The 144,179-nt window shown below is 40.0% G+C and overlaps 1 protein-coding gene and 2 long non-coding RNA genes across 7 annotated transcripts; all 3 read left to right on the plus strand.

Moving 5' to 3' along the window:
• Positions 1–22,690: 22,690 nt before the first annotated feature.
• Positions 22,691–63,251, plus strand: LOC106026858 (uncharacterized). Of its 4 annotated transcripts, none has more exons than XR_010045842.1 (5): positions 22,691–22,830; positions 40,967–41,066; positions 45,673–46,742; positions 52,812–52,979; positions 62,572–63,251. It is a non-coding gene; the product is annotated as an uncharacterized LOC106026858 (long non-coding RNA). The 4 variants fall into 4 exon arrangements; XR_010045841.1 differs by lacking the exon at positions 62,572–63,251 and having other exon boundaries at positions 22,698–22,830; positions 45,673–46,019; positions 46,652–46,742; positions 52,812–54,838; XR_010045839.1 differs by lacking the exon at positions 62,572–63,251 and having other exon boundaries at positions 22,692–22,830; positions 52,812–54,838.
• A 9,081-nt stretch (positions 63,252–72,332) lies between these two features.
• Positions 72,333–101,746, plus strand: LOC134474896 (uncharacterized). Of its 2 annotated transcripts, XR_010045817.1 has the most exons (4): positions 72,333–74,751; positions 76,125–76,200; positions 97,799–98,049; positions 100,780–101,746. It is a non-coding gene; the product is annotated as an uncharacterized LOC134474896 (long non-coding RNA). The 2 variants fall into 2 exon arrangements; XR_010045816.1 differs by having other exon boundaries at positions 72,337–76,200.
• Positions 101,747–134,053: 32,307 nt separating this feature from the next.
• LOC134474911 (zinc finger protein 709-like) lies at positions 134,054–135,331 on the plus strand (the record flags this gene model as incomplete). Its single annotated transcript, XM_063243952.1, has 2 exons — positions 134,054–134,462; positions 134,610–135,331. Coding segments are annotated over 2 exons (1,131 nt in total), but the record flags the coding sequence as incomplete, so codon positions are not given.
• Positions 135,332–144,179: the final 8,848 nt, after the last annotated feature.

Here is a 144,179-nt window from a genome sequence, read left to right on the forward strand (position 1 = left end):
GGACAAGGACACAGCTAACCACTTGCTGTGGAGTCCCCATTTCACCTTCACTGACCCTGCAGTCTCCATCCACTCATCACCCCAGAGTTCAGCACTGAAAACTGAAGCTGAGAGAGGCTGTGCACATGGCCAGGACCTGAATCTGCAGGTGGCCACGTCCCACAGGATTGCTAAGGTAAGAACTAACCTTCCCAGTATCAGGGCCTGTGGGGTGGAGATTTTGGCCCTAGAGGAGTCCAGGGAGGAGAGTCCAGTCCTGGAACAGCTGTTCAGTAAACCCGGCTCCAATGGCTCCATCAGGCTGTGCGGCCCATCTGCCTGTACCATGCTTGCTGTACAGATCTCTGCCAGGTTTTCTGCAGGCTGACTTCCAATCTGTGATGAGATATTGGGGAAACATGGAATTGGTGTCCTGCACATGGCTTCTCAGCAGGGTTTGGGGTTGAAGCATAACGCACACCCCAAATAGTCCACAGAGGTTTGTGGTTCAGGGGTTCCAGGGGGCCCAGCAGAAAAGGGATCTCATATTAACAGTTACATTTTACAAGGGACACTAAGGAATTTTGGTATGCTCAGATCACCTTGATAAAAGAGAGGCTAAATAGAACTCTATGCAGGAACAAAACCTATGAGTCCTAAGACATCCTCCCATTTCAGAGGTGAGAAAAGGATCATTCTGGATATCCATGTCCATTAATGAGGCCCCACAGAATGTTCCCCAGGTTTCTGATGAAAAGTCCCCAGGAAGGAATTAAGTTCCTCTTCCATAGCCATGGAAGGTGAGTAGCTGTGTTCACTGCTCTCTTCTGGAATTGATTTAACCCAGAAGCTCCTGCAATAGGAACTGAGGTGCATGGAAAAATTCTGCGAGACAAGTGCCAGAGAATGAATAGAATAGCATGGACCTGACATTTGAGGTGAGCACATCTCTGGTGAGGTCACGTTGTGTAAGAGTAGAAAGACACCAGCTAATGGGCCATGGACTGAGCCACAGAACTGACAATGAAGTGCAGTGGCAGAACTAAATCATGAAAGAAATGGCATCACTTTGTGCCTATTTCCCATTCTCCTGCTCCCACCGATTTGTGAACAAGGTAGTTTGCCTGTGTTAAGGTAGAGGCTGAGTAGAGAGAATATGGCAGTTGAGGACCTGCAGTCCAGACTCCCTGGAAGCAGGACCAGGGATCTAGTGTTTGCTGGGCCTTGGAGGATGGTGCTAAAAGGGTAATCTGACCCCAAGATCCTCTCTGTCATTTGTGGGTCTCTACAGTCCTTTCTGCCCACACACCTTACACCCGAGCCAGCACCTGTTGTGCATCCTACAGTCTGGAGCAGGGCCATGGCACCCAGGGCCCAGCAAGCAGCTCCAGATGAATTTTATTGTCCTCCAAGACAGACAGCTGTGTCCCATATTTCTACCCAAGTGGACAGGAAATGACTGCAGACTGTGGATAAATGTGGGCACTTCCCTTTTCTTCCTGCCAGCCCTGTCCTGGATGGGAATGTGACAGTGGCCCTGGCTCACAGCTTCCCAGCCCCTGTTCCTGCCTAGAAGTATTTGCCTTCAGTGCCTGTCCTCAGATCCCTGCACACTGATGCCCTAGGGCAGGTGTTATGCAGGGGGACTCACAGTGCTGGCCAGGCCTGAATGTACCTGTGCTGGTCTCGGTGTCTTTGATTGGCTGGTGACTGATCCTAGCGACAGCTGTCCTGGGCTCCCTCTTGTCTCTGGGAGCCTGAGGGATGGGGACAGTGAGCCATGTCCTTTGCTGCCCTTGTCAGTTGGACATTTCCCAGCAATCATCCTGAAGCCTCTGGGATGAGTGAACCATTTTTTCAGTCTTTCCCACGTGGTCCCTCGATGCAGGGGACCTCAAGTCCTGCAAAAACAACAAAACATGTTCCCGGTTCACTCTCTACAGTCAACTGTCTGTGAAGGTCTGTCTTTGCCAGACCAAGGTGTCCGGTGACCTAAGCCTTCAGTGTTCTGTTTGGACCTGTCACTAAAGAAGTGAGGTCATGCAGGTCCACAGTTGGGCCTCCCTTTCTGATGCCCCCTTTCTTTTTGTTATGGAACAAACCTGTGCCTCCTTAGAAACAGCAAGTTAAAGAACTAGAAAACTGTGTGTGGTTTTGGACTTTGCTGTACTTTGAAGATTTTAATACAACAAACCTGTAGATACTTCAGATGTGGCAGGCTGGGTGCCAAGCACACATGTCCATCCAAAGGGTCCATTGTCTCTGAAGATGAGGGACTCAGTGTCTTCACTTACAGATCTGTCACATGGTGACTTTGTTTCCTGGGATTATGTTAGTTTCATTCCAATTCCAAAAGTGAGCATGGAGATGTTCCCAGAATATCCATAATAATGTTCCTTGAATGTTTTATGTTATAGCCCCCATAGGTCCAGAGGAGCAGGATTCATAGCAAGTTTTACTCTCATGTGCCCATGAATGATTTCTTATTAATCCTTAGATGTTCAACTCAGCCTCACACTGGAGTGCTCCATAATTGACATCCTGTGAGGGGGAGAGCAGGTGGTGAGTGCAAGGGAAGGCTTTGTAGGGCCATGGAAATCATCACCCCATGCTGATGAAGGACACATGCCCATCACTACTGAGGAACTTGTTTCTTAGCCACTGCTGTCACTTCCTGTCCTCCCATCCCAAACCCACCATGGGCTTTGTGTTCCTGCTGTATAGTTTCCTTTCCTAGAGGTGATGGCGCTGAGCCTGTTCAGTTGCAATGCTATTTGGTTGGTCTCCTTCAAGCAGTGTCTCCTTGCTGGGCTCCCCCTGTGCTGCCACCACATGCTATTATGGGGCTGAACCAACCAAGTGTGAATTGTTCATGCAGCAGTCACTCATCTGCTGATGGCCATTTGTTCTGTTTCCGGGTCAACCCTTGAAAGCAAGCTGCCACAGCCATTCTTATACATGAGCTTAAGTGTATACAGACCTTTATTTTAAGGAAAAAGTTCTTAGATATGAAATTACTGGATCATATTGCTGGTTTATGGCTAACAGAAATTCATAAAGTATCTTTGGAAGCAGTTGTTTTGAGCAGAGTTAGGTGGTTGCTTTTTCTTCTGTTTTGTTTTATTATGCTACACTATGCTATGCTCTGTTATGTTGCATTATGTTATGTGTGAGTGAGGATTTTGAAACTCCTACAGTGTGTTTGCAGTATTTTTTGATTTGATTTTGTGTAACCAACCTGAGAAAATAAAAGAATATCACATAACTCATAATAATTTTGTTCTGGGGAAATTTAAAAAGGAAAACATATTCAGGGATATTGGTGCACACATGTAATTACAATATTCAGAAGGCTGAGGCAGTAGGATTTTTGTGAGTTTGAGATCATCCTGGGCTACAAGGTAAGATCAAGGCCAGACTGAATTGCATAGCAGCACCCTGTCTAAAAAAAAAGAAAGAAATGAAGGAAAGAAGAAAGACAGAAAAAGAAAATAAATAAGTTAAAAATGAAATGTCAAAAATCTCCTGTCAATTGAGAAATCAAATCTTTGTGAGGTTTTCTTGCACATGTACTTTAGTCAACAGAACTAGCATAAAGTTTACCATCATGTAGACAGTGATGTGCTGCCAGGTTTGCATTGTTTAAAGTTTTTGAATGTTTTACTGAGATGACTCCAGATATGCTACTGAATACACCCTCTTAGGATTTGGGTAGCTCATTAGGAAGAGAATTTTACCACTTTTTTTGTCCTAAATTTTTATTTAGAACAAGAATTTTTCAATGGGTTACTATTTTTTGAAATAATAGTAAAAACCATATAAAGATTTTCTTTTTGACTCTATGAAAAGGTAAAAATAATTATAGACTAATAGTTGTTAATGTACCTTGCACCATGATTTCTGAGTGATCGATATTTTCACACATTTATAAAGTCTTTTTTTTTTTTTTTTTTTTTTTTTACAAATTTAGTCAAATGGTCTCACGAATTTTCTAAGTTTCCCAGGCTAGGCTTAAATCTTTCCTCATCCTTTCTCACCCTCTCAGAGTGCCAGGATTACAGGTATACATTATCCTGAGATGGCAATTGTTTGCAGTTTTGTGTGTTCACTAAATAAAATGTTCAGCTTTGCTTCTCGTGCATTTTGGACAATGAGTTGATCTAGTTAAGCAATCTACCACCTTCGTAGCCTGCAGTTTCTTTCACAATGAGTAGGACTGAAATTCCCACTAACACTGTTAGTAGATTCTCTGCTTTTCTAACTGTGGCCAGCATGTGCTTCAGAAGATCACTCGAAATGCCTTCTGCACTGGGACTGAGGCTTGATGTCTTTGAAGCACATTCTCTTTCTCTCTGACACCTCATGGAATTTGATAATTGTTTGAAGTCAAATCCCAAGAAAGGTGTGAAGGTTAAAGCTACTTGGAGCACACAGCCCTCCAGAAGGCCAGGCCATTGTAAAACATTATTTTCTCTGCCATCCTACTTACCAAGTTTTTTTTTTTTTTTCTCATTTTGCATTCAATTTCTAGGGATTGAATACAGAGCTTTGCACTTAGCTCCATTGCTTTCTACTTTTAAAACTCTTCTTATTGTGAGACAGTTTCTAACAAAGTAATTAAATTACTGAGGGTACCCTTGAATTTGTGATATTCCTGCCTCAGCCTCCCAGAATGCTGGCATTACAAGCCAGAGCACCAGACCTGGTATCATGTTAGTGCTGTTAAAAATTAATTGGCTGAGCAAGGAATGATGAAATTGCCTGCAATGCCTGCACTAGGGAGGCTGAGGCAGCAGGACTCCTGGGAATTCCAGACAAGCCTGCAACACACTCTGAGTTCAGCTCAGGGCAGAGGTACACAGATACACCCTGAACAGAAAACAAAATGAGAAAGCAAAATGAAAAGAAAAATGAAAGGAAGAAAAAAGAAAAGTAAAGGAAAGGAGAAACAAAACAAAATTCCTGGTGACTGTATGAGTTGGTTGTATCTGAGCTGGCTGTCTTAATTTGCAGCCCTGTGCTTACAGTGTAAGCCTTTTTTGACTGCTGTCACTTTATAACATACCTCAAAACCAGGTATTTTGATTCCCCTAGCTTTAATGTTCTTTCCATGGCTATAGGATGGCTTTTTGTACTTCCCTGTGAATTTTCAGGTTGTTTTTTCCATTTCTAGGAAAATAGCATTGATACTTTGACAGCAATGGCATTGAAACACCTTGTTGCTCTGGGTAGCATGTACATTATAACAACATTAATCCTTCCCATCCCTCATCACTGTCTGTCTTTTCTTCTCCTACTGCAGCTTCACTTATTTCATCAATTTCTACAATTTTCAAATAACAAGTGAGTGATTTTGAGCTGGGGTTCCTCTAGAATTTTGTGGCCATCAGCACAAGGAAGCAATGTTTTACTGACCACCGTCTTTTGGTCTGCTCTGAAAAATGCATCTGAGTGCATTCCCTACCTTGTAGAACTTCTACTAATATCACCTCCAGGTCAAGCATGTATATATATATATATATATATATATATATATATATATATTGACTTTCTTTTCCTAAACTCTTCACAAACAGCTAGATATGATGGTGATTTAAATATGCCAGGGGGCTGGCATAACATTAAAGTAGTTTCAGTCTCTTAATTAGAACATCTCTTTACTAAATCTTAGATGTTAAGTTCCAGTTTTTCAAAAAAAGACTCAAAGTTAAAACTTTTTATTAGTAAAAACAGTGAGAGCGAATAAAACTCATCTTCAGTATGTGCAGAATCACAGGCCAACAAGGGTAAAATCTCTGTGACAACAGGCAGAGAAAGAAGTGGAGCAGGTACATGTCAAGAGGTACACAGGAGACCAGCAGTCACAGGAAGAGCTGAAGAATGGGTCTCCCTTTGTGAGCTGAAAGGGAGGATGACCATGCTAACACCTTGATTTCTGATTTTGAGTTCCCAGCCCTTTAAGAACACATTTCTGCTATTTTAAACCACTTGGTTTTGTTACTTTAAGCTATCCCTGTGAAGCTAATATAACAATTCACTGGGTGTTAGGTACTGTACTGAGAACTTCAGGTGATAGTAGAAAGTAGCAAAGACCCTTCAGTGGTAGAGATAGACATGTCCTCCTCTGTCCTTCTAACCCTAGAAGGCTCCTTTTCCCAGGCAGTGCATGGTCAGGCATCGTAGCTCAGCCCCCCACTCACCTCCCTGTCAGCTTTTGCACTTTGACTTCCCTCCACCACATTTGCACTTAAAGATCTGGAAAACCTGAAGACTTTAGGGTCACCACACAGTCCATGGTGCTCAGTGACTGCGCTGAATCACAGTCACAGTGGTCAGGTACACACCTGCACACCTATCTTCCCTCTAGGTTGTGAGGACCAGATGTCATGGTTTACTAAGCCGAGGGCCCTGCACATGCTATGCAAGAGCTCTGCCACTGAGCGATGTGCTCAACACTATCAGTGGACATTTTAGCATCACTTGTATTACTTAGCAAGGTGCCTGATACAAGTGCCTAAAGACTACTGAAGAAAGAGGTTAAAGACAAATCTAATGTGGCATGCTACTACATGCCTGGAGATCCAGCTGCTCAGAAAGCTGAGGCAGGAATATCATTCAAGCTTATGAGTTTAAGGCTTGCCTTGCAAAAAACAACAAATCTCAAATAAGCACAAGAGATGGCTCTGAGATCCTGAATATACTCCATGGCATGGGAAATACATTGACAGTATCAGGTAATAGGGCAGAAATATGTATAACCTCAATTCCACTCAGGTATATAACCCCAGCCACAGAACTCATAATTGCCCCAAGAGAGCAATTATCCAAAATTGATCAACCTGTGAGTAGAAGAGAACAGACAGATGGGGGGACAAATCAAGGTGAGAACCACAGAGCCATGAGAACAAATCCATCTACAACTACATGAAACAGGTCATAGATGTAATGGCTTGTGGATGGATCAGTGTGTAAAACTCACAAACATAAAGATAAGTGAAAAAGTCAGACCCTCAAAAAGCACAAACTGTAAGAGCACACACATGGATATAAAGGCATATACATATGTATAAGTAATAAAAACAGGGCAAATTAATCTCTGGATAGGATATATGTTGGGGGAGGAGAGGAGAAACAGCATAAAAGAGCACAAGAGGCAGATGTTCATTTCATTCATGAAAATTCATTGAATTCAACATTTTTCTTTATTATTCCTTGTTACCAAAGCTTCAATTTCCTTGTTGCCCTTTCTACAAAACTTCTCAGCATTGACTCCCTTCTCCCTCTCCACCTCCTGGCCATTCTGTGAACTACAACGCTCTGCTAGAGACAGCTTCGCATGCAACTGGGCTCAGTGAGAGGGATGCTGGGTAATACTTCGTGCAGAAGACAAAGCCAGCCAACCAGCCAAGCCCTTTCAGTGTGCAAACGTCACTGTAAGGTCCTTCTGCACACAGCATCTCTCGGACTCTAAACCCCCATGTGCACTCAAATGGAGTGGGATAAAGTCATCAACCTAGTCACCTCCCTATGGTCGCCATGTCTCCTAGGCACCCAAAATCTCACCTATAAGTGTAGCTCAAAGTCATTAAATGATAAGATGTCTTTCTCACATCTTAAAAAAAACCTATACTGTTGGGAAAACAAATGTATTTAATATACCATGAGGTTAGCAATCTCTAATTTCAATGCTGTATACAAACCTATTTTTAAGGCAAAATTTAAATTTTTTAACAGGTGTATTCAGAATTCCAGTCAATTCTGTATTGACAAGAGTTAAAGAACATCTCTAGAAATTTAATAAATTTAGGAAACAGTGTTAATGACTATATATAAAGACTTATTACCCAATACAATTATATCTCATTTACGTAGTAACAAAACACTTATTTAATAAATTCCAGTTAATGTAGATCAAGTTTTAATTTCAGGGCCAACTTTAAGAGATGCTGAAATACTTCATGGCTTTGTTTAACATTTAGATATACATTGCGTGGCAAAGAGCACCTGTTATTTTTGTATGCACTAAATGTATGCAGCCTTAACTGGGTACCTGAGATTCTTTTTGTCATGGTTTATGTCTGTGTCCGCCAGCCCTCATGAGTTTGAATTGTGCATTTGTTATTCGTTCATTGTCTAGTGCTTGGGTTGATTGTGTCAGTGCTCCACCCACATAGGGCTGGAGTCAGGATGTGATGTAATGGGAGGAAGAAGGTGTGTCTTTCTCTTTGCTGGTTTGAGCTTGCTGTCGGCAGTCACCATGAACTGTGGTCCAGCCATTCCCGCCTGCCTTGGAGCCAACTGAGTGTGGACTGAAACCTCCAAAAACTGTAAGAAATAAACTGTTCCTTACCCAACTTTGGGCTTCAGGTATTTTGTCTCAGTGACGAGTAAAAAGTAACTAAGACACTCCTTATCTCAATCAAAATTGTCCTGGGATGGGGATAGAACAACCAACCACCAAAGCAGTAGGCAGCTGCTCCCATGATTTTTCTTGCCTTGGTTCATTCATTAAGTTGCCACAGTCCTCTGTGCCCCCCCCTTTGGGCCCTGTTTGTGTTTTCAAGAATTTCTCACAATATTGGGACTATCCTGAGAGAGGCAGGTGCCACTGTAAGGGGTTTAACTGTGGAGGAACGAGAATTCACACACACCTGGGAAAATTAGGGATGCACAGCTGCAGAGCAGGGTCAGGTCAGGGAGCTGACAACAGTAAGAGTAAGCAGCAGATGGACGGCAGCTGCTTCCTCACCAAGCCTAATGGGATGCTTTCAGAGGACAGGCCAGGCTGGACAGGCATGAGCTGAGGGATGGTGGAGGATGAGGAGCCAATCAGATATGAAGGCTGAGCAGATATCAGGAATGGTGGCTTCAACCAACTGACTTAGCAGGACACTTGTTAATTTGGACAATGCAGATATGAACACAGAAGTCAAAAATGAACTCAGAGTGAGGAAAATGAAATAAATATAGGTGAAAAATTAAAACAACATTGAGATTCCACCTCACCCTGAAAAGAATGTATATGTCAAGAAATCAACAAATAAGGAATCCTAGAGAGGCTGTGGGGAAAAAGGAACCTTCTCCACTGATGGTGGGAGCGTAGACTGGTGCATCCACTGTGGAAATCACTGTGGTGGTTCCTCAAAAAACTAAGATTGTTGGTACCATTCGAACCAGATGTGGGTAATAGATTAAGTTAAACTAGATTAACTTCTGGTCACCCCAGGGACTTTGTCTATACTAGGCCATATGACTGTTTGTTCTGGAGGAAGTCTTACAGATGCATTGAGTTAATGGTAATGAATGCAGAACCTGGAGTCTCAGTGGAATGCTGCTGGGACAGCATGACCTGCTTTGATAAGATGTGTGCCAAGGCCACATAGAGCTAGAGATTGTCCCTGGGAAAGTTAAACAATTAGTTACCACTTATCTGACCTTAGATACCATTCTGACATCCACTTCTGTTATTGTTAAAGAAAAGACTTTAATAAAAGGCCAGAGAGAACTGTACTTGGGGCTCAGTCCTAGAGGCTGCTGCCCCTCCCTCACGCCATAACTTGGCCTCTTGTTTTCTTTTCATCGCCACACCTTGTTTTTGGGAATTGTCTCCTCATAAAAACCAACAATAGCTATTCCTCTTCTGTATTCCCAGAAGAATTAAAAACATCGCACCACAGCACTATATGTGAGCCCATGTTCATAGTACACGATTTATAATAGCCAGACCTTGGAAACAACATGAATGCCCATTGACTGAAGAGTAAACAAAAACATGTGGTATTTTTATATAACAGAGTAGTACTCAGCCATAAAAAGGATTAACTTGAGAATTGTATAAGTAAATGGATGCAACTAGAGACCATACTGATAAAGGAAATAAATCAGACTTACATACATATGTAGATGATAGCTAATAAACATACTACTGATATTTTTGAGTTCATTGAAGAGAAAGATTTGTGCTAATATTGTTCAGACAACTAAATTCAGACATCTTGAAATCTGAGTCACTAATTTAAAGATGACAATATGTAATGTATTAACCATTGTTACATCTATCATGGTAACATCTATCATGTTTTGAAATTTTGTTTTAATTTTTCTTCTTTAAAATTAAAAAAGAAAAGTATAGGTTGAAAGGAGACCCCTCCAAAAATCATAATTTTAAAATTGCCTGTACAGAAAACAACTTCATTGGGCTGGGGATTTACCTCAGTGGCATAAACACCTGCCTTGCAAGTGCACAATTATGAGTTTGATCCAAGGTACCAAAAAAAGAAAGAAAGAAAAAGAAAAGAAAAGTAAAAGAAACCAACTACAGCTTCAGGATACAAATGTATCCAAAGTTACAGTGTCTTTTTTCCCTTCCAAGAAACTTACTCAAAAAAAAAAATGCACTGTCTTAAAGATAAAACAAGGCCTAAAACTGGGCCTTCTCTTTCCTTTTACCTAGAAAATGGGCCATCACCTGTCACCTGTAAGTTGAGCCCCTGCTTTCTGTACATTCACAAATCCACAGATTTCCATCCCTCAGAGCCTAGACCATAATGGAAGCCCCCAGCCCTAGACCATAATGTGCCTCATTCTCTGAGCACCTGCACACTGTTCTTACTGCACGTATCTTTGATTCTTCCTGCTAAGTTTACCTGTGCCTCTCACAGGAATACACAACAATTCTCTTCCATGACAAGACAAAGAAACTGTGCACCAGGCCCAGGATGAGTGGAGGTCCCCATCTCTTCTTTGTGCAGACTCCTCAGACCCTGTCAGGTGACCAAGGGATTTTGACTAGGGTTTGGACAAGGAGGGAATAGTTGTCAGACACAATTGCAAGTGACACATGTCACTACCCCCTAGAAGCCTTAAGAGTTAGGGCTGTGAAAGAAAATAAAATGAAATCAGGAAAGCTAAGACTTTCTGAGGTAAGTCAGGAAATGGCTCCAGGAGAGTACACAAACCCGCTGCAGGTTAAACTTCAGAATGTTCCCTCAACTAAAAGGACACCTGAAGCTTTTCATCTCTTCCTCCAATACCTCTCATCCAGGAAGATCCTTGTTAACTAACAGTCAGATGCATGTGTGACTCAGGTATCTGCCTAGTCAGGGAACTGTCTCTGAAGATAACTCTGTGGGAATCCCCTACAACAAACCTCACAGCATCTGCCTTATGGGGCTGCTTTGAGGGGGTGCACCTGAATTGCAACATGGTTTCCCATGTACTATTTATTTTGACTTCTGTTGTTTGTAGTTACCACTGATTAATTAGTAAAAATTCTTTTTGCTCTGCAGTAAGAAAGGCAGTGTCCCACTGAGGGGAAGGAAGTGCAGGCGATGTGAGTTAGACACCACTCTTGGCCCATGAAAGACACACACATGAGAAATCCTTTTTGTTTGTATGTGTGATGGTTTAACACAACCTTGTTGTTAAAGCCTTGGTCATCAGCCTGTGGCACCACTGGGAGGGGTGAACCTTTAGGAAATGGAGTCTAGTGAGAGGAAGTTAGGCCATTAGGGGTGCTCTCTGGAAGGCAATGAGGGACTATCAGGACCCCAGACATCCCCACCCCAGTTTCTCTAATTCCTAGCCACTATACCTTGAGCAATTTTGCTCTGCCATGATAGTCAGCCTTGCCCCAGGTCCAAAGCAAAAAGGCCAAGTGACCATGAACTGAAACCCTGATGCCACAGGCCACAATAAGCCTGCATTCCTTGAAGTTGCTTGTCTCAGGTATCTCAACATATGAGTGGAGAGCTAAGACAGTGAGTGCTAAGATTTGCCCAACAGAGAAAACTTGATTGCTCTTCACAGTGCTGGCTCCCTAAATGAGTCAGCCCTTGTGCATCAGCTCTGCCAGGTTCCTGAGATCAAGAAAAGGCCTGTTTCTCTCAGCCTCTGTTTTCCCTGGCTGATTGCTGGTATTGAATAGGACCCAGCTGTTCCTTCCATGAACTGACCTTGCTAGGGTTTGTGGGCAGAGTGACTCCTTGAGGGCTTTCACCCCTGGCCTCCAGGGAGAGTCCACTTCATCTGGTGAAATTTTTATAGAGGATCCTGGCTTATGATTGTTTCAAAGGACTTAATTCATTTTTCATATTTTTGTAGTGCTGAAGCTGAAACTCAGGGTCTTGCCCATGCTAGTCCAATGTTCCTAACCTCTGAGCTACAGCCCCAGACCTTAAAGATCTTGGTTTTTATTTTAGACCTGAAAATTTTTATTACATCCAAAAATTTTGAAAGCCCTGGAAAAAAAAACATATGGATTTATTTAAATGCCCACAAAATGTAACCTTTTATTCAATGTCTTTATGGTTAGACTTAGTGTTCACAAAATTAAGACAACAAAAAACATGTAGCTTAGATTTTTTTTTCATTTTGCAAGAAGTCCATAAAAGCAACATACAAGGTAATTGCTTAGAAACAACAGTGGCTCTTAAATTGCATGAATCACTCGTAACCAAGTGATTTAGGAATTGATATGATAAATGCAGCAAAGAGCTATATTTTCTGCACTGGGGTGCATGTCTAATACATTTAATAAAGGATGTGAAGTACAATGTCTAAAGGCTATGTGAGAAGCAAGGTCTTCACACTGTGGGCCTTTGTGAGACATGGGTTGGTGACTTTCCTGTCTCTAACGGAATTGCCATGTAGCCCCCAATGTCTGTGTCCTCTTTCTCTTTAGAAACAGGGCTCTGAGATGATGACTCTTGAAGTGCGATACCAGACTATAGCATAGCACCAACTTGGGTCTTGTTTTAGAAACATCAGTGCTCATGTTTCACTCCAACCCTATTGAAACAGGAATCTGACAATGGGCCCAGCACTGCATTTTAACAATTTTTAAAAACATAAACACAGTGCTTCTGATTCATACAACACTTCCTCCAGTTGTTCCCCCACTGCTGATCTTCTCATGGGGCAACAATGAGCACAGGAAAAGACTTCATTTCCCAGCATCTTTTGCTGCAAAGTCTGGTCATGGAAGTGAATTTTGACAAAGGAGAGGGAAGTGGAAGTTCCAGCAAACCCCCTGGAAAGGAAGAGATGCCTCTTTAGACTTCATCTCTGGATGCTGGGCTGGAATGGTCACTCACCATGTGTCCTCACGAGAGAACTGATGCCAACCCTATACCCTGGACTTCTAGCATTCTGAACTGAATAAACTCTGTTTCCTCTGAAGTATTCAGATCCAGATATTTCATTATAGTAATGCAACATAGACTAATACAGAGGGAGTGAGGCGGGACAGGTGAGGTGACAACTGGCAGGTCCACAGGGTCCAGTATGCAGGGCAGATGGTGTGTTTTCAGACAAGGCAAGTTCTTAAAATAAGATTTATAGAGTGATGATTTATATGTCATAAATTGGGATCCCTCTACATGGACTATTCTGCTATTTGAGAATAAAGAACTTTAAATCACTGTGAAATTTTCCCTGATTGTTTGCAGGTGGAGGCAACTCTACTCTCTGCCTGCATAGATTAAATTTACATTTTCTATAATCTCATATAAAGGGGTTGCAGAATGTTTATACAGTGATTTCTGTCATTCACACAATGGTTTTTAGAAGAATCCATGAGTCAAATAGTATTTTATTAATATATTACACTTCATTCATCCACTTCCTAGGGCATAGTACAAGGACATTTGGACTATGTCTGAATTTTGATGACAATATTTAAAACTGCTATGAATGTTGACATATAAAGTTTGTTGATAGTGAATGTTTTCATTTCTTTAGGGTAAGTGTCTAGGAGAGGTTTGCTGGATTGTACTCTAAGTGTAAGTTTGATTTGATAGAAAATGACAGCATTGCTTTCCAAAGTTTACTGTTTCAAATTCCCAATGACCATCTATGTGAATTCTCATCCCTTCACTTCTTTACCAACAGAATTGTTGCTTGTTATATGTCTATTATTGTGACAAAATACCTGGGACATTCAACTTAAAAAGCAGGTGATTTGGGTTCATGGTTTTACTCTATGGTCACTTGACTCTTGCTTTGGGCCTGTGGTAGCACAGCACATCATGGTAGGAATACAGTGGAAAAAAACCTGTTCATGTCATGGCCACTGGGAAGCAAAGGAAGAAAGAAAAAGAGGAAATGCCAGGGTCCTATTTTCCTTAAAGGGCACATCTCAGTGATCTAACTTGCTCCTACTGGGCTTGACCTCCTACAGGTTCCACCAACTTCTAGTAGTAGCATGGACTGTAGACCGCAGTTCTAACACAGAGGGAATACAGTTCATGAACAACAGTACCACTGTACATGCTCAGTAGTAAATCACTGAGCTTTAATTTACATTTTGCTGAAGACTAGTAATTGTAAGCACCTTTCACTGACTGGGAATTGTTGGTTCTTCACGTCCATAATTGGAAAGTGAAGTCACCAGGAAGCAAAGCCCAGGGCCCTTGTCTTCAGTCTTCGCTAGCAGAGGTTTTCAGTGCACGAAAAAGAAATGCCCTGTAAGTTTATAGCCAGGAACTCTGCTTCTCAGATAGTTGTAGGGCAGGTAGAGGAGGAAATTGGTGGGCTCCATAGACTCCAGCTCAGGATGAGGTATTTAGAGGCTCAAGCAAGAGGAACATGATTTGGGATTGTTGGTGATGATTACAGCTTAGGGTCTGGGAGATGATTGTCTCTGGCAAGGAAGGAGACCCAGCAGCCTTGTGCTGGGAGCAGTGCTGCCTTGATTGCACTTTCCAATTATTGATATGAAGAACCAATGATTCCTGGAAGGTGGGCTGCTGCTGTGACTCAACAGTACCCAGAATAGCTGCAAGGAAGATCAATCATTGTGTGTGGCTTATCTCAACCTCCGTGTGGCTTTGGTTCATTGCCAGGTGCCATAAATTTATGGTTCAAGGCTGGTTCCCAACATTCTTCCACTAGGTTCATGGCACTAACTTACTCATAGATGAGGAAACTGAGGGTCAGGGAAGATCACCAACTTCTGAAGTATTATAGCCAAAGACACTGACACAATTATCATCATTATAATGAATATCATATGGTAGAAACTACTGTAAAACAGAAAATTTTAATAATTATATTTCTAATACTAAGCATATTTCTAAGGCTGTTCAAGGATGAGACCAGGAGACACAGCCCATTCACATGGTTAGAAAGCTACAGACTTAACAAGCCTTGATACTCTGGGTGCCAATTACAAGATAGGAGTAACTCAGCCAGGAAGAAATATTTCTCTTAGTTCCAAGCCCCCGAGAGTAATCACTTCAAGGACACCTCTGCCTGGTCTCAACCAATGATGGATTTTTCCTCTGTGTTGCACAATAGTAACCTCATTTAGTTGCTGTTTCTGAAAGAGTAAATTCTGCCTACAACCTAGTGACAAAGAAATGTGTAACCAAGATAGGTACTATGCCATCTCCCTTTTGTTTTTCCTTTTGCAAACACAGATAAGTTATTGGAAAATTCCAGTCAGTGCTAATGATTTGGAACTGAGACTCCCGTCAGTCCACTAGTGTAATAAAGCTGTCTTCTAAAGTCGCTGGGGTACCGTGTCTCCATTTGGTCTGGTGCTGAATTCCACATCAATATAAAATAATCATATTATTGATAAGCTTAGAAAATAAATGTTATACATCTGCTTGTAAGTACTGGTCATGTGTAGTACAGTTTACAAGGTAATAAATCAGCATTTTGTTAACTATTTGATTTGCAGTGGCTGGCCCACTGGGTTGTCTTAAGAAGTGAGAGCTTTCTGGTTCCTGCTGCAATCCCAGCTCTAAGCCCCGGCATACATGAAGTACTCAATATCTGATGGGTGGGGGAGAAAAGATGATATTCATCTGGCAGGTTGGCCAGCATAAGAAGGGACAGCTTTATTTGGACATTAATTTTAAAAAACTGAGAAACATTGACCATCAACTCAGGTAACATAAAAACTTAGTGTTTCCAAGGTTGATGAGAAAATAGGGATATTCTGGTGAGAATATAAATTAATTCAAAATGCCTAGGTAACCAGATTGGAAAAGGTCACACTCTCTTGGCCCAACAAACTTACTTCTACAAATTTATGATGAGGAGATAATTGGTTAATTATACCAAACATGTTGTACAAAGTACCTAGAATTAGGGATTAGTTTTAAAAAATCATGACCCCTCCAGAACACAGTAGTCCTAAATGTGGCTAACAGAAAATAGTTGGTCAACTGCGCATAAGGTAAAACTCACTTGGCTGTCATGACAGCCCCATGAAGTAACTGCCATGATTGTTCCCATTTCCTTGATGAGAAAACAGGTCCAGAAGAGTTAAGGAAATCGTTCTGGCCACAGAGCTGAAGAGAAGCAGAGAAATAAAGTGGGCCCGGCCACTGTTTCCTAAATTTGTGCTCTTTGTCCACTGTTCAAATAATGATGTTTACACCAGAATGTGAAGGTTGTGTCCCACAGAAATGAGAAATGAAACCACAGATGGAAGAGTTAGGATGCAAGCAAACTTGCTGAAAAGATACATTATCTAGCAAGTAAAGACTATTGGGAGGAACCACAGCAGATTACAGCAAACCCCATAGAGTCTGGAGACACTGAGAAAGTGAACCTGCTGTCTAGCACAGGATACACTTAGGTAACAATGACTTAGCATGAGATGACCACACACATGTGGGTGAGGCCAGCATGCAAGAATGTAAACATAACAACATATACAGAGGCTGGATGATAAAGACACAGTTGTTCTCTCTGCTGCTGCCTGCTGCTGCTGCTGTGCTGATGTCTGCCTCCATGCTGTCTTTGGGGACCTCACAAGCAATTTACCCCTTAGCCTCCTACACACTGAAAGATATAAAGGCAAGAAAGTAAAGTGCCAACCAGTAAGGAAGGGGTTCTGAGTGGGGGAACCATGAGGGAGTCTTTGTCTAGAAGTTGTTAATGGGTTTCCAAAAGAGCTACCCTATGGAAGATTCCCTATTTTCAGAGTCCAATCTATGCAGTGTTGTGGGGAATCACTCAGACTGCTTAACAGTTCAGGGATGTCTAAAGACAACTGAGGACATGACTCTACTTGTCTGCACAGTCACATAGTGGGCTACAGTTATGTAACCATAACTTAGCACAGGTGAACTCCCATGCACTGGTTAGAGCACTACAGAAGAATATAAATATGAGATAACAACCTGTGTAAGAATTATGCAACATAAATAGTGGTTCTTTGCTCTGCTCTGTGCTGCCTACACTGTTACTGATGTCTTGAACATGTACATTCTCTAACCTTGGGACTTCACCCATGAAAATCTTCCTTGGGTCCTCAAAGCAGGCCAACAAATTTTCACACAGTGCCCATGCAAATCCCATGTAGTCTTCAGCCAATGGCCTGCCTGATCATTCTCTGGAAAGGTCCCAAACAGCTGAAGGACAGACAGGAGATGTTTTTGTAAGGTCCCTGGATGGTCACAACTCAGCAGGCTCCATTTTGAACTTGCTAACTCCATTTTAGGCTGCTGTCCTTAATGCCGGGTAGAACCCAAACTTCTATTTCACTGATTCATGTTACAATGAGGGAAACTTAAAATCAGTTACCCTGAAACTATGTCTACAATAAATTGTTAACAGGAAAAGAGAGGCTAAAAATGTATGAACAATATTTACCTCTCTACATAGAAAATTGGAAAATATTTCTACATTTTTCCTTGCTTGTTTGATTTTGTGAAATGTGTAAATATTATCATAATTACCAAAAGATTAATTTAGGTAGAAAAAGAGAAACAAAAACTAGAGGATGGGGAAAGTATTCAATGATGAAACTTTCAAAACGCCCATGTGAGGTGACCTGATTTAGGCCTCTGCTGCTTCCTACTGCAGGACAAGCCATTGTCCTCTTCTTTTCCTTAGGGAAACATGACAGCCTTGTTCTTCATCCTTGATGGCCACACATGTAAGGGCGAAGAAGCACTTGCAAAAGACTTTTCTCTGGCCACCTCTGACTCATGAACTAAATCAAAATGCTATTTCTCACCTCCAGTTTCTACAGCTGCTAACTTAAGTGATCATTTTTCAGGGAGAAAACTAACTATGGAAAAGCAACAGGATCTGTTCAAGGTCATTTCTGCAGAAGGAGAGTCAGCATGCAGTCCCTGTTCCTGGTGTCTGATAGCCACCTCCTTGCCATCTGAAGGCAGGGAATCATTCTGCTATACTACATTGCTTGGAAAAATAAAAACTTGTATCAAATGATAGCAAGATTCTTAGCCTTGGGCCTCTTGATTCATGTTCCACATGTAAGAGTGTGAGCCTTGAATATGGCCAGTGATGTTTTCCCAGCAATCTAGGCACTCCTCTCACATGAAAACTACCAAAGAGACAAGCAATGTCTGCATTAGCATGTAACTGCCCACATGCTTTAAATTTTATTCCACCTCCTTTCTGTTTTAAACACTATAATTTTTGACACATACTAGTTGTACAGAGTAAGGAGATTCATTGTATTTTCATATGCATTTTCATATTTTCATATCCACCCCTCTCCTACCTTCTCGCTCTCCCCTAACCCTCCTCCCAGGTCATGTAGGCCCTCTTCTAACTTTTTTAAGTTTCCACATATGAGAGAAAACATGCAATATTTTTCTGTATGTGAATTATTTTGTTTAACATATATCCTCCATTTCTATGCATTTTCTGCATATAACCAGATTTTATTCTTCTTTATGGTTGAGTAGGATGTGTGTGTGCATGTGTGCACATGTGCATGCCATGTTTGCTTTGCCCGTTGACCAGCTGACAGATATGTAGCCTGATTGCTTGCCGTGGTTATTGAGAATAGTGCCTCTCTTGCTCCTTTCTTGCTCATTAGCCATTGCTGTATAACAAAGCATTCCCAAACTCAGTGCCTTATTGCAAAATTTTATAATTATTACTCAATTTTTTGGTTTGTCTATGCTCAGTTGGGTAGTTCTTGATTACAGTAGACTGTCATGAAACTTCAGTCAGCTTGCAGCTAAAAGTGCAGTTCCCTGGTGAGTCATTTGGGCTGGACATCCACTACAGTACATTCCCATGGCCTAAACTCCAGCAATAAAAAAGGGAGGGCTGGAATGTATCTTGAGGTAGAGGACTTGCCTAGCAGGATGTAGGTACTGAGTTACATGCCCCAGCATAAGATTGTATAACGGCTTACAATTGATTTCTAAGACCATAGGGTAAATGAAAGCTGGATAAAGGAGTATTATTTGCTATAATAAAGCAAAAGAAATGACAAGCTTAGTGCCAGCTGAAAGGAAAACTGATAAGACCTCATTTGACTGCATAGCCTTGGAAGTAGTGAAATTCTGTGTGATACAAATCTAAAATTGTGAACTATTGCTTACTTTCTTTCTGTCAACAAAACCACACTATTATGTGTCAGGCATTGAGTTGGGTACTGAGAAACAGTAATTACAAGTTGTCTTAGTTACTTTTCACTGGTTGTTGAGACAAAATATACTGATTCCCAACATGAAAGAAGGAAAGGTTTATTTCTTACAGGTTGGAGGCTTCAGTCCATACTCAGTTGGCTCCAAGGTTAAATGACATGGCTGAGGGGCAGTAGTTTGTGGTGGCTACAAACATCAGGCATGAACAGCAAAAGAGAAACACCAGCCTTCTTTCTTCAGGTACACTGAATGCTGGCTCCACCCTTGGCAGGTGTAGTAGTCATACCATCAATCTGAGTGCTAGAAAACAACCAATCAGAAAACACAGATATGGTTGCATCCATGATGGCATAAGGCTTGAGGGGTACTGAGGTTAACCATGACAAAGAGCTTGCTGTCATACTCTCATCATGAAGCCTACAGTCTATTGAGGTGGAGGGATATTCATCCAATCACTACCCAAATGTCGGCTGAGCATTCCTAATCTGAATCCTGAAGTCTGAAATGTTTCAAAGTCTAGAACTTTTTTGTACTGATACAGTGCCAAAAGTGAAAAATTCCAGAACAAGAAATTTTGTTCCAAACACAAAATATTTTTTCATTAAGATTATTGGTATATTCTAGGTGTAAATAATGATCATGTAAACCATGGGAAATTTGTACCATACATTAAAATCTTGAATGTTTTATTCTCCATTCCCCAACTTTGCTTCAACACCTTTCCCTTCCTTGTTTATGAAAGCTTTGTTTGCTTCTTTTCTCATCATTTGTTTCTTTTCTCTTCCTTCTTTTCTCCCTCCTACATTTCTAATTCCTCATTTCATTAGAAAATGTTCACAATATCTATATTATTTTAGTGCTTATCTACATTTTCAGCTTCCCACACCAGAGAAACAACACAATACACATGTAAAACACAAAATTATTAAAAATGTTGTATAAAATTATCTTCAGGTTATGAGTATGACGTATATGTGAATGATAAATTTCATATTTAAACTTGTGTGCCATCCTCAATATAACTTATTATATATATGCACATTTTCCAACAAACAAAAAATATAGAAATTCCAAACACTTCTGGTCACAATCATGTTGTATATGGGGCACTGAATTTGTAGATGTTTAATTAAATCCTCAAGGAAGAAGTACAAGAGGTGATCAAAATATACAGCTTATACTAAAATTTTTTAGATGTACTACAATAGTGATATGTGGCAATACTTCTTAAAAAGCACCTATTTAGACAAATAAATTAAATAAAATACACATCCTCACTTCAAAAACACTTCTCCATTTGTTCTTGTAAATAAAATACACATCCTCACTTCAAAAACACATCTCCATTTGTTCTTTCAGTTTCTGAAGCAGTTTGGAAGTCCTCTTTTGCGAGTGTCTTTAGATATTGGAATAAACATTACAGTTAGTGCTGCTGTCGAGTGCCATCCAATGGAAAGGAAGGCTCATAAATACATTATGGTGTGTCCTCATCCATGTGATTCACCAGATCTCGACCTCTGTGACTCTTTTGAAAATCAAAATGACCATGAAAGATGAATATTTTGAATTGATTCAATACATTGAGGCAGCCACAACAGCACAAGTAAAGATACTCATAAGAGGACTTCCAGAACTGTTTCAAAGAAAATGGCAAAATGATGGAATAAATGCATTCAAATGAAGGAGGAACTTGGTGTAGGGGTGCATACCTGTAACCTCAGCACTTGGGAGGCTGAAGCAATAAAATCTTTGAGTTTGAGACTAGCTTGGGCAACACAGTGAGTTCAAGGACAGCATGAACTCCATAGCAAAAGCCTGTCCCACAAAACCAAAAACCAACAGGCAAAGAACACCACCTGATCATTGCAGCACAATTTTGTGTTTGTGTGTAGATTACTGACTCACTGAAGATGGAAGACCTTCCCTGTGCGTAGTGGGCAATGAATAGGCCTGCATCCTGGATGCAGTAAAAAGGGAAAGGAGAAAGTCTGGCTTCTGCCTCTTCAGAAAAGTTCGAATCCTTGCCATTACCTTAGGTGTCCATTTCCAGGCACCTAGCACAGATTCTTCTGCTCCCTGCCAGAGACTCTCCAGGGACTCTGCAGTGAGCTCCAGGCCTCAGACTTGTGATTGGAGTTTTTGCATCTCCAAGGAGCACATGACCCTTTTGTGCTGTTCTCCACCTGACTCTGCAGATGGCCATCCAAGCTTAAAATTTGCAAATCCTTTATATCGCACACACACACACACACACACACACACACACACACACACAAAGAGAGAGAAATTGAATCTGATCCTATAGTGAACACTGACAAACACTGCCTCTACCTAGCTGTGCAACCTCCCATGAACAGTTTTATGCCTCACTCATGTGACAAATCCAAAGCAGAACTGCAGCGGTGCTGTGCTAAGTTTGGGTTAGTTAACAGAGATGTTGGTGTAAGGCCCGCTGAGTTAAAATTCTGTCCACTGTTTGTCATTGGAAAAGGTATTTATTTTTGGTGTCTAGGCTCACACAGCAATGAAAATGAAGATAATTCCTATCTCACACTCTTGTAAGAATTAACATATGTAAAGCGCCTCAAAGAGGCCCTGGCCTGACACCGATAAGTGTGAATGAAGCTTGTTAGTACATTTTATTAACATGTAAACATACTTTTAAGATATGAAAACATCAGACGATGGATTCCGCAAGCACTCATTTCTCTGTAATAAAAGAAGGGCAACAACACAAATAACAATGGCATCTGATCTCTTGCTATATGCTAGGAGCCATGGGAAAAGCTCTGCAGAGTTTTCATTGAATCTTCACAGCAGGGCCAAGAGAGGAGTATTGCCATTCATCATGTTTTGTTTTTTTTTTTGAATGGAAAAAAATCCACAATATTTCAAAACAAAGTAATAGGAGAATGATAGTAGTGGAAATCGAGGCTCCAAGAAGAGAAGCAGTGGGCCCACGGTTTCAGAGCTACAAGATTTGAGTCCAGACACCAATAAATTCCATGTCTGGGACACAGTCCACTCCTCTGCTTCCTGTCATAGTGGGCCTGGGGCTCAAGTCTCCCAGAAGCCTCATCAGAGACCTCCACTGGCAGCCACACCCTCTTCAGCGGGACCCTAACCCCCACTGCCACGCCCACTGCCTCATTCTTGCCCCACTGACAGGCTTGGTGCCTGCTTTGTCCCAAATTCTAGCCCTGCCCCTTGCCCTTCCCTCACACACTTCGCCCCACCCCCTTCCGGGACCAAAGGTTCTGCTGCCCCGCCCCACACCCGGCGGGCCACGCCCACGGACGGCCTGCGCATGAGCCTCCACATCCCAGCTCAGACCTTCCCGCGCCCCGCCTCGCCCTCGCAGTGCATGCCGGTCTTGTGCTTGGAGTCGCCATTTTGCTGCTAGAGATGCTGTCTGAAGATCAGTGCTCTCTTCCTTCAGCGGCCTAGGCTGCGTCGGGGCCTGAGCTGGGGTCTGGGCCAGGTAGGCTTGAGGGAGCCGGCAGCGAGCGGTGGCGCTGCCCAGTGGCCCCCACGTTAGTGGGCGCAGGTGCCCGGGCAGGGAGTCCTTATGGCGGGGTCACGGGCCAGGGCGGTGGAGGGCACGGCGCTGGGGGCGACCCGTCCTTCACCTGCAGGTCCCCTCTCTCCCTGCCTCCCTCCTCTCTGTTGGGGGTCGGCACAGCCAGGCTACTGGAAGCCCAGCCCTGGTGTGGGACCTGCAGGAGGCGGCTTGGGGTCTCACATGGCCTCTGCTGTCAGTGAGCCTGGCCAGGCTGAGCCGCTGATATTTACCCCCCAAACCGACGATTTCATTCCACTAGGAGCTCCTCCCTGCAGAAACCGAGAGAGGACTGCGATGTTATAGTACGATAGCAGTTATTATTCTACCTGCACATGCTGCGGCTCCAGTCCGTTTCATTGATAAAGGGCTTTCTGCTTCTTTTAATATTGGCGCTACTTGGGTGTTTAGGTTTTGTGAGGGGTGTTTAGGTTTTGTGAGGAGTCTGAAGGTGGCATGGGGCTTTGAGGCATGAGGAAGTGTGATTCCACAATTTAAGTCCACAAAAATAATGCACACACATTGTTGAACCCTGCTGCAGAATACCCTTCTTGTCCCTTTTCTGCTGTCTCTGACCATTACTCCCCAGTTCTGGTCACATCATTTATATATTTGCATATGTTGAATATTGATATTATATGCATAGGTAGACTTGTACTTAGTTATCCTGTTACTGACCATGTACACAAGCCTAGTTCCTCTTAGAAAACTTTCATTTAACATATATCGTTTTTTCTTGGGATAAATTCCAGAATTTGGAAATACTAAGTCAAAGTTCTCTGCTCTTTCCCTGCCACTTGATATGAATTGGTGTCTAAACAAGACACGTTTACATCTTTTAAAATCTAGGTATTTGCCCAAATTTCTTCGCAAATTTGGTGTTCAGCAAAAGGTTGAGTCATTTTCTGTGCAGGCTGAGAGACAGGCTGCACAACCTACTGTTGGACTTTCTTTTTAAGTCGTGTACCAAGCTCATCTTTTTGTTTTGATTGACTCTATTCAGTTTTGTTTCGTTTTGTTTTATTCTCTTTAAAATAAAAAATGAAATAAAAAATATTTTCTTGCTGGCATGGTGGTGCATGCCTGATAATACCAGCACTTTGGAGGGTTAGACAGGAGGATCACAGTGAATGCCAGGCTAGCATGAAATACTTGCTGAGTTCAAGATCAGGCTGCAGTACGTAGCGGGACCTTGTCTCAGAATGAAATAAACAACCCCTTTTTCCTCTTTTCTTATTTTAATGTACCATAAGTAGATACTAATAAAGAAAATATGAAAACACTTTTATAAATAAAGTTTTCATACTATGCAGTTTGTATACTATGAAACTATATAGTATGCCTTATACAATATAGCATACTTTATATAAATTTATATACTGTAAAACTGCATAGTATGAAACTATGAAGTTTTTGAGCCAAGCGTGGTGGCTCACACCTGTAATCCCAACATTCAGGAGGCTGAGGTGGGAGAATCCTTGCAAGTTTGAAACCAGCCTGGGCTAAAAAGTGAGCTCAAGTCCAGCCTAAACTACATAGCAAGACCACGTCTCAAAAAGATCAAAAAAAAAAAAAAAAAAAAAAAAGGAAACTATGCAGCTTCATACTACGCAGACACCATTCTTACACACAGATTCTTACAGGTCTATGTGTATGTGCACATTGATGTCAGAGACATTTCCCCCTCAAAACTGAGATACTTGTTCTCACATCCATGTATTATTTCATGATCAGATTCCTTGGCTTCTTTCCCTGTGGATCCAGGGAGACCAATCTCAACATCCCTGCAGCTTTCCCTGCTTCCTATGACCCACACTGGTACCACACACCCTTTAAGTGGAAGAGAGGGATGGTCCCAGTTCCTTCCTGCTTCAAATAGCTGTGAATCAAACTCTTTCAAGGAAATCTTGCAAAGTTGTGCAGCTCTCTGTAAGGAATAAATGTCTGTTGTTAACCCTACCAGGTCCAGGGGAAAATGTGTGTAGTGCTCTGATGTGAGCTGCCAGACAGGGCTCTGCTTTGCCCCCATATTCTCCCCAGTGCTATTCAGCACCTGCCTTAAAACCTGCCATCAGATGGAGACTCAACACATCTCAGGGATGTGTGCCTGCATGAATCAGTTTTGGAGGCTCAGCGTTTTCTGCATTTGTTTGGCCAAATGTGATGATTCTGGTTTTTTTTTTTTTATTAAAAGAGAAAAACAAAACAATAAGAGGGTACAAGTAATACAGAATTTCAAGAAAAAAATACAGTAAGAAATCAATGTTAATACTTTATATATTGCCACCTCAACAGTTGTCCAGATTACAAAATTAAAGCATACAAAGTGGACAGTGAAGTTGTAGACAGTTCTGTTCAATGATCCAACAAAAACTCAGTAATATGGTTTTCTATTCTATACACTTAAATATACATACAGTTATATCCTTTAGATCACTTTCTTTTCTTTTCCTCTCTTTTTTATAATAACAATTACACATTGGGGTTTTATTATTCCCACAGTTCTTATAACTTTTTCTTTGAAGAGGAAAAAAAAAACAAAAATAAAAACATAACAAATGAAACAAAACAAACAAACAAACAAACAAACAAACAAAACCCCAACAGGACAAAGCAAAACAGAGTCAGTTAGAATAGGAGGATGGACATAGTACATAATGCAAAAAGAGAATACCAGGTGATCAACAATGGTTATCATTATGCCTCTTGCTATCTTAAAAAGAGTTGCCTTTATCATCTGGTATAATAGATTTGAACAGAACAGTACAGAACAGGGCCAATAAAACCCACATTGGAGACCTTACAGGACTTCCAAAGAAGATAATAGTCAAACCATAATGAGCATCATAGAATATCTTGTTGCCTTCAAAGTGGTTGCCTATACCCTCAAACTTGATGCTATTAAATAAAATGGAAGGTAGTAAAATCAGTCAGGACAAGATGTGGAGAACCATACTGGGGTTCAAAACAGTTAATAAGAAAACAAAAAAGTTACTATAATGTATCATGCTATTTTTAATTTAGTTTTAGCTTAAAAATAATAAGAAATTAATTTAAAAAAAAGAAAAAATGGAGATTGAGATAAAAGAGGACATATCAATAGAACAACACAGGTCAGAACTGAACAATTTAAGCATCATTGTGTTTCATCACCAGAGAGCCTGACATAATAGTTGTTAACATAGTTTCTCTTTCCTTGAAATATTTGAGCATAACTTTGTATACTATAGCATCAAACTTATCAAGACAGTGTGAAACCATTCAAGAGAATGAAAGTATTGCAGGGTATTTAGAAGCAGCTAACAGAAACCGAACAATGGTTTCTATACTATCTCTTTGCCTATAGAAATTTTTGTTTATACTATCACACATATTAAAATATAATATGATACAACATGTTAAAACCAATGGAAACAGGGTAACAACAACTTGATGGACTTCAAAACAGGATGATATTAAATCAGCAATAGCTATTACGCTGTCAAATTTTCTTCAAAATAGCTATTTGTACTATTAAGGACAATAAAATCAAACAACCCAGATTAAAACCATTCCAATTAATGAATGAAAACATTATATGGCTTCAAACCAATATGATGGGAATCATGATTATCATGTACTTATATGTATTCTTAGGGAAACTATTTGGTATTTATACACGTGAGTTTGATTTATTTCACTTATGAGTATGTTCTCAAGCTGCATTCATTTATTTATATCTCAATGTGATCATCCTTTATAGCTGAGTAGTACTTCATTGTATAAAAATACCACAACTTTTTTATCCATTCCTCAGTTGATGGACACTTAGGTAGTTTCCAAGATCTGGCTATTACAAATTGTGCTGCTATAAACATGGGTGCACATATATCACTGTGGTATTATGCTTTCAGTTCTTCTGGGAATATGCCTAGGAGTGGAATAGCTGGGTCAAATGGGGATTTCAATCCCAGCTTTCTGAGAAATATCCACACTGACCTCCACAATGTTTGCACCAGTCTACACTCCCACCAACAGTACAGGAGAGGTCCTTTTTCCCCACAGCCTCTCCAACATTTGTTGTTGGTGGTTTTCTTGATCTTGACGATTCTTTCAGGAGTGAGATGAAATCTCAGTGTGGTTTTAATTTGCATTGCTCTAATGACCTATGATGGTGAAGATTTTTTTCATGTATTTATTTGTTGTTTTTATTTCTTCATCTGAGAATTGTGTATTCATTTCAGATGCCCATTTTTGGATTGGGGCTTTGAATATTGGGGGTCAGATTTTTTTAAATTCTTTTTTTAAAATTTTATTTAAGAGGAAAAAGAGAAAAACACAAAACAAAACAAAGCGATGTAAGGGTACACGTAATACAGAACTACAAAAAAAAAACATAACAGTAAGAAATCACCTGTTAATAGATTACATATTATCATCTTGGAAATAGTTGCTCAAATCACAGTATCAAAGAATACAAAGTGGACATTCAAACAGAGAGACTGCAAACAGCTTTGTTCAATGATCCAAAAACATTAATATAGTCAGCTATTTAACACCCCTAAACACACTTGCTGTTATATCCGTTATATGTTTTAGAAAGACGTCCTTTGTCTGAGGGACACTTCACTCAGATTTTTTCCAAGTTCGTAGGTTTTCTTTTCCCTATGTTAGAGATTTTTTTTTTGATGTGCAGAAACTTTTTAATAAGTGGTGATCCCACTCATTGACTCGGGGAAGTATTTCCCGTGCGGTTTGAGTCTTGTTCATGAATTCTCTACCTGCCCCTATGTCTTCAAGGTTTTTACCCAGTTTGTCTTCCAATAGATTTAGTGTTTCTGTTTTAATATTTAGATCTTTGATCCATTCAGATTTTATTTTAGTATATGGTGATAGGCATGGGTCTAGTTTTAGTTTTTGGCATATGGAGAACCAGTTTTTCACCACCATTTATTAAAGAGACTGTCGTACTTCCAGTGAACATGTTTGGCCCCTTTATCAAAGATGAGGTGGTTGAGTGTGTTTGTAGTTGTGTTTGTATCTTCTCATCTATTCCACTGATCTTTAGCTCTGTTTCAATTCCAGTAGCATTTTACTACAGTTGCTTTGGCAATTTACTACAGTCAATTTTACTACAGTTGCTTTGTAGTTTAACTTCAAGTCAGGGATTGTGATGCCCCCTGCCTTGCCTTTGCTGCTTAGAATTGCTATTCTAGGTCTCTTCTTGCTCCAGATGAATTTTAGGAGGGATTTCTTGAGATCTATGAGGTGTGTTGATGGTATATTTATTGGGTTTGCATTGAATCTATATAACAGTTTTGAGAGAATGGCCATTTTCACAATATTTATTTTTCCTATCCATGAGCAAGGGATGTCCTTCCATTTTCTGAAATCATCTTCAATTTCATTTTCAGTGTATAATTTTCCCTGTGTACGTCTTTCACTGTTTTTGTGAGAGTAATTCCTAAATATTTCATTTTTTGATTGCTAGTGTGAAGGGTGTGGCTTCTCTTAGTTTTTTTCTCGGTGACTTTGTTGTTAGTGTATAGGAATGTTATTGATTTTTGAGTATTGATTTTGTCTCCAGCTACATTGCTGAATTTATTTATTATATCTAGGAGTCTTTCAGTGGAGTTTTGGGGGTCTTCTATGTAGAGTATCAAATCATCTGCAAATAATGATAACTTCTTCTTTTCCAATCTTTACACCTTTTATTTTTCTCTCTTGTCTAATTGCTCTGGCGAGTATTTCCAGTACTATATTAAATAGGAGCGGTAAAAAGGGACATCCTTGTCTTGTGCCTGATTTTAAAGTAAAGGCTTTCCATTTTTGGCCATTTTGTATGATGCTGGCTGTTGGTTTGTCATAAATGGCCTTTATTATGTTGCAGTAAAGACGATCTATTCCAATTTTCTGCAAGGTTCTTATCATAAATGAATGTTGGACTTTATCAAAAGCTTTTTCTGCATATATAGAAATGATGATTTGATTCTTACTTTTGACTCTATTGATATGGTGGATTACCTTTATTGATTTATGTATATTGAACCATCCCTGCATGCCTGGGATGAATCCCATTTGGTCATGATGTATGATCTTCTTGATGATTTGCTGCATCCTATTTGCCAAAATTTTATTGAGGATATTTGCATCTGTGTTCATTAGGGAGATTGGCCTGTAGTTTTTTTTTTTTTTTTTTTTTTTTTCAGTTGGGTATTTCTAAGTTTTGGTACTAGAGTAATATTTGCTTCCAGGAATGACTTAGGAAGGATTGCTTCCCTTTCAATTTCATTAAAGATTTTGAGGAGTGTCGGCCTTAGGTCTTATTTGTATTTCTTGTAAAATTCTGCAGTGAATCCATCTGGGCCTGGGCTCTTCTTTGTAGGTAAGGATTAATTACATTTTCAATTTCATTAATAGAATTTGGGTTATTCAGCAGTTTTACATCTTTTTGACCTAGCTTTGGTACTTCATATGCTTCTGTGAATCTGTCTATTTCTTCTGTTTTATCAAACCTTTGAGAGTAGAGGTTTTCCAAAACAGTTGTTGATGATCTTCTGTATTTCTATTGGGCCTGTAGTGATTTTGCCTTTTTCATTCCTTATTGCATGAATTTGAGCTTTTTCTTCCCTTTTTAAAATAAAGTTGGCTAGGGGCTTATCGATTTTATTTATTCTTTCAAATAACCAACTCTTTGATTCGTTGATTATTTTGGATTGTTTTCTTCATCTGTATTGCATTGATTTCTGCTCTAAATTACAAGAATTTTTCATCCCTCACAGAAGGAACTCATTCTCTATCTGGGGTTTTCTCTTTTATCAAAGAGCAATAGCAGCCACTGTCATCCAGTAAAATTTGAACAGAATCTGATAAAAGGTTATTAAGACCCAGAGTACTAAAGCACAGTGAGAAAAAGGTCAGAGTTGGGTGGGTTATAGCAGGAAAGAATAGGGGTTTGGGTGGCTCCAAAACTGAGCAGAAAGCTGGAACTCAACAAATGTGGAAATTGTACAAATTGATGATGTACTTATATGTTACTGAATTTAACATTATGAAACTAATGTTATCTTAATTTTTAATTTAAATTGTACTAGAATTTAATGTTTAGAATAATTACAGACTTAGGAGTAGAAATATAAACTGAAAATAATATAAGGGGTACAAAGGGAGGGGAAAGGAAAGGCAGGTGCTTTGCAGGATTGGCCCTGAGTGGAGCTTAGGATGCTTGCTGTGGAGCCAGTAAAAGCCTCAGCTCTAGAATTCCTCAAGACAGGGTGTGTGGCCTTAGTTTTCACTTTGCTACCAAAGCTGAAGAGGTCACTGGAGATGGATCTAGCATAAATTCTGCATGTGGGACGTGGGATCAGTTAGGTACTACCCTGTGTTAGCAGGAGAAAAATCACCGACTGTCCTTATTCCTTGCAGGCTCTAGAACTTGCCAGTGCCTGTCACAGACAGTTCTGTGCACAAATTTACCCCAGGAAAGCTTCCCATTCTTTGACCCACTCACTGCTGCTTGCCTCAGTGTTGCTGTAGGTCACAAGCCTTGGAGTCTTTGTCTATGTAAAATGTCCCATGGACTTCCCTATGGCACACAGACCCAGGCCACATCTCCTGATTGCAGTTCTCATTTTCAGTGAGCTTAGGTTTGTTGAACTCAAATTGGCATCTTGTAGAGTTGCACATCAAACTCCTGGACCTGTTGCAGAGATCCCACCCCCAGCCTTTTCATTGCCTGGAATGTGGCAGTGCTGGTCCAAGTTGTCCTCATGTGATGACAGAAGTCCCTAATAGTGTTATGACCACCTTTCCTCCATTCTTTAGGAAAGCCTGACAAACACCTAACTTTACCACCCTTGTGGCCTGATGTTTCTGTGAGGAGGAGTGGTATCTGCAATGTTACTCTACTCATAGTCACTCTATAGGGGTGCTGTACTATAAACATCTTCAAAGTGTTTGGACAGTGAGTAGGGTCCTGCCTGCCTTTCCTCAATCTTCAGTATATATAATGATGCATCACCCAATTCTATGTGCCTTAGTAGGACTCTCCTTACCCTATTAGGTGTTCACATGTACAGAGGCCCAGAAGTTAGGTGCATTCACAGTAATGTGGGTAGTACCTCATCTGCTCTGCAGGGTGACTGTGTGGCCTGCACAATATTGAGGAACAGGACAACAGTGTTTATGTTGAATCTGGTCATTACATCTATCAGAGCCTAGTAAATTGATGATTAAAGGTACCCACCCGCTCCCTCCATGATTTCTGTGTGGACCTGGTTCCATGATATCTCACAGAGATTCCTGGTCAGGATAACATGGAAGCCCACAGAATGAATCTCTATTGTCCTTCACAATAAACAACAACTTCTTCACCCAAGTAATGGATCCATGGCAGGATGCTATGCTTTTCCAAGGCTAAGGAAATACAGCAGTGCAGGCAGGGTCTCACCTCTGAGGCAAAAGTCAGGGGTTTGGATTGAACTTGTCCTCCTGACTTTCTACGTAAACCTAGACATTACACCATGCCTCTCAGGACCTTCCCAATGTGTTCCTATGCTCTGTGGAGGTCATCCTGGCATCTACTACCTGGGAACATCATCAATGGTGTGAGATAACATTTATAAAATCTGTGGGCTAGTATCACATATACATAGAGCACAGAACTAGAAGTAAAATCCAGGGAGGGTTAGGATGGAGGTGGAATACAGTGCACACAATGCTGGATCCTGCTGTATGACAGTAGAAATGAGACTTAACTCCTGGACATGTTTCCCTTGTGGCTTCATGAGGGGGTGGAAGTGCATCGATTCAGCCATCCTTATTTTTCCTAAGCATCTCAATTTTTTCTATGTATTGGTGCTGTGGCCTCAAATCAGGACCTCACACAGACTAAGCAAGCATTATGGATGGAGCTACATCCCCATATCTATGTCCATAGCTCTTGTATTCACGCCTGTGTGAGCCACCAGGCCTATTGCCTGTGCTCCTGCTCAGTCACAGAAACCTCATCTTGTGATGGCCATATCCTGAGTAGCTGTTCCCTATATTATGGACCTAGCTTTGTGGCTTGTTATTATTATTGTTATTATTATTAGTGTTATTATATGTCATTAGCAGTGCTGAAATTGAGCCCAGAGCCTCATGCATGGTAAGCACGTGTTGTATCCTGAGCTCTTTCCCCAGTTCCTGACTCAGTCTTAAATAACTGGATATGGCAGAGGTTGTGTGTTGGTACTAAGGTTCACACAAAATAACTGTGACCAACCTCCTCATCTTTTCATTTGTTCTCCCCAATATTGTTGGTTATTTTTTGGGGGGGGGATCTCTGGCTCCAAATAAGTCACTCCTATCTCTGCAGCTTCTTTGAGGACAAGCTGATGAACGTTGAGTGAGAAAAGAGAAAACAGAAAGAGGAGACATCAGGCTTTGGTCCTGAGTCCTGCCTGTATACTAGGGACAGAGCCCGAGAGCAAATTCTCCCCTATTAGCAAGTTCACTGAGTATATAGCTCTGTGCACTGAGCTACTATGGTAGCAGCCCCAGCAAAGTCTCCTGGATCCACACACAGCAACTCTTGATACAACAGCATATTTTCTCTTATATCAGATAGGTACAGACTGACCCGCCTTCTATCACACATGTGTCTTGTCATATTTTGCAAATGTATGTAATGAATAGACAAAATTTGACCTCTCTACCTTTTTTCACCAGTCATTCTGAGGTTATTGATATGTTTTTAGCAGACTTTCAATACATGGCTTGCTGTGGTTTGTTTATTCATTGAGGTTTTACTGGATATTCACATTGTAGTTTTCAGTTTAAGGAAAACAATGTTGATGTGAATATCTTGTAAAATTCTCTTTATGACATAGAGAATTGGATGCACAGAATGTTAAGGTAATCAGATGTGTTACTCTTAATTTAACTACCAAAATGATTTCTGAAGTGAATGTACCACTAGCAAGGCAGAAGGAGTCTCATTCCTATACTTCCCCACCAATATAAGTGTACTTTGATGTAAAAGACAAAGTCTGCTCTTCAAAACATGAGCAGGGTTTCTCCTTGTGTGATGAGTATTCACTTACCTGATTACTGATAATAATAAGAGACATGTACATAGTGGGAATAGTCCATCTGACTCCCAAGGGAACGTTGAAGGCCTTCAGAAGTGATAGACACATGGACCCCACAGAGACCTTGCAATCGCTGCTGGCTCCTGCATAAATCACACTGCATGACCCAGAGAACACGGCCTCCTTCTGAGGGTAAGGCCCAATGACCAGGATAGTCCCTGTGAGAGTTCTGTAGTATTTCATGATAGGCCTGCTCCTTGACAGAAGTTGGAGGTGGAAGAGCCCTTAGTCTAAGGAGGGGGACTTGTGGGAATGCTTCTCTCTACCCATAATGCCCTGGAATATGAGACTTGGTGAAACAGTTGAAACAAAATGTGAGTGAAATTGTCCCAACATGGGTTTTATGGCTATGGGAAAATGGTGCTGATACCATAAAGTTGTGCCCACAGAATGTGTCCCAAATTTACTCCAGCTAGCACTCCCTATATGTGACAAGTTCTACAGAATGTGCAAATGACACCCGGTCAGCAGATAAGCACACTCTCATAACCTTGTTGATAATATTAGCCTGGGATCAGAGATGCCAGACAAGCAAGGTGCTGATTTGTAGAACATGACAGCACCACAGGGACTGGGGCCTGTTATGTACAATGTCTGGGGTTGGGTAACAGGGAACTAAGGAGCATAACTGGATGCAGCCCCACATTTTATGCAACAGGTAAATTCAGCATTGGGGCACCCCATTGTGCAGTGGATACGACTTGACCTGTGTAACTGTATCACTGAAAAATGATAAAAACATTTGGGGTGGCAACAAGCTCATCAGGGTGGGGCCCACTGATTGGCTTATTGTGGAAGCCTCTTAGGTCTGTGTGAGCTAGGGATGATCATAACTATCCCCACAATGACTGGGACACCACCTGGGTTTTCCCATATATACAGGGCACCATCAAACACATTATATTGGTCTCTCTGCAATATTGTGAAACAGTTTTATAAGTGCCACAATACTCAACAGGTGCCACCATATTGTAAAGGTGGCCTGGGGGATTTATCTGGTAGCAGTTTTGCTGCCAAGGGCAGGAATCATGGACCTCACCATCCAGATTGAAACCCTTGTCAATGCAGGTCCCAATTCATGAACCTCACTTGCTAGGCTTGGTGTTGCTCATGGATGAAACATCTCAAATGTGAAAGTTGGTTTTGCAAAACCACATGAGCCTTGATTTGTCAACCACAGCACAAGAAGGTACTTGTGCCTTCTTGCATGTAGAATCTGGCATTTATATCACTGACAAACAGAGATAGGAACAAGAAGCCTTGCAAGAAATAGATGTGCACCTGAGGCACCTGGACTGACACCATGGGCCACTGCTCTGACCGACAACCGAGGACCCGCTGGACAACCACTCAGGCCCACCCCATGGAGGAACTCCCCCAACTGCTGGACCTAGTATTGCCATTGATCTTTGACTCCAACCCTTTCTCCCAAAACCTTGGAATATAGTGGATTACCATGCTGGCTCAATGAGGGACTCAGGAGCCCCTCATGCAAACAGAAGCCATCATCAGGCTCCAGTCAATGTGTTTAGTTTTCCCCTAAAATAGAGGTCTTCAGTGAGTAAACAGGAGCAGAAATGAAGCTCCTTCCAAATATAAGCCCTTGTCGAACCTGGCAAAGGGTCAAGAATCACCTTCTCCACACAGAGAACATTGGACAGGTTGAGGAGTGCCCCAATAATGTCCTCCAAATGGAGCAAATTAAAAGAGCTTATCAGAAACCCAGTGACACAGTAGGGCTTAGGCTGACACGAACATTATAAACAGGGAGATCTGGTGACCTGCAACAACCTGAAGACATAGCAATAGCAGGAATTAAGAGTTGACCTACATTAATACTTCTAGGCTAGTTAGCCTGGGAAGAATATAGGATTCACAAAACAGGCTCTGCAGGAGGAATTCAGAGTGACTCTCCTTTTCATTTTGTTATCCAGCAATTGCACAAACATCCACCACACAGTAGGACCCTAAATGTCAAACTATGTTGGGATTTAAAGACCAAATATGTCCCCCAATTTTGAAAATGACAAGCAAATTGGCAAAGTGCAATCTCAAATATTAGTCAATAAAGAGCAATAACAGGCAACAGTGAAACAGAGGATCTTAAAAGTCATACACCAAAAATCTCTCAAAAGAGAGCAACTGAAGTAAAGAAACTAGTCCTTGAGGCTATAGCAGAAATCAAATTAGAAAGACTGTCTCATGTAGAGACAGAAATACCAACCTTATTAAACTAGTTGCTCAACATAGCTAGAGAAGAAATAAATTTAAAAAAAAAACACAGGAGCATGGGAAATTGAAACTTTGCATGAATAACACAGAAAATAAGCAGAATCCATGAAACAAATGCAAAGAAATATCCAAGAGAAAAAAACTACTGAAATCTGTCAAAAACTTTTGAATGAAGCTGAGGATACCTTGAGGACAGAGTTGCACATAGTGATCATGATAGGGTTGAACTTTTAAAAACAACAAAGCAACATGAAGTGAAAATTCAGTAGCTTCAAGACAATGACAAGAGAAACATTGTAAGAGTAACTGGCATCAGTGAAGACTCAGGAGTTGATACTAATGACATAACTAAATTATTTATAGAAAGTAATAGCAGGAAATTTCCCAAAGGTAAGAAAAGTCTGATATACAAATAAGTGAGGCATGGAGAATGTCAAACAGTCACAACCAACATAAATCTACACCCAGATATATAATAATTAAGATCCCACACATACAGCATAAAAACAGAATACTGAAAGCTGTTAGAGAAAAGACACAACTCACGTATCAAGGAAAGCCTATTAGAATCACAGCAGAATTTTCAGCACATAACTTCACGTTAAGAAGAGCTTGGAGTGAAGCATTTTAAGCCATTTAAGAAAACAATTTTCAGCACAGAATAATGTATCCAGCAAAAATTTCATTCAGATTTAATGGAGAAACAAGATACTTCCATGACAAAGTACAACTGAATCAATTCATGTCCATCAAACCAACCCTAGAAAGAATACTGAAATATATGCAAAATAGCGGTAAACATGACCACAATCTCCAGAACAACAGAAAGAAACCACCAGGCTGGACAAAATACCAAATAATGGAGAAAAGCAGGAAACCAACAACAGGAACACAATATTGCAAAATCAAAGCAGTATATATTAGTGATAATCCATAAATGTAAATGGACTCAACTCACCTATCAAAAGAAACAGGTTGACAGAATGCATGAACAAATAGGATTCCAGAGTATGTTTTATACAAGAAACACATCTGACTCAAAAAGAAACTCAGATTAAAAGTCACAGCATGGAAAAGAGTTTCCATTAACAAGGAACCCAGGAAAGGGCAGGGGTAGCTATTCTGTTTGCAGGCAATGTGAAGTTCAAACATAAAATGATTAACAGACATATGAAGGCCACTACAAACTTTTACATGGATAACTACAAGAGGAAGAACTAACAATTATAAATATATATGCACCAGATACAGGAGGACCCAACTATGTTAGACAAATACTAATGGGCATGAAAAGCTAAACACACAAGAACACAATTGTAACAGGAGACCTTAACAACCCACTGTCACAAAGAGATAGATCAACTTAGACAAAAAGTCAGCAAAGAAATAACATAACTAAATGATACCTGTGCATGGATAGACTTAGTGGATGTTTACATAGTATTCCACGAAACCATATCAGAACATACATTCTTCTCAGCTGTACATGGGATATTTTACAAAATAGACCATATATTATCCCATAAAATATTTTTAAGTAAATGCAAATGGAGTGAAATTTTCTCATGCATATTATGGGACCATATTGCCCTAAAATTGGAAATCAATGGCAAAAATCCTGGAAAAACCTGCATAAATACACGGAAATTAAATAACAATCCTAAACAACCAGTGGGTTACAGATGAAATTAAAAAAGAAATAAAACAACATCTATAATACAATGAAAATGCAGAAACAACATACCACAACCTATGGTATACAATGAAAGCAGTCCTAACTGGGAAATATATAGTAATAAGTAGTCACATCAAGAAAATGGAATGAACACAAATAAAAAACCTATTGCTATATCTCAAGCTTCTAGAAAAGGAAGAGCAAGTAAAACCCAAAGTTCATAGTAGAGTGGAAATTATAAAGATTAGAGCAGAACTTAATGAAATTGAAACCAAAATATTTACAAATAATTAATGAATCAAAGAGCTGTTTTTTTGAGAAAATAAAATTGATAAACCTCTAGCCAAGCTTATCAAGAAAGAAAATTCACACAATATGCACTGAAAAGAGAAAAATTACTGTAGATCCCATGGAAATTCAAAACATCATGAACACCTACCTTGAAAATCTCTACTCACATACGGTGCAAAACAGAGGAAATAGATTTGTAGAGATATGAACTACCAATGCTCAATCAAAATATGTAACAATTTTGAGTAACCAAATAACAGGCTACATTAATCAAAAATGTGATTAAAAACTTACCAACAGTAAAAGGCCAGATCCTGCTGGATTCAGGGATGAATTCCATAAGAAATTCAGAGATCTGACTGCAACACTCCTTAAACTCTTCATTGAAATTGAAAGAGAATTAGTCCTCCCTAACTCATTCTTAGAACCAAGTCTCATTCTGATTCCAAAACCAGAGAGAGATCAAACTAAATAGCAGAACTATGGACTAATTTCACTAATGAACAATGATGCAAAGATTCTCAATACAATATAGGCAAATAGAATGCAGCAAATCATCAAGAAGATTATACAACATAACCAAGTAGGATTTATTCCAGGAATGCAGGGATGGTTCAATATGCACAAATCAATGAATGTGATACACCATATCAACAGAGCCAAAAATAAAAATCGCCTAATCATTGCAATGCATGCAGAAAAAGCTATTGATAACATACAACACCTGTTCATGATAAAAACCCTACAGTAACTCAGAATAGACGCTATGTACCTCAAAGTCTAAAGACCATTTATTACAAACCTACAGCCAATGTTATACTAGACAAAAACTGAAAGCCTTCACACTACAAACAGGAACAAGACAATGATGTCCACTACCACTCCTAGTCAATAGAGTTCTGGAAATATTAGCCAGAACAATCAGACAAGAGGGAGAAATAAAAGGAATAAAAATAGGGAAAGAAGTTAAATTTTCATTATTTGCCGACAACATGATACTCTACATAGAAGACCCCAAAATCTCAATTGAAAGAATACTAGAGGCAACAAATTCAGCAGCATAGCTGGATAGAAAGTCAACACTCACAAATCAATAACATCCCTGTACACCAACAAAAAACTCCATGAGACAAAAATTATGAAATATCAGCTTTCACAATAGCATCTTAAAAATGAAATACTTAGGAATCAACCTAAATAAAATTGTAAAACACCTATATGCTGAAAATTATACAACTCTGAAAATGGTGATTCAAGAGGAAATTGGAAAATGGAAGGATATTTCTTGCTCTTGGTTAGGAAGAAGCCAATATTGTGAAAATGGCCATACTTCCAAAACTGTTATACATTTCAATGCAATCCCAATCAAAATATCATTAACATACCTTCATATCTAGAGAAAATAATTCTGAAATTCATTTGTTAACAGAAGAAATCTAGAATAACAAAAGCATTTCTGGGCAACAACAGAAAGACAAGACTCATCTCAATTTCTGACTTGAAATTATACTACAAAGCCACAATAATAAAATCAGCATGGTACTGGCAAAGAAATAGACCCGAGGATCAATAGAACCGATTAGAAGATGAAAACACTACTACAAAGACACATAGCCACCTTAAATTTGTCAAAGGGGCTAAAAATGTTCACTGGAAAAAGATAGCCGCTTTAAAAAATGGTATTAGAAAAATTGACATTATATGCTAAAGACTGAAACTAGACACATACCTATCACCATACACTAAACTAAAGTCAAAGTGGTTCAAGGATCTTAATATTGAAAAAGAAATAAAAATCTACTGGAATACATGGTAGATAGAAATCTTGGAGACATAGGAGTAGGCAGAGAATTCATTAATAAAACACAGCCACATGGAAAATACTTCAAAGAATCAACAACTGGGATCTCATATTACTAAAAAGTTTTTATACATAAACAGAAATCAAATAAAGTCAAAAAACCCCTACAGAGTCAGAAAGAATCTGGATAGATGACAAAGGACTTCTATGCAGAACATATAAAGAATTGAAAAATGTCAAGCCCCCAAATTCAAAGACCATTTCCAAAAATGGGCCTCAGAGGTAAGTACACAGTTCTCAGATGAAGATATACAAATGGCAAATAAATGCATAAAGAAATGTTCACCATCATTGGTGATTTGATAAATACAAATTAAGATAGCACTGAGATTTCATCTTACTCTGGAAAGAATGACTGACATCAAGAAATAAACTGAAACAAATTTTGGTAGCATGAAGGGAAAAAGGAACACTTGTCCACTGTTGGTGGGAATGCAGACTGATAAAAGCACTGTGCAAATTAGTGTGGAAATTCCTCAAAAAACTAAGATTGGTTGTTCCATTCAATCCAGATATTCCTCTTCTGGGTATTTTCCCAGAAATTTGAAAAAAAATATTTCACAGTGATATATGTGCAATGATATGTGCAACACAGTTGTGATAGCTAAATCTTGGAAACAACAAAATGCCATCAACAATAAGTGGATGAAAAAATTGTATTTTTTCACAATGGAATACTACTCAGCTATAGAAAAGGATGATTTGAGACCTTTATAAGTAAATGAAAGTAACTTGAGAATATCCTCTCTCATTGTCTCTCTAGTGTAAAAAATAATAAAAAACTGACAAAGAATTGGGATCCAAAAATGTATAGTATATATTGTAAAAGCAAAAGCAATGTAATGGGCTCTAAATGATATAATGATATGTATAGTATGAAAGATAGATGTCCATATTACTAAATTTCTGTTAGATCACTGAAAGGAAGGGTTTGCCCATCAATGTTTCAGTATTGAGTGACTTTTTATGCTTTGTTTTTGTAACTTTAACAACTGTTTTTAAGATGGGAATATGTAATGTATCAACTAGTAATTTTAGGAGTTAATATTTTTGAATTCTATATTCTACACATTTTTGCTTTTTTGTATTTTGTTTCTTTTAATTTTATTTTCTATCTTTAAATTTAAAAAAATTTAAAAGAAATGGACATGGAGTTTTGTGTCCTTGATGCCTTGCAACAGGACCTGCTCATGCAGTGGTGGGAATCCTTGGGATCCACCTGGCTCTGGGTGGCAATAAGCTGCACTGTGGCATGATTAGTGGTATTATACTTTACATTTATTGTTGTCATGGTCTTTGTGTGCATGAGTCCACTCTATAGGTCACTTACAATAAACACATTTTCCCTGATCTTTGAGGTGGTGGAATGTGAGAAACCACTGCACACTGCTTCAACACCAAAAGGTATGAGGGCCTATTGGATCTGACCTAACCGATTAGCATGTGCACACCATGGACATAGTTATATAAGCATGAGTTAACATAGACAGCCATGGATGTGCTCAGGCTTGTGACACTATGCAAGAATGTAATGCTTGATGATGGCTGATATATACAGGCTGGATAATAAAGATGCTTGCTTACTGCTGTTGCTAATGTTGGCTCCATGTGGTTTCTTCTCTCTGGGGATCTTACCCACTAAAATACCAATTCACCTCCCTAACTCTGAGAAAATTTCATGCCACAGACACAGGGCACTTTAATGCCCCACAAAAGTAAAGTCTCTGTGCCTTGTTCCAAGCCATGCATCATATCCTAAAGCCAAAATCTCTGTTGGGGTACAGCTTTAGAAAGGACAACAAATTATATACCTGTGCCATGGTGATCACTTCCTAAGCCCTGTGATGGACATTTTCCCCACTTCCATTCCTCTTCTGTACCCCACAGGGCATGAAAGTTCTCAAATGTTCTGACGTGGACCTGGAATGCAGCTCCCCAAGCAGCAGACATGTAGTTCTTGAACAGACTGCCTGGACCATGGTCTGAGGTGAGTCAGTCCCAGGCTGAAGGCTGAGGACAATAGTTTCTGTTGGCCCCACTCTCACACAGTGGAGCTACTTACCAGCATATCTTAGCCTCCCTTGATCCCTGAACCCATGGGGACTGACTTTTCCTATGTGTCATGATGTGTTAAAACCAGGCACAGCACTACTGCATGGCAGGGGTATCCCTTCCCCATCACAAACCCTGCTGAACATTGACTCCCGCCAAGTACTCTTCAAGTCATCTGTTCTTAACATGTGGCATCATGTTGTAGCTGAGTGCCATGAGGGAGAGCACAAAACAAGGGCAGGAGCAGGTGCTATGGTGCCCATAGATTTGGGCCCTTCTCTGATGTGTGTGGACCCCAGGGGGGCACTCTTGAATGAGCTATGGAGATCCATGCCTGAGGGTGTTGGGTCAGGGAGGCATTTGGACCCTGGCTGTGTCAAGTAGCCACATTGAGCAACACAGAGTGTTTACCACTACCACATGCCCAGGACATCCTCTCACGCTGTCTTTGTCATTCCGCTACAAACCTTTGTCTACACAGGGCCCCCACTGCCCACTCCAATCTTCCCTGGACCTTTGAATGGAATCACAGGAGGAGGCAGTGTATGTGTAGCTGCCCAAAGTCAAGTGTCACTGTTGTCTGCTGTCACCCAAAAGGTATGGTGGGTGGAGGCTGGGGATTTAGCTCAGCGGCATAAGCGCCTGCCTTGCAAGTGTGTGGTCCTGAGTTCGATACCTGGTACTGATAAACAAATGGTAAAAAAAAAGGTATGGTAGTAACAAAATCAGGTGTCCCTCAATGAGTAACTCAGGGCCATTTTCTACTGTTATTCCATCTTCCATTCCCTCATTCCTCAGGCACCCCTCCCTCCTCCTGCTATATTCCATTCTCCTCCTAAAAGTACAAAGCTGGGTGGCCTAGGGGCTGTTTTGTGCCCCTCCCATCCCATTCTGTCTGAGAGAGAATCCTGTTCCCACAAGTATGGCTGATTTGTTATCACCTAGGACAAGCTGGGTCCAGCCTGTGTTGCACTTGGTCCAGGGCTTATGACTGAAGAGCCCCTAATTTTAGCTCCCAGCTCTAGAAGTTCTCCTCAGAACATGGTGCTCAGAATTGAGGTCTCAAGGTCAGTCTGGAAATCCCTATCTGTGGAGCAGACTTAATCTGTGGGTTACCATGTGATGCATGAATATCTGGATATGTGGGGAGACAAATGCAGATGCTTCTGTCTGGCACAATCCAAGTAGAAACAGTAACTTTGAAATGGCTCCTGTGGGATGGGCAGAATTGGATCTGGCTAAGGAACAAAGGCTATGTGCACCACACATAGAAGCAGGGCCCTGATCTCTGGACCACACATTGGAAGGAAGGGAAATAAGGGTGCCCCAGCACAACAGTGTCTGGGGATAAATTCTTCCCAACTGTTACCATCCATCTCTGTTGTGTCCCAAACCAAATGACTGTGTTATAAAGGCATGACAGTGTCATCACCCTGCCATTTGTATGTCTCTGGGTCCTTCAAGAGTGGAGAGTACCTGGAAAGGAGATGGCCCAAGGCTCACCTGTGCATAATATGCCTCCATATCAGTGACTGACCCTCAGGTAAGATGGTCATGGCCACTGTCATCTCTTTTTTCTGTCTGGCCATCTAGTTGCCAGGCACCACTGTGTTTCCACTTTCCTGCCTATTGGCTCCAGAAGCAAACACCGAGTTTTCTGGTCTTGGTGTCGGTGAGGATTTAGCCTAGTGTGGTAGGGTGGGGCAGGAATCTGTGTGATCAGCAATGGGGCAGCTGAGTTTTGAGTGGCCATGGAGGGGGGCAAGAACCTAATATATTTCCTCCCCCACCACATTGATGTGAGGCCTTTGTGTATAAAGCAGGGTTCATTCCAGTTAGCTGTCACTTTTTACTACATCTTTCTATCTCAAGACCATTTACTGGAAAGCTGTGTGTATGTGACACAGTATGTCACATATAAAACTATGCTGATAAAACTATGTTGAAGGCCCTGCTGAGCATCCCCAGCCAGACTGCTGGGCAGCAGCTCAGCCTTCAAAATGTAGTGAGAGAGGCAGGGGAGGGAGGTGGAGGAAGACAAGAGTCTTTCTCCAAGACAGCAGTTGCAGAGGGGCCAGGGCACCTCCAGCTGTTCCTATTACACCCACTTCTGAGCCTGTATCCTGAGGCCAGAGAGGAGACAGCAGTTTTGATCACTTTGATAGAAATCAGGGGTCTAAGCTGAGTTACAAATACAGGACTTGGGAGCCAGACTGAGTGTTCCTACAGAAGATTTGCCTGTGTTTGGTTTTCACCTTCTTTCCGTGACTTAGTCATCACCAGCCATTGGCAATGTGAGTTTCATTGCCTCCCCAAGTGTGATCTTCATCTGGAGAGCTCTGGTACCCAGCACACAGTGAGTCCTCTATGTGTCTCTACTAGGTTGTGCATAGACAAAAGTATAAAAGTGCATGTTACTATGATAGGAGGATTAGCCACAAAAATTCCATTAGCAAGGACGTAGACTGAGGACAGCTGATGCTTTGTTCTACAGATTTGCATTTGCACAAAGGAAATATTGCTGGCCAAGGAGAGCGTGTATTTCCTGTGTGAGATTTTTCATCAGTAGCTCTTTTTTTTCCCCACATGTCAGAAGTGGATTTTCTTGCTTTGTGCTTTGTTTACAGATAACTATATATTTTTCCTTACTACATATTTACAGTGTATACTGATTATGTTGGTGTTAGGACCAGGGCACATGTGGTGCACAGAGTGCATATTGGGCCCTATATTTTGCACAGTGGTACAATCCAACCACTAGTGACTGCTCTCAAAGTTTGTGCATTGAGCACACAGCTCAGGGCCAAGATATTGCCAGCATAAGGCACTGCTTTGTCTTGATTGTCCTTTCTTTATGACAAATACAGTGGATAATGATGCAATAATTGGGAGTTTAGTCCAACCCTAACCCTAAGTCTAACCTACCCCTAAACCTAACTCTAACCCAAGATAGTCACTACCAACATTCCTGGCCAAAGAAAACTTTATGGCATTGATGTGGGAAATGTAATATAAGTTAAGTATGAGGACATATAATCAGTGGTGGCTGGGATGGGGCAAGAGGGGAAAGAAAACACCATTGTGTAAAAATTTGAAGAATATATTCTGGAAGGGGACTTTGGGAAATTTGCTTAACATTGAGAATGCAATGAATGTCAGCAAGCTGATTATTTTAAATAACCCTAAAATCTTAAATTTTATCTATATTTGTTTTATCACTAACTAAATGTAAATAAATGTAGCTGTGAAAACAATAGTAATTAAATCTGGACGAGAGGGGCAGGGCAGGTGTGGGTCAAGAGCTGCCCGCAGTTAGAGCTCGAGATATGACTCCTGAGTGGAGCCACCAGGAGGCTCAGAACTTCAGCTGTTGGACAAAGGAATCCAGGTACTGGCTCTTCCTCTGAAATCACAGCTGGTTAGGGAGCTGCAAGTAGAGATGGCATAAAGTCTGCAGGTGCAGCTTCTGCATGGGCTGAGCCTGGCCCTGTAGTTGCAGGAAATGAAAAGATTGTCAACTTTCCATGGACTTCCTGGGCAAAACCTTCCCACTGCTGTCAAAGGCAGTCATGTGCACCAACACAGCCCCAGGAAAGCCTCCTGACTGCATCCCCACACCGACTGCTGAGTGTGTCATACTCCTGGGTCACCCAGCATCTGGGCACTTTGCTGAGTTCCAAGGCATCACCTCCCCACAACCCTACATCCTACACTCCAGAGATATTTACCCTGTGGCTCAGTCTCTGGGGCTCCAGCTGGTCCAGGAGAAGCTCAGCCTGGGGATCCACATGGGCGTATATTTCCAATGTGGCCTCAAGCACAGAAGAACTGGGGTAGACAGGGAACCAGCAGAGTGAGAGACCTGGGCTTTCCTCCAACAATGCCTGCACATCTCACTTGTAGAGAGGGGTTCTTGGACCTCCTGCCCAGTTGATACAATGTCCAGCCCCATCCTCACCCACCCACAATTGGGCAGTGAGGGCCCAAGGAGCCCTTAGTGGCTGAACGAAGTCTCTGTGGGAGGGAGACCTTGCTTAGTTTTATCACACATTTACATTCTTCAGGGAATCCTGACACAGTATCTCCCTGCCCCTCCCCAGTGAAAGTCAGCTTAGAGAAGGTAGAGACTGCAATCTGCCCTGTCTTTGCACTGAAGGGCTCAGGGCTGCCACTCCATGAATATCTGAGAAGTGAGGGATCAATCAGTGTCTGTCCTGCATCTTTGCAGTCTCTAGCGCAGGCAGTGATGCATTCATTGCCCAGTTCTCTTTGCCTCTGTATAACTCCTTGTGCATGGTCTGTACCCACAACTAGGGATGCCTGGAGACTGGAAAAATGGCCTTGAGGTGAGCAATATATGTTCTGCTGCCAAGGGTTACTCTGTGGCCTCCCACAAACATCGAAACTCAAAAGGGCAATGCTTCCACTGGCTCTGCTTACAGAATCATGGTTAATACCCAGAAAAGTGTTTGCACAGAGTGTGTCTTCATATACAATTGTGGGTTGGTAACACCTATCTGTTCTTCCTATTTGTCTGACAGCCATGGACAATTTGCTATTCTCAAGATTTCCTGTACTGAACAAACCCTGAAGTCCACAGAGTGAATCTCTGATCTCCTTTCCGATGAACAGAACTGCATCGACCAAGTGTTGGTCACTGAGTGGCATGGAAGATCATCCATCAGAATTATCACAGCCTCTACAGCAGGTCTTCATGGGGCCACAGCTAACTGCTTGGGATGGATCCCCCATTTCATCCTCAGTGACCCTAAGCTCTCAATCCACTGAGTCCCAACCCGTTTGGCACTATAAACTAGGGCAGAGTGAGGCCCTTGCATAGGGCCAAGACCTGAATCCACAGGTGACCAATTCCCACTGGGCTGCTAAGGTAAGAACTCAGCTTCTCAGCTTTGGTAGAGAGGTCAGCCCTGGAGGAGTCCAAAGAGGAGAGGCTGTGCCTGGGGTATCTATCCAGAAGGCTGGCTCCTTAGGCTCCTTCAGGCTGCGAGGCCCATCTGCCTGCACCGTGCTTCCTGTACAGACCTCTACCCGTTTCTCTGCTGCCTGACTTCTGAGACTGTGGGTAGACATGGAATTGGTGTCCTGCACATGGCTTCTCAGGAGGTTTTGGGGCTGAAGCAAAGCCCACACTCCAATTAGTCTGCAGAGGCTAGTGGTAATGGGCTCACAGGAGGGCCCTGAAAAAAAGGGATTCTCTTATTAAAACTTACATTTCACAAGGGAAACTTATAAATACTAGCATGCTCAGATCACCTCAACAGAGAGGTTGAACAGAAGTCTAGGTATGAACAAAACCTATGAGTCCTAAGATGGCACCTCCCCCCCAGTTTAGAGATGAGAAAAAAAGGCTCATTCTGGATGTTCAGGTCCATTAATGAGGCACCGCAGAATGTTCCCAAGATTATGATGAAAAGTCCCCAGGAAGGAATTAAGTTCATCTTCTATAGCCATGGAAGGCTGAGCCACTGTGCTCACTGCTTTCTTCTTGTGCTCATTTAGCCCAGAGGCTCCTACCAAAGGACCTGTAGTGCATGGAAAAATCCCATGAGACAAGTGCCAGAGAATTGAACAGAGTGGACTGACATTTGAGGTGAGCACACATCTAGTGAGGTGATGCTGTGTAAGAGCTGGAGACAGTTGGTGAAGACACCTTGCTAATGGTCCTTGGACACCAGGCCCAGTACAGAAAATGAGGTACAATGGCAGAATTCATTCATGACAAGAAATGAAATGATTTTGTGTCTGTCCCCTTTCTCCTCTTCCATGAATATGCGTACAGTGACCTTGCCTGGGACAAGGTAGAGGCTTAGTAGAGAGGGTGTGGTAGTTGAGCATTTGCAATCCAGATTCCTTGGGAGCAAGACCATTGGCCTAGTGTTTGACAAGCCCTTGATGGAGGTGTTGGAAGGGTTAATCAGACCCAAAGTTTCTCATAGTCATGTGTGGGCCTCCATACATTCCCTTCTGCTCACATACTCTGCACTGGAGCCAATACCTCTTGTTATTGTGGGTCCCGTCTCTGGAGCAGGGATGTGGCACACAGGGCCCAGGGGCCACCTCCATGCCAATGTCCTGTGTGCAGCATGGTTGGGGCAGTGCCCAGCATTCAACAGGAAGCCTGAGACTCTGAGACACCACAGGTTTCACTTTGTGAACCCAGATAACCTTATGTTCCTCAAAGACTAATAGCTCTGTCCGAGACTTCTACCCAGGAGGACAGGAGATGACTCTGGAGGCTTTGGATAAGCATGAGCACTGTCCTTCTCCTCCTGCCAGCCCTGTCCTGGGTAGGAACATGACAGGAGCACAGGCTCACACTTCCCAACACCTGCTCCTGCCCCAGAGCATCTGCCCTCACTGCCTGTCCTCAGAGCCCTTACACTGATTGTTTAGGATGGGAATTGTTTAGGAGAACTCACAAAGGTGGCCAGGACTTAATGTACTGTCCTCTAGTTGGGTATCTGAGTGGCTGGTGGCTGAGCCTAGGGACACCTGTCCTGGGCTCCCTCTTGTTTCTGATGTCTTGGGGGTTGGGGCTCTTGGGCCCTGCCCTGTGCTGCCCTTGATATTAGGCAGTTCCCAGTGAGCTTCCTGAAACATCTTGGCCCAGTGAACCATCCTTTCACTCATTTGCATGTGGTTTTCCCATGCAGGGTCAAGAGGCTGGGGCTTCAAAGCCTCAGAAAGCAGCACAGCATATTCACTGGTCACTCTCATGAGCCAAGTGCTGGTGAAGGTCAACTGACACCAGAAAAAGGTGCCTGGTGTCCAGAACCTTCTAAGTTCTATTTAGACGTGTTGCCAAGTAAGTTGTGTCATGTGCTGGTGTCCATAGCTGGGCTGCCCCCTCTGATGCCTCCTTTCTTTTTATTGTGGAACAAATTTGTGTTCCTTAGAAATGGCAAGTGAAAAACTAGAAAACAGAATGCGGTTTTATACTTTTCTTCACTTTGAAATACTTCATACAACAGACATGTAGATGCTTCAGAAGTGGCAGGCTGGGTGCCAAGTGCACATTTCCATCCAAAAAGTCTTTTTCATTGAGAATTAGGCTTCACTTAAAGATCTGTCAAATTTTAGGATGAGTTTCTTTCCTTGGCTTATGTTACTTTCATTTCAACTCCATTAGGGAGTATAAAGATGTTGCCAGAATAACCATAATAATTTTCTTTGAAGTATGTGAATATTTCATGTTATAACCTCCTCCTGTCCAGGGGATGAGGATTCCTAACAAGTTTTACTCTCATGGGCCTATGAGTGATTACTTATTCATCCTTAGATATTTAACTCAGCCACACACTGTAGCTCCATACTATGATATCCTGTGGAGGGGAGAGCAGGTGGTGATTGCAAGGGGAGGCTTTCCAAGGCAATGGACATCATCATCCCATGCTGAGGAAGGACACATGCACATCACTCCTGGGGAACTTGTCTCATAGCCACTGATATCACTTCCATTCCTCCCATCCCAAACACACCATGGGCTTTGTGTCCCTGCTGGGTAGTTTGTCTTTCCTAGAGGTGATGGCCCTGAGGCTGATCAGGCAAAATGCTCATGGGTTGGTCTCCTTTAAGCAGTGTATCCCTCCTGGGCTCCCAGTGTGCTGCCACCACATGCTATTGGGGGGCTGAACAAAACCAGCTATCACTTGTTCATACACCCCTCACCCATCTGCTGATGTCCATTTCTTCTGTTTCTGGGTAAACCCTTGAAAGCAAGCTGCCACAGCCATTCTTACATATGGGCTTGAGTGAATGCAGTCTTTCATTTCAAAGAAAAACTACTTAAATGTGAAATTAATGCATTACAGTATAGTTTATGGCTTAGAAATTCTTAAAGTATCTTTGGAAGCAGTGGTTTAAAGCAGAGTTAAGTGGTTGCTTTTTGTTTTGTTTTATTATGGTGTACTGTGCTATGCTATATTATGTTACATTATGTTGTATGTTGGTGAGGATTTTGAAACTGTATTTTCTGTGGTTTCTGATTTGATTTTGTATATTCAACCTGAGAAAATATAAGAATATCACATAACTCTGATTAAGTTATTTTGGAGAAAATTTTAAAAGGAAAACACATTCAGTGATGTTGGTACACATCTGTCATTTTAGTTCTCAGAGGTTGAGGCAGGGGGATTGTCGTAAGTTTGAGGTCATCCGGTGCTACAAGGGTAGATCAAGGCCAGCTTCAACTGCATAGCAGAACCCAATCTCAAAAAAAGAATGAAAGAAAAAAAGAAAGAGAGAAAAAAAAAGAGAAAAATTAAAAAGTTTAAAAATACAAAGTCAAATATCACCGGTGAATTCAGAATAAAAACATATGTGAGTTTTTCTTGCAAATGTACTTTATTCAGCACACCTAGCATAAGGTTTACCATTATGTAGACATTGAAGTGCTTCCAGGTTTGCACTGTTTTAATTTTTTTGAGTATTTTACAGAGATGACTGCAGATATGCTACTGAATATACTTTCTTAGGATTTGGGTAGCTCAGTGTGAAGAGAATGTGATCATTGCTTTTTTTCCTCTCCTAAATTTATATTTATAATCAGAAGTTGATCAAGGGATTGCTATTTTTTTGAAATAATCATAAGGACCATATAAAAGATACTCTTTTTAACTCTATATAAAATAAAATAATTGTAGAATAACAGTGGTTAATGTACCTTGCACAGTGATTTCTAGGATTTCTTAATGATCAATAATTTCATACATTTGTAAAATTTTGTTTTTAAAGATTTTAAGACATAGTCTCTCCAGTTTTCTGAGTTTCCAATGCAAGGCTTAAACCCTTCATCATCCTTCTTCATGATGTCAGAGGGCTGGGATTACAGGTGTACATTATTCTGAGTCAGCAGTTGGCAAACAATTTTGCATACTCATGGAATAAAATATTTGAATTTGATCTTTAGACTTTGTAGAAAAAATCCATCTAGTTAAGCTATCTACCACCTTCCTAATCTGCAGTTTCTTTCACAATGAGTCGGAATGAAAATCCAATTAACAATATTGGTAGAGTCACTGCTTTTTAACTGTAACTGTGGTCAGCATGCACTTCAGAAGATTACTCCAAATGCCTTCTGCAGGGGGACTGAGGCTTGATATCCCCGAAGCACTTTCTCTTTTTCTCTGATCACTCATGGAAATTGATGATTGGGGTTAAATCCCAAGAAAGTTGTGAAGTTTAAAGCTACTTGGGGTGCACTGCCCTCCAGAAGGCCAGGCCAGGATAAAGCATTGTTGCCTTCCCTTCTACTTTCCAAGGTTTTGTTTTGGGTATGGTTTAGAGTTTCCATTCAGTTTCTAGAGATTGAATACAGAGCTTTTGCATTTAGCTCCACTACATTCCACTTTTAAAAGTCTTCCTTTTGGACTTTTTTGTTTTTATTGGTAACAGGGATCGAACTCATGACTGCCTGCTTGCAAGGCAAGTGCTTATGCCGCTGAGCTAAATCCCAGCCCCAAAAGTCTTCCTTTTTTTGAGGAGTTTCTCAATGAGTTGCTAAGTTGGTGAGTCTATCCTTGAATTTATGATGTTCCTGCCTCAGCCTTCCAGAGTGATAGCATTACAAGACACACCAGCAGACGTGGTTTCATCCTGGTGTTATTAAAAACTCACTGACTGAGCAAGGAATGGGGGGAAATACCTGCAAAGTCAGGCTGCTGGGGCAGCAGGAATACTGGGAGTTCCAGACAAGCCTGCAACACACTCTGATTTCAGCTCAGGGCAGATAGACAGAGGGAGAACCTGAAAAGAAAAAGAAAAGGAAAATACAGGAATGGAATGAAGAAACAAATCCAAATTCCTGCAGACTCTATGAGTTGGTTTGCCTCTGGGCTAGTCATTTTCATCTGTGATCCTATTCTTTCAGTATAAGATGCTTTTGACTGCTGCCACTTTATATTTGGAAACCAGGTATTTTGTGCTTCTGTGTTTAATGTCTTTACATGGCTAGAGGATGACACTTTGTACTTCCTTGTGAATTTTCATATTGTTTTTTGATTTGTAGGAAAATATCAGTGGTATTTTGACAAGAATGCTTTGAAAGGGCTGGTTGATCTGGTTAGCATGTACACTATAATAACATGAATTCTTCCCATCTGCCATCATGGTATGCGTTTTATTCTGTTAGTGCTACTGTACTGCTTGCATCAAAATCTACAATTTTTAAAGAACATGTGAGTTTGGTTAAATTTTTCCTAAGCATTACTTCTTTTTGATGAATTGTGAAATGAATTGTATTCTTTGTATTTGAGGTTGCAGTTTGTTTGAATCACATAGATATGAATTGTTTAGGATATGTGAATCTTGTACCCTGCACCTTATGTGATTTTTGAATTTGTTCTAAAAGGTTTTCAGTGGAGATATAAAATGAAAGTTTTATATGAAAAGTTGTGTCCTCAGGAAACAGAAACAGTGCTTAATTCTTTCTTTCTGATTTGGAAGCCTTAATTTATTATTATTGAGTAAATTCTAGGGCTAGAACTTGGAATACTGTGTTGAAAGTTGCTGCAAGCCTTGCCTGGTTCCTGATCTGAGAAGAAAATCTTTCAGATTGTCATCCTCTGAGCACGATGTCAGGGATGGGCATCTCATGTATCATATTTGCTGTGCTGAGGTCCATTCTTCCTATACATGGTGTGTGAGTAGTTCTTACCATGACAAAATGTTGAACTTCAGAATTTCTCAAAGCTATTTTTCCAAATCTATTGAAGGGTTATCTCTGTCTCATTCTGTGAAAGTAGCAAGTGATGCTCCATGGTTTTTATAGTTGGATGGTAGTTGCATCACTGAGATGGAGCCCAGTGTTGATCATGGTGCTTAAATTTTGCATGTGCTTGCAAATTTATCTGACAAGCATTTAGCTGAATAATCTTGCTTATGTTCATTAGGGATATTGGTCAGTAGGGTGTATTCAATTGTAATCCTATCACTCTGGAAGGCTGAGGCAGGAACATCATAAATTCAAGGATAGATTCACCAACTTAGCAACTTATTGAGAAACTCCTCAAAAAAAGGAAGACTTTTGGGGCTGGGATTTAGCTCAGCGGCATAAGCACTTGCCTTGCAAGCAGGCAGTCATGAGTTCAATCCCTGTTACCAATAAAACAAAAAAGTCCAAAAGGAAGACTTTTAAAAGTGGAATGTAGTGGAGCTAAATGCAAAAGCTCTGTATTTTATTTTTCAATACATTATTGTCTGGCTTCACTCTCAGCATGACTTTGTCATCTAAAAGAAGTTGGTGTTGGCTCTTTCCCTTCAATTTCTAGGAGGAATCCAAAAGTGATTGCTATTTATTCTTTATTATATGCTTGAAATATTCACTGAGTGATTTATCTTATCATGGGTTTTGTTGTTGTTATTAATAAGTTTTGATTGTAGACACATTGCCTATATTCATTTGTGCTCTATTCATCAGTGTGTTTGTTCCTGATGGATGTGGGTCAGTGACACCAAAGGAAACCACATTCCTATTAAGGGTCATGTCTCATTTTACTTAGGGATTAAGCCATTTACTTTTGTATCTTCCAACTAATCCTATAGTATATATTTTTGGAAGTAACTTCTTTCAGTTACTTAGACTTTTAATGTAAAATGTTCTTGTTGGGTGCTTACTGCTGAAGGAAACTGGAGCTGATCAGGTGCCTGTCTCTTATTTCAGGGCTCACAAAATGACCTGTCTGCAGTGTTCCCACCTCCTAACCTGCCCCGTGTAAACACCTGTCCTGCTCCACAGCTGTGGTGCATCCACATGGGGAAGTTGAGATCTGCACCTGGATGGAAGACATTCAGTCAGTATTGGCTGTGTAACAGACTGACCTTTTCAAAGGTCAGTCAACATCTATACATTTAACCTGAAAATGTACTGCTAAGTCTTCATTATAAAAAGTGAGATTGAAAGACACCCATATTCTTTTTTACTCAGTTAAGGTGTGAAAAATTAGAAACCATGAACATAGCACACAGCAAAACTGCTGAGTGAATTATAAATTTACAGGCACAGAAAATGCTGAAAGAAGGCCATGTTCTAGGCCATGTCCCCAGTCTTACTTGAGATGAGAGAAAGCTTATGGCTTGGCCCTCTCTCCATCCAGCAGTGAAGAGACACAGGCCCTCACAGCAGGCAATGACAGGAGACAGGAGCTGATGGATGGCAGACCACTCATGCTAATGGCCCTGATAGGTACATTGTGATCCCGTCTCACACTGCTGAGCCCTGGCTCTCTTCCTACCCAAACTTGTACTCTGTGCTGCCTCCCTGCCACACACAAACCTTGGGAAGAGGTGGCGTCTCTCTTTGGTTTAAGTAAGTTGTCTCAGGTGACATTTTTTTCAACTAAGGGAAAATGCCATTTCCACCTTTAAATGGACCTTGCTCTGCTTCTCGCAACCTACTTCTGTCCTCTGAGCCTGCGAATGACAAGCCCATGGAGGACTCTGGTACTGGAGAACTATTTGTATGCCATTAATATATGCTCTCTTATTACAAATGACAGATTTAGAAAAAGAAAAGAAGAAAATCTTGGTATATTTATCTATGTCACCAGGTTTGTGTTAGTTCCCTGTGCCACTTCACCACCCAACAATGACATTGTATGATAAAGGAATTTGAGAGTAAAACCAAGAAGAGCATTCACATTTCCAGTCCTTTGCAGCTCCATTCATTAAGTGATGGGCAAGTCTCCCAGGCTCTGCCTCACTCTGCCTCTGTCCCTCTGGTTGTCTCACGCACATCTATGTGTGTATGCACATTGATGGCAGAGATATTTCATTGTAAAAACTGAGATCTTGCACACACAAATGCATCTTGCATCAATGGTAATTTCATGATCAAATTCCTTGGCCTCTTTCTCTGTGGGCCCAGAGATACTGAGCTCAGCTTTCCTGAAGCTTTCCCTGCTTTCTGTGGCCTACACTGGTGCCCTGCACACTCTACCTGCAGGATAGGGAGGGTCCTAGTTCCTTCATTTTCTAAAAGTGCTATGAACAACTTGAAAAGAAAGTTAAAATGTTATGCAGATTTTTCTTTATTTTTTTTTGTGTTGTTGTGGAGCTCTCTGTGTGGGAGAAACCTCTATAATTAGCTCAGAGAGGTCCAGGGACCCTGTGTAGAGCTCGGATGGGAGCTGAGGGAAATGGTTCTGCTTCCTCCACCCCATTTTCTCCCCACTGCTGTTCCCCACTTACCTTAAAACCTGAAGTCAAATGGGGACACAGCACAACTCAGTGACATGGCCCAGAATGTATCTTCAGTGGGATACTGTGCATTTTGTACATTTGTTGGCCATATGAGGAGATTCCCTTTTGCACTGCAATTATTTGTCTCTTACCTCACAAAACAAATGGAAAAGCAATTCCAACCTCAAAGATGAATGTATTTAGGTTTTATTTATAAACTGGGATCTATTTGGGACTGTCCCCTTTATCAAAGAAAAATAGTTAGTCTCTTCCATTAATGCTTGGCCAAATAGAGCTGTGATGCACTGATGTGAAAACCTAGAGTACTAAATCACAGAGGCAGAAAGATCAGTGGTGGCTGGGGCTGGCAGGGAAGAGAGGGAAATGTGTCCAAATATGAATGAAGTTGTGGGAAATGTTCTGGAACTGGGCAAAACTGAAGATTGTTCATATTGAGAATGTGTGCATGCCACTGCACTGTGTATGCTAATTAAAGTGAATGACATCCTATCATCTGTTTAAAATTAATTTATGCCATAATATTTAAAAGGAGTATAGAGGTAAGGGCAAGAAAATGGAAAAAATAGTGGAGGAGATGGGAAACTCAGGTTTTCAGCAGGAGCTGGCCTCAGGGGAGTTGAGGACCTGCCACCTGCTGTGGAGACCCTGTTAGTCATACCTCTGAGCTGACAGATGGGCTTCCTGGTGCTGGCTCTTCCCGTGGACCCAGAGCTGGTGAAGGCACTGGAGATGGATCAGGTGCAGACTCTGCAGCTGGTCCATGAGCTTGGTGTGCAGCTGACCCTTCAACAGCAAAAGGGAAAAAGATCACCAATTTCCCATGTTCCTTGCAGTGCAAACAAATTTCCCAGTGCCTGTCAGAGACAGCTCTGTGCACAAATCCACTATCCGGAAGTTTCTCACACTGCGTCCACCCACTGATTCCTGTGTGTTTCAGAGCTACAGGGTGGTACCTTAGCCTTGTCCTCCTCACATACCCACAGACCTTACCAGTCCTCATCACCCTTTTTTCTGCCTCAGTTTGTTCACAATGCTCAAGCTCAGCAAGGTGAAGCTGCATTGGAGGGTTCATGTGGGTTTGCAGCTGCTGCTTAGAGCTAAGAAGCAAGGCTGTGGTTCTGGAGGAGACAGGTGTGGGGAGCTGAGTGTGAGGTCTAGTCCTCAATCCCAAACTGCTTGCCCAAGGCAACCTGCTGAGTTAGACACCTGCCTGCTGCTCCAGCTGTGGAGAGCCCAGTTCCACTCTATCTCCACCACCAGTGAATTAGTCTTGGTCCAGACAGCCCTGGGAGAATGATAGATGACTCCATGGGAGAGTCTGTGTACACTGGTGTGACCATCTCTCTCTTCTTCAGGGAAGCTGTACACACATCTTTGTAGTGCTCTCCAGTGGTATATTGCTTTCATGGGGGATGGAAAACTGTCTGCTGTGGTAAAGGGGTTGTCTTCCATAAGTACGTTAGAAGTGAGAGGAAAGAGAGATGTGTCCTGTCCCACCTCTCCTCAGTCATTAGATTTTTCAGTGACTTTCCACCCAGTACTCTGTGCTTTCTCTGGACTCCTCTTTCACTGTTGTGCATCCATGTCTAGGGAATCGAAGAGGGCATCTCATGTACTATAATGTCAGTGATACATGATCTGCCATCCAGGATAGCCCTCACTAATGTGGAAGGTCAAGAGGTGGGTACATATATCTTTCCTGGTCATTGGATCATGGTCAGTGCCTGGAAAGTGTCTGTGCATGGTGTGGCTCTATGTATATTCATGTACACATGGTACCAACTAGTTCCTGCCCTGATGTCTGAATGGGCCTGATGCCTCTGCCAGTCCCCAGAGAATATGGCTCTGAATAATACATCTGAAAGCCCATAGAGCAACTCTCCAATCTCCTCTACAAGGAAGAGAGAATGTTTACTCAAGGTAGGGATCAGTGAGGGAAAAACAAACCTTTCCCATGGAGAGGGCAGCTCAATGGAGAATAAACACAGCTACTCCAGCAGGCCTTCCATAGAGCCTTGGTTGGCATCAGCAATTGCCTGGAAACCCCATTTTGTACAATAGGGACCTATAAGCTTGTCCATAGGTACAATTCACTGTTCTGAGAATTGCCCTAATCCTGGGTATAATTCTCAGTTCTCAGTGAAGTGAGGCTGAGAGATTTAAGCACATTTCAAAGACTCAGCTTTAGGTGGCTGAGTCACACTGTGCAGCTGAGAGCAAACTCACTATCCCAGCATTGGGGCCTGTGCGGTGGAAATGTTGGCCCTTGAGGGACCTGGGAAGGAAGAGCTGTGGACAGGGCAGCTGTGCAGAAAGTCCTGTTCCAGGGGCTCTATCAGGCTGTGCAGCCCTTCTGCCTGTGCCACCCTCACTGTGCAGACCACTGCCAAACTCTACACTGAGTGATTTGCAGTCTGTGATGAGACAGTAGGAAGCCTAGAGTTAGTGGCCCAGCCATGCCCCACCGTGAGTGCTGGAAGCTGCAGTGATACTCAAAGGTTAAATTTCATAAGGAGCATTTAGAAGTGATAGCATTTTCAGATCAGTTTGTTAGCAAATAAGTCATAAACTCCCTACATGAAAAGTATCATCCCATGTGTCCTGTGACAACAACACATTCTAGAGATGAGAAAGCAGGCTTGTCCTGAGTATGGGAATGGGGACCTGTATGTGATGACTCACAGGGTACTTCCCTGTGGTGCTGCTGCAAAAATTTGGTCCAGTTTTCTTAGCCATGAAACGCTGAGTGGCTGTATTCACTGTTTCCTGGTACAATGTCATTTAGCCTAGTGGGCCACTAACCTCTAACCTGAGGGGCTGTATATTTACCCTGAGACATGGACAAAGTAGCAAGGGCCTAGGTTTTGGATGAGTGCACCTCTTCTGATGTGATGATGTGTCAGAGCGGGGAATATGGTAGAAACACAGTCATGTGACTGCCAAAGGGATAGCTGGGCCCAGGAGTTACAGTGAACTAAAATAGTGGAAGTAAATCATGACAGGAAGTGAAGTGAGTTAGTGTCCATGGCTCTATTTTGATGCTCGCACTACTGTGTGGAGAGTGACCTGGCACATGGCCGAATTAGTGGCTGAGCAGAGAGGATGTGATAGTTGAAGACATAGACCCCAGGTTCCTTTGGAGGCAGTACCACAGGCCTGCTATTTACTATACACTGGAGGGAGGTTCTGAAGGTGTAATCTGATCCTGAAGATCCCCTGTCCTCCTGTGGCTTCATTACAGAGTCCTCTCAGCTCACACTCTCCCCCTGCTGGCATCTGTTATTGGGAGGCCCCACAGTGGTACATCTATGTGCATTGCACCCCTGCAGGGACCTGCTCCAGGCTGATGTTTGGGGCAGAACAGTTGGTGCAGTGCCTAGTGGTGTGGGAGAAGCTTCTGAGATTTCAGACCAGCAGAGAATAGGGCCATCAGGACTCCCACAAAGCCTCCCAGAGATGTGAATACAGCACAGAGACCTGGCAGCTTCTGGAAGCACAGGCTGCACATAGAGCTGCAGGTTCAGCCCTGCACAGTGAGCTTGGAGGGGCCATACCCTGTCTCATAACCCTGCTCCCCCATGGTACGGATGGTAGGCACACCCAGGCCCACAGAGCAGATAGTCACTAAGAGGTGTTTGCTAGCATTTATGATCCAAGAAGCCCTCAAAGCCACGAGCCAGCCAGGCAGCAGACCGGGAGGTCTCACTTTGTCTCCTTTGGGATTGCCTAAGTGGGAAAGTATTCACTTTTCTAGTGACAGCACAAAAGCCACCAGGCATATGATGAACCAGGTCCTTTATTGCAGTTCCCCATGGCAGCCTTTCAGATAGCACCTGGGGCTTGCTGGCCTGGTGGGAAAGCCAGGCTGGGTCCTTCTGGAAGTGGATCTCCTCCACCTTCCCCTCCCCATCTAGAATTTATTCTTACATTGTGGTTCCCAAAACCCTGGACCAGCTCAGGCTCACTTATCAGCCCCCATGTCACCTTCCTCAGAGCCCTAGTGAGATTCCCTCTACCTGGGATGCCTGGCCTCTGCTCTGCATCTAAAGCCTGAAACACCACCATCTCTATTCCTGTTTCTTGCTGGTGACTCATGGCCACCTGAGTGGGCTCTTGGGCAGCAGACCTTCTTATGTACACAGGATGGTTCTTGAGATATTAAGCAGTGAGCACCAAGATTCTGGATTGAAGTCCCTGCTTTAGAGCCAGGTCAAAAGGCTATACCATCTCTTACTGGCAGTATATATATTGCACATGTTACATTTTGTGTCTGGATGTACCCCCAAAGCCTCATGTAGTCACAGGAGCATGTTTTTTCCAGAATTCGCTGAAACTAAGTTTGTGATGGATTCATGGTCTAATGCTGAGATTAAGGGTGTTTGTGGAACACCTGCCCTAGGGTTGGTACCTGCTTACATTGTAAGGGATGAAAGGAGACTTCCTCTCCCCTCCTCACCTGTTGTATTTACCATTTTCCATGGTCTGTTGCCCTCTGCCATGTCACACCCTGCCTTGAAGCCAGCAGGTAATGACCTGAAACATCTCCAAACTGTGAACTAAATAAACCCTCCCCTTTTAAAATCTGGGTGTCTGTTATTTTGTCTCACCAGCAAGAGAAAAGTAACTAAGACAGCACACAAGAGACCCAACCTGCTATATGTCCCCATGCTCTCAGCCTCAGGAATTCTTGCTCACATTGCTGAATTCAGCTGAGTGTAACCGATTTCCCATGTAGACCATGCATCTGATTCCCAGAGGAGCAGTGCTGGCCCTGTGTAAATAGAGACCTGCAATAGACCTTGTGTCTCACAGGCCACCTTTCAAGCCTTGTACTGTGTGATACCAGGCCTTTGACTTGTGAGATCGTGGGGAACCTTGACTGACCAAACACCACACTGAAAAGATCCAGGCTCAGGGATGCTCAGCCCCAAACAGTAAGCTTCTGTCAAAGTCAGGCTCCTGATGTGCTTGGAGTTTATTATTAGTAGGAAAAGTCCATTCAGAGAGTGGACTTCATGCTCCATGGGAGCTGTGCAGAGCAACAAAGAACACCATGATGGCGGTCTGCAGCCAGTAGCTGGGCAGTGGCTTCTTTCCCACAAGGCTCTCTCTACACAGGAAGGAAGCCCCCCTCATCCTGTGTGCACAGAATAGAGTGTTGGGGTCAGTGACCCAGACACTGTGTGTGGTCCTCTCAACCCATGCTCTCTATAGCTGCTCAAACCTGTGACCTAGCACTTGGTCATGGCCAAGGCCATGACTGTCTGTGTTGAAGCTGCCTCACAGTCTCAGAATTACAGAGCAGTAGGTAATAAACGTTCCAACAGGGGAGGGGTGGACCTGGGCCCCAAAAGGCAGAGGCATCTATGGAAGCTGGGCTCATTGGGAACCATACCCTAGGGTACCATATTCTGTCACCTGGAGCATAAACCCCATGTCAGGCAGGGTATGGTGTGTCCCAGGCACAAGATACTGTGGATTTTAGTATGTGATCAATGTTTGGGTAGAAGGTAGAGTGTCTTCCCAGGGAGGGTACTCTGCACCCTTTCACTTCCTGCCAGGCTCCCATGGACAGGCAGAGTGACCTGGAAGATGTTGGGGAACCTCCCTTTCTGTTCTGTGAGCCTCAGGCCACAGACAAGGGAGGCTGCTGAAACCCACCCCATGCTCTTCCAGAGGGCACTAATTTCATGGACTAGGGCTAAATGACCTCCTGAATGGTAAGTATTTGACTGAGAGCAGAATCATCATTGGTTGGCATCTGCCTGCATCTTCAGAAATTCAGGCTGCCAGTTGCCTTCCTTGCACCCGGCCATCAACCTGGTTGGTTCATTGCCCCCAGCCCAAGAGGCAGGATTATGGGAGGCTCATGTCTCAAAAGAGTCTTGACAATTGTTATAAATATTCAGTAATCTATATTTCTGGCCCCTTTGTTTTGCTGACACAGTTTCATAACCTCTAAAGGGACAGCATTGGGGGTGCATCCTGCAGAGTTCAATGCCCAAAGCATACACTGCCAGAGAATAGCAGAGTGAAGACAGATCTGTGACTATTGGCAATTGAAGAGAGCTGCTGGGGTAACTGTCAAAACTGCCTCCCCAACACAAGGGCAGGTGGATTGTTCTGGAGAGACCTATCACATCCATATGGGGAGGACAGGTCCTCACCTCTAGAGGGAGACACTTTCCTGTTCTCCTGGAATCACATTATAGATCATGTTGCATTGTGCACTGTGCATCAAAACTGGTGGTTTAAGTGGCTCTTCTCTTGGAGCACCCACACTCCATGCTTGAGTGCATTTTATGTCTTCCTCTAGCAAAATTTTCTAAAGCCTGTGTTTTAAAAAAATATTGGAAGCTGGACATGGTGGTGTACACCTGTAATCCTAGCACTCAAGGGGCTGAGTCAGGATTCTTGAAAGTTAGAGACCAACATAAGCTACACAGTGAGCTCAAGTCTAGTCTGAACTGCAAAGTGAAACCTTATTTCAAAAAGACAAACCTAAACTAAACAAATGGTGGATTAGAACACTTCTGCGTGAAGAACTAGATATTATAATGTGTGCATAGCTTTTTCCTGTTTAACATCTCTCTATCTCTCTCTCTCTCTGTCTCTCTCTGTCTCTCTCTGTCTCTCTCTCTCTCTCTTTCTCTCTCTCTCTCTCTCTCTCTCTCTCTCTCTCTCTCTCTCTCTCTCTCTCTCTCTCTTTCTTGAGTCTCCATATTCTTCAGTCTAGGTTTGAACTTCTGATGTTCCTGTCTCAGATTCCTACAGTATGGGAATTGCAGTTGTGCATAACTATGCCAGTTTCAAAGGGTGATTTTAACAAGCACTGTTTACTCTAAATGACTTACAAGTGTGTGTGTGCTGTTTTGTTTGGTTTAATGTACTTTCTCATTTTTTGTTTTTGTTTCTTTGGTAGCATGGATCAAACTAGCAACCTTGAATTTTCTAGGCAGATGCTGAAGCTGCTGAGTGAAGTTCTCAGCCTAAAGCAATGATTTCTGTGGTTCTCATCACCTTGAGGATGTCATCTGAAATAAGTAGACAATTTAAAGGGGTGTTTGCAATTACTAGTAGTATTTTCCTTAACCCTCACCTTCCCAAACAATGAATGCTTAACCCTATCCCCTAACTGCTTTGCGAATGTCTCCTCCTGGGCCATCAGTAAACTGGGAGAGTTGGAGGTTGTTCTTGACTGAATTTTCCATTGAGGCAACATCATTCTCTTTGGTCATTGTTACCAAGTGCCTGCAAGGACTGTTATATGTCAGACACAGTGAACAAACCCAAATGCCCTGTGCCCTGATCCATGGCATTGATGACTAACTAAAGTCCAAATCCCTGGTGAGTACACCTTTTGAGAGGAGATTGAGTTTCATTCTTCTTCCTTGGCATCATTTCCTAAGCCCTGTGATGGACATTTGCCTCACTTCTATCCTGCCCCTGTGCTGCACAGGTTACTGAGGGTCTCAGCTGTCCTGAACTGGACTGGAACATGGTTCTCCAAGCAGCAGGTGGAGCAGGTGCTTGCTGCTCTGACCACCTTCTGATGGGCATCATTTTGGGCTGAAAGTCGAGGGTGATAGCATCTCATGGCCCCAATTTCACACATGACAGCAATATAACTGGGAGTGTGGCCTCCCTTACTCACTGAGCCTGAGGGGAGTCACTTGAACTGGTACTGTGGCACAGCGAGCTGAAGCACAGGATCAGTGCCAGGTAGCATGGAAAAATCCAGGCCCCTCTGTGACACCATGTGGGAGCTGAGCACCATGAGGGAGGGCACAAAACAAGGGCAGGTGCAGGGGCTGTGGGAACAACAGAGGTGGGCATCACTTCTCTGATTTGTGGACCCCAGTGCCTGTGAGGGCATCAGGATAGACATTTGCATTGAAGAAGGGAGTTCCTGGACTGCTGTTGCTGGGTCAGGGTGGCAGTGGACACTGGCTCTGTCGGCAGTGAATTTGCACAACACAGATTGTGTGACTGCCCGACTTTGTCTACCCAGGTCCTTCCTGGTCCACCACAGTCTTCTCTGAAACTTTCAGTGGAGCTACAAGAGGAGACACTGCATGTGTAGTTTCCCAAAATATAGCTGGTGTAGTTTGATGCTATCAGCCAAAAGGTATGGTGGGTGACAAAATGAAGTGCCAGCCATTGTGTAGCTCAGGGACTTTTCTTATTCTTCTTCTTCCAGCTTCCATTCTCTCTTTCCGCAGGCATCCCTCCATCCTCCTCTTATACACACTTCTCCTCTCAAGAGCACACATCTAGGCTTGTGCTAGCCCTGGCTGGACTGGGAGCTGCTCTGCACTCCCCGAGACATTTTGACAAAGAGAGAATCCAGTACCCACAGGTATGGATGATTTGTTGTCACCCACAAAAAAACTAGAACCAAAATGTGTTGTCCTTGATTCACAACGCGGGACTGAGCCTACCAGGAATTCTATTCTCGGCTCTAAGCTCTAGAGTTCTCTTCAGGACATGGTGGTCAGAACTGGGGGATCAAGATCAATCTGATTATAGAGCAGCCCAGGACCTGACCTAAGCTTTGGGTCCCTGTGTGATGCATATATTTTTGGTTATGTCGGGAGACAAATGCAGAAGCTCCTGTCTGGCAGAATCCAGGTAGACACAGTAACTTTGAAATTACACCTGTGATATTGGCAGAATTGTATTTGCTCAGGGAACAAATGCTGGGTGCACCAGACCGTGAAGCAGGACCCTAAGATCTGTACTACACTTTGGAATAAAGACAAATAAGTGTGCCCCAGCCCAAATGTGTCTGCGTTCAAATTCCTGCCGCCTGAGTTCATGCATTTCGGTCCTGTCCTAAGAGCAATGAATGGTATTATGAGGTGTGGCAGTGTGGTCAGCCTTCTAATGGCATGGCTATGGGTCCGTCAGGACGTGGACAGCACGTGAACAAGAGAGAGGCCCAAAGCTCACTTGTGTACAACGTGATGCTGTCCCATGACCAGCCTCAGGTTATGGCCACCATCAGCTCTTCTTTTGTTTTGGCCACCTAGTTGCAGGGCTTCCATTGTGTTCTCTCTGTTCTTGCTCACTGTCTCCTGAATCACAGCAGAATTGACTCTCCAAGATTCCAGTTGCACAGTGAGGTTGTAGGCCAGTGTACTGGTGTGAGGCAAGCACCTATGCCATCAGCAATAGGGCTGCTGTGTTGTGAAAAGCTGTGGAGTGTGGCAAGAACCCTATGTATTTTGATCCGCACCACATGGATGCTGGCATCATGATGTACAGAGCAAGATTCCTGCCACTCAGGTGTCATTTTTTACTATAACTTTCCTTCCCATGATCAGTTACTCTGAAGCTGTGTACCAGATAAATATATGTTGAAGGCCCTGCTAAGCATCTCTACCCAGATTGCCTGGCAGCAGCTCAGCCTTCAAAGCTAGGTGGGAGAGGCAGGGAAGGAGACGGAGGAGGACAAGCAGCTTTGTCCTCCTAGACAGCAGCTACAGAGGAGCAGGGGGAACCTTCAGCTCTCACTGTTATACCCACTTCTGAGCCTGTATCCTGTGGTCAGAGAGGAGACAGCAGTTTTGATAACTTTGCTAGAAATCAGGGATCTGAACAGAGCTGCAAAGGCAGGACATTGTAGCCAGACTGAGGGCTCCTCCAGAAGATTTGCCTGCCTTTCGTTTTTGCTTTTTGTTCCATGACTCAGTCATCACCAGCTATTGGCAGTGTGGATTCACTTGTCTCCCCAAGAGTGCACTGCTTCTGGGGATCTGGGGAAGTCAGCACACAGTGAGATCTCCATGTGTCTCTGTTAGGTTGTGCATAGAACAAAGTATAAAAGTGCATGTTCCAATGATAGGATGATTGGTCCCAGAAACTCCATTAGTAAGGTCTTAACTTGAGGACAGTTAATGCTTTGTCCTTGAGCCTGCATCTGCCTGAAGGACCCCTTGCTTGATGCCTGGAGGGTGTCCTTCCTGTGTGAGATTTATCATTAGTTGTTCTTTTTTTCACCACAAGTAAGAAGTGGATTTTTTCTGTTTATTTTGTTGGTTATTTATGATATACTTTTTACTAGAACTTCCTTGCAGTGTATATTGATTACACTGAGGATAGACACATGGTTTATTTATTATGCAGAATTCATATTAGATCCTATGTGATGCATGATAGTGAAACCCATCAACTAGAGACTTTTCTCTAAATTTTTTACATTGATCACCCAGAATTGAAAAAAAGTGGAAAAGTTTACAGAGAAAATCTTTCAGATACAAGAACGTACTTTAAGTCAAATATATTAGAGAACACACAAATAAAAGAATAGATGAACATAGGAAAACAATGAAAAACAAAGGTTTACCAACATAGCAAAGAAATGGAAACATGAAAGAGATCCAAATAAGAGTTCAACAAGTTCAGTGCTATATAAGAGATATATAAAACCTGTAAGAGATTAAAATTATATGCACAGACTGAAAAAAAGAGAGGTTTGGAATTTCAGATCTTGAAGACAAAATTGTAGCTAGTTGTCATGAAAACAGTTCTATCTAAAAAGTAGCAAGTGACTATGAGAAATCAATCCAGCAGGTAGAAAATACATCAAAGAAGAATTGCATGACATTGATTGTGGTCAATGAGAAATCCGGAGACAGCACAAATACCATAAAAAACTTCACAATATAATGGAATAAAACTTCCCAAGCATGAATAAAGAATTTTCCATACACAATTGAAGTATAGAACTCCAAACAGACATAACCAAAATAACACTACAACAAGATATATAATATCCAAGATTCCAGAAATACAGCACAAGGACACATTATAAAATGTGTTTAGGGTGAAGTCACAGATCACTTATAATTGAAAGCACATCAAATTCTTAGCACTCTTTGTTGTAGCTTGACATAACTGGCATCGTCTTGACCCTGCTTTCAACTGGTGCCCTATATTTAAACCAAGAGAATGGAAAATTACTCAGAGTACAAGTCCTGTGAAAAAAGCAGAATGAGCTTCACCACCTGGAGAAAAATTACCCTGCTCAATGAAAGAAACATGATACAGGTGTCAATTAAAAAATAATGTAAGATTCTAGCTCGATTGTTTCCAATAGGATGTCACTTTGTGGTTCTCTGTTTAAAAGCTTTGTAAGTTGCCAGTTCAGCCACGCATTTGGACTCTGAAATTGGCAGGGAATTTATACGAGTGGTCCTGAGTTCTATTAATCAAATTCCAAATTTATCAATTTGTATGCTTTGATTCCTTTATTTTGTTCATGAAACTACCTCAATCTTCTCAACATAAATATCCAAGTAAAGAAGAAAGCTGTAGGTGAAACAGAAGAAGTCCTGAAAGTTGGACAGAAGTACAAGTCCTGAAAGGAAACAACATCCAATCCAGATTGATGTATCCTACAAAACTTTCAAAATTAATGGAAACATAAGATATTTCCATGACAAAGAAAAACTGAAGAAATGTATGACTGCAAAACTGACCCTAAAAAAAGTAATGAAAGTTATAATAGAGAGAGGTAAAAGTGGCCACAACTCCAAGAAAAACACAGAAACAACCAGGCAGGACAAGTAATTAAACAGAGGAGAAAAGCAAACAATCAACAGCAGAGCAATATTACAACAAAGACAAACCAATACATATCATTGTTAATGGTCACACCTCATCAACCAAAAGAAATAGATGGGTGAAATGGATCAAGAAACAATATACAAAAATATGCTGTATACAGAAAACATGTTCAATTGAAAATGAAATTCAGAGACTGAAAGTCAAAGGACAGAAAACAATCTTCCATGCAACAGAGGCCCAGAAAAAAGTATGAGTAGCTATGCTCTTTGCATACAATATGAACTTCAAACCAAGAAGGACCAAAAAGATAAAGAGCCTCACTACATACATGTTAATGGAAAGTTTTTAAAAGGATAAGATAACAATCATAAATATGTGTGCATCTAATACACGAGCACCTAACATTATAAGGCAGTTTTTAAAAGACATGAAAATAATGCAACAAAGAATAACACAATTGACCCAAGAGACTTCAATATCCCACTATCACAAATAGATGAACTAGACTAATAATCAGCAAAGAAATATGAAAGTCGAACTGAATCTATGAACAAATGAACTGAATCTATGTTTACCAAGTATGTGTCCCATTCTTTACCAAGAATATTTATTCAGAATAAACATTCTTCTCACCTCTGCATGGGAGGTACTCTAAAACAGGCCACATAAACTAGTCGACAGAACATGCTGAAGTAAATGTCAAGAAACTGAAGTGACCCCGTACATTTTACCTGACCATAGTGCAATACAATTGGGAAATATTTGTAAAAGAAGTTGCAAAAATTTCATAAATATATGGAAATTAAATAACACTCTGCCAAACAATCAATGGGTCACAGATGAAATAAAGGAAGAAACTTGAAAATATCTACAACACAACAAGAATACAGATGCAAACCTTGGTTCTCATGGGATTCTAATGAAAGCAGTTCAAAGAGGGAAATTTATGGTACTCAAATCTCACATCAGGCAATAGAAAAAACATAAATAAAGATCTACTGTTTTACCTCATACTTCCAGAAAAAAAAATGGCATGACAAACCCAAAGCCAATAAAAGGGAGGAAATTATAATGATCAGAGAAAAAAGTAATGCAGTGCAGAACATAAAACAATAAAAAGATTTAATGAATCAAAGAGTTGGTTCATTGAAAGAATAAACACAATTGATAAGCACTTAGCCAACCCTATCAAAAGAAGAAAATAACCACTCAAAACCATTCATTGAGGAATGAAAACAGTAAGATATCTACAGATCATGTAAAAATTAAGAAGAACATCAGTATCTATTTCAAAAACTTATGCTTCCCTAGGTTGGATAATATAGCAATGAATTGATTCCTAGATACATATGAATTACCAAAGCTGACTCAAGAAGTTATAAAAATTCTACATAATGCAGTATCTGTTAATGAGACTGAAGATCTAATTAAATTTTATTGGGTACTGGCCGGGTGGTGCATGCCTTTAACCCCTGAACTTGGGAGGCTGAGGTAAAAGCATTGTTGTGAGTTTGAAACTAACCAGGGCTACAATGTGACCTCAAGGCAACTCCAATGCATAATAAGACCCTCTGCAAAACACATTAAAGTGAAGCAAAACAATGACAACAAAAAGGGAATTGACCAACATATAGAAGTCTAGGTCTTCATGGATTTACTGCTGAATTTTACAAGAAATGTATAGAAAATTGAAGGCCCCTAATCTTTTTAAAAAAAATTTTATTTAAAAGGAAAAACAGAAAAAACAAAACAAAACAAAGCAGTGTAAGGGTACAAGTAATACAGAACAATAAAATAAAAAAGTAAGAAATCACCAGTTAATAGATTACATATTATCATCTTAGAGAGAGTTGCTCAAGTCACAGTATCAAAGCATACAAACTGGACATTCAAACATTGAGACTGCAAACAGTTGTGTTCAATGTTCCAACCAAAAACATTAATATGGTCAGCTATTTAACACCCCTAAACACACTTGCTCTTGTATCTTTTAGAGCACTTTTTTCCTTCTCTTTTTTATAACAAAATTTACACATTTGGGGTTTTATTATTCCTTAGTTCTTATTACTTTTTCAGCGGGGGGGGGGAGACAATAAAGTCAAATATGGCAAAACAAAGCTGTCAGTCAAAACCAAGGATAGACATAGCACATGATGTGAAAACAGAGTACAAGGTTATCAACAATGGTGGCCATAATGTCTCTTGTTTCCTTAAAAAGAATTGTATATCTCATTAGGTATTATAACATTGAACAAAACAGTAGAGAACAAGACCAATAAAACTTAAGCATTGTAAACATTACAGGACTTCCAAAGGAGACAATAGTCAAACCAGAATGTACATCTTAGTGAATCTTATTGCCTTCAAAGTAGTTGCCTATACCCTCAAACTTGATACTATCATACAGAATGGAACAGAGTCTAATCAGTCAAAACAAGATCATGGGAGTATTAAAGGACTTCAAAACAAGTTAATAGGAAATCAAAAATAGTTACTATTATATATCCTGCTAATTTTTTAAAATTTTCACCTTAATTAAAACAAACATAATAAATAACTAAATATTTTTTTAAAGAATAAGGGAGAGATTGAGATAAAACAGGACATAACAATATAACAATACAGGTCAAAGCATGACTGTTTCAGCAACCTAGTGCTTCACCACCAAATAACCCAACTTAATAGTAGTTACCATAGTGTCTGTCTTTTTCCTTGAAATATTTGGATAAAACTTCATATACTATATCTTCAAATATTTCCATATCAAGAAGCCCAGAATAAAGACATTACAATTAATAAGTGAAAACTTTATAAGGCTTCAAGGCCACATAATGGGGAATCATGATTACCACATATTTTTATATATTTGAATCATTATTTACATTAGGGAAACTATTCGGTATTGAAACATGCGAGATTGATTTATTTCACTTATGAGTATGGTCTCAAGCTGCACCCATTTATTGATAAATATCTCAATGTGATCCTTCTTTATAGCTGAATAATACTCCATTGTATAGAAATACCACAACTTTTTTATCCATTCCTCAGTTGATGGACACTTGGGTTGTTTCCAAGATCTGGCGATTACAAATAGTGCTGCTATAAACATAGGTGCACATATATCACTGTGGTATGATGCTTTCAGTTCTTCTGGGAATATGCCTAGAAGTGGAATAGCTGGAATAAATGAGACTTCCAATCCCAGCTTTTTGAGAAATCTCCAGCCTGACCTCCACAAAGGTTGTACCAGTCTACATTCCCACCAACAGTGTAGAATTGAAGGCCCCTACTCTTTAATGAAATTGAAAGAGAAGTAGTTCTCCCTATCTCTTTCCTGGAAGCCAGCATTACACTGATACTAATAACAGAGAAAGACACAACCAGAAAAAGAAAACTATAGGCAAGTTTTCCTAATGAACGTAGATACAAAAATATTTAATAGATACTAGCAAAGTGAATGTAGCAAATCATCAAGAAGATTTTAAAACCTGACCAACTTGGATTCATCCCAGGAAGGCAGGGATGTTTCAGTACATGCAAATCAATAAATTTAAATGTCCTATCAGCACAGGCAAAAACCAAAGTCACATGATGATCATCTCAACAAATGCACAATAATCTTTTGATAAAATAGAGCACTGATTTGTAATAAAATCCTGCAGTATGTAATAATAGAGAGCCTTTACCTCAATCTGATAAAACAAGCAAAGACAAAAATATACCCAGCATCATACTAAATAGTGAAAAACTAAAAACTTTCACACTACAATTAAGAACAACAAAAGCATGATTACTATCAAAACTCCTATTCAATACAATCTGAAAACAGGCAGATGAATAAGACATGAGACAAATAAGAATAATCACATAACATAAAGCAGGTAAACTATCATTATTCACAGATCACATGATATTCTATATAGATGTCAATTACTCCACCAAAAGACTTCTAGACTTAACCAAATTCAATAATGTAGCTGAAGACAAAGTTGACAATCAAAAATCAAGAGCATTCCTGTACACAATCAACTCACTAAGAGACAAGTTACAGAAACCACACCATTTGCAATAGCCTCCAAGAAAATGAAATACTTGGAATGAACCTAACAAAGAATGTCAAGGAGTTACATATTGAAAATATAGTACTTTGTAAAAGGATACTGAAGAGATTATCAGAAAATGGAAAGATATCCCTTGCCCAAACTGTGCATTGTCTTTTCACTGTTAGTGATTTCGTTTGATGTACAAATATTTTTTTAATAAGATTGAGTCTCAGTGATTGATTCTTCGAAGTTGATTCTTCAACTTTTGTGTTTTGTTCATGAAGCCTCATTAGTGTTTCTATTGTAATATTTAGATCTCCAAGCTAGTTTGACTTTAGTCTATTTCATGGTGATAGGCATAGACACAGTTTAAGTCTTCAATATGGGGAAAGTCATTTTCTTCAGCATTATTGAAGAGGCTATCTCTCTTCCAGTGAACATATTTGCCTCCTTCATCAAAGACAAGGTAGCAGAGTGTGTTTGTAGTTGTGTCTCTATCTCCAGTCTGTTTAGATTATTGGGTCTGTTTTTCTGCCAGGACTCTGGTGATTTTGTGACAGTAGCTTTCTAGTATTATAGCAAGTGAAGAATTGTGATGCCTCCTGACTTGCCTCTGTTGCCCAGGAATGTCTTTGGTATTCTAGATATTTTCTGTTTCCAAATGAATTTTAGAAAAGTTTTCTCTATATTTGTGAGCTATAATAATATTATTTGGATGGGCACTGCATTAAATCTGTATAAGACTTTGCACTATGATATATTTTGAGTTTTCAATGTCCTTAAACATAGTCTTACTGGTTTTTATACTTACCTGATATATCCTAAAAGGTATGATCCTAAAAGTTTCAAACTATTGATTTCTTCTTCTCAAGGATATCAGCAATAATAGATACTTTTTTCCTATTTGTTTGAGACAGGGTTTACCTATGCAGTTCAGGCTGACTGTGGACTCACATCTTAGTCCAGTACATTCACACTGGTAATCCTACCTCAACGTTCCAAGTTTGGGCTTACAGGTGTGCACCTGACACCTGAAAGAATTCTTGGTGTTATTTGAAAGATGAGAAAACAGTCATAAGATACACATGTATTCATTAACTGTCAATTCCTTAAAGGAAAAATGTTCAAATTAACATAAAACACCATTGGAGTGTAGGGAATCAGAAGACGTGTTCCTATCTCTTATGGTCTGAGGATAACAGACTACACTACTGCAAAAACGGGAGACATCAAATCTAGGATTATGTGTCAAATTTGAGCAACAGTATTGTGAATTAAGAGAGCATTTATGGAAGATGAGCAAAAAGATCAGTGGAAAATAATGAGAGACCTGGTGACTTTAGCCTTTCCTGACTCTAGATCAGGCTTTATTATAATGCTGAACATCACAAATATTGAAATAGTCAAATATTATGTGTGTTTTTATGTAGAAAATATTAAGGCTTGGCACTGTATCCTAGCTGTGTTGTAGCTTGGCATAAATCATACAATCTTGAGCCCTACATTTAAATACTGCCTTGTATTTGAGCCAGGAAAATGGAAAATGACTCAGTATATAAGTACAATGAGAAAAGCAAAATGAGCTGTTCCCAAAGAAAAATATTTAACCTGCTCAAAAACAATAACAACAACAACAACAAAAACAGGATACAGGTGTCAACCAAAAATTAACATAAGATTCTAGCTACATTGTTTTCAATTGAATGTTCTTTGTGATTCTCCCTTTTAAAAACTCTTAACATTCCAGTCCAGGGTCACTTGGTTAGATTTTGAAATGGGGGAGGTTTTGAAATGGGAGAAGTGGTTCTGAGCACCATTATTTAAATTCCTAATTTATCCTTTGTCTGTGTGGATTCATATATTGTTGTTCACAAACTGACCTCCAGCTCCAGAAAGGTTTACTGACACAAGCAAGAACATAGATTAAATACAGTGTCACCTTAATGAAAGAATAATATTGAAAAGGAGGGAAGAAAAAAGACAAACACCATGTGTTATGATATCCACCTCTTTACCCGGCATTAAAGAGGCTGAAACAGGAGAATGGCCATGTATTCAAGGACAGACTACCCTACATAGTGAGTGCAAGGTGAGCCAGAACTACAAAGTGGGACTATGTCTTTAAAAACAAAAAACAAAAATGAAAAAATATAAAAACCAAGGAACAAAGGAAGACTATTAAAAGAAAACAAAAATATTAGAGCTGAATGAAAGTTGACTTAACTAAAATGGGAATTATGGAATGATGTTGCAGAGGAAAGCTGGTCATGAAGTGGCACCCAGGAGGCAGTGAAAAATACAGTTATGAATGGGACCTATTGTGCTACATCACAATAGTGACCTCCTTCCTCCAATACATCTGCAGTCTACTAGACAGGAGGTCCAAAAGTTCATGAAAATGTCAAACTCAGAGCAAATAAGCAGCTTGAAATCAAGGCTTTGAATCATGGGCTTTAGCAGATGTTTGATATTCAAGTTGAAATAGGAGAAATATAATCCTACCTGGTTTGATGGCAAATTCAGCAAGTTGGTTGGCTCACAGCATTGAAGAATGAAGTCACAAATCAAAAGAAGTTCAAAAAGTTTTCTTTAAAAAAAAAAAGACAGAATAGCCCTGCCTTTGCAGGAGTGGTCTTCAGTGTTTAGGCCATAGATGTATTGTCAGGGGTCATTTATACAGCAAAGTCAGAATGTGAGTACAGTGTGGGTCTCAAACTACAATCAACCTTTAAGCTTATAGGTGCTTAACTAATATTATTCAGAAGGGTAGCAAGGCACCCTGAAAAGGTATGCAGAAAGAGCCAAGGCATTTTGTGGGAATAAAAGTCCAGTTGTTCTGGTCATTGAGTATGGTAATAGATGCCTATCTGGACTTCCTGGGGAAGGTGGTGATAACTGTAGTACATTTCAAGCTATTGTTTGTTATAGCATAGCTCTATCCATTGCACCTTATTTCTGTTCTGTTTGACTGCACTGCCTCTCCTTTCCTCTTTCCCCCTTCCCCCTTCCTATCTATCTAGGTTAAGTTTCAATTTCCTGAAGGGCCGTAAAAGCCTTAGTTTTCAGTTTCTTGTAACCCCCTTCCCTACCCGTGGTCTATAAAAAATGTGTTGTTCTTCAGACAATGCTTAACTTCAAGGACATTTCAGGAAGTTCTGTAAAGCCCAGATGTGTCAGCAATTACAACATTCCTGCAGTTTCCAGCTTTAAAAGCCTCTCCCCCCAACTGTGAGGAGCATGGTCTTTGGGTCGATCCTAAGGAGACTGTGCCCCCAGGACTGGAAATAAAGCCTTTGATCCCCATATTTTAATTTTTTGCTTCATTGGATTTTATTCTGGGGTCTGAACTATCACATTTGGGGTCTTGTCTGGGAGGGGAGCAAGACCCCAGACTCAATTCTGAACATTTGAAAGTAAGTACTCTGGGGAGTTTGTTTGGGCCATAGTCACTTTGTATTTTTGTACTTTTGGAGGGGATGCCCTCAATTTGGGGTGCGGGGATCTCCTGAGTCTGGAGTCAGTTGGCTTTTGCGATGCACTCTGTCCATTTGTGACTCTGCCTTACGTAGCGAACTGCACCATTGGCTAGTTTGGTAAATTCCTCCAGAAATCCAGAATTGATTGACTTTTTGAGCAAATGCCATTTTTTGCTACAGCGTGTCATGTCTTTTATGTTTGGCTTTGTGTCTATGTGGTCTAATTGTCCTTTTGGTCACCTGACTGTGACAGAACATTTTCTCCTAGGAACCACTTCTGCAAGCCAAAAGCCAGCCAGAGCAACTTTAACCATTCTCTTCATCTTATTAATAATTGGTCATTTCCTTCTGACCCTGTCTTTGTCTCTTAAATTTCCTGACAGGAAAAGTAAACCAGCAGCATTGTCAACCATGGGTCAGACCAAGTCTTTTTCCAGTGCTCCCCTCGGCCTTGTGCTTGATCACTTCAAACAATTTAAGTGATGAGCTGAGGGATATGGGGAAAAGGTCCATAAGGCCAGATTAACAACTTTTGTCACACAGGAGTGGCCATTGGGGACCCAAGGGGTCTGGCCCCCTTCTGGATCTTTTGACCTGGGAACTGCGCAGGCTGTTCACCAGTATGTTTTTGGGCCCCCTGCTCATCCTGACCAAATTGTCTGTATTCAGATTTAGATAGATATAATCTATGATGCCCCCTCATGGATTAAGCCGTCTCAGGATGGAGTTCTAGAAGCCCTCAAACTGAAAACAAAGGCTGAAGAGGAGGCACCTGGACACAATGCACCTCCAGTTTTGCCTCCAAGTGAAGACTCTTCTGACCCACTAGACATTCTTCCCTTGCCCCCTCCCCCGTACCCTGCCCCTAGTCCCCATCCTGACTCACCACTCCTCCCCGCATCATCTTATCCAAACCCACCACCACCCACGGCTGGAGGGACCTCCAGAACAAGGTCCCGAAGCAGCACCACTGTACCCTTTGCAGGAAGTCCCCACCCCCAAGAGGGGGCTCCATGTTTCTGTACACTAACTCTGATCTCTAACTGGAAAACTCAAAACCCCCCTTTCTCAAAGGACCCAGAAACTCTGATTAACCTTATAGAATCTGTTTTCTCTACCCATAGCCCCACTTGGGATGACTGTTAGCAGATCCTGTGCATTCTTTTTATGGTCAAGGGAAGAATGCGTATCTACACTTTAGGACAAAAGGGAGTTTGGGATCTGGGTGGATCTCTATCCGCTCATCAGCAGAGATGTGAACGTCTGTTCCCTTCCTCTCAACCGGAATAGGACCCCAACACGGATGGAGGTAAGAAGGCTCTTGATGATTATTGCCTGAGGCTCCTAGATGCACTTTGTGCCACTGCTAACAAGTCTACCAATCTGTCTCGAGTGAGTGAGGTAAGACAGTTAGCTGATGAGTCTCCTGCTATGTTCTTGGAGCACTTCCTAGAGGCCTACAGATTACATGCTCCAATTTATCCGTTGGCATCTGAAAACACTCAAATGATTAACATTGCTTTCGTGTCTCAGTCGGCCCCCCATGTTAGGAAAAAGTTACAGAAACTTGAGGGATTTGAAGGGATGTCCCTCAGCCAGCTGATAGAGATAGCACAGAAGGTTTTCAACAAAAGGGAGACCCTACTAGAAGCCACAAATAAAAAGATGACTAGGAATTGTTTGGTGTAAAAGAAGCTAAAAGATTGACTAGCATTGGGAAAAAGGAGATTAAAGGCCAGTGGCCTCCTTTAGATAAAGAACAATGTGCATATTGCAAAGAGATGGGACATTGGCATAAAGATGGCCCAAAGTTAAAGGTCAAGCTATAAAAAGAGACAAAGGCCCTGTTGTCTCAACAATGAGGAGGTCAGGGATCGACACCACCGCCCGGGCCCTGGATAACTCTTCAAGTGGGAAAGCAACTGGTGGACTTCTTGGTCAATACAGGAGTCACCTATTCTGTGCTGACCCAACCTTTAGGAAAGCTAACCAAGAGTTCAGTCAATGTAATCAGAGCCACAGCGAGATGAAAATTGTACCCAAAAGTGACAGCTAGTTTTGCTTGACCTGGACATAAACTGGTCCAAGATGATTTTCTATCGGCTCCTGGGTGTCCAGACCCTCTCTTGGGACGAGATCTCCTCCATATATTGCAAGTGCATATTGACTTCTTTACACCTGAGCTAAGACTAAAACTGGGGGTGGATACAATTCTGGACTCAGAAGACATCAGAGTGCTAGCTCTTTTCCCAGTAGGAGAAAATTACCGCCTACTGGGAAATTTGTCCAGTGTACCTGAGACATTATAAACTGACCTAGAATTAAAATTGTTAAGCAAATGGAAGCAGGAAATCCCAGAAGTTTGGGCAGAAACCAACCCCCCACCAGGGCTAGCAATTAACCAGCTGCCCCTTGTGGTGGAGCTCCTACCCTAGGGACACCCCATTTGCAACACCCGTTAAGACTACAAAGGGATCAAAGCCTGAAAATGGATCAAAGTCCACATTCAGAGATTAGAGACAATGGTATCTTAATTCCTTGTGTCTCTCCAAGGAATACACCTCTACTTCTAGTCCAGAAGCCAGGACAAATGACTATTGTCTTGTACAGGATCTCCAAGAGGGTAATAGATGAGTACTGACTCTACACCCAATGGTGCCTAACCCTTATACTCTTCTTTAGCCTCTTCAATCCGGAGAACAACTGGTACTCTGTTTTGGACCTAAAGGGTGTGTTCTTCACTCTGCCCCTCACACAGGTGAGTCAACTCCTTTTTGCCTTTGAGTGGACTGACCCAGATTCAGAAGTGAAGGAACAGCTGACCTGGACTCACTTACCTCAGGGCTTTAAGAACTCACCCACCCTTTTCCACGAGGCACTAGCCAGAGATCTTTTGAGATTTAGGGAAGAACACCCCAAGATAGTGCTCTGTATGTGGGTGAGTTGTTGGTAGCCTCCTCTTCATTAGAGACTTGTCGAGAGGCAAGAGAGGAACTGTTAAAGACTTTGGGGAAATTAGGCTATAAATTCTCAGATAAGAAGGCCCAGTTGTGCCACCAGTCTGTGATTTACCTGGGCCACAAGTTGCAAGAAGGCAAAAGAACTTTGTCTAGAGAAAGAGTCCAAGCCATATTACAGATACCAACCCCAGAAACTATGAAAGAAGTATGCAAGTTTCTGGGAGCTGTCAGGTACTGTAGGCTGTGGATTCTAAATTTCATCGAAATGGCTCACCTGATGTATGACTCTCTTAAGGGAGAGACCCAAAAGCCATTAGACTGGACCAATGACTGCGAGCAGGACTTCTAATAGCTCAAACAGGCCCTGACTGAGGTTCCAGCCCTGGGACTCCCTAATGTTACCAAGCCATTTACCTTGTTCATGGATGAGCTCATACGCATTGTAAAAAGAGTCTTGACTCAAGACATTGTCCCTTGGAAGAGGCTTATAGCCTACCTCTCTAAAAGACTCGATCCAGTAGCAAGAGGCATTCCATGCCTAAGAATTCTAGCCCCTCTGGTGATGCTACTGAAGGAGGATAAAAAACTCACTCTTATACAAAAGATTTCTATGGTGACCTCCCACAGTTTAGAGACTCTTCTCAAAACCCCTCCTAAAAATGGCTCTCGAACACTAGAATTTTACACTATCAGGCTCTGCTGCTAGACCAAGAGTCAGTAGATTTCAAGGCTTCTGCAGCTTTAAACCCAGCCACCCTTATGCACGATGATGACCCAGAGAGTCAACATACTCCTCTCCATGAGTGTGCTGACATCCTCGATCTACAACAGAACCTATGGGCTGATCTCACCAATCAGTGTTTGGGAGATGCCGAAAACTATTTCATCGATGGAAATAGCTTCATCCAGAACAGCAAATGAGTGGCCGGGGCAGCAGTGTCCACCGCAAAGGAGGCACTCTGGGTTAAGGTCTATTGCACTGGGTATGACCCTGGAGTTAATATTAACATTCTATACAAACCACCAGAAAAGCTCCTGTAGTTCAATACAAAAAGGAATGCTGCCCACTGGTGGTACCTACTCCAATCAAGGTGCCAATGTCCATTCCAAGCCAATTCTGGAGGCGCACTCCAATGCTTCCAGTGCCTGAAGCTCTTTGTAATGGAACTCTGTATGATACAAACCAACCCCAAGTAAAAATGTGCATGTGGAAAAAGAAAGAAGACCTCAAATATTGGATCAAAGTTGAGGTGCCTGGTCCAGATCAACCCCATTCCAACTTGCATCCACTAAGAGGCCACAAGAAACTGGCCCAGTGAAGTCTAGACAGGAACTTACACCCTCGTTAGTAACTGGTCTTGAGCCTGAAACCCACATGCCACCCTCAATGATGGAGATATTCCAAACCCTTAGAAATAGTAGCTGAGCTAATTAATGGCTCCATTGACAGTGGTCTGACAATCCCATGTCTGTCCTCTGAGCCTCCCTTCTACAAGGGTTACATCACAGTCACCAGTAAACTAGCCTCCAGTGCCACCAGATGTGATATATTTCTCCCTCAATCTCTGTGGAAAAGTACCAGTCTAGAGGGTTTAAATGGGTCCTATATATATCACTGCAGCCACACGGCTCCTGAATATTTTGATCTCTCCCATTCCTATCGCATTACAGGGTCTGGTAATAATACTCCCATAGTGGCCCCAGCCAGCCATTAGTGGGCTTGTACTTTGGAATGGTACCCCTGTATTGCTTCAAGAAAGTTTGTTATTGAACAGAATGAAGTTTGTGTGCTGACCCAGATCCTGCCGAGAATTTACTGGCATTCCGAAGAAGAAGAACATAGGGCCCTCATCTCTACCAGCCACCAAATAGATAAGAGAAGTCCAGTTCTTCCTATTATGGCTGGAATCAGTATATTCTCAGCCCTCGGGCTGGGGGCTGCCTCCCTTGGAGTTAGTACATACCATTAACACATTTTATCCAAAAGGGTAGATGAAGGAATGAAACAAATTCACAATGCCATTGAGGCGTTAGAAAGCTCATTTGGTGCATTAGCTGAAGTAGCTCTCCAAAATCGTAGAAGGCTAGGCCTCCTATTAGCTAAAAAAGGAGGATTGTGTTTGACATTAAGGGAAAAATGTTGCCTGTATGCTAATAAGTCTGGGATAGTAAAACAAAATTTGGCTGAACTCCAGAAATGTCTATAGGAAAGATAAAAACTAAGACAAGGACCTCCGCAGTGGATGGAACAAATGTTCTCCCTCTCACCATGGATGACTAGTATAATAGCGATGTTAGCTGGTCCTCTTGTTATGATTCTAGTATTAGTTACTTTAGGCCCCTGCATAATCAATAAGCTGACTATGTATATCAGATATTAGATGCAAAACAAAAATTAATGATGGTTAGACAACAAGCATACGGGCGTGTTCCCAGAGGCACTTAAGTAATAATAAAATAAGGCCAAGGATTTGGCCTATGTTACAACATCAGAGGGGAATGTTATAGCCTAGCTCTAACATTGTGCCTTAATTCTGCTCTGTGTGCGCTACACTGCCTTCCCCTTCCCTCTCCCACCTTCCCCCTTCCTCTCTATCTAGGTTAAGTTTCAATTTCCTGAAAGGCCGTAAAAGCCTTAGGTTTCAGTTTCTTATAACCCCCTCCCCTACCTGGTGGGCTATAATAAAATGTGTTGTTCTTTAGAAAATGCTTAACTTTAAGGAAATTTCAGGAAGTTTTGTAAAGCCCAGATACTATCTAACTGTGTCAGTGATTACAACATTTCTGTGATTTTCAGCTTTAAAAGCCTCTTCCCCCAACTGTGAGGTGCGTGGTCTTTGGGTCGATCCTAAGGAGACTGTGCTCCCAGGCATGGAAATAAAGCCTTTGCTCCCCAAATTTTAATTCTTGCTTCCTTGGATTTTATTCTGTTTTCCGAGCTATCACATTGTTTTTCTGTTTAAGAGGCATGTAGACATGGTTACTGCATCTGCACATTCAGGTCTGGCTTGCTTCAGCTGTGCCTCTAGCAGTGATTGTTGTATTTAGTTTTTTTTTTTTTTTGTCTTTTTCATTTTTATCAGTACCTGGGATTGAACTCATGACTGCCTGCTTGCAAAGCAGGCGCTTATGCCACTGAGCTAAATCTCTAGCCCCCGTATTTAGATTTTTTACATTGATTCCTTTGAGGGTCCATTTCCTCTCTGACTATTTATCAATTTCTGTGTACCTTGGCCTCCTGTAATAAAATCACAATACTATTTGAATGGATAAAGTGATATTTATATATTTAATAAAATATCATTTAATAGGGGCCTGGGTTTTAGCTCAGCAGGCAGAAGTACCTGCCTGGCCAGTGCCAGGTTGTTAGTTTGATCCCCAGTACCTAAAAAAAAGTAATTTAAACTGCAAGGAAAGAAAATAATTTCATTTGTGAAGATGTAGATGAACAAGATTTTCAATTAAATCTGTCAATGGCAAATTGAAGAGTAGTAATAGTCATATTTAGAATCTAAGGCTGTTCAGGCTGGGCATTGAACTCAGTGGTATAAGCACCACCCAGGTAAGCACAAGCTCATTGTGATAACTCAGACCCCAGAATAATATTTAAGGAAGCAAGATATTAAAATTTAGGGAGCAAAGGCTTTATTTTAGGCCCGGCCTAGTGACACAGTCTCCAGGAGCCAATTTGCAGTCTGCGCACCTCCCAGGTAAAAGGCAGGCTTTTATCTTGTAAAACTGCAAACAGCTGCTGGTCTCACAATATAAGGAGGGTGGCTGGGGTGCACTACAGAACAAGATCACAGCGATTACATTGGGAAGAGCAAAGTTCAGGTAACAAGCAAATTTTTCTGCAAACAAGCAAGATTTCCTGTAAACAGGAATCAATTCTGTTTCCTTCAGCAGAGAATAGAGAAGTCTAGTAGCAATTAACAACCTTTGTTAGCTTATATTAGCACTACATCTGTTATTTGTAGAGGGCAGCAATGGTTAACATATCAATTAGGTAAGATTTTAAAATTCTTTACAGAGGAGAGCATTGATTAACATATCAATTAGATCACCCAGATGGAGAAGGAAAACATATATATGGTATGGACATGTTACAGGTAATTTGCTATAATTCAAATATAATGAAGGTATTTTTTCTAGAGTATAACAGTCATGAGTTCAATACCTGGTACCAAAATTTTTTTTCTACAATTCTCAACCATGTAGTTCTATGAGCACAATTATTGAAATTGATTGTTGTTCATTCAACGGCTCAATTTTTCTTTTTTGGTCTACAAAATATCCACAGATAACATGGTAAATACGGTGAATGATATACTGTCCTTTATACTATGGGTATTTGCTGAGAGTTGTTTTTAGTTTTTATTTTTCCACATACTTGAAAGCTGAAAATGTTTGGTGATGCTAGATAGAGAAACTGTGATAATTATTTTTTCATTTTAAACATATATTTCACTATATCCATTAAGTACATTTTATTTGCTCCAATTATGCTAAGTGAAGTTGACAAATGATTCTTAATTTTATGGGCAGCTGAGTTAGTTAGAAATATAAGCAATCAGACAGTGACATAGGGGAATGAAACTCCTGACCTACTATGTTGGGTATGAGTTTAGGTTCTCTAAAATTGAAGAATGAATAATGAAGAACAATGGAAGTAAGAGCAGAATATATTTTTTGTGAGAAAGAAATTGAGAGGATTTTCCTCTAGATGGGATATTTCAGCACTGGGAGGTGGGACCAGGGGACAGTTATCTTGAGGTCTCTTTCCCCTCTCCTATGCAACTTACCTGTGGCATGAAAAGAGTCCCAATCAGCTACTTGCATATCAGCAATGCCGTCTTTAAGCACCACTCCAATGGAAAGCTATATGTATGCCCACATATGACATTTTTATTTTGTATTCTCTCTTTTAGCACGCCAAAAATCCTATCATTTGGTTCTCTGACCACTAAGGTGGATTGATTGGCTCCTGGGAATCCCTCCCATTTTGAGTCCTTCTTCCTTAAAACCACCTCTTTCTTCCTCCGGGACAGTTTACTTGCCACTGCTAATCTGCATACAACAGTAACCTTACGCACTGAACATGGGTGAGATACCGTCTGGGTTTTTTTTTTTTGTTTGTTTGTTTGTTTTTGTTTTTGTTCCTTAGCAAGCTTGTGACAGAAAACCCATCCTGCCATCCCCAAACAGGTTACTAGTTTCCACACTCCTTAGGCCACACATAACACTGAGATTTTTGTGTGCTGAGATCCTGCCCTGCTCTCATGGTTACCTGCCAAGAAGAATGGGTGTTGGGATTTTGCCTGTCACACTTTCAAAATAGATTATGATCTCTTATGTTGTGTGTGACTGAGCACAGCTTCCATGTTCCTTGGGGGAGCTACAGCTCTTAGTTCCTGTGGTGAAATTGTTCTCTTAGCTCCCTTATAATTCGGTCATGGGGACCACATCCTGTCCTCCAGAAATAACACCTCTGTGGTGCCTGGTTAGTAAACTTGGTGCTTTGGGCCTCTAAAAGGCTACAAAAACTAAAAAGCTAGTCTTTTATTTATGCTTTTGTCAAAATGGTCAAAAGTTGGCAAAATCCCTTCATTTTTAGGCTTTCTTCACTGTAAGGACATGATTTTCTCTCACACTGTCTTCTGTGATGGCCCAAGTACTCCTGGCTAGCTTGCTCCACCAGGATTTCTCCCTTCCCCTCACTTATGATGTGGCTTCTGTCTTTATAGCTTCTTCCCATATCTCTCATACTAAATCCCGCAGCTTTCTCAGCCAAAGGTTTCTATGCCCCCTGCGCCATCCTCTCCTCCTCCTTCACTCCCCAGGGTCTCCAATCCTCCCTCTAGGGTCTCCAATCTTCCCCCCTAGTGTCTCCAATCTTTCCCCTACAGTCTCTAATACTTGCCCTAGCATTTCTCATAAGGCTCTCACTTCTCAATCCCCCTGCCCTAGCCATCTGTCCCATCTGAGTGTTCTTTTTCTCCTTTGCCTGCATCACCATTTTCTCTGCCTGCCCACCATACTCAGTCTCTGGCATTGCAGACTTCTGGCAGGCCAAATGCTTGCCAGCACCCATGTTGATTATACACATGCACCTGCTGGGCTCATCTCTACTGCTATTTTGGGAAAAGCATGGATCTAATGGATTAAGTAATATTTGTGTTCGTTCTTTTTAACTTTCTGAGCTACCTCAGGTTAACCATCAGTTAGGGTCCTTTTCTGGTATTCTTATTTCAAGAGATATCTATTAATTGATCTATAAGAAGGTTCACTCTACTCTATTCATGATAACTCAAGTTGGCCAAATATATTTGAGTTCACTCTAATTTTATAAGATGATTGTCAGTTTATATATCTGTTGTCCATTTTTCCAGTTGTCTGCTCTAATAGAACCTCTTTTCTTTTTATTTGAGCTCAACAACTTTTTCCTCAACATTTATATTTTCAAATCATGTAATAAAGGTTTATTTCGGTAACAGATTTAAAAGACATGCTTTCACCTAGCTTGCCAGCTGGTCAAAATGATGCTAAAATTGGTTAAACAAAATTCCTTGGGGTGAGGCAACATTAAACAGCCCTCCAACTGATAAACAAGAAAGTGGCCACCTGGTAACTTTTTAAAAAATTTGTTTTAATTTCAAAGAGATTAAAATAAAAGAGGACTTAACAAATGAGATTAGAGCACAATTGAAGCAACACAGTATTTAAACACAAGACAACCTGACATCAGTAACTACTATAATGTCTCATTGAAGGAGTTGAGTATATTTTCATACACAATAGTACCAAACATAACAAAATATTATATAACCATCAAAGAGCATGAAATTATTACAGATTATTCAGAACCAAATAACACAAAATGAACAATGGTTACTGTATTGTCTCATTGTCCATCAAATATTTGTTTATACTATCACAAATAATACAAACAATAAGATACAACAAGATAGAACCAATGGGAATAGAAGACTAAAACCATGTGAGCACTTCAAAACAAGATGATATTAAATCAGCACTAGCTATTATAATGTCTTGTTTTCTAAAAAAGCTGTTCAAATATTCATAGATAATACAGTAACCATTGTTCATTTTGTGTTATTTGGTTCTGAATAAAATCAAACAACCCAGGATGAAACCATTCTGAATATTGAATGGGAAGATTATAAGGCTCCAAACAATGCAATGGGGAAGCAGCATTACTACAAACTCTTATGTACTCTCACCATTTCTCAAACTAGGGAGACTATATGGTATTTACACATGGACAACCAGGTAACTTTAACCAGATAAGGTTCACTGATTGTAGGTCCAAATAAACTCTATAGCCTCATGGGAGAAAGCTCAAGTAAAGTTCACATTACAAAGACAATTCACTGTTGCTGATCTGATGGTATATTCATGCCTTCAAATATATTTTGTTTCATATCTAGATGTCTTATGACTTTTTCTTGTGTTTCAGCCTGGTGATTTAGATCAGGCCAATACAAGATCACCAGTCAAATCAAATTTTTAGCAGAAATTTATGTAATGTAATAGTGAGCAGTCCAAAATATGTCACAAATTTCTGCAGTGCTCAAATGTTAAAACACCCATAAAACACCCATGGTTAATAGAAAATAACAGTTCCATTTAATGTTCTATATTAAGTTTACTGCTTGTCCTGCACTGTATAGTATTAATCTTCTGGATGCTTAACAGCTACAGTTAAGAGATAATTATAAATTCCCTTTTGATTTCTTGTGCTAGGATCCACCAGATATTTTCTAGGAAAAAAAAAAGGTTATATGATGTAGGGTGCAACAGAACAATGAGACCAGCAGTGGGGCTGAGACTGGGGAATCAGCCAGGTCAGAGCCAGTCCATGCCTGTCTGTCAGCACTGGCTCAGCCTTTAGGAAAGGGATGCATTTGCTTGGTGTTTTGTCTTGAGGCCTGACCCAAAACAGGAGGTATCCATCTCCTCCATGGTTGCAAGGTATCTGGGCTTTTGCATTGGTCATTTCTAGAACCTAGTCCTGTCTCACTGCCTATATATTTCTAACCAACTCAGCTGCCTGTAACAACAGGGCTGAGACTCAAAGGAGCAAGGGATAAATACAGATTGCTTATAGCCTTGGAAGAGACAATCACCTCCTGCTCTGACAAAATCTCAAGACAAAAGCCAACAGAAATACAGCAAGTGCTAAGGACCAATAGTCCAAATAGTTCTCTATCACAGTGAAGAAGTCAAGACTCACCATCCCAACCCCCTACAGGAAGAGTCCATGCTGTTAAGCAAGCCCACTTATTATGGGACATGCTCCCCCATTTGTTCCTACTTGAATCAATTTTACCTGAGAAGTTGACACTATTGGTTGAACACAGCTCTATCCCGCCTTATGCTCACCTTGCAAATTCCCATTCTTCCCCTCTTTTGACCCATCTAACCTCCTGTTTTTACTCTCTAAATACAGAGTCTTTGGCAACCCACTCAGGACCCCTTCTGTCTCCCAGACAGAAGCTTTCTTCCTCTCAGTAAATATATTCCATTCTTAAACTCCATCATTCTAAACAGTATTCTTCTATTTTAGAGAACAGAAACTCATACCAGACATATAGTAGGTCAGGAGTTACATTCCCCTCTATCATTAACATGAGCCAAATTAACAAAAATATCTTTATGATTTGTCTGAATGCTTTTTCCTTTTCCTGCAGTTTTAAGTGATCAATACAATTCAAAGTGGTTGTATTCCTGGCAATGTATAAAGCTGTATACACCAGTCATTATAAATGTAAAATAATTGGTTTGAGTGTATAATTTAGCAAGAACTAGATATTGCCATGGCAGTAGGTTATCTCTTATAAAAGTGAAGGTTCACCTAAAATTGTTCAGAACAATTTCTACATTATTGGCTGCTTCAACAATTTTAAGATACATAAACTGTATTTTTGCCTTTTTCTAGAAAGCTTCAATTATGTTATTGAAAGAAGTCTGTGTGCCTGTAGGACCCTGTTTATGTTTTGATGCTTTTTCTGCATTGAAGTTTGTATGAAGATTTATTTTTTATCTTAGGATGAAACTCACTGAATTGACACTGATGGAGTTAAGCAACAGTCTACTACATTAATTTCAATTAGATATTCATGGTATTGATCATATGAATTACTGAGGAGGTACATAGACAAGAATCAGTATTGTTAGCATTTTCTGGTGCAATAGAGAAGCAGAATATAAGAAAAAGTAAAAGTGGGCTTTCTATTCAAGGAATGTGAGGAGGAGCCCTAAAAAAACAAGGATTATTATTATTATTTTTTTTTTTTTTTACTGACTATGAGGTTAAGGGTATGTGTGACTTTGCCTGGATGTGGAGATTGAAGCAGACATTTCTGTTATGTGAGGATCTGATTGGAGTTTTCTTCAGGCCCCTGGGAAAGGAATGAGGAGTTTGTAATCAGGAAAAAGAGGAATCGGCCATATGGTTAGCATCCCTGATTGGGCCTTCCACCATGTTGAACTAAAACCAGGAGGTCCTGTAACTCATTCTAGGGCAAAACTCTTTCAAGTACATCCCTCAGTTTGAATGATGAAATAAAAATAAAGAATTTTTGCTATGTGTCTTCCTCCAAGGCTGGAGGTAAACCATTCAAAAGAAATATTTTGAGTCATATCCTTAATAAATTGTAGATACCATAACCACAATTACAGATCAGTTCACTTTCAGAAAACAGAAACAGCACTTAAAGGCAGGCATAAAGGCCCTCAGTGAGAGTATCCCTGAAGAGGTGAGATCAACATTATAGAACACAAACTGCTACTCATTTATCTGAGTGCACTAGAAAAATTTATAATGGTGTTGCTACAGGGGAAAGAAACTTCTGATCTACTATGTCCAGTATGAATTTGTGTTCTCTAAAATTAAAGAATAAATTTTAGGAACAATAGAATTTAAGAGTAGAGTATATTTATTGGGAGAAAGAAAGCTGTCTGAGAGAGAGAAGGGGTCCTGAGTGGGTTGCCAAAGACACTTTTCTAGGGACATTTATGGAGTAAAATAATTTGGTGAGATGGGTTTAAGGTGGGAATACTGGGAACTCACAAGGCAGATGGGCATAAGATGGGACAGAAATATAGAAGCCAATAAGATTAATAGTTCAAGGAAAGTTGATTAAATTGGGAACAAATGGGGAAGTCTGTCACACAGAAAGCAGGCATTCTTATGTAGTAGTGACTCTTTAATTAGGGGGTTCACAGGTGACTCAGGACTTCACCAGGATAATAGGAATTATTTAAAGTATCAGGCTTTAAGATAGGGATACATTTATTTGAATGGTGACTGCTGATTTCCTCAGAGTGCTAGGGAAGTATTTCGAATGAATCCTTACAATATCAATGCATTTGCTTAATATTTTGTCCTGAAGTTTGACTCTTACCAGGAAGTATCTGGCTCCCCCATAGTTGCAAGGTATCTGGGCTTCTGCATGGGCTCCTTGGAGGACCTAGCCCTGTCTCAATGCCAACATTATTTGACTAACTCAGCTCAGTATTGTTTGGAAAATTGAATAAAAATATCTTCTGCTCTGGGTGAATGTACTGGGGATGACAGTGTGCAATGTATTCACCACTGTTGTCCCTGATTGACATCTTTTGAAATTCAGTTTTACTTTTTCTTTTTATCCTTTAAATAACATGGATTTGGAAATAAAAAGCCTAAGGTAAATCTATTTGGTACAAGCACTCCTCTGTGGATATCAGCACTGAAGGAGACAGCCAGCTCCAGTCTATCATTTGGGATCCTCTCTTGTAGGGAGGGGTCCTTTCCCTGTTTATTCTTGACTCACAAGGAGGGCAGTAGAGCAAGACTCAATCAGTGATGAAGAGGTGGGCTATATGAACTGTCCAACCAGGTGGGCCATGACAGGTGGTCTCTTAGGTCTTTCCTGTATCAGGGCATTATTGACCAGTTGTGAGCACAATACTGGAGCAGAATGTTTGCTGGATCTCTTTTAGTCATTTCAATGTCATGTGGCCTGATTAGGAAGGAACCTGGGAGATCTTCGAGGTGCAAAATGCTGAGGTTGTGGATGGTAGCCCACAAATAGGTTGCAAAAGGCCTAAACCAGTTACAAGTGTTTAGAAGCAGTTTCAGTGTCTGGATCCTCAGGTATTTAGTTAGCTTCAGCTCCTGAGGTCCTGCAGCATTGGCTGTAGGTCATCAATTGTGCATTTTGCCTCTTTCTGGTGGCAAGAGTGACTCTATCTTCTCTTTGACAGCAGCAGATTCTAGTATCATCTTTGAAATTATCTGCTGCCTTGGCACCTCCACAAGCTCAGTGAGGGAAGGAACTTGGGGACACCCTGACTCTGTTGCATTATGAAGATGCTACAAAAATACTGAGGAAGGTCTCTGCCCTCATTGCTGTGAGAAGCTGACTTGGAGGGTCTGATGTTTATAAATGTCTGTGATACAGGGCCTCATAGCCACAACTGCTCTCCTTAAACTTGTGCTTTGTTGTATTTAGAGTGATCTCCTAAATTTGCATTATATTCTTGCGTTTCCATCCTCATCACAGGTGTTGGCAAAGGTACTGAGTATTCAAAGATGTGTAGTGATGTGCCTCGGTGGAGGAAGGCTTCCCAAACACCTGGTGAACTCCTGTGTATCATACAGAATAATGCAAAGAATTTTGAACATAATTATTTTAGGTGACACCTCTGCTCACGGACTGTTTGTGAGAACAGCCATGGATTTTTGAATTCTGAGAAAAATGAAGCAGATATGAAAGTATTATGAAGGGCAGGGTAAAGTGTGCTTGCTAAGGACAAATTCCAGAATCACCTGCCTATTAAACTCTCATTGAAAAATGCCAAAATTTATGCATTTTCATGCATACATGTACATGATATCCTTCTGAATGGAAAGGAATAGGGGTGTCATCTCTGAATTAACAGCTGACTTAACAGCTTGGCTGATAATACACATTGTTTACATATAGAAATGTTCTGCAATGGACTTTACTAAGTGGTGTGAAATAGAAGCCCTAAATAGAAGTTGTGCTGCAGGGCTATCCATTGTTAGGCATGAAGGTTTTCCTGTGTAGTGTAGATCAGAGCAGCATGGAAAGGATGTGCAAGTGATTGGCATGGTACAGGGTGTCAATAGCAGGATTTACAACTGAGAGGATCTTTACTGAAAGTCAAGTAGTTCTTAAGGTAAGCATGAAGTTAAAGTTTGCTTCTGATTTCTTACTTGAGATGAATAAAACCAGCTCTGTCAATAATCAGTATTCCACATACATGTTAAAGCATGAATTCTGTGTTCTATAATTCAGATCCAATTTTGATTTTCTCTAATTATGTGCCAGTGTCATGAAGTAGGAATTTGAATCTTTTTTTTTTTTTTTTTGTACCAGGGATTGAACTCATTAGCTCATGCCGGCCAGGCAGGTGTTTATGCCACTGAGATAAATACCCAAACATGAATGCATTTTCTGTATATTAAGGAAAGTATCAACATTCTATGTCAGAACATTTTGAAAGTTCTTGGAGTGTTACTATATTGTATGAATATAATTTTTAAAACAAACCAATGGTGTTTTATGCAGTCAATTTTCAAGTTTCATTTTTTTGTGGGGTTTTGCAGTCAGGGTCTTTCTCTCTATTTCAGACAGCTCTGTAACTGAGGCTAGCCTCAAACTCAAGGCAGTTCTCTTGCATCAGCCTCACAAGATATGTTTCTTATTTCTGAGTGAAAGATGATCACTTGGTGACTTTGAGCTATAATTTGCAATGTGTGCCTTGTTTAAATGTTTATACATTGTTTACATACACAGTTTTCCATTATCATTCAAGTTATTATTTATGTACCATATTTGATGTTACTCATGTTTTCTTGTATGAAACTAAATTCAAATTTCAAAATGCTGGTTAAGTAAATTAAGAACAAAGGGCTCAGTGACCTACATGAGATTTGAAGAGATATCACCTGTAGTCTATCAAAGTGATTCATGAGACATTTGTCTACCCCTTTGCTTTGTGGATGCTGGTCCTGCAGGCTCCCACTGTGAGCTCTGCTTTAGAGACAGTGGGGACACAGGGACCATTGCAGTGACTCAGCACAAACATCAGTGCTCCCATTTGGCTGTGAGTTGCAATCTAGCATCCAAATTGCTTTTTCAAAAAATGTGTCTATACATAAATTTAATCACCAAGACACGGAATTAAGCTTTGAAAAATTCGGTGTCCATTCAGCTGTGATGTTTGGTTTTACTTTGTTTAGGTTAGTTTTGTTTTATTGAGACAGGCTTTCACTACGTGCATCAGCTGGATTTGAAACCCATATTGTGCCTACAATTTCTTTGACTTTACAACAACCCTTCTCTCTCAGCTTCTTGAGTGCTGGGATAATAGATATGTACCAACTCTGCTTTTGATTCAGATTTTTGTGAACAAATTTAAGATATTCAAGGCCTTGAGTCTCAACCTTCCTTTGAGAAATATATGCATGAATCTTTAGTATCATACTGTTATCACTTGGCCACTCAGCAGTTATCCTCTAACATCTCTTGGAAAGCACATTTGTTTATGCACTGACTATGCTGAGCGTCATTGGGGCAGTTGTCATTTTTAACCAATCGATTCTCGTTTTGAATACATTACAATAGTCACTTTTATATTTCTTGCTATTTGACAAAAACTAACAAAAGAATGCAGTTTTTGATTATCTTTTATTTAAACAATTGAAGTGGTAAGGTCTTGTGTATAAAGCCCTAGGCTAAGTGTGATTCCTTTAGTCCCATCATCAGTAGAGGATGAGATCAGATGATCACGGCTTTGAAGCTGACTTTGGGAGGCAATTTTGCTATATGATCTAGCAGAATGTGTGGCAGTTGTTTTTATACCTGCATTTGAAGTTTAAGGAAACAGGTAAGTTTAGGTCAAGAATATAAATGTAGGATGGCAAAACTGAAGCAAAGTGCAAATCATGATTTTTTGGCTGAGGAAATGTGCTTTTCATAGTAATTTGTGCAGCAGTTTTAAATATGCCTGTATTAGAGTAAAACATAGTGAAACATGAATGAGCCAAGCATTCTATGTTCTGAATGTAGAGGCATTAACAAAATATTTTTACTCAATGCTATTTTTGGTGCTATTTATAGAAAGTAAGATAGGGTGACAAAGCAAGCAAAAAGGATTATATAAGATTTTCATACTCATGCACAAATGAAGAAGCCAAAAAACAAAACAAAAAAATTTAAATGAAAAAGAATGAAGAAATTATCTACAGGATAGGAGATTGCATGTTACTCCCTGACAGCTAACTTGTAAATCCAATAGAAATGTGAAATGCATACACACTTTTCAGAACAGGTACAGATTGTCAAGAAATACCTGATGAACTTTTGATCATTTATGCACAATAGAAAAATGTGAATCAGTACACCATCTCATTGCAGAGACAAATCACCACGAGATTAAAAGAACACTCATGAGACAGCAGGAGAAAAGAAACTATTAAAATTTGTTGGTGGAAATGTAAGCAAGTATTTCAGCCACTACTGAAGTCAGTGTTCAAAGTATCCAAATGATTAAACATAGTAAGTCCACTAAGTGAAGTGCTTGCATTAGTGGTTCTCATACTCAAAGATCTAAGGACCCACTGTGATTCATGCATATTCCTGTTTACTGCAGCCATAGTCACTTTTCTGTGGAGAGCAGCAGCAAGCACTGCTCCATCACTACCAAATGCCAATGATTAACAACAAATACTCATCAGTGTACTCTGTTTAATAAATGATATGATATTTTATGATGAAATGGGCTCTAAGTTAGGTTTTCATGGTGTGATAAGCATGATATAAGCATGATAATCATGCTAATGTAACAAGGCTATCACTATTACACTATGCTTATTAGATTTGAAATGTTTTTCTTTTGGAGTAAACATCTTGCTATGAAGTTCAGGTTGGCTTGAGATCTCTTTATAACCCAGAGTGGTCTCAAACAATTCTGCCTCAGCCTCTCAAGTACTTGGCTAACACACACATGCCATCAGGCCCAGTTTAGATTTGGTATGTTAAATGCATATTCAGTATTTGTTTTTATTTCAACTGTTTTGGTTGTTAAAGTATTTCCATTTTTTAACTCCAGCATCTATAACCACTGCGACCTTATTTAGGTGGTGATGTGCATACCACCAGCCTCATGACATTCTCTCCTGGGTTCAGTGCTGTCAGTGTACTGCAGTGAGACTTATGTGTACAAATGTACATAACAATTTGTTTTTCTACTTTCCTTCAAAAAGATTTTTAAATTCCCTGATATAATCAATAACCTTGTCTACAGTTTGATGCAAATGTCCACAGTTAAGTACAGTGTAGCACACACACACAGGAAAGAGACCACATAGTTCCCATGAGAAGTTTGTCAAGGCCCATGAGAAGACAACTCTGTGGAGATATGTGTTCCTGATTATTACATTTGAATGAGCCTCAGGTTTTCTCACTGTTGTTTATGTGAGGTAGACCAGATGACTACTTTAAGTTATGGAGTTATATAACATCATTTTTGTTTCTAGAGGATCAAACTCATGACTTTGAGTTTGCTAAGCAGATGCTTATGCCACTGAGATCAATCCTCAGCAACCATAAAGTCTATTTTGGAATTTAAGTATCTAAAGAACTACTTTGGTGGTGTGGCCCACTTAGTAATGTCAACTTGGATCACCCAGTAAACTGAGGCACCATGGTTTTGGGCATAGAGCATCCATTGAAGGATTGTTGCAAACACCATCAAAGGAGAAATGGAGAGAAAAGCCTGGGCTGTTGATTCTCATGGAGAAGCTAGTATCACAGTTTTTAAGATATGAACACAGACATCATCATCATCAGAGGCGGAGGAGCCCAGGACCCCATTAGTACTGTGCATGACTACTGTTTTCTTTTGGAGATATCTGGCCCTCATCCTGAGCTTTTTGTCTTTGGTTCCAGGACTGATTACTCAGCCTGATGGCACACATGCTGTGCCCAAGTGCACAGACTTTGTAGCTTCCTACACTGAACTTTGACTATTCCTAGTACACAACCTTGATAGAGACTTACATGAGACATTGGCATTGCCTCTATCTCCAGGTAAACTTGTGGTGGCCCTTGTCATGGGTTGTAGGTGTTCAGCAGGACTTAAGAAGTATGTTGTCATAGGATTCAGATTGTCATCTGGATTCTTTAGGTACCTAGTAAGTGGACAGGTCTACACCTTTCTAAATCTGACTTTTTGGGAGTGAATATTTTAATATAATTTTTTCAATTATAAGTTCCATATTAAATCTCTTTCCTTGCAAACCCTGACTACAACAGATGGGAAAGGGGAAGAGGTGACATTTTTCAGACATGACAAAGTTCTTTAGTTAGCTAATGTTCCATGCCACTTTTCTCATGTGGAGAAGCCCAGCTATATCAATAGCTTGGTTTTGAAGACTGTTGATAGATTCTCTATGGATATTAAGCCATTGCATTCTGTGTTGCATGCTCAAGAAGCATATGGGTTAGGAACCTGCATGGTGCTTCCTGTCAGCTGAACCTAGCCTTGTAGCCTGTGCTACAAGGCCTCTGAGTACCTGAATTGCCAATAAAGTGTGCACTCTCAGGTGCAGTCTTTTATAATGACAAATAATTTGCAAGTCTATGGGCATGTTATTTCCTGCTGTTGCATGTTTAACTTTCATGACAAAGAACATCTAAAGAAATTTATGACCATCAAGCCAACCCTGCAAACAATACTGAAAGACAGTTTAGGTACTCATAGAATAAAACTACTAAGCAAGGCAGACATTTGACGAGTATGGAAAGATAACATGCCAACAGTAAACTAATATATAACAGTTATAAACATTAATGTGAATGAGCTCAATTCACCAATTAAAAGAAACAGACTGGTAGAATGGATCAAGAAACAATGGCCAATCAAATGCTGTCTACAAGAAACCCTTCTAACCAAAAATGAAACTCACAGACTGAAAGTTGAAGGATGGAAAACAATATATCATGCAACATGAAGTAAAAAAAAAAAAAAAAAAAAAAGCCAAGGGTGGCTATTTTGTTTGCAGACAATGTGAACTTCAAACCAGGAATGAGTCTAAGACATAATGAAGGTCACTACATACTGGTTAGAAGAAATCTTCAAAAGGAAGACATAACTATCTTAAATTTATATGCACCAAATTCGAGAACACAAAGTTATCCAAAGCAAGTATATATAGAAAAGAAAAATCAAATAAGCAACAACACAATTCAAACAGGAGAACTTAACACACCATGAACACCAAGAGATAGATCAACCAGACATAAATCAGCAAAGAAATAACAGAACTAAATCACACATTTAAACTAATGGACCTGATGGATATATATAGTGTGTTCCTCACGACAACATCAGAATACATATTTTTCTCAGCATTACATGGGATATTCTCTAAAATAGACCATATACTAGCCCACAGAATATTTTTTAAATAAATGCAAAAGAGTTGAATTTATCTCATACATGTTATAATATCATAGTGCCATAAATCTAGTAACTAATGATAAAAGAAACTGCAAAAATCACACAAACACAGGGAAATTGAATAACACACTCTTGAGCAATCCGTGGGTCACAGGGGAAATTAAAGAACAAATTAAATAATACCCAAATCAAACAAAAATACAGATACAACTTACTGGTATGTGTGGGATGCAATAAAGCAGTCCTCAGAGGAAAATTTATTGCACTGACTTCCCACATCAGGAAAACAGAAAGAATACAAATAAACAACCTGATGGTACACCTCAAATGTCTAGAAAGACAAGAGCAAGTGAAGCCCAAAGTCAAAAGAAGGGAGGAAATATAAATATCAGAGCAGAAATTAATGCAATAGAGACTAAGAACACAATCCAAAGAATCAATAAATGAAACAGTTGGTTCTGTGAAAGAATAAATAAAATTGATAAGCACTTTACCTATCCTGTTTAAAAAAGGGAAGAAAAGGCTCAAATTCATGAAATAAGGAATGCAAATGACAAAATCACAACAGACTCTTGGGAAATACAGAAGATCATCAACACCTATTTTAAAATTGTCTATTTTCATTGGTTTAATAACACAGAAGAAATAGACAGATTCCTAGAAACATATGAAGTACAAAAGTTCGATCAAGAAGATGTAAAACTACTGAATAATTCAATCTCTATTAATGAAATTGAAAATATAATAATTCTCCTTACATACAAAGAAGAGCCCAGGCCCAGATGGATTCACTGTGGAATTCTACAAGAAATAATAAGGAATTTAATGTCAGTACTCCTCAAACACTTTAATGAAATCAAAAGGAAAGCAATCCTTCCTTAATCATTCATGGAAGCAAATATTATTCTAGTTGCAAAATCTGAGGAAGACCAAACTAAAAAAGAGAACTACAGGCCAGTCTCCTTAATGAACACAGATGCAAAAATCCTCAATAAAATATTGGCAAACAGGATGCAGCAAATCATCAAGATGATACACCACAACCAAGGGTGATTCATCCCAGGCATGCAGGGATGTTTCACCATATGTACAACAATCAATGAAATCCACCATATCAGTAAAAACAAAGGTAAGAATCACATGAGAATTTCTATAGATGCAGAAAAAGCTTTTCATAAGGCGCAACTTCCATTCCTGAAAGAACCTTAAAGAAAATTGGAATAGATAATCTTTACCTCAATATGATAAAGGTCATCTATGACAAACCAACAGCCAGCATCATATTAAGTGGCCAAAAGCTGAAGGTCTTTATGTTAAAATAAGGTACAAGACAAGGATGCCCCTCATTACTGATCCTATTCAAAATACTACTGGAAAAACTAGCCAGAGCAATGTGATAATAGACAAAAATTAAAGGGGTAAAGATAAGAAAAGAGGAAGTTAAATTATTATTATTTGCAGATGACATGATACTCTACATAGAAGACCCTCAAAATTTCATTGGAAGTATCTATGAGACTAGATACAAGAAATTCAGGGAAGTAGCTGGATACAAAGTCAATATTCAAAAATAAATAGCATTCCTATATCCTAACAACAAAATCATTGAGAGGGAAGTAGGAGAAGCCACACCCTTCACACTACACCCCCCACAAATGAAATACTTTGGAATTAATCTCATGAAAGATGTAAAAAAATAATCTATATAATGAAAATTATAATATCCTGAAAAAGAAATCAAACAGAATCTCAGAAAATGGAAAGACATCATTTGTTCATGCACAGGAAGACTAAATATTGTGAAAATACCCTTTCTATCAAAAATGTTATACAGATTCACTGTGATCCCAATGAACATAGTATCAACATACCTCATAGATCCTGAGAAATCACTCCTAAAATTAATCTGGAACCAGAAGAGAACTAGAATAGCAATGACAATTCTAAGCAGCAAAGGAAAGGCAGGAGGCATTACAATCCCTGAGTTGAACTTATACTACTAAGCAATCATGGTAAAATCAACATGTTATTGGAATAAAAACAGATCTGAAGATCAATGGAATAAATTAGAAGATATGACCACAACTACAAACAAACTCAACCATCTTATCTTTGATAAAGGGGCCAAACATGTTCACTGGAAGAACCACACACTCTTTAATGAATGGTGCTTGAAAAACTGGCTCACCATAGGCCAAAACCTAAAACTAGACCCATGCTTATCAAAATGTACTAAACTAAATGTAAGTGGATCACAGATATGAATAATATAACAGAAACACTAAATCTGTTGGAAGATAAATTCTTGAAGACATAGGAGTAGGTAGAGAATTCATGAAAAAGAATCAAACCACATGGTAAATACTTCCCAGAATCAATAACTGGGATCACATCTTATTAAAAAGTGTGTGCATGTCAAAAGAAATCTCCAACATAGTGGAAAAAAAACACAAACTGGGAAAAAAAATCTTAGAGAACCATCCCTCAGACAAAGGATTTCTTTCTAAAACATATAAAGAATTTAAAAAAATCAGACTCCCAATAATTCAAAGATCTAATCCAAAAATAGCATTTGAGATGAATACACAATTCTCAGATGAACAAATACAAATGGCAAATAAATATATGAAAAAATATTCATTATCATTATTCATTAGAGAAATGCAATTAAAACCACACTGAGATTCCATCTCACTCCAGAAAGAATGGCCAGGATCAAGAAAACTACCAACAACAAATGTTGGAGAGGCTGAGGGGAAAATGGAACTCTCCTGCACTGTTCATAGGAATTTAGACTTGTGAAACCATTATGGAGTTCTGTATGGAGATTTCTCTAAAAGCTGGAATAGGAAGTCCCACTTGACCCAGCTATTCCACTTCTAGGCATATTCCCAGAAAAACCGAAAGCATCATACTTCAGTGATATATGTACACCCATTTTTATAGCAGCACAATTTGTAATAGCCGGATTTTGGAAACAGCCTAAGTGTCTGCAAACTAAGGAATGGATAAAAATCTGTGGTATTTTAATTCAATGGAGTACTACTCAGCTATAAAGAATGATCACATTGAGATATTTATAAATAAATGGTTGCAACTTGAGACCTTACTCATACATGAAATCAATCAAACTCACATGTATAAATACTGTATACTCTCCCTAGTGTAAGAACCAAGTGTAAGAACCGGTAAGAGTAAATTAGAGTTTATGGTAATCATGATTCCCCATTACATTGCTTTGGAGACCTGTAATGTTCCCATTCATTAGTTGGAATGGTTTTATCCTGGGTTGTTTGATTTTATTATCTGTGATGGTATGAACAGCTACTTTTAAGAAAACAAGACATTATAATAGCCACTGCTAATTTAATATCATCTTGCTTTGAAGTGCTACCATGCTTTTGTTCTTCTGTTTTCATTGGTTACATCATATTTTATCTTATTGGATTTTATTATGTGTGATAGTATAAGCAAATCTTTTATGAATAATGAGATAGCATGATAACAATTTTCCATTTTCTGTTATTTGGTTTTGAATGTCCTGTAATTATTCCATTCTCTTTGATGGTTTTATACTATTTCATTGTGTTTGATACTATTGTGTAGGGAGCCGAGTGACAGGCATTGTTGCCTAGATGTCTCTCTCTCTCTCTCCTATGGGCACTGCGTCTGCCTATATTAACCATAATCCTCTTCTGCTTACGTCACTTGTCTAGATGTGATGGTAACCCTGTTGTATTCATCTGTTTAACCTCTTCCTGTCCCAGCTCCCGCCCTTAGCCTATAAAAGGTGTGATTATTTTCTCAATAAACCGGAGGCTTGATTGGGTTAACATCAACTTGCCTTCGTCTCTTTTTGTCTCCCCCATGTCTTTTGTTTAATCCCCGTTTCTCCTCCAGGAGTTCCAAACTTGTTGATCTACAGGCCGGATCAAGTGGCGCTCAGCGTGGGGGCCCCTGGCACGGAGAAGTTAACGAGGGAGCCGTTCGAGAGACAGCCGGCTTAAACCAAAAGTGAAAGCAAATTAAACCAGAGACCTCGGCCGAGGAATGAGTAAACTAAATCAAGGATTAAAGTTTAAAACAACAGGACATTAAATCAAGTGCCGAGACCTGCGCAGACGACTACCCGACGTCCTGCCCGAGTCACGGTGAGTGAACGGCAACCCCATTTCCCTTTCCCGACATGGGTCAAGTATTGAGCGAACATGAACTGTTCGTTGGAGGCCTTATAAAGGCATTAAAGACAAGAGAGATAAGGGTTAAAAAACAAGAATTATTACAGTATTTTCAGTTTATTCATAAGGTTTGCCCTTGGTTCCCCCTAGAGGGTTCTATAGATACCAAGAGGTAAAATACAGTAAGAGATGTTTTAAAAGATTATTATAGAGTTTTCGGTCCAGAAAAGGTTCCTGTGACCACCTTTACATATTAGAATTTAATTTCTGAGCTGCTTGCCCAGAGGCATGCAGACCCTCAGGTTGAGGAGACAATTACACTAGGTGAGGCTGCCTTGCGCGACTTCCTTAAATCTACCTCAAAACCATCCTCAAAAAAATCTAAAGCCTCTGATTTCTCAGATGCAGAGAATGATGGCCTGTTAGAGGTCCTCATACATGGTGATCTGCCACCACTTCCACCTGTTGACGTGATCAGCAGGTCCCAGGATGGCAGCCCGCCACTCCGTGTGCCTCCATGGCCAATTGGGGATTCATATAAGCCTTTAAAAACAACCTTAACTCTAAAAAGCTTGCAGCAGCACAACAGCTGATGCAGGACCAGTTAGATGCAGGACACATTGTTCCTAGTAATTCCCCTTAGAACACACCTATCTTTGTTATCCGGAAAAGGTCAGGAAAGTGGAGGCTGCTACAAGACCTTAGGGCAATAAATAAGACAATGGTCTTAAAGGGGCCTCTACAGCCTGGCCTCCCCTCAGTGCCATTCCTTTAGGATTTTTTAAAATTGTCATAGATCTTAAAGATTGCTTATTCTCTATTCCTTTACACTTCATGACTTCCAAAAACTATTGGGAGATATTAATTGGCTCATACCATTTTTAAAACTAACTAAACATGATTTACAGCCCCTTTATGCACTGCTTCGGGGAGACATAGATCCAACTTCCCCCCGAGAGCTTACACCTGATGCCAGGAGAGCGCTCAGTAAAGTAAAAGAGGCTATTGCTCAACAAACTGTTTCCTTTATGGACTACAATGAGCCTTTACAGTTTCTCATTTTTAATACAAAGCTTTGCCCTACAGCAGTGTTCTGACAACAAGCTCCCCTCATGTGGGTCCATTTACCAGTCTCTCCAAAAAGAACACTTTTGCCTTATTTCCAAGCTGTCTCAGACCTAATAATCCAGGGTAGAAAACAGGGAAAATGTTACTTTGGCAAAGAACCAGACATTATCATTCAACCTTTTACAAAAGACCAAATAGATTGGCTACTTCAGAGTACTAAAGTGTGGCCTATTGCCTTAGCTTCCTATTCAGGGACTATTGACAATCATTACCCTCCAAATAAGCTAGTTGACTTTGCTAATCGTCACTCATTTATATTCCCTAAAGTCACAGCTTCACAACCCCTTCCGGGTGCCCTAGTTTTATTCACTGATGGCTCATCCTCTGGAAGAGCTGCTTATGTATCTCAAGACAATGTTTCTACCCTCCAGGCAGATACTTCCTCAGCACAATTAGCAGAGTTAGAAGCTATTCTTGCAGCTTTTGCTGCTTACTCTGACCAACCATTTAATTTGTATACTGACAGTGCTTACCTTGCTCAGTCTGTTCCATTGTTAGAGACTGTTGCTGCTATATGTCATGCTTCCCCAGCTACAAATCTGTTCAAACAATTACAATGCTTCATACGGCTTCGCCGTCATAAGTTCTTTATCGGTCATCTGCGAGCTCATTCCAACCTCCCTGGGCCTCTTGCCCAAGGAAATCATTTGGCTGATGTTGCTGTACGAGCACAGGTTTTTATGGCTCAGGACTCCAAGGTGTCTGAGGCCCAACAAGCCCACCAGCTACATCACCTCAATGCTCACACCCTCCGCCTTCTCTACAAAATTACCCGTGAGCAAGCCAGACAAATTGTAAAAAATTGCCCATCTTGTGCTATCCACTCACCTGTTCAACACCTAGGAGTCAACCCTAGAGGTTTAATTCCTAATGCCTTATGGCAAATGGATGTTACCCATTTCAATGAGTTTGGCAATCTAAAATATGTACATGTCATCATTGACACTTATAGTGGCTTCATTTTTGCCACTCTCCAGACTGGAAAACCTGCTAAACACATTATAGCCCATATGCTGTCAGCTTTCTCAGTTCTGGGATGTCCTCAACAGCTTAAGACCGATAATGGCCCTGGCTATACCAGCACCTCCTTTGCTCAATTTTGTAAAAGCCTTAATATCCTCCACACTACAGGTATACCTTACAATCCTCAGGGACAAGGCATTGTTAAACATGCGCATCGTTCTCTTAAATTCACCATAGATAAAATAAAAAGGGAGACATGGTACCCCACCCAGGGGTCCCCTAAAAATGTCCTTTCACATGCTCTTTTTATTTTAAATTTTCTGACCCTGGATGCTTCAGGCTGCTCCGCAGCATCTCGGTTTTGACATACTCAGACTCAAACACGGTTTGCATCTGTTTTATGGAGAGACCCACTAACCAATGTGTGGAATGGCCCTGATCCAGTCCTTATCTGGGGACGAGGTTCAGTGTGTGTTTACTCTCAACAAGATAAAAAAGCTAGATGGCTACCTAAACACCTCGTAAAACAAATAGACAGTTCTTCAAAGACCCCATGTAACGCCCAAGAATAATGTTATTTCCTGAGGCACAATCCCCTGTGTTCTCTTACAGGTGACACATCTCCTTAGAGCCTTATGCTGCTTAACCAGCCTTCTTGAGCCACACCACACCCATGGTGGATTTTGACCCCTGCCAAACAGACTACAACTGCTGACAGCCATGCACAAAACCCCATGACTGTGGAAGAGGCTCTTCTCGGTCTAGAGGAGCATACGCCAGCCAAATAGACTACATCCAGTGTTATACAAGGCATGCTCCAAGACACAGAAAAATGACTTCATACAGAGACACCAACAAATGACTGTCAACCCCTTCTCCTTGATTTTGGGGGGGGGGAGTTTTTCCCTTACCTAGTCCCACTTTTGGGTCCCCTAGCTGACCTATTGTTTCTCATTTCTGTGAGTCTTTTTTTCAGAGGATTATGATGTTCATTAATAACCAGATAGACGCATTTATGGCAAAGCCCATTCAGGTACACTACCATCAGCTGGAGATGACAGATCAACAAACCTACAGGGAAGAAATTCCCACGAGTGGCCCATATGATGATGCGGCCTGACTGCCCTGGGGCAATGGACAGGCAGTCAGAGACGGGCAACTAGGACATACATGTTAATTCCAACGGCCACCTAAGACAGACACAGGACCAACTGCTGTTCTACAAGCCCATGACGGGTAAGGCCTGGTTGGGTTCATACAATGAGGTCCTTGACCTAAGACATACGCTGTCCTCACAGGGCCTGCCATACTCTTAATTAAATAATATAAAAAGGGAGGAGATGTAGGGAGCTGAGTGACAGGCATTGCTGCCTAGATGTCTCTCTCTCTCTCTCCTATGGGCACTGCGTCTGCCTACATTAACCATAATCCTCTTCTGCTTACGTCACTTGTCCAGATGTGATGGTAACCCTGTTGTATTCATCTGTTTAACCTCTTCCTGTCCCAGCTCCCGCCCTTAGCCTATAAAAGGTGTGATTATTTTCTCAATAAACCGGAGGCTTGATTGGGTTAACATCAACTTGCCTTCGTCTCTTTTTGTCTCCCCCATGTCTTTTGTTTAATCCCCGTTTCTCCTCCAGGAGTTCCAAACTTGTTGATCTACAGGCCAGATCACTATTGTATATGAAAGTATACTCAACTATTTCAAGGAAAGAGAAATTATGGTAGCTACTGATATATTGGGTTGTCCTGTGGTGAAATACTGTGTTGCTTAAAATTGTTCTGTTCTGAAAAAATATAATTTGCAAGTCTCCCAAATCTTTTACTGATTTTGCTGATGTGAAAAAAAATGTAGGATGCACAATCTGAGTTCCCAATAATCCATTATTACAACTCTATAGACCTATCTGAACTCATGGAAATTCAACTATAGACTCCCCCTATTCTATCTAGAATTGGCCTTGAACCTAAGTCATTCTGCAACATGTTACTAGACTTCTACAAGCACAAGAGGGATAAGTTTCTCAGAGCCTCCCTTCTCATTTTTGGTTTACATTTACACAGTGTGTAACAATGCCATGTTTCTATGGTCAGCAGACCCTCATGTCTTTGCTTCAAACTACTGTTTCTGCCAACAATACTATATTAACATTGTCTCATTAACCTATTTGTGTTATTCAAACAACTCTAGGTAAAATTGCAATTTTACTCTTCAATTGACCTAATGAGTTTCACACTGCCTTTTCTCATTTTCTTAAAGCATCTTGCACTTTAATATTTGCTTATTATCACCACTATGAGTTTCATACTCACTTGGTCTAAAAATATTATGCCTGCTGAGAAACAGTATTGATGAAAAAAAAAGTGTTACTCTGTCCTCAGCATCTCATGGCTCAGACTGACAAATTGTCTTCTGTTGAGCATGGTGACTAAGCATAAATGGGATGAGATAGGGCAAATGTCTATCAGTATTCAGTAAAATTGAAAGGCCATGTCTGGGAGTGAGAGATAGTGGCAGAGTTTGAATGAGACCACAGTGATGTGCACTTGTGACTGATGTAATTATATGGAAAAACGTTGGCACCATTGAAGCTGAATACACGTGCAAGCCTGTGGCATGGCCTGGGCATGATTGAACTGAGAATGAGGAGACATCACAGGGGGAAAGTTAGGACAAAATAGTTTTCCTAAATTAGCATCATTTGTTGTTCTGAGGGATCCTTGAACCCCTCCCAAGATCCTGCTCAGATTTCCTCCATTGTCCACTAAACTCCTTTCTGGTTCTGATTAAATACTTGCTACCCAGCATCATTCAGCCAGGTGGCTAGCAGACTTACGAGCTCTGCCAAGAATTTTAATTCTCCTGCAGCCTTAAAGATTGTGTCACTTGTTACATTGTTTTGATCTTTTGCCATGCACCTGTTTGAAGGGCTAGGGATCCAGGAATGGAACCCAAAATTTTGGTGCCTGAACAGGGACTCTAGAGTGGAGATGTCTGATGTAGAGTGTAACTTAGTTTTGCTGAGTTCCTGGGGTGGAATACAGCCTTCAGAGCACATTTATTTCACTTTCTTTGGAAAATCCTTTCATTTTCTTTGAAAAAAGTCCCTACACCCATTAAATCAAGGAGAATTTTGTGTCTGAAGTGCAACAGAAACATAATGCAGGACTGCATTTCCTTAAGAAGGTGGGCCATGTTACTTCTGAGGATAGTTTGGTGCACCTCTTGTGGGAAATTCATGATCATTCTCCTTGTTATTCTGAGGTCAGTTTGGTCATTGTGTCAGATTGAGAAAAATATACATAAACTGCTACATTGAGGATCCTTGAGCTCTGATCTCTGTCTTGCACATTTGGTATCTTTGTTGGGATGCTGTGACATTCAGCAGGCAGGCACATGTAACAACGCATGGTTGCTTCCCAGTCTTCCTGGATGCCTCACTTGTGCTGCTTCCTCACTTCCTCTTGCTGCTGCCTCCAAAATATGCAAACCCTGTAAAACCTCTGGGCAACTCTTCACCTGTTCGACCTCCCATGTAAAAGATGGCCCAAGAAGGTAAACAACATGGCAAATTAATTGCTTGACCTCTTTTGTATCAACAGGAAAAGATTCCCACTTTGAAAGTTTGCAGTACTCTATTTAAAGAGTTAAAAGGGGCAGGGGATAATCTCAGTGGCCTAAGTGGCTGCCTGACACCCACAAAGTTGTGAGTTCAGTCCCATGTTCCAAACAACAAAAACAAGAAAGATAAAAAATTTAAAATGGCTGTCAAGGAATATAGATTTAAAAGTACTTTTGTAATTGGCATTATTGAGGGTATTGTTCATGGTTGTGAAGTGACCCTTTGGACTGGAAACTCTCAGTGCATACTATTATCACTCCAGCCCAACATCAGGTTTGGCTTAAGAACATACTGGTGCTGAGGACATGCAAGCTACAAATAATTTTGATTGCTATATTCCTATAGGAGCTGCTGAATTATGAGGGGAGAGAGATTTTTCAGATATTTGCCAACAATTTAATTGCCACCCTCAGGCTATTATTCTCAAATTGCTTTTAAAGCTTGAAAAAGAATCCCTGAAGCAGTGGACACACAAGGATTTTTAGTACTATTAAACAGGAGGAGACTGAACCTTGCCTTGCCTTTATAGAAGATAAAATGAAGCTATTGAATGCCAGGTGGATAACATGACAGTAGCCTCTGTCTTGTTAAAGCAGTTAACATACAAAAATGCAAACCAAGGCTACAAAAATGCTTTAAAAGATGTTTCTATGATAACCTGACACTAGCTTGGAATTCTCCAGTATGTTTTAGAAGGTTCTTACTTCTTTTCATGATCCTTTACCTCCCAGGACAGCTCTCCAGTTCTTTCCTGTTCACCTGCATCAAAAAAGAGGCACTTTTGTTATCTTTGGCCTCATTGATGCTGGTTATACGGGCATATTGTTGCTTTAACTATGATCTCTCTTACCCACTCAACTAATTTTTTTGAATCTGTAGCCCAACTAATTGTCTTGCCTTGTCTCCTCTAAAACTTGTGATGTTACTCATGGAAATCAAGCATTTGGCTCTACTGTGGTGGCTACTGCTATTCCCATGGGAGATGAATGCTGAGGCCTCTGTTTAACTATTGACAACCTTTTCTTTTCAGGATTGCTACACACTGGAGCGGATGGTTTTGTTTTACTCCACTCACCTGGCAATACTTTATTTCCCATTTTCAATGCTATTCCTTCTCATCACTTGGGGATGTACTGGAACACCTATAGTCCTAGGAATTGATTTAATCAATACTGTCTTACCACTTACCAAGGCTGACTTTTCCTTTTTGCTGTCCTCTGCTGTTCCCTCTGCAAGACGCAGGTCTGGGAATTTAGCTCAGTGGCATGAGTGCCTGTCTTACAAGTGCACAGTCATGAGTTTGATCCCTGGGACCGAAAAAAAAATCTGCAAGTGGCTTTGGCTGTCTATGTTGGTTCCATTTCTTTTGATATGCCCCATGATCATTGTTTGTCTCTATTTACCCTACTTCCCTTTTCTCTTCAAACTTATTTCATTAGCACCCCTTTAAATAGTGCCCTCACTGTCTTCAATGATGGAATCCCCCATCAATGAAGCTGTAACATGTTTTTATAATAATTGGAAACACCTATATTTACTACCACAAAACTCTTATCAATGCAGTGAGCTCTCTGTGTTATCCTTGCTTTGCAAATTTTTTCAACCCATGTCCTTAAGTTAGTTACTGCCTCATTATATGTACATAATACTATCTCACACTTATCTTCTCTTGTTGTCTCTCCTGTAGCAGTAGACTCACATTTATTATCTCTTTTTTACATCTCACAGGCTCTTCTTTGCCTTCACCATGCAACTCTTTTTTTTTACATATATATAGTCATTAAGCCCTACCTGTTGTTTGATATGATAATGCTATTACTGATCAAGCACTGAATATTCTGTTCTCTCTTTTTTTGGGCAAGGTCTTTTCAACAGAGTTTCTCTAGAAGCAGTTCAGCCTGATCTTGAGATTAATTTGTAGTCTATCCTCATTTGCTAACGCTAAAGAAAGCCCCACCTTTTTCACTGATCAGCTTGTTCTTTGCGAAAATTGTTTCACATTCCTTTATGTTTCACATAAAGCTAGAGCTTTAATTTCCAATGGTTTCCATTGTGCTGCCATGGCTCCCCCTTTTCCAGGTGATGCTGTCAACTCTCATGGCCTCTGCTCCAATGAATCATGGTAACATGCTACACCGTGTTCCTCCTTAAAACTTTTTCATTTATTCAAGTTTTTGTTGATACATTTTCTGTTTTTATTTGTGCTTCACCACTGCTTGGTGAATCTGCCTGGCATGTAATTCAACATCTCCTGGCTGCATTAGCAGTCAATGGTGTATCTTCCTTTTTTAAACTGACAATGGTCCAGCCTATATCTCACAGGCTTTTGCTTCCTTTTGTTCCATATGGCAAATTTGTTATGTAACTTGTATCCCCTATAATCTCAGTGGCCACACTATCATTGAACAAGCTCATTATTCACTGAAATCTCTTCTCTTAAAACAATTAAAGGAGAAAAATGCTCTTCCTGCACAAAATTTTATTATTCTGTCCATGGTGCTATTTACTGTAAGTGACTTCTCTTTCCTAACAAGGCTTTCTTCTTCCCTAATTCAAATATGATTTTACCTGGCTATATCTCTGACAAAGCATTTTGTATCGTGCAAAACAGTTCCAGACTCAAGTGGGCTGGGTCTGGTGCCCACACTTAACTGGGTAAAATGGGATACTTCTATGTTATTGCCAAGGCCTTGTGTGGATTTCTGCTTATTGTGTTTGCCCTACATGGAATGAGTTGGCATGACAGGCTTCACAACATAATTCCACAATTTCACCTCTCCCTGAATCAAGCCTTGGATCTTTTTATGCCAGATCTCTGCTAGTTGGTGTATAACAAATCCAAATGGTTGGTTTGTAGCTGTAAATTCTAAATTTGTAAGAAGGTATTATAATTAGGTTTGATTAAGGATATACTCAAGTGTGCTCTGATTTTATAAGATGTTTGTCAGTCTGTCCACATGTCAGTTGCCTGTTTGTCCAGTTGACTTGTAAGCAAGTGCTGAAAGTTGCTAAGCATCTGATTGCTCATACCAGTAAAGCAGAAAGCAAAAGTGCCCATATAGGAGTGCTCAAGGTGCCCAGAAAATCTCGGAAATGTCCCGAGGGCATGGAGTGCTGGACGTGAACATGTGTTCCAGAGCTGGAAGCACGGAGTGTAAGAAATGAGCTCATTTTCTTCTGTTTTATTTCTTCTGTTCTTATCTAAGTTATCTTCTGTTTTTATCTCTCCTGTGACAATGGAGTCACACTTAGTATCTTTTTTTTACATGTACAAATTCTTTGCCCTCACAATGCTGCGCTTTTTCCTTTATATAAATGTAGTCATTAAGCCCTACCTGGCTTTTTACAAGATAATGTGATTTCTGATCAAGGATTGCATATACTCTACAGCGCCCCACTCCTTTGGCCTTCTTGAGGCAGGTTCTCTCTATGCAGTTCAGTCTGGCCTTGGGTTTACTCTGTATTCTACCCTCTTTTTGATAACACTAAGCAAAGCCATGCCTTTTTTCACCAATACACTTGTTCCTTGCATAAACTGTTGACATTCCACTTTCTGAAGCTAAAGCTTTTATTTACACTGGTTTCCATTGTGCTGCCATACCTCACACTTTTCCCTGTGATGCTGTCAACTCTCATGGCCTCTGTTGCAATGAACCTTGGTAAACATGCCACACACTGTTTCTTGATTTCCTTTTCATTTTTTCATGTTTCTGTTGACACATTTTCTAGTATTATTTGTGCTTCACCACTGCATGGTGAATCTGCCCGACATGTAATTCAATATCTCCTTGCTACATTTGCAGTCATGGGTGTATCTTCCTTCCTTAAACCTGAAAATGGTCCAGCCTGTACCTCACAGGCTTTTGCTTTCTTTTGTTCCACATGGAACATTTCTCATGTAATTTTATCACCTGTAATGCCACTGGCCAAGCAATCATTGAACAAGCTCATTATACCCTCAAATCTCTTCACTTGAAACAATTAAAGGAGAATAGTACACTTCCAGTGCAGGTTCTTACTCATCTGTCCGTGGTGCTATTTACTGTAAGTCACTTACCTTTCCCGATAAGACTGTCTTATTACCTAATTCAAATATGTTTTTTACCAGGCTATATCTCTGACAAAGCCTTTTGTATTATACAAAACACCTCCAGACTCAAGTGGGAAGGGGCTGGTGCCCCTGCTGATCTGGGGAAGACAGGACATTTCTATGTTATTGCTAAGGCCTTGTATGTATTCCAACTCATGGAATGAGTTGTCACCACAGGCTACACAACATAGTTCCACCATTTCACCTCTCCCTGAATCAAGCGTTGGATCCTTTTATACAGGATCTCAGCTAGTTGGCCTATAAAAAATTGAACTAGTTGATTTATAGTTGTGGACTCTAACTTTGTAGGAAGGTTTTGTTATTGGGCTTAAGAATATGCTCAAGTGCACTCTGATTTTATAAGATGTTTGTCCGTCTGTCCATGTATCAGTTGTGTATTTGTTTAGTCTGTTTGTAAGCAGTTGTTGGGAGTTCCTGAGCTAGTGATTGTTCAAACTTGTAAAGCAGAAAGCAAAAATGCCCATCCAGGAGTGATCAAGTGGCCCAGAACATCTGGGAAAGACCCCGAGTGTTTGAGTTGTACAGGTGTTTCAGCACTGGGAGCACGGGGCATAAGAGATGAGCTAGTTTAACAAAGGAGTATTGAACAAGTAAACAAATGGCCTCTGTGGAACTTAAATTGTTCTCAAAAACCTCCACAAGCTCTGTGCTTATTTCTGTGTTTGTTTGAATCAGCACAGATTGTCTGTTTACGTTTATCCACTTGTCCACTCTGTGAACAACTGTTCCTTTCATTTGGAGCTCAGTAATCTTTCTCTTTTTCAATATCTGTACCACACAATCAAAGATTTGTTTCTTTACTGATTTATAAAGCATGCTTGTACTTTGTTGCCAGCTGTTTCAAATGTCACAAAGACTGGGTATATGAATGGAATATGTTGTTATTTATCATTGACTTGATAGTCTCATTATTTAGAAATGATATTATTAAGATGAATAAACAAAGTCCCTTATGACTGAGATTTCTGGACAGGGTTCTAATTGATAAATCAGTAAGTGGCTGCCTGGTAAAGTTTTTAACCAGTTCTTGTTTATTGATCAGAGACCTCAATGATCTCCATAGCTTTATAGGAGACACTTTAACTAAAGTCATGAAATGTACTCCTCAATGTTCACATTGGTCAATATCAAAAGAATTAATGCATTTTTTATTGAAGATGCCTGTGAAAAGGTTTCACCTAGTTGTGATAGTTGATTGTCATCAAATTCATGATATATTAGATATATCCATATTTCTGGAGTCATAGACCTCTAAGATTTTAAAATGGGGATTACTTATGGTAGCAGAATTTTGATTCATGTTCATACTTCTGCTAATAACAAAGACTTGTGAGATTCATATTCAACTAAAGGTCAATAAATTGGTCAATAATACATAAGAAACTTCTTGAGTATTAGATGAGTGTGACTGACTAAAATGGATATTTTATATCAAAAGAGAAATTCAGATTATTGCAAGGAGGTCATAATACAATTATATGTATGGTTCTGATTTCTGATTTCCAATGTAAAATATATCACTGTTAACACTGTAGGTATTCAAATGTTAAAATATCCATGTATAGTAGAAAATACATTTCATTTAATGTTCTAAGGTGTTTCATGTTTAGATAAAACAGTAATGTTAACCTTACTGCCTCTACTTTACTGTATTGTTATCAATCTTTTCTTCTGGATGTCCAACAGCTAAGGTATAGATAACAAAAATGAGAGACACAGATGGGATAATGGATATCCAATATTTTGGCCCCAGCACTTCAAGCTTGGAGGAGGTCCAGGATGTAAAAGAAATTCTGCTTGCATCATCAAAAGATATTCAGTGAGTACCTGGTATTCTGATCAGGAAGATGATGAGACCAAAGAAGAAAGTGAACTTTGATGCAAGGTGTGCCTAAGGAGAATGAAGATTCACCAGAGAAACCTCCTAAGCTTTCACAGAAATCAACGTGGTCAAGCAATGGCCATGACTCTTCCAGGTGGCTGACACTGACAGAAGAGATATGAGGAGCTATGCATGGTTATAAGATTGTTCTTGAGCAGACCTAACTGGCCTTAATAGGAAGTACCGAATCAATTGTCCTTAGTGCATTCCTTATGTTAGCTTGGTCTTGAACATTCTGCAGAAAAGTCTGGCCTCTGTAGGTACAGTGCAATGTAAAATATTGTCTGTGGATGAATCTTGGATCACTAACATCCTCTGACAATTGTTATCTATGCTGGCAACTGACTATCATTATGAATGGATGGACTGTGCAGTGGTGGGAACTCTAACACAGCTTCTCCATCTTCAGGTGGTCACCCATCTGTGTATCAACCCAACAAAAAGGAAGCATATGTTGGAGCCATTGGAGATGAATACTCATGCAGGGCTGTGATGTGGCCCAGGCATGAGAGAAGTGAGAATGAAAGATGCCTCAAGGGGCAAGATAGGCCACAGCTGAGGCCACCTAAACACTTTCGGTGGGATAGTTCTCTGCCGTTCTGCAGTTGGCATCATCTGTTGCTCTGAGGGGGTCTTGAACCTCTCCCAAGGTCCTTATCAGGTTTCCTCCATTGTCCACTAAACTCCTGCCAGCATGAGTTGGCCAGCTGGCTAGCAGAGTGATGAGCTCTGCCAAGGACTTCTCTCCTCCTGCATCCCTGAAGACCATGCTGTGTTTCTCATTTCTTAGAGCCCTTTTTCTACCCCTTTTTGGTGTCTTGGTGTCTTGCTGTCTAAGAAAACACCCCAACATGAAACATAATATGTATCTGTTTTAAAGACTCAGCACTGAAATCTGGTATTGTTGGATGATGACAGGACCAAGTATCAAACCTGTTTAAGACAATTCAAGTATACAGAATGCCAAATCCTCTTACATGACACAATTTTCCTCAAGACATTTCCACTCCAATCAATACATATAAAATATTTTCTGTAGGACACACCCATAGATATGCAGGTTTTATGATATGTCTCCACCCAGTCTTCCTGATGAGAAAATTAACAATCCAGAGCCATCCCAGGCCTGAGAGGAGAAATAGAAAGCTAACTTGCCCTTCCTATGAGCTGATGGAAGTCATAGGGGAGTGGTAGGGGAAACTAGCCAATGTGCCCATGTTGTGATTCTGTGGAAGCTATTCTGGTTCTCTGAAGAAAAACAAGAAAGTAACTTACACTTCCTGTGAGCTAGCCATTGCATTGGCTGGGAGATGAGCACCACAGTCTGGGAGATGAGCACCACAGTCACCTCCTCCCACCACCAACAGTCTGACTGGTTTAGAGCACATGCTGAGTTGATACCAATGGAGGTATAAAAACACTTAATCCTTACTTGATTGGCTTTGCAGCCTAAGGCTAGTATTCTTAAGCATGTATTTAAATTGTGAAATAATGGTAAAAGAAGTTGCAATAACTTCATAATTATATGGAACTTAACACTCTCCTAAACAACCAAAGGGTAACAGATGAAATAAAGGAAGAAACTTTAAAATACCTACAACCTAAGAAGAATATAGATGCAAAATCTTGTACCTTATGGGATTCAATGAAAGCAGTCCAAATAGGGAAATTTATAGTAGTCAAATCTCACATCAGGAAATAGAAAGAACCCAAACAAATAATGAAATGTTGCATCTCAATCTTCCAGAAGAAGAATGGCAAGGGAAACACAAATCCCATACAAGGGAGGAAATTATAAGACCTGACAAGAAATTCATGCAATGGAGAACAAGAAAAAAATTCAAAGAATTAATGAATCAAAGAGTTGGTTCACTGGAAGAATAAACAAAATTGATAAACCCTTGGACAACCATATCAAAAAAGAAATAAATAAATACTGAAATCCATGCATTGAGGAATCAGAAGAATAAAATAACTACAGATCCTGTAAATTTCAGAATATCATCAGTATCTACTTGAAAAGCTTATGCTTTCATAGGTTAGAAAATATAGAAATGCACCGATTCCTAGATACATATGAAATGCCAAATGATCAAAGAAGATATAAAAATTTGGGAAAATACAGTATCAGTTAATGAGAATAAAGATCTAATAAAAATTTATCAGCTGCTGGGTATGGTGGTGCATTCCTGTAATCCCAGAACTTGGGAGGCTGAGGTACAAGGATTGTTTTGAGTTCAAGACTAAACAAGGCTACAAAGTGAGCTCAAGGCCAACTTGAACTGAATAATGAGAGCCTGTGTCATGAGCACATTTAAAAAATAAGAAAAACAATGACAACAGAAAAGCAAATGAGCAACATAAAAAAGTCTAGGTCCTGGTGGATTTACTGCTGGATTCTACAATAAATGTAGAAAAAAATTTAAGGACACTGCTGTTTAATGATATTGAAAGAGAAGCTCGTCTCCCTAAATCATTCCATGAGGCAAGTATTACCCTGATACTAACACCAGAGGAAGACCCAACCAAAAGAAGACAACTATAGGACAGTTTTCCTAATGAACATAGGTGCAAAAATCCTTAACAAAATACTAGCAAAGTGAGTGTAGCAAATCATCAAGAAGACTTTAAAACCTGACCAACTTGGATTCATCCCAGGAAGGCAGGGATGTTTCAGTACATGCAAATCAACAAATTTAAATATCATATCAACACAGACGAAAACAAAAGTCACATGGTGATCATCTCAATAAAAGCACAATAAGCTTTTGATAAAGTCACGCACTGATTTGTGATAAAAACCCTAGAGTAAATAACAACAGATGACCTTTACCTGAAGCTGATAAAATAAAATAGTGATGGGGCTGCAGCTTTAGCTCAATGGCATAAACACCTGCCTTGCAATTGTGTGGTGGTGAGTATGATTACCAGTACCGATAAAAAAGAAAAAGACAAAAAAAATCAGACAATGACAAAGAAAATCCACCATCATACTAAAAGGAGAATAACTAAACATCTTTCATTCTACAGTTACTAAAAGGACACGGATGACTACTATGACCACTTTTGTTCAGTATATCTCTGGAAACACTAGACAGAACAATTAGACAAAAGAGAGAAATAAGAATAAGTGTATAATAGAAAATAGTTAAACTATCATTATTCATAAATGATATGATATTCTAAATAGAAGATGCTGAAAACTCCACCAAAACATTCCTAGAATTAATAACCAAATTCAATAATGTAGTTGGAGACCAAGTTGACAATCAAAAATCAATAGCATTCCTGTACACAATCAACAAACTCACCAAGAGAGAAGTTACAGAAACCACACCATTTTAAATAGCCTCCAAGTAAATGAAATACTTGGAAAGATCCTAACAAAGAAAGTCCAGGATTTACATATTGAAAATTATAGTACTTTGGAAATGATATTGAAGAGATTATCAGAAAATAGAAAAATATCCCCTGCCCATTCTGAGCATTGTCTTTTCACTCTGTTAGTGATTTCTTTTGATGTACAAATATTTTTTAATAAAATGGGGTCCCAGTGGTTGATTCTTTAAAATGTGTATTTGGTTCACAAAGCCTCATTAGTGTTTCTGTTTTAATATTTGGACCTTTGATCTAGTTTGACATATTTATTTCATAGTGATAGACATTTCTCCAGTTTAAGTCTTCAGTATGAGGAAAGTCATTTTCTTCAGCACCATTTATTGAAGAGGCTGTCTCTCTTCCACTGAACATATTTGGATCCTTTGTCAAAGACAAGGTAGCATATTCTCTTTGTAGTTCTATTTGAATTTTCTAGACTTTTTGGATGATTCTCAGGTCTGTTTTTCTGCCAGAACAATGTTGATTTTCTGATAGTAGCTTTCTAGTATTATAGCAAGTCAGGAATTGTGATGCTTCTTGAATTGGCTTTTTTGCCCAGCAATATCTTTGGTGATCTAGAGCATTTCTGTTTCCAAATGAATTTTAGAAATGTTTTCTCTACATTTGTGAGCTATCCTAATGGTATTTTGTTGGGCAATGCATTACATCTATATGACATTTTGCAATAAGATTTTTTGAGTTATCTCCATATCCTTGAAGGTAGTTTTACTGGTATCTTATACTCACCAGATGAAACCTAAAGTGTATGATCCTCAGAGTTTCAAACTGTTGAGTTCTTCTTCCCAAGGATATCCACAATAATATGATATTTTTTCTGTTTGTTTGAGACAGGATTTCCCTAAGCAGTTCAGGCTGACTGTGGACTCACTTCTTTGTCCTGTAAATTCAAACTGATTGTCCTACTTCAGCATCTTAAGTCCTGGGATTACAGGTGTGCACCTAATGCTTGAAAGAATTAATGCTGTTATTTGAAACATGAAGAAACAGTCATGAGATACACATGTATTCATTAACTGCCATTCTCTTAAAGGAAAAATGTCTAATTTAACACATAACCTCATTGGAGTGTAGGGAATCACAAGATGAGTTTCTATCTCTTGTGGGCTGGAGATGCCAGTCTAGACTAATGCAGAAACAGGAGATGTCACAGGTAGGAATATTAATCAAATGTGAGCATTAGTATTAAGAACTGAGAGAGTCTTGTATTTAACGATGATGAGGATAAGACCAGTGGAAAGCAATGAGAGACCTGGTGAGCTTAGCTTGTCCTGACTATAGATCACATTTTATTATAAGGATGAACATCACAAATTATGAAGTATTCAAACATTATGTGCTTTTTACTCTAGAAAATATTAAGGGTTGGCACTGTAGCTAAGCTGTATTGTAGCTTGGCATAACAGATGCCATCTTGCACCTTGCATTTATCTAGTGCCCTGTATTTGACCCAGGAAACCTAAAAAGAACTCAGGGTATAAGTTCCATGAGAAAAGCAAAAGGAGCTGTACCCAAAGGAAAAAAGTAACCTGCTAAATAAAGAAGCAGGATACAGGTGTCATATAAAAATTCATTTAAGATTCTAGCTAAATTGTTTCCAAACAGGATGTCTTTTGTGATTCTCTCTTTTAAAAATGCTTAACATTCCAGTTTAGGGCCACTTGTTTTGATTCTGAAATAGGAAAGTGGTCTTTATACAAGTGGTTCTGATTTCAGCTATTTAAATTTCAAATTTATTCTTTGGATGCTTGAATTCCTATACTGTTGTTCACAAACTCACCTCAAGATGCAGAAAGATTTACTGACACAAGCAAACATCTGGATTAAATGTCATTGCCCCTGAAATGAAACAATAATAGTGAAAAGTAGGGGAGAAAATGACAAACACCATGTGTTATGAGGCCCACCTCTTTTCCACAGCATTAAAGAGGCTGAAGCAGGCAAATGGCCATGTATTCAAGGACAATCTAATCTACATAAGTGAGAGTGAAAGGCCAGCAAGAACTACAAAGACTACATCTTAATAATAATGAAAAATGTAGAAAACCAAGGGAGAGAGAGAGACTATTACAGGAAAACAAAAACAATAAAGTTGAATGAAAGCTGACCTAAATTGGCAATTATGGAATGATGTTGCAAGGAAAGCTGGCCATGTAGTGGCATCTGGGCAGCAGTGACAAATACAGAGCTAGAAATAGTGCCTATAGTGCTACAGCACAACAGTGACATCCTTCCACCAATAAAGCTGCAACTTGCTAGAATGAAGAGGTCCAAAAGCTCATGGAAATCTTAAACTCAAAGGGAAGAAGTAGATTCACACAAAGGCTTTGGAACATGGCCTTTAGCAGATATTTCATATTCAAATTGAAATAGGACAAATATAATCCTGCCCTGTTTGGGGTGAAATGCACCAAGTTGGTTGGCTCACAACATTGAGGAATGAAGGCACAAAACAAAAGATGTTCAAAATTTTTCTGGGATAAAAGAGAGAAGAATAGTCCTGAATTTTCAGGAATGTTTTCAGTGTTTAAATCACAGACCTATTGTCAGGGGTCATTTATACAGGAAAGTCACAATGTGGGTACAGTGTGGGTCTCAAACTACAATCAACCTATAAGCTTGTAGTGGCTTAACTAATATTATTCAAACTTGGAAGAAGTCACCCAGAAAAAGCATGTTAAAGGAGCCAAGGGATTTTGTGGGAACAATAGTCCAGTTGTTCTGGTCATTGAGTATGGTAACTGATGCCTCTCTCGACTTCCTGGAGGAGGAGGTGGTAACTGTAGTACATTTCAAGCTATTACTTTTCTCTTCAGGAGGCATGTAGACATGGTCACTACATCTTCACTTTCTGGTTTTCTTGAGTTTTGCCTCTAGCAGGAATTGTTGTGTTTAGGTTTTTACACTGACTCCTTTGAGGTTCCATTTCCTCTCTGATTGTGTATCAATTCCTCTCTACTTTGGCCTCCTCTAGTAAAATAACAATACTATTTCAATGGATAAAGTAATGTTTATACATTTAATAAAATATTATTTAATGGGGGCCTGGGATTTAGCTCAGCAGGCAGAAATACCTGCCTGGGAAGTGCTAGGTTATGAGTTTGATCCCCGCTACCTACAAAAACTGTGTTTTAAACTGCAATGAAAGAAAATAATTTTATTTGTGAACATGTAGATTAACAAGATTTTTAATTAAATGTGTCAATGGCAAATTAAACAATGTTAATAGTCATATTTAGAATCTAAAGATGTTGTGCTGGGTATTGAGCTAAGTGGTCAAAGCACCTGCCTGGCAAGCACAAGGTCAGGAGTTCAATCCCTGGTACCAAAGAAAAATCCACAGTTGTCAACCTTGTAATGCTATAAGCACAACTATGAAAATTGATAATTGTTCATTAAAAAGCTCAATGTTTCTTTTGTCACCTATGAAGTACCTACAAATACATGGTAACCACAGTGAGTAATAAACTGTGCACTATATCATTGTTATTGGCTGAGCACTGCTTTTATTTTTTCTCACATGGTTGAAAGATGAAAATGATTGGTGATGATAGGGAAATTGTGATAATAATTTTTTCAATTTTATGGGATATTTCACTACATCCATTAAGTACATTTTATTTGCTACAATTATGCTAAGTGAAATAAATAAATAATTCTTAATGTTACAGGCATCTGTGTTAGTTAGAAATATAGGCAGTCAGATAGTGATATAATGGAATGAAACTCCTGACTTATTGTGTCTGGTAGGAGTTTGTGTTCTATAAAATAGAAGAATGAATTTTAGGAACAATGGAGGTGAAGTGCAGAATATAACTATTGAGAGAAAAAAGTGTAAGATTTTTGCTTTAGATAGGATATTACAGCAGTGGGAAGCAGGCCAGGGCACATTTTCCCTGAGCTCACTTACCCGTCCCTTAGACAACTTATCTGTGGTATGAAAAGAGCCCCAATCAGCTACTGGCACATCAGCAATGCCACCTTTATGCACCACCCCAGTCAAACAGTAAATATAATCACCCTCACCATGTATCCAGCAGAAAAAGGCAGATGTCTAGTGGTCATTTGGTACTCTCCACCTTCTTAGAATACAGGCCAATTTTAATGTATATTCTTTCTTTTACCACAGTGAAAACACTATCAGAAAGCTTCTGTCTGAGAGAACAGGAGGGGTCATAAGTGGTTTGTCAAGTACTCTGTGTCTTCTAGGGAATTTATAGAATAAAATCATGGGGTGAGATGGGTTTAAGTTGGGGAAAATTGGGAACTCACAAGGCAGGTGTGCAAAACTTTGGACAGAGCTATGTTTAGCCAATATAATTAATAGTTCAGGTAAAATCATTTACACTGCAGACAAATGGGGAAGCAAGGTCATAGAAAGCAGGCATTTTACAGAGCAGTAACTCTCCTCTATGGGACTGGGAGGGTGACTCCTGACTTCAGCAGGGTGACAGGGAACTATTTAGAAAATCAGTTCTTAGGATATGGACGCATTTGCTTGGTATTTTCTCTTGAGGCCTGTCCAGTAACAGGAGGTATCTGTCTCCCCATAGCTGCAAGGTATGTGGCTTCTGAGCTGGCTACATCTAGGACCTGATCCTGTCTCCCTGGCTATATATTTCTAACTAACTCAGCTCCCTATAACAACAGGGCTTGCCCCTCAAAGGAGCCAGAAAATAAGTTCACATTGCTTGCAGGACTGGAAGAGACAATCACCTCCTGCTGTGGGCCAAAACCCAAAACAAAAGGTAAATTAAATACAACCAAGTGCTAAGAACCAACAGTCCAAATAGTTCTCTGATCACCCTGAGGAACACAAGAGTCACCATCCCAACCCTCTACAAGAAGAGTCTCTGCTCTTAAACCTGCCCACTTACTATGACTTGCTCTCCCATTTGCTCTCAATTTAATCAGTTTTACCTGAGCAATTAACCTTATTGGTTGACCACATTTCTACTCTGCCTTATGTTTAACTTTCAGATTCCCATTTTACCCCTCCCCTGGACTCATCTAATCTCATGATTTCACTCTATACAAGTTCCTCAAAAAGACAAAGTCTTTGGCAACACACTGAGACCCTTCCTGTCTCTCAGACAGAAGATTTCCTTCTCTCAATAAATATATTCCACTCTTAAAACTCCATCATTTCTAAAATTCATTCTTCAAGTTTAGGGAACACAAACTCATACCAGATATATAGTAGGTAAGGGGTTTCATTCTCCTATACCAATAACATGAGCCAAATTAACATGACTATACTTTTATAATGTCTGAAATTTGTTTCTTTTCCTGCAGGTTCAAGGGATTAATACAACTCACAGTGATTAATTATAGTCCTGGCACTATCTAAAATTGTATACAACAGTCATTATAAGTGTAAAATAATTGCTTTGATTGTATTATTTAGCAAGACCTAGACTTTTCCATGGCACTAGATTATATCTTATAAAAGAAAAGGTTCACCTGTAATTGTTTAGAAAAATTTCTACATTATTGGCTGCTTAAACAATTTTTAATTAGATAAACTGTGTATTTTTTCAGTTTGTAGAAGGCTTCTATTATATTATTGAAAGCAATCCATAGGCCTCTAGGACCTTGGCTATAATTTGATGCACAATTCTGTTTTGAAATTTGTATGAAGGTTTATTTTTATCTTAGGAGTAAACTCACTGCATTGACACTGATAGAGTGAAGCAAAAGCCCACTGCATTAATTTCCATTGGATACTTGCGGATTAGAGCATGTGAATTACTGAAGAGGTAAATTAGCTTCATACGTATACAAGATTCAGTACTGTTAGGATTTTATGGCCCAATAGAGAAGCAGAATGATAGTATTATTTCCAAAAGATGAAAAATATTTCCAAAAGATGAGAAGTATAAAACAAACAGAGGCCTTTATTCTAAGAACATGGAGAGAGATGACCAGCACCCCCACACCGCTGGAGTCCAGTGATCTCTCTGGTGGACACGTGGGGTGGCAGTATGTAAGTAGCCTCAGTGCGGGGTGGAACCTAAGGAGGACTTTAGGAATGCACCATAGCCCATTGGTCTTAGGTTTGGCACCATAGGTAAATTTCTAGGGGTGGGAAGGTGGTATCACAGGTAAATTCCTAGGGGTGGGGGAGATAGTTGAGGCTTTCCTGGCTACAGTGTCCTGTCTGGGCCAACACCATTTCACAGAATATAAGAAAAAGTAGCAGTGTCCTTTCTGTTTAAAGAATGTGGAGAGGAGCCTACAGCCACCAAGTGTTTGCGTTTTTTTTTTTTTCTGAAGGATTATGGGATTATAGGGTATATATGAAATTTGGTGGTGCTGGCACTGACACTGATATTATGTAAGGAGCTGATTGGAATTTTCTTTTGTCCCCCGGGAAAGGAATGAGGAAGTTGTATTCAGGGAAAAAAGAGGAAGTAACCCTATGGGTAAGCATCCCTGTTTTGACATTTCACCCTGATGAACTACCACCATGATGCCCTGTAATTTATTCTAGGGCAAAACTCTTTAAAGTCCATCCTTCAGTTTAAATTAAGAAATGAAAATAAAGAATTTTTGCTATGTGTCTTCTTCCATGGTTAGTGGTAAACAATTCACAGGGAAAGTTTCCAGTCATTTCCTTAATGCATTGTGGATACAATAAACAAAACTACAGATCAATTCACTTTCAGAAAACAGAAGCAGCACTAAAAGGCAGGGATAAAGCCCTTCAATGCAAGTGCCCCTTAAGAGATGAGATCAACATCTAAGAATACAATCATCTACTGATTTCTCTGACTTAAAGAAAGAAAAATTTACACTGTTATTGCTATAGGGTAATGAAACTCCAGGTCTACTATTCTGGTATGAGTTTGTGTTCTCTGAAGTCAAAAAATGAATTTTAGAAAAAACAGAAATCAAGATAATATAATTATTGGGAGAAAGAAAGCTTGTGTGAGACATAGCAAATGTGTCCTAACTGGGTGGGCAAAGACTGTCTTTTCCAAGGACTTTTATAGAGAAAAATCATGTGGTGAGATGAGTTGAAGGTGGGGAGAACTGGAAACTCACAATGCAGATACACATAAGATGGGACAGAGCTGTGGTAGCCAGTAAGATAAATAGTTCAGGTAAAGTTGATTAAATTGTGAGCAAAGGGGGAAGGGAGTCACATAGAATGCAGGCATTCTTAGGCAGCTGTGTCTTTTCCCTTAGGGTTTTGGGAGGGTGACTCCTTATTTCATCAGGAATATATGAACTATTTAGAATGTCAGTCTTTAGGATAAGGCTACGTTTCTTTGAATGGTGATTCCTGACTTCCTCAGAGTGCTAGGGAACTATTTAGAATATCAGTCCTTAGAATATGGATGAATTAGTTGATCTTCTGTCTTGAGGCTTAGCCCAGAGCAGGAGTTGTCCATCTTCTCCATAGCTGCAAGGTATCTGAGTTTCTGGATGGGCTCCTTGGAGGACCTAGCCCTGTCTCATTGCTAATCATAATTAACTATCACAGCTCCACATAACAGTATTTTTAGGAAAACTGAATACAAATGTCTTGTGCTCTGGGTGAATGATCTGGGGATGACAGTGTGAAATGTATATACCAGTGTTGCCCCCTGATTCACATGTTTTGAAATTTAGTTTTAGTGTATTTTTCCTTTTTATCCTTGAAATGAAATGGATTTGGAAATGAAAAGCCTGAGGTAAGGCACTTTTGTACACATATTTCTCTGTGTAGCTGAGATCAACACTGTTGAAGACAACCAGCTACAGAAGTCTATGACTATTGTCTATCATTTGGGATCCTCTTTGCAGGAAGGAGTTCCTTTCCCTGTTTATTTTTGACTTAGAAGGAGGACAGTAGAGCAGCAGTCAATCAGTGATGAAGAGGCGGGCTATATGAAATGTCCAATCAGGCGAGCTGTGGCAGGCTGTCTCTTCCAGTGTGTAGATATTTTTTTGCCTGTTTGGAACACAAAACTGGGAGCAGAATGCTTGCTGGATCTCATTTATGCATTCGATGTCCTGTGGCCTGATTAGCAAAGAACCTGGGAGACCCTCTAGCCACGGAATGGTGAGGCTTTGGATGGGAGCCCAGAAATAGGGTGGAATTGGGAGAAACCAGTTACAAGTGGTTAGAAGCAGTTCTGTTGTCTGTAGATTCAGGTATTTAGCTAGCTTCAGCTCCTGAGGTCTTCTAGCATTGGCCTTGGGTCATCAACTTTCCCTTTTTTCTCCTTCTGGGAGCAAGGATGATTCTGTGTCCTCAGAACCCTAAATTAATTATGATAGCAACAGACTGGAGTATCATCTTTGAAATTCTCTACTGCCCTGGCACCTCCAGGATAGGGAGCAGAGGAAGGAGCTTGGAAAGCCCCTGACTCTGATGCATTTTGTAGCTGGAGCAGTAGTACTGAGCTTGGTCTCTGCTCTCATTCCAGGGATCAGCAATCTTGATGTTCTAAAGTTTCTAAATATATGTAATGCAGGGCCTCGTATCCACAATGGCACTCCTTAAACTTGTACTTTTTTGTATTTATAGGGATTGCCTAAATTTATCATCTGTTCTCACATTTCCAACCCCATGACAGGTGTTGGCAAAGATTATGAGAATTCAGAGATGTGTAGTGATATACTTCAGTGGAGGAAGGCTTTCCAAACACCTGGTGAACTCCTGTGTATGATAAATAACAGTGCAAAGAATTTCTGAACAGTCTTCATGTGACACATGTGCTCATAGACTATGTTTGTGAAAATAGCCATAGGGGTTTGAATTTTGAGAAAAACGAAGCAGATATAAAAGTGTCATCAAGGCCAGGGTAAAGTGTGCCTGCTAAGGATAAATTCCAGAAAGGGCTGCCTGTTAAATTCTCTTTGAAAAATGCCTAAATTTAGTCATTTGCATGAACATATACACGTGATTTCCTTCTGAATGGAAAGGAATATGGGTGTCATCTCTGAATTAAGAGCTGATTTAATAGCTTGGATGATCATATACATTGTTTAAATATGGAAATGCTCTGTAATGGACTTTACTAATTCATGTAAAGAGATGCCCTAAATTGAAATTGTGCAGGGATATTAGTAGTTAAGGCATGAAGGGTTTTCTGCTTAGGGTGGATCAGACAAGCTTGGAAAGGATGTGGAAGTGACTGGCAGGACACACTGTGCAAATAGCAGGACATACAACAGAGAGGGTCTTCACTGAAAGTCAGGTAGTTCTTAGGGTAAGCATGAAGTTAAAGTTAAATTATGATACCTTCCTTGAGGTGAATAGCACAAGCTCTGGTAAGAATCAGTATTCCATATCCCTGTCAACCCATGAATTCTGTGTTGTTCACTTGAGATCTAGTTTTGATTATCTTGAATTATGACCCAGTATCATGAAGGTGAAATTTGAATTTTTTTTGTACCAAGGATGGAAGTCATGATCTCAAGCTTGCAAGTTAGGTTTTCATGCTGCTAGCTAAATACCCAGCTCTGAAACTGTTTTTCTGTATGTTATAGATGATACCAACTTTGTTCCTCAAAAAATGTTGAATATTGTGGAATTTTTCTATATTGTATGGCTATAACTTTTTAAAGCAAACCAAAGGTGTCTTATGCAGTCACTTTTCAAGTTTCACATTGTCTGTGGGGTGTCTCTGTGAGGGTTTCTCTATTTCAGACAGCTCTGTAACTTAGGCTAGCCCCAAACTCAAGGCAGTACTCTTGCATCAGCCTCCCAAGAAATATTTCTTATATCTGAATGAAAAGTGATCAGTTGTTGACACTGAGCTATAATTTGAAGCTTGCACCTGGTTTCATTATTTATACATTTTTTACCTACAGCAGTTTTCCATGAACATTTGAGTTATTATTTATGTACCATATTTGATGTTATTTATGTTTTGTTCTGTGAAACCAAATTCAAATATGAAAATGCTGCTTAAGTATATTAAGAACAAAGGACTCAGTGGCCTAATTGAGATTTGAAGAGATATCATTGGTCTTACATCAAAGTGATTGATGAGATATTTGTCTGCCTCTGTGCTTTAAGGATGCTGGTCCTGCAGGCTCTCACTATGAGCTCTGCATTAGAGACAATGTACAGCGACTCTTTTTTTTTTTTTTTTTTTTTGTCTTTTTTTTGAGACGGGTCTCACTATGCAGTTCAGGCTGCCTTGAGCTCACTTTGCAGCCCAGGCTGATCTCAAACTCACAAGGATCCTCCCACCTCAGCCTCCCCAGTGCTGGGATTACAGGCTTGAGCCACCAAACACAACACACAGGGACTCTTGCAGTGACTCAGCATAAGAATCAGTGCTCCTATTTGGCTGTTACATTAGCTGTGAGTTGCATTATAGCATCAAATTTGCTGTCTCAAAATATGTATATGTACAAGCAATTAATCCCCAAGATTTGGAATTAAGATTTTAAGAATCAGTCTCCATTCAGCTGTTATGTGGGGTTTATTTGTTTAGTTTAGTTTGTTTTATTGAGACAGGTTTTCTCTACGTACATCAGCTAGATTTGAACACTTTATGGAGTGCAGAATTGCCCTAAACTCAAAGCAGCCATCCTGCATCAGCCTCTTGAGTGCTGGGATTATAGACATGTGTGGTTTTACCCTAGAAAATATTGAGGCTTGTAACTTAGCTGTGTTGTAGATAAGCATAATAGATGCCATCTTGAGCTTTGCATTTAACTAGTGCCCTGTATTTCACCCAGAAAAATGGAATAATCACTCAGGATAGAAGATCCAGGAGAAAAGCAAAATGAGCTGTACCCAAAGAAAAAAATTAACCTGCTCAACAAAAGAAGCAGAATATGTTTGTCATCCAAAAATTATAAGATTCTAGCTAAATGATTTCCAACAGGATCTTTTTGTGATTCTATCTTTTAAAATATCTGTAACTTTCCAGTTTAAAGCATCTTCTTTAGATCCTGAAATGGGTGTGGGGGTTTTTTATACAAGTGGTCCTGAGACCAGCTAATGAAATTCCACATTTCTCAATTGGTTTGCTTGGCTTCCTATATTGTTGTTCACAAACTCAACTCAAGCTGCAGAAAACTTTACTGACACAAGCAAACAACAGGATTAAATGACATTGCTACTGAAATGAAAGAATAATAGTGAAAAGGAGAGGAGAAAAAAGACAACTGCCATGTGTTATAATGCCCACCTCTTTTACCTAGTGATGAAGAGACTGAAACAGGAGAATGGCCATGTATTCAAAGACAGGCTAACCTATATAGTGAGTAGGCTGGCCAGAACTCCTAAATGAGACTATATCTTTAAATAAAAAAAACTAAAATGAAAAACATAAACAACCAAGGTGACAGAAAGACTATTAAAAAAAACAGTTATAGAGCTGAGTGAAAGTTGATTTATGCAAAATGGGATTTATTGAATGATGCTGCAGAAGAAGGAAGGCTATGTAGTGGCATCCAGGAGGCTGTGACAAAAACAGATTTAGGAATGGCACCTAATGTGCTACAGCACAACAGTGACCTCCTTCCTCTAATACATTTGCAGTTCACTAGAATGAGGACTTTTAAAAGCTCATGGAAATGTTAAATTCATGGCAAACAAGCAGCTTGAAATTAAGGCTTTAGAACATGGCCTTTAGCAGAATTTCATATTTAAATTGAAATAAGAAAAATATAATTCTGCCCTGTTTGATGTCAAATGCACCAAGTTTAATGGCTCACAACATTGAGAAAGGAAGTCACAAACCAAAGAAGTTCAAAAATTTTCTTAGAAAAACAGAGAGAAGAATAGCCTTGAATTTTCAGGAGTGGTCTTCAGTGTTTTGGCCACAGACCTATTGTCAGGGGTCATTTATACAGGAAAGTCACAATGTGTGTACAGTGTGGGTCTCAGACTACATTCAACCTATAAACTTATAGCTGCTTAACTAATATTATTCATCAGGAGAACAAGTCAGCCAGAAAAGGTATGTGGGGAGAGCCAAGGCATTTTGTGGGAACAATAGTCCATTTGTTCTGGTCATTGATTATGGTAATTGATGCCTATCAGGACTTCCTGGAGGAGGTGGTGGTAACTGTAGTACATTTCAAGCTGTTGTTTTTCTCTTCAGGAGCATGTAGGCCTGGTCACTGCATCTTCATCTTCAGTTCTGGCTTTCTTCAGCTGTGCCTGTAGCACTGATTGTCGTATTTAGTTTTTTGCATTGACTCTTGAAGGTTCCAGTTCCTCTATGTCAATTTCGGTCTACATTGACATCCTTTGCTAAAATCACAATAGTATTTGAATGGATAAAGTGATGTTTATACATTTAAAATATTCATTAGTACAGGCCAGGGCTTTAAGCTCAGCAGGCAGAAACATCTGCCTGGAAAGTGCTAGGTTGTAACTTTGATCCCTGGTACCTATAAACAAAAGTAATTTAAACTGCAAGGAAAGAAAATCATTTCATTTGTGAAAATGTAAGTTTACAAAATTTATAACTAAATATGTCAATGGCAAATTAAACATTGTTAATAGTCATATTTAGTATCTAAAGTTGTTGTTTCTTGGGATTGAGGTCAGTGATACAAGAAGCTGCCTGGAGAGCACAAGGTCATGAGTTCAATCCCTCATACAAAAAAAAATACTTGCAGTTGTCAGTGATGCAGTGCTATGAGCACATTTATTGAAAATGATACTTGTTAATTAATAGACTTAATGTTTCCTTTGTGGTCTATAAAATACCTGCAGATAACATGGCAATTACAGTAAATGATGTACTGTCCCCTACAGGATTGCTGTTTTCTGAGTTGTTTTTAATTTTTGTTTTCCCACATACTTGAAAGTTGAAAATGTTGGCTGATGCTAGCTAGAAAAACTGTGATAATCATTTTATTCAATTTAGTGATATATTTCCCTGTATCCATTAAGAACATTTTATTTGCTATAATTACACCAAGTCAAAATGATAAACAATTCTTAAAGTTATAGGCAGCTGAGTTAATTAGAAATACAGGCAACCATACCATGATATAGTGGAATGAAATTCCTGAACTTCTATGTCTGGTATGAGTTTGTGTTCTCTAAAGTGCAAGAATGAATTTTAGGAACAACAGAGTTGAAGAGCAGAATATATTTATTGAGAGATAGAAAGTGAAAGTATTTTGTTCTAAATAGGATATTTTGGAATTGGGAGGTGGAACCAGGGGACTTTTACCTTGAAGTTGCTTTCCTCTCCCGCATTCAACCTACCTGTGGCCAGAAAAGAATCTCAATCAGCTACTTGCATATCAGCAATGCCACCTTTAATTAAGCACCACCCAAGTCAAAAACTATATGTATGCTGCCCACATATTTCCAGAAGAAAAAGCCAGACGCCCAGTGGTCATGGGGTTCTCCCCATATTCTTAGAATAAAGGCCATTTTGACTTTGTATTCTTGTCTTTACTACACCAAAAATCCTATCTGAAAGCTTCTATCTGAGAAAAAGGGAGGGATTCTGAGCCTGTAGCAAAAGACTCTGTCTTTTCTAGAGACCTTATAGAATAAAATCATGTGATGAGATAGGTTTAAAGTGGGTTAGATTACTGAGATTCCCAAGGAGGTAAATTAGCACAATAGAGAAGCAGAATATAAGAAATGTAAAAGTGGCCTTTTATTTAAAGAATGTGGAGAGGAGCTCACAGCCACCAAGGGTTTGCCCCCCCCCCCAGTGACTATGGGGTTATGGGGTATATGTGACTTTTGACTGAATGTGGTGCTTGGAGGGGACATTGATGTCATGCTAGAAGGTGATGGGAATTTTCTTTAGGCCCCTGGGAAAGAAAGAGGAAGTTGTATTCAAGGAGAAAAGAGGAAGTGGCCATATGAGTAAGCATCCCTGATTTCACATTCTTCCACCATGAACTACAACCATGAGGTCCTATAATTGTTTGAAGGGCAAAGCTCTTTCAAGTACATCCTTTGGTTTGAATGAAGAAATCAAAACAAAGAATTTTTGCTATCTGTTTTCCTCCATGGCTGTTGGTAAACCATTCAGAAGAAATATTTTGAGTCAATTCCTTAATGCATTGTCAATACCATAACCAAAATTACAGATCAGTTCAGTTTCAGAAAAAGAAGCAGCACTCAAAGGCAGGGTTAAAGACTTCAATGCAAGTATCCATGGCATGGTTAGATCAACAGTGTGTGATACAAACTACTACTGATTTCTCTGACTTCAAGAAAGAGAAAAGTTTATACTGATATTGTTATACTTGAATGAATCTCCCAGTCTACTATGTCTGATATTAGGTTTTTGTCCTGTAAAGTCAAAGAATGAATTTTAGGAACAACAGAGATTAAGAGAAGAATATACTTATTGAGAGAAAAAAAGCTGCCTGAGAGAGAGAAGGTATCCTGAGCAGGTTGCCAAACACTGTCCATTCTAGGGACCTTTATAGAGTAAAATCATGTGGTGAAGTGAGTTTAAGGAGGGGAAAACTAGGAACTCACAATGCAGATGGGCATAAGATGGAACAGAGTTATGGTAGCCAATAAGATTATAAGTTCAGGTAAAGTTGATTTAATTGGGAACAAAGGGGGAAGGGAGTCACATAGAAAGCAGGCATTCTCTGTGTCTCTTCCCTTAGGGGTTTGGGAGGGTGACTCCTGAGTTCCTCAGGATGATAGGAACTTTTTAGAATGTCAGTCTTTAGGATAAGGATACATTTCTTTAAATGGTGACTCCTGACTTCCTCAGAGTGCTAGGGAACTATTTAGAATATCAATCCTTAGGATATGGATGAATTTGCTTATCATTTGTCTTGAGCCTTGGCCCATAGCATGAGGTATCAGTCTTCCCCATAGTTGCAAGGTATCTGGTCTCCTGCATGGGCTCCTTGGGGGACCTAACTGTGTCTCATGCCAATAGTATTTAAATAACTCAGGACCCTGTAAGAGCACTGTTTAGAAAATTGATTACAGATGTCTTGTGCTCTGGGTGAATGTTCTGGGGATGACAATGTGCAATGTATATACCATTGTTGCCCCCTGATTGCCATGTTTTGGAATTTAATTTTTGTTGATGTGTTATTTTTTCCTTGAAATCAAGTGGATTTGAAAATTAAAAGACTGAGGAAAGCTCTTCAGTATGAACACTCCTCTGTCCAGCTGAGTTCACCACTGTAGAAGAATGGCAGCTCCAGAAGTCTCTGCACTACAGTCTATCATTTGGGATCCTCTCTTGCAGGGAGGGGTTCCTTTCCCTGTTTATTCTTGACTCAGAAGGAGGGCAGTAGAGCAGTCAATCAATGATGAAGGGGCAGGCTCTATGAACTGTCCAATCAGATGGGCTATTGCTGGCTGTGACTTCTGTCTCTTCTGATGTCTCATCACGATTTACCTGTTCTGAGTACAATACTGGTAACAAAATGATTGCTGGATCTCATTTAGTACTTTTGATGTCCTGTGGCCTGTTTGGCAAAGAACCTGAGAGATCCTGGAGCCATGGAATGGTGAGGTTGTGGATAGGCTCCCAGAAATAGCATGGATTGGGCGAAACCAGTTACAAGTGTTTAGGAGTAGTTCCGGTATCTGGAGCCTCAGGTATTTTGTTAGCTTCAGCTCCTGAGGTCCTCCAGCATTGGCATTGGGTCATTCACTATCCCTTTTGCCTCTTGCTGTTGGCAAGGGTAATTTGGGGTCCCCAGAACCCTGGCTTCACTATGACAGCAGCAGACTCAAGTATCATCTTTGAAATTCACTGCTAGCCTGGTAAGTCCACCATCTTAGTCATTGGGCGGAGCTTGGGAAGACCCTGACTATGATGCTTTTGTAGTTTATACAGCAGTAATGAGCTAGGTCTATGCTCTCTTTCCACAGAGGAGCAGATCTGGAATGTCCAGAGTTTATTAATGTATGTAATTCAGGGCCTCATAGCCACAATGGCTCAACTTAAACTTGGGCTTTTTTGTATTTATAGAGATCTCCTAAATTTATAGTATGTTCTCCTGTTTCCATCCTCATGACACGTAGTGACAAAGGTCCTGAGAATTCAGAGATATGTAATACTGTGCCTCAGCAGAGAAAGGCTTCTGAAACAACTGGTGAACTCCTGTGTATTATACAGATCAGTGCAAAATAATTTCTGATCATACTTAATTATTTAGGTGGCACCTCCACTCACAGACTAGGTTTGTGAGAACAGCCATAGAGTTTTGAAGTCTGAGAAAAATGAAGCAAATATGAAAGTGTTATCAAGGACAGGGTAAAAATTTGTGAAGGACAAATTCCAGAAAGGGCTACCTGTTAAATTCTCATCGAAAAATACCAAAATTTATGCATTTGCATGGACATATACATGTGATATCCTTCTGAATGTAAAGGAATAGGGGTGTCACCTCTGAATTAAGAGCTGATTTAGTAGCTTGGTTGTTAATAGCCAGTTTAAATATGGAAATTCTCTACAATGGACTTATCTAAGTGGTGTAAATGAGAAGCCCTAAATAGAAATTTTGCAGTGATATTGATTGTTAGGCATGAAGAGTTTTCTGCTTAGGATGGATCAGAGGAGTGTGGAAAAGATGTGGACTTGACTGACAGGATGCAGGCAGCAAATAGCCGGACATACAACAGAGAGGGTCTTCACTGAAAGTCAGGTAGTTCTTAGAGCAAGTATGAAGCAAACTTGGGTTCTGATTGCTTCATGGAGGTGATCAACACCAGCTCTGGCAACAAACAATCAGTATTCCACATCCCTGTCAATCCATAATTTTTGTGTTCCATACTTGAGATCTAATTTGGTTATCTCTATTTATGCCCCAGTGTCATGAAGCTGAAATTTTCAGTTTTTTTGTACCAAGGATCAAACGCATGACCTATGCTTTCCAGGCAGGTGTTCATGCCACTGAGCTAAATACGCAACTATGAAAATGTTTTCTGTGTAGTATGGACGATATCCACATTGTTTCTGAGAAAGTATTGAATATTGTTGGAATTTTTCTGTATTGTATGGCTATAATTTTTTTTTAAAACAAACCAAAGTTGTCTTATGCAGTCTCTTTTTAAGTTTCACTTTGTCTGTTCGGTGTCTCAATCAGGGTTTGTCTATTTTAGACAGCTCTGTAACTTAGGATAGCCCCAAATTCAAGGAAGAAATCCTTCACCAGATTCCCAAGATATATTTCTTATATTTGAATTGAAAGTGATCACTTGGTGACAGTGAGGTATAATTTACAGCTTGGGCCTGGTTTCATTTTATATACATATTTTAAAAATGCAGCTGTTTTCCACTAACACTTGAGTTACTATTTATATACCATATTTGATGTTATTTATGTTTTGTTCTATGAAACCAAATTCATGTTTCAAAATGCTGCTGAAGTATATTAAGAACAAAGTACTCATTGGCCTAAATGAGATTTGAACAGACATCATCTGTAGTCTATCAAAGTGATTGTTGAGATTTTTTATTTAATTTTGAAATTGGTAAAATAGAACAGAACAAGGCAGCATAAGGTCAACTAAGATCACACAGTGAAATTGGTACACAACTTCACTACAGGTTACTGGGATAACAGTAATAGGTATCACAGTATATTTTGTTATCTTTGTCATAGTTGTTCTTTAATCACATATATCAAAATGAGATGAAATACAGAACATTATAGAACTTATCAAAACAGAATATTGAATTGAGCAGTACCATTAATCAGAATAGAATGAAACAATAATAAAAAAACATTTTCCTTCAAAGAGATAGTAGAATGAAGTCCCCCTAATTTTCTATGGTCAACTTCCCAGGAGATGCTCAGATTTCTGGTTCCCATTTGCTAATGTGGGGTGACAGGAGAAGAGGGATAGGGAAGTGGGATGTTTGATTCTAGATGGTGCATCAGTAAGTTCACTATTGCTTAGTAGGGAGACAGGCTGGTTGTTTGGTTTCACAGCGCCCTAAGTTCCAACATAGAACGGATCTTAGGAGCTGCTGCTGGTTATCCCCCTGGAAGGGCTGCAGTTTTCCAGACTGCCACCGCTGACCGGGGAGGGGAGGTTCTTGCTTGTCTTCCCAGGCAATTAATGAGACATTTATCTGCCTCTGTGCTTTGTGGTTGCTGGTCCTGCAGGCTTCTCACTGTGAGCTCTGCTTTAGAGAAAGTGCACAGGGAATCTTGCCATGACTCAGCACAAGAATCAGTGCTCCTATTTGCCTGTTATATTAGCAGTGAGTTGCAATCTAGCATCAAATTGGCTGTCTTCAAAAATGTGTATAGACACAAAATTAATGACCAAGACATGGATTTAAATTTGAACAAATCAGTCTTCATTCAGCTGTTTTGTTTGGCTTTATTTGTTGAGTTTAGTTTTGTTTTATTGAGACAAGCTTTCTGTATGTATATCAGCTGGATTTGAACACCCTAGAGCCTAGAATTGCCCTGACCTCACTGATGCCTTCCTGTCTCACCTTTTGAGTGCTGGGATTATAGATATGCACCACCGCACTTTGCTTTTGATTCAGATTTGTAGGAGAGAATTTAAGATATCCCAAACCTGGGGTCTCACCCTTCCTTTGAGAAATATATGTATGATCCTTTAGGAGGCGGTGATCTTTGAGGATGGGGTTGTGAACTTCAGCAATGAGGAGTGGAGTTTGCTGAGTCCATCCCAAAAGAACCTCTACAGAGATGTGATGGGTGAAATCTTTAGGAACATAGCTGCAATAGGTAAGGATGAAATCTTTTTGGCACTCATGCTGTCAGAATATTGTTTGTTGCTCATTAGTGCTGTTTCATTAAAAAGAATATGAAAATATTTTTAAAAATAGCTCAGACCTGGACACATTATATCATGAATCTAAACAAAATCTATTAATTTGTATGTATTTCTCAACTGAGTCCTGGTATTTCTATGTCTACAGTTCAGGAGGACTCGGGGATATCCAGGAAGCTGAAAAAGAATGCAAAATTTACTGGAGATACTTAAGGTAATTCACACTCACAAGGAGAGGAATGTTCCTGAGTAATTAGTGAGTCAGCAGAAAAATGACCACCAAAGAAATGAGGCACCATTTAATTTAATGTCAGTAATATTCTCCAAAGATGTATAAGCTAGTATATATATGAGGGAATTAAATCATGAAAATGTATGACATTGCATGTAGATGTGTATGAAAGGCATACACTTTGAGTTATGACATTCTCCCTTCAGTTTTTCTACCCATATATACATGTGAATACAACACATTCATTATCGAACAATTGCTAAGATTGCAATAGAATTTGAAATAAAACTGAGTGCTCATGTTTCCAAGCCATGCTCTAGACAATTGGCAATTCTGACTAATATTCTTAGTAGGCTGGTGGAATGTTAGTGCACTCATTTTGAATATCAGTATGCAGTTGTCTCTAGAAATTGATCCCCTCATACTTGTCCTGGATACTTTTAAAATCTCAAAATCCACATAAAATACTGATACATGCTTACTCATATATAAAGCAGATCAAATTATAACAGATCAGGCCTTGAAGCTTATCTATCTATCACTGGATTTGTAGAGAAGGAAAATGTTAATGGACTCTCTGTGATTGTGCATTCTTGTAAACCCATCACACTAGGAATCAGATTTTGCAGAATGGCAATTTCAAGATCAAACTTCACAGCTTAATGATCTATGAAAATCACTTAAAATAGATTTTTAAAAAGCTATAGATTTATGCTAATACATGTTGTTCATTCCCAGCAAGAATGGAAAAAATGTGTTATATAATGTCAAAAAATAAATAATATAATGTCATTTGCCATAAGAATTAGCTGGGTCTTTCACCCATCAATTCAGTGAAATAGCTCAGCTATAAAACCTAAAAGGTCACTGGCTTTCTTTTAGATGAGAAACCAAAATACAAAATGTGGAAAGAAATGAAACAGAGTTGTTAGAGAAAAGTAAGACTGACTATATGGAAAAGGGAACTACAGGTTAAGGACAGAAGGGAGATTGTGATGGGGAAACATATGAGAATAATCTGCATGTGATACACATATGTTCCCATGCCCAAAGTGAAGCTAAAGATTATGCATTTCAAAGTACCAACTTTTAAGATTTCCAAATGTGTACCAGTCTTTTGGGAATAGTTGTTTTCAACATATCTTACAAGGCCATTGTGTTGCTTCAAAGTCAGAATTTCTTAGCAGGCATTAAAAACAGAACTTGATATTAATGCAGTCATTAAACAGAGACCAATTTCACTGTGAATTTTTCTTTTTTAAATTTAATATAAGGAAAGATTAAATAAGACAAAATAAGTAGAAATAATACTGCATTCAAAGTGAAAAAAAAGTAAGAAATCGCAAGATGATTACAAATGCTGATCATAGAAATAGTTATGAAATACAAAAGTGAAACATATGAAGTGGGGATTCAAACAGTGAGACTGCAAACAGTTTTGTTCAATTCTCCAAGAAAAGCTTAGTAATATGGTTATAAATCCTATATGTGATTTTTTCTTTACAGAAATGACAAGCTAGGGAAATCTTATGGACATACATCTTGGAAGCAGTGTAAAGAAGTATTCCTTTGTACTGCAGAAAGTAATGTGAATGTGAAAGAAACAGAAACACATGATGTTCAGATCCATGAAAAATATTGCAGTGGAGGGAAACCCTATGTATGTAAGCAATGTGGGAAAGTTTTTAAAACACGTGCATATTGTAAGGTTCATGTAAGAATTCACACTGGAGAGAAACCCTATGTGTGTAAGCAATGTGGAAAAGGTTTCATCCAACCTGGAAATTGTAAGGATCATGAAAGAATTCACACTGGAGAGAAACCATATATGTTTCCACAATGTGGAAAAGTATTCACCAGATCTAAACATTGTAAGCAACGTGAAAGAATTCACACTGGAGAGAAACCCTATGTATGTAAGCAATGTGGGAAAGCTTTTAACACACATGCAAGTTATAAGGTTCATGAAAGAATTCACACTGGAGAGAAATGTTATGTATGTATGCAATGTGGGAAAGCTTTTAAAACACAGGGAAATTGTAAGAATCATGAAAGAATTCACACTGGAGAGAAACCCTATGTATGTAAGGAATGTGGGAAAGCTTTTACCAGACCTGGATGTTGTAAGCAACATGAAAGAATTCACACTGGAGAGAAACCATATGTATGTAAGCAATGTGGGAAAGCTTTTACCAGACCTGGATGTTGTAAGGAACATGAAAGAATTCACACTGGAGAGAAACCATATGTATGTAAGGAATGTGGGAAAGCTTTTACCAGACCTGGATGTTGTAAGCAACATGAAAGAATTCACACTGGAGAGAAACCATATGTATGTAAGCAATGTGGGAAAGCTTTTAACACATGGGGATACTGTAAGAAACATGAAAGAATTCACACTGGAGAGAAACCCTATGTATGTAAGCAATGTGGGAAAGCTTTTACCAGACCTGGATGTTGTAAGCAACATGAAAGAATTCACACTGGAGAGAAACCGTATGTATGTAAGCAATGTGGGAAAGCTTTTACCAGACCTGGATGTTGTAAGGAACATGAAAGAATTCACACTGGAGAGAAACCCTATGTATGTAAGGAATGTGGGAAAGCTTTTACCAGACCTGGATGTTGTAAGCAACATGAAAGAATTCACACTGGAGAGAAACCGTATGTATGTAAGCAATGTGGGAAAGCTTTTACCAGACCTGGATGTTGTAAGGAACATGAAAGAATTCACACTGGAGAGAAACCATATGTATGTAAGGAATGTGGGAAAGCTTTTACCAGACCTGGATGTTGTAAGCAACATGAAAGAATTCACACTGGAGAGAAACCATATGTATGTAAGCAATGTGGGAAAGCTTTTAACACATGGGGATACTGTAAGAAACATGAAAGAATTCACACTGGAGAGAAACCCTATGTATGTAAGGAATGTGGGAAAGCTTTTACCAGACCTGGATGTTGTAAGCAACATGAAAGAATTCACAATGGAGAGAAACCGTATGTATGTAAGCAATGTGGGAAAGCTTTTACCAGACCTGGATGTTGTAAGGAACATGAAAGAATTCACACTGGAGAGAAACCATATGTATGTAAGCAATGTGGGAAAGCTTTTAACACATGGGGAAATTGTAAGGTTCATGAAAGAATTCACACTGGAGAGAAACCATATGTATGTAAGCAATGTGGGAAAACTTTTAACACACGTGCACAATGTAAGGTTCATGAAAGAATTCACACTGGAGAGAAACCATATGTATGTAAGCAATGTGGGAAAGCTTTTAAAACACAGGGAGATTGTAAGAAACATGAAAGTTCACATTCAATATAAAACCAGTGTATATAGGCATCATGAGAATGGTTTCAGCACATGTACATATTGCATAATGCATGAAAATCTTCACACTGGGCAGAAAACTTACATATGTAAGGAATGTAGAAAACGTTTCAGCAGAAATGCTCATTGTCCAATACATTATAAAATTTACATGGTTGAGAAACTCTGTGTGTATGTGAAGAACTTGGGAAAGCTTTCACCACACATGGATTTTGTAAAATACATCTATGACTTCACACTGGTGAGAAAGCCTATGTATATAACAATGTGGCAAAGCTTTTACTACATTGCAAAACACATGAAAGATTTCACACTGGGAAGAACCACTGGCTATGTAAGCAAGTGGAGACAGTTTCAGCAGCCAGATTGTAAGTGAAATACATGAAAAAAAACTCACACACGAGATAAATCCTATGTGCTATGGGAATACTCTCAGCACACATGATCATTGTTACATATCTGAAAGAGTTCACTGGGCAGAGATCCTATGTGGATTAACAATGTGAGAAATATAGCAACCCATGTTTCTTGTTAAATACATAGAAAAAGCATCACTGTTCAGAGAGTTTAGATCTAAGTTTACTTTAAAAATCCCAAGGAGTCCTGAAGAAATAATCAATACAGAAGTTAGATGTCAATATTTCTTCACAAATATTCCAGAAATGACAAATCTGAGGTGGGGCTCTCCTTAGGTGTACATGTTGTATGGTTTTCAGTTAAACACTTGTACCTCTCTAGATTTTTTAATCTAGATGTTTTTGTGCTTCAACATGGCATCTTATAACTAAACATGCTAAACTGAAATGGGCTTTTCACTTTCAAGTATGGATAGTGCCTCCGTACTTAATATTTTATCTTTAAACTTAAATTTTGTATTTTCTGGTGAATTGTAATGTTGTTTATTTAAAGAGGAAAAAAGTGTAGAAATAATACAGAATTTCAGAAAAATAAACAATAAGAAATCACTAGTTGATTAGTATCATATTGTCATCTTAGAAGTAGTTGTTCAAGTTACAAATTTAAAGCATACAAAGTGATATTCAAATAAAGACACTGTCATGGTTAACCTCAATGATCCACCAAAATGTTATTAATATGCCTATCTTCCTACACACTTTTTTTTCTTAAAGAGGGTAAGATTAAACATAGCAAAACAGAGCAAAACAGTTCATAAGGAAACAAGTTAAGGAAACACAGATTTCAAAGCAAGTCCACTGGAAATGTTCACTGTCTATCTTACTGTCTCTAGTTTTCTTCCAAATAGTTGTTCCCATTCTCACACACATTGAATATATACTGAATATTATAGAACTAATCAAATAATTACAGGATGATGCAAGCTTTTTCGATCTTCAAGACTGATTTTGGGGAAGTCGATAATGACTACCATAATGTCTCTCATTGTCTTTGTAGTAGCTGTCTTTATATTTATTATGCTGAAATGGAACATAAGAGACTAGACTAATATCACTCTGAACAGTGAATAATAGTATCCTGATAAGGAGAAAAGTGAGGAATTGCCTAAAAAAAGAAGGCAGAGGACATAGTTAAAAGTGTATCAAGATTTAAAAGCTACAGTAATCTTGTTGCTCTGTTTAGTTTGGTTATATTTTGTTCTGGTCTGTCTACTCATATTAGATTTGAGGGCACAGAGAGATAACCCAAAAATATCAGGTTATACCATGGTAATTATCCTTAATTTCCTATTAACTAAAACTGAATCCCTATATTACTTACATTGTCTTCTATGACTGATCTTTTTGAAGCTGGATTGTTTCAATGTTATTTGGCCTTGACTGATTTTATTCACATTTGGTATGCTTGCTGGTATCAAGTTCAAGAGCAGAGGCAACTACTCTGAAGATGACAAGATGTAAAAGATATCCATTGGTGAGCTGGGGATTTAGCTCAGTGGCTTAAGGCACCTTCCTGGCAAGTGTGAGGCCATGAGTTTCATCTCGAGAGCCAAAAATAAATAAATAAATAAAAGATATCCATTCCAGGTTTGATTATTTTTGTAATTAAAGAGAAGAAAGGAAATAAACAACAACGTAGTAAAAGGGTACAAGCAATACAAAATTTCAAGAAAAAATACAGTAAGAAATCACTAGTTAATAGGTTACATATTGTCATTACTAGGGTTATTTCCAAAAGATGAAAAATATTAACAAAAGATGCAAAATATAAAATAAAAAGTGGCCTTTATTCTGAGAACACAGAGAGAAATGACCGGCACCCCACCGCTGGCGTCCAGCGATCTCTCAGGCGGACACGTGGTGTGGGAGCCTGTAAATAGCCTCGGTTTGGGGTGGAACCTAAGGCGGGCATTAGGGATACACAGGGAGCCCATTGGTCCTAGGTTTGGCACCATATGTAAATTTCCAGGGGAGGGAAGATGGCATCACAGGTAACTTCCTAGGAGCAGGGGAGATAGGGCTTCCTGCTTCCAGTTGTGGCTTTCCTGGCTACAGTGTCCTATCTGGGCCAAAATCCTTTCAGTCATCTTAGAAACAGTTGTCCAAATTATAAAATTAAAGCATATAAAGTGGACATTCATACAGTGAGATTGAAGAAAGTTCTGCTCAGTGATCCAACAAAAGCTCAGTAATATGATTTTCCATCCTACACACGCAAGCATGCAGTTATATCCCTTAGACCACCTTCCTTTCCTCTCTTTTTTACAATAACAGTTACACGTTTTGAGTTTTTACTCCCACAGTTCTTATTACATTTTTTAAAGAGAATAAATCCTAACATGACTACATAAAACAGAGACAGTTAGAACAGAAGGATGGGCATAGTACATGATGCAAAAATAGAATATCAGATGATCAAAAATGGTTACCATTGTGCCTCTTGCTATTTTTAAAAAGAGTTGCTATATCATCAGGTATAATAGAATTGATCAAAACAGTACAGAACAAGACCAATAAAACCTACACTGGAAACCTTACAAGATTTCAAAAGAAGATAATAGTCAAACTATAATGGGCATTATAATAAATCTTATTGCCTCCAAAGTGGTTGTCTATACCCTCAAACTTGATACTATCAAACAAAATAGAATATAGTAAAATCAGACAGAACAAGATGTGGAGAGCAATACTGGGGTTCAAATCAGGTTAATAGGAAAACAAATAGTTACTATAACATATCCTGCTATTTTTAAATTTAGTTTTCCCTTAATTGAAAAAAAATAAAAAAGTTTAATTTTAAAAAAGGGTGGAGATTGAGATAAAAGAGGACATTGTAATAGAACAACACTGGTCAGAATGGAACAATTTAAGCATAATTGTGTTTCACTCCCAGATAATCTAACAGTAGTCACCGTAGTGCCTCATTCCTTGAATTATTTGAGTATAACTTCGTATACGATAGCATCAAGCATATCAAGATAGTGCGAAGCCATTCAACAGAATGAAAGAATTACAGGGTATTTAGAACCAGTTAACAGAAAACGAACAATGGTTTCTATATTATCTACTTGCCTATAAAAATTTTTCTTTATACTGTCACATATAGTAAAATATAGTAAGATACAACATGTTAAAACCAGTGGAAACAGATAGCTTGTTAGAGAGGGACCACCCTTGCACCACTGAGATTGAGCCCAGTGTTGATCATGTTGGTTAATTTTGAATATGCTGGTGAGTTAACGTTGCAAACATTTAGCTGAACAATTTTGTTTATGTTTGCTTGGAATATTAGCCAACAGAGTGTTTTCTTTTATATTATTTTTAACACATTATTGTCTGGCTTCATTCTCAGGATAACTTTAACTTTGTCACTTAAAAGAAGTTGGTGGTGGGTTTTCCTTCAACTTGATCAAAGAATTGAAAAACAATCAGTATTTATTCTTTATTATATACTGGATAAAATTCACCAGTGCACTTTTTGTATCCTGGCTTTGTTGTTGTTATTAAGAAGCTGTGATTTTTACCCATTGCCTGTGCTCCTTATTGCTCTGTTCATCAGACTATTTCCTTCTGATGCATGTGGTTTGGGGACATCAATGGACACCACATATCCATTAAGGGTCACATCTCATTTTACTTACGGATGCTACCATTTATTTTGTATCTTCAATCTATCTCTATAATACATAATTTTGTGAGTAACTCCTTTCAGTTACTCAGATTTAATGCACACACTTGCAGGGTTTGGTTATTGCTGGAGGAAACTGGGCCTGGTGAGGGTCTGGTCTCTAATTTAAGGCTTCATACCCTGACCTGCCTGCAGTGTACCCATCTCCTGACCTGCTCCCTGTAAACACCTGTCCTGCTCCATATCTACGGTGAGTCCACATGTGGCAGTTCAGATCTGCACCTGGGTGGAAAACATTCAGTCATGTTGGGCTCTGTAACAGACTGACCTCATACAGAGCTCCCCTGAGTGAGAGAGGGGCCCTCAGGCATGTAGGGAGGAGCTCTGGAACCATTCCAGCTCTCTCCTCTGCAGCATACAATGTGTGATGCTTTCCTGAGAACTTACTGATGGATGAGGCGGTCTGGACCAGGCCTTTTTTAGCCATGGTGTCCTGCACCTCTGCCTGGACCATCTCTCTGACTTTAGATCTCCACATAGATCTGAGCAGACTCAGTCTTCCTCTACCAGGCTCTAACTCTATGCTGAGGTTTCAAGTGAAAAGTCTGTGACCCTCAAATTCATCTTATATACATTTAACTTGGAAATTCCACTTCTAAGAGTCATTATAAAAATGAGATTGACAGACACCATATTCTCTTCTTAATAAGTTAAGATGTGGACTGTTAGAAACCATGAATGTTCCACAGCACAGCTGCTGAATTAATTATAAATTACAGCCACTGAAAATGCTGAAAGAAGGCCATGTCCTAGGCCATGTCCCCGATCTTTCCTGAGATTGAAGAGAGCTTGTGTCCTGGCTCTCTCTCCACCCAGCAGTGAAGAGACACAGGCCTGCACAGCAGGTGAGGACAGGAGAGAGGAGCTGGTCAATGGCAGACCTCTCATCCTGGGAGGGATGCCTTTGTGGTTTTTCCATTTTATTTTCCATTGCATTATTTATAGTGCTCCATTCAATATTGCTTCTCTTCTGTTCAATTCAGTTCAGAATAAATAGTTGGTATTTTCTTGAAAAGGTGAGTGAATTTGGATGACTTAATATTCTTTTATATGTAATGTAGGATATGCATATAGAAGAACATTCAAGCTTCACTTTATAAATATATAAATTAAGGAGTCTTTTTATTCAGAAAGGCAACACATCATTCATGACTAACTTTTAAACCCCCAACACATGAAGCCATGTGAATGCCACTGTGGTGGGTGTCCTGCCCTCCCTACCTGAGAAGTCACTGTGCTCATCTGTGTCTGGTAGAGGACACCCAGAATCTTCTTCAGAGTCCCTTTTTCCAGCAAGGAGGACTTGAATCTTCCTGTGCTCAGGTCAAACAGGGAGTGTGCAGCATGCAGAGGAGCCCAGCACCTCCTGAATTACACACACTTCCAGCACTGCATCCATGCTGCAGCCCTGCAGGCCCAATAAGGCAGAGCCATGAGGGTGCACCAAATACTCTGCCACCTCAGCCCCAGGGGCCTCAACTTCTGGGTGCTGGCCTCACCCTCCACCACTCTCCAGGCTCTGCTATGGATTAGACATTCATAGTGGGCCAGACACACCATCAGTGCCTTGGGGCAAAGTCCAATTTCCACAGTGACCCTTCCATTCTGCAAATTTTGATCCTTTCCTTTCTAAATGAGGCTGAGGCATTGGAGACAAAACCCCACACATTGGCATTACTTTTTGTTTTTCTTTCTTTTCCTCCTCCTCCTCCTCCACCTCCTCCTTTTATTTCTTCTTCTTCTTCTTCTTCTTCTTCTTCTTCTTCTTCTTCTTCTTCTTCTTCTTCTTCTTCTTCTTCTTCTTTTTCTTCTTCTTCTTCTTCTCCTTCTTCTTCTTCTTCTTCTTCTTCTTCTTCTTCTTCTTCTTCTTCTTCTTCTTCTTCTTCTCCTTCTCCTCCTCCTCCTTCTTCTTCTTCTTCTTTTTCTTCTTCTTCCTCTTCCTCTTCCTCTTCCTCTTCGTCTTCATCTTTGTCTTCTTCTTGGTTTCTTTGATGCTTCAAATACTTATTTAGAGGTGTGTTTTGCCAAAAAAAAGTTTCCTTGTCTTTTCACACCCCAGTTAACTGAAGTTTTTACAGATTTCTGCTGCAGTTCACACCCTATGTGTTTGAACACTCAAAATCCATTCTGCAGCTTAGTAGAATGAGTGAAGCAAAGCAGAAACTGAACTTGGGGATGTTACTGTGCTTTCCAACACTCCGACTCATATCTTTTTCCCTCAAAAATATGGGCTTCAGTAGCAGCTGAGTCTGCCACAGACAAAATGAGTTTCCTGCATGTATATCACACAATCGCAATCCTCTCAAGCACATTGTATCAGGTTTCTTATGGCCAAATTTGAAGAATTATTTCCAGTATATGAGAGGCTGCCACTGGTCCTGAAATCATGATGGAACTTTTTGTAAACACATAGTCTGATCTACACATAGTCTGGGGACAGAAACTAAGAGAGGCAGAGATGGCTGGAACAGATACAAACATCTCAAAATTGTCAAGCAACAGCAGCAACAAGCAGGAACCAAGTTGCTGAACTTTCACAATTGGGTGATGGAATCCTGTGGTGGATTGTGCCCTGGGTTTACAGAGGCAGCTCAGTAAATCTAGGTTGCTGCCTCGATCCCCCTTCCTTCAGTGCAATACAAACAGAAAGTCATGCACATGCATCATTTATTTGCAGTTTTTTTTATTGCAGTTACAAAACCTGTATTCCTGAGAGTCTACATCTCTGCCATAGCAGACCCACCAATGGGCATTACCATCATGTCTTGTAAAGGATCAGTTTATTTATACAAAACGCAGAGTGGTGTTCTCAGACTTGATTTTCCAGACTTGTGCATTTTCAGTCATTTCTTGAAGGGAAGCTAAACGATTTAGTTTGAGTAAACTTCAAGTGTGTTGCTGTGCTTCTGTGTGACATCCCTGCTGCCAGACCTGATGAAGGCAATAAATGAAGGATCTGCGGGAGGTTTAGATCCAGAGGGACACACTTTGCACAGATGTGTCAGGCAGGGCTGCCCCTCACCTGGCCACCCAGGCATCCAAATGCCTTTCTCAGTGCTGTCCCTGGCTTTGGGAGTCATTGGATTGCTGTGGAGATGCCCAGTGCACTGGCTGGCCCAGGGAAAACATTGTCATGCCATGAGTTTGTCATCCTTAACCCTGAAGCTCTGTGGCCTTGGGGCCAGGGCAAAGTTCCCCGCAGCTGCAGGGAACAGCATCCTCCAGACAACTCTCCTGTGCACACTCTATGTGGAGGCTAGCAAGGGTCCCAGTTCATTCCTGCTTCAAAGAGTAATGTGAATCAAACTCTTGAATATTTGTGCAACATTCTGTGTGGGAGAAAACTCTATTCTTGGTCCTAGGAGTTCTACTGAAGGCTGTTAAGAGCTTGGATGGGAGCTAGGAGATTGGGCTGTGCTCTGCCCCCCATGTTCTTCCCATTGTTGTTCAGCACCTGCCTTAAAATGTGTCAGTGGTTGGGGAAACAGCACATTTCAGGGATGTGTGCCTGCATGTATCAGGTTTAGGAGGCTCAGTGTTTTGTGTGCTTGTTGGCCCTGGTGATTCCCTTTGAGTTAGAAGAATTTATCATTTCCCTCACAAAATGGACTCATAAGACATCTTTCATACTTGTAATAAAAACCATCTATCTGACTACTGGTTGTAAAGAAAGGTTTCCTGTTGTGATTTTTGCATTATTGTCGTTTTTCAAATGCAATGAATCAGCCGTTTGTAGTTCCCTTTATATCACTGAAATCATGGAAAACATTTTCTGACATGAAAAGATGAGTACATACACAATGGTCTCTACATTTTCCCTATAGACTTTGTCTATCTGTGGTTTTCTCTTCTGTCAAACAGCAATAGCATCCAGTCTCCTCCAGGAATGTTTGGCCAAACAGAATCAGATGCACTGATATGAAAAACCCAGGGTAGTAAATCACAGTGAGAGAAAGGTCAGCGGTGGGTGGGGACTAGCAGGAGAGACCAGGGATATGGATGTGTCCAATACTGAGCAGAAAGCTGGAACTAAACAGATATACAGATTTAGATTGTGCCAATTGACAATGTGCTTACCTGTGACTCAACTGAACATGTGGAAACTAATGAAATCTTAACTTAAAATTAAATTATCTTAGAATTTAATGTTTCAAAGAACTATAGATTTAAGAGTAGAAATGAAAACAGAGAAATCAAAGAGGCAAAGTGAAGTGGAAATGAAGGGCCGGTACTTTGCAAGACTTGAGCCCTAAGTGGAGCTGAGGACACCTGCCATGGAGCCAGTGACAGATCTGCCTTGGAATTCCACCAGACTGGGTATCTGACCTTGATTTTCAGGTTGATCCCAGAGCTGTTGAGGTCATTGGAGGTGAGGCTGGCACAAGATCTAAAAGGAGACCTTGAGCTCAGTCCGGTACCAGCCCTGCCTTAGAAAAATCCCCAACTGTCCTTGCTCCTTGCAAGCCCCATAGCCTCCCACGGCCTGTCAGGGACAGCTCTGTGCACTAGTGCACCCCAGGCAACCTTCCTATTTTGCCTCACTCCACTCACTTCTGCATGCCTCTGTGTTGCAGGAGGCCCCAAGTCTGACAGTCTTTCTCTCTCTAAAGTGTCCCATGTCCTCCTCAGAAACCAACAGACCCAGGCCAAT

The sequence above is a fragment of the Cavia porcellus genome, unplaced genomic scaffold, assembly GCF_034190915.1.
Source record: "Cavia porcellus strain 051 isolate PalLab524CR breed Dunkin Hartley unplaced genomic scaffold, mCavPor4.1 scaffold_42, whole genome shotgun sequence".
In the NCBI taxonomy this organism is placed as follows: domain Eukaryota; kingdom Metazoa; phylum Chordata; class Mammalia; order Rodentia; family Caviidae; genus Cavia; species Cavia porcellus.